Raw genomic sequence first — 144179 nt, 5'->3', positions numbered from 1 at the left:
AGGCTAGATCTGACAACCTGGTCTCCTGTAAAAGGAAAATGTCGGCTTCAACATGGCAGAGAAAATCAAAGGCTGCGAATCTAGCCGTATCCGACTTTATGCTGGCACAGTTAATGGATGCCAGCGTCAATGGGGTGAGTGCCGCCATCATGGGTGATTGAGTTAGACGGCCTCACCTTTATTTTTTCTTCCCCTTCTTCTTCGTGCCCTCATCCCCAGAAGAAGAAGAAGGGGCAGGACCACTTTTGCCTCTTTTTTTGGACTCACTCTGGTCCATATGGTCCCCGTCTCCGTCCGACCCCGGTCTAGCCCCGCCCTCCGAGGAAGGTGCCTCAACAGTTCCCCCCAGAGGCTCTTTCTCCCTAGGCACCCCGCCCTCACCTTCCCCCTCCAAGGAGGGGGAGGAGATGTTATCAAGGACGAGGTACCGGTTTGACAGGTCAACCAGAGGGGGGGGCAGTCAGGCTTCCGTTTTGGACCCGGCCCGCAGTACGAGGGAGAGAGGGCTTGGACCTCTTCTTTCTCCCTTTCCTTTTGCCCTTGTCTTTCTTTTTGGCCTTCTCTACACTCTCCTCATCCACACTTTCATAGTGGGAGGAATCGGAAGAGTCGGCCATATTGCCTTCCTCTTCGCCCAGTCTCCTGATCTCCTCATCCAGCACTTCCTCCTCCAGGGCTTCAGTAATTTCAGGGCCTGCTTCAGGAGCAGGGGCCGGAGCTACCCCCGTCACTTGGGCACTCTCCAGCTCCCTACTCCTCCTCCGATTTTCCTTCCGCCTTAGTTTGGCGGGGCCCTTCCTCCTCACTAGCCCTGGGGCGCCCCCATCCCTGCTCGTACCCTCTCCAGCCGAGGCAACCTCATAGCTCTACCCAGCCGGAGCGGCTGCCGCACGAGCGAAGGCGCTAGGACAACGGCTAAAAGGGTGCCCGAGGACACCACACAGATGGCAGCGGATCTGCCTACAGGATGCGGCCAGATGACCCACCCCACCACACAAAGCACAGACCTGTACAGTACAGGCTGCGCTAAAATGGGTGGGGCTACCGCACCTGTGACAGACCTTAGGCTGCCCCTGGTAGAAGACCTGGATCCTGTCACGTCCAAGGAAGGTGGCTGACCGAATGTGGGCAACCGTACTCCCTGAACGCCTGAGTTTTACGGAAAACGTCCAGGTCCAGATCCCGTGCTCATCAAAGTTTTTCTTGGGCATGTCCGTCACTTCTCAATACCGACCGAGCCAGGTCATGATGTCGTAACAAGAAAGTGACTCGTTACGGGTCAAAACGGTCACCTTCTTGACTGATTTCTGACGGGAAATTGCCTTTACGGCAAAATCCCGCCAGCCGGGCTCGTTCTTCGCCACCTCGTAGTTTGACCAGAAGAGTTCGAGACCCTCTGGCCGAACGAAACTGACGTCAAACTCGGACGTACCGTAGGGGTGGATCAGGGCAAAGATGTCACTCGCCCTGAATTCCATCTGGAGGAGGAGCTCAACCACTTTAGCGCGAGGTGGGCACGCATCCTCACCCCTCCAAATCAGACGGACCACATTCCTGCGGTTATTGTCCTGCCCGGTTGTCGGGAGGGACCAGACCACCTCCCCATTCTGCTCTCGGAAAGCCCCCAAACCGTGCCTCTCTACCCAGAAAGACAGGTCGACCTCACCCCTTCCCTCTACCTGGATCGACCTGTCTCCCCTACGCAGAGCCTCCAGGAGGCGCTGTTGCAAGTAACCCCCGGGGACGGACGGAGACGGGGACCCCCCTGGACCCCCGGCAGCGACATTAGCATAGCTCCTAGGAGCAGTCACTGCCGGGGGGGCAGCCGGGCCAGACCCAGACCCAGAACCACCATTCACACCACCACTCACATCATCCTTTTTTCCATCCATACCACTACTCCCACCAACATTCACTCCACTGACACTTCTCTCATCCACAACACTACTACACTCAGCATTCTCACTCATTCCCTGCCTAACTGATTCTGGGCTGGCTGGGAATTGTAGTACCACTGGCTTAACCACATTCTTTTTTTCTGGCTTGGCTGCTGCTGCTGATGATGATGGCTCCTCCTTCTGAATGGGCAATGGTGCCTCCTGAGCCTGGGGCTGCCCCCCTGAGCGCACCCCAGCTCCTCCCACGGCGCCATCGCCGGACACTGATCCCGACACCGGGACACTCCCCCCCCCCTCACAGGGGAGTGCCCTGCAGTGCCCGCAGAACACACTGTACTCGGGGGACCGCCCCCCGAGCACACAGACACAACGCTCTCTGGCGCCCGGACACTCCCCCCCCTCACAGGGGAGTGCCCCGCGGCGCCAGTAGTGCCCACAGTACTCGGGGAACCGCCCCCCGAGCACACGGCAGCGTAACTTGCCTCTGGCACTTGGACACGCCCCCTGCCACCCTGGGGCGGTCCTGCAGTGCCAGAGCTGCCCGGCATGAGCCCATCCTGCCCTTCCCTACCAACAGGATGGGTGGGCTTCACAACTATTGCGCCCTTAGCCTTTCCTGACGCCATACTGTACTCCCCATGCTGGCCCCGCTCCACTACAGGAACGGGGTCTGGCAGTTTGGGGGAGCCCGCAGCCTGAACCAGCTTTGCAGCTGGCCCAGACTGCTGGAAGGGGACAAATACATATTGTACTGTCTCCTTGGTCTTCCGTTTCTTAGACCTCTGCTGGACCACCACATCTTCACACTCCTCGTCCCCAAATGTGAAATTCTGGAGGTGGGCTGGGGACTCCTGCATCACAATTGCCCTCAGCAGACCCCCAGCCTCACCCTCCACGTCATCCTCCTCACTCTCGCTTGGCGGAAGTGCCACCTGTCCAGCCTCAATGTAGCTGTCCTGGGTGACACCTGGAGTAGCTACAACTCCCACACTCTCCTCCATCTTCTCCTCTTCCTCCTTTACCTCTTCACCACCATCCTCACTATCTTCGCCGCCACTACTCTCCCCATCATCCACCTCCACCTTACCTTGGGATTTCATGGCGGCAAACCGATCGCTGTTGATCAATTTTTCCTTGAAGAGACCGCTCCCCTCCAGTATCTCCGCTCTCCTCGCCTCCAGCTTCACAATCTCGCCTTTCAGCGATGTTATCCTCCTCTTCAGTTCCGGCTTGCTCTTTCTGGATTCGGCGCTCATCAGACTCTGGGCCGCACGCAGATCCTCTCTGGCCATCCTCAGCTCCTTGCCGCGCTGCTCATACTCCGCAAACCTTGCGGCCATGCGGGAGCAGTACGTAGAACTGGACTCTCCGGGCCCACTCTCCGACCACATCTCCACACTGCTTTTCCGTGCCCTTCTTCCACCAGTGGATCTCTGGCTGGCACCCGTAGCCTGGGTAGCAGAGCCTGCATTGCTGCAGACTCTGCCCGTTCTTCTCCCGGCCGGAACAATGGCTGTCGAAGTTTTCACTCCACTTCCCGCCAGCCTGGAACAGGGAGTGGAGCCACGAGGCTCCATTGCAGGAGGTTCTTCCCCAGAAATCTGCCACAAACCTGGGGAAGCCTTGTTGGAAATCTCTGCTTGGTTCTGCTCTGCTGGAAGTATCAGGAGACACACCCGCACACACCCTGCTGGGAGCTGGAACTCTTTTTATTATAAAAATGCAAAACAAATCTGATACAAAACATTAAACAAAAACAAGCTTAACCAGCTATAACAAACATAACATAAATAAAATTGCAAAAACAAATTCTGCCTAACCGGCCAGCCCAAATTTACTAAAATACACTTTTACTTTTCCCCCATACCAAAATAACACACACAAACACGCATTCAAAAAAAACATGCAAAAAAAAGAGCCCAACTTGGCTTAAAAAAAAAAAAAAAAAAAAAAAATAATAATAATAATAATAATAAAATATATATATAAACATAAAATTCAGCACAACTTGGCTATAAAAACAAACCAAATGAAAAGGAACATAAAAGTAGCACAACTTGGCTATAACATAAAAATTACCCTTACCACGGGGGGGAAGAAAAAAAAAAAATTTCAGATATAAATAAATTGCTCAGCACAACTTGCGAAAAAACTACGCTCTGCCTCCCAGCCAGAGATCCACCGGTGAAAGAAGGGCAAGGAAAAGCAGCACGGAGACGCGGCCGGAGAGAGGGCCCAAAGAGCCCAGTCCCACGCACTGCCCCCGCACAGCCGCAAGGCCCGCAAAGCATGCCCAGCACGGCAAGGAGCTGAGGACGGCCAGAGAGGATCCGCGCGCAACCCAGAAACCGGCGAGCGCCGGACCCAAAAAGAGCAAGCCAGAACTGAAGAAAAGGACAACACCGCCGAAAAGCGAAACCGCGATGCCGGAGGCGAGGAGAGCAGAGACACCGGAGGGGAGCAGCTCCCCGAAGGAGGGAAAAAAAAAAAAATACACAAACATGTGTACATGCATATACACAATCAAACACACACACATATATATATATATACATATATATATATACATACATACACATATGACACCGCTTTTTTTTTCCTTTTTACTGGCCCGACTGCCACTATACACTATATAATATAAAACAATATAAATACAAAACACAATATATACAAAACACAATATATACAAAATCACAGAAAATGTACAAAAATATAGTAAATACACTACAAAGAACAACAGAAAAACACCTACACTAAAACTGTCCCCTCACCCACACCACCCCTCCTGTACATGGGTCAGAGTCCATACCGTCCATACAGTTCTCAAAGTCCAGTCCTTAACTGACCCATGTCAGGTCCCCAAAACACCACAAAACCACCACCCACAAATACACCCTCCCCACAACCCCTTTTAGGCCCAAGTTTGGTTGCCTGTAAGCCCTTCATACCATGTCTACTAAAAACAAAACAAAAAGCTAATGTGCACATGCATCAGCCCTCCACCAGGGAGAAGGATGGCAGACCTGATACATAAATCATTTTATACTCTTTCCCTAACTCCCCCTACAATTCTCCCTAATTCTATCCCTACAATAAATCTGACCCTGCCCTCACCCTATCTCTACCCCTATAACACTGCCCCTAACCAAAAATAAAAGGTACTCTACCCAAAAGGTTTAGTACCTAGGGCACATGAAATGAGAAACCTCTCCACAGGAGAGATGCCCTACTGGTACCAAGACTGCCATACTCCAAAGACCTGATCTTCCCGAGGTCACCGGTGATGTTCCTACAGACCTCCACCTCAGAGAGGATTTTCTGTTGGGTCGACACTAAGCACCGTGCGTTCCACGTGTAGTACCTAACCACTAAACTGACTAAGAATAAAGTGCCCCGATCTCGGCCACCCAGGTTCCTGAATGCCCCATAAGCCCACTCCGGATAGGCAAGGCCGGTAAGTTGACTCCAGCCGATGGAAGCGCCCACCCTGTTGTAGACCCCTATATTAAAGGGACAATGAAGCAGGAAGTGGTCCATGCTTTCCAGCGTGTCCCCGCACTCTTCTCGGGGACATCCCCGGTCATCAGAGTTCCTGCACTTCAGGTTGTCCCTTACGTATAGCTTCCCCTGAAAGCAGCGCCAGGCCAAGTCCCAAAACTTCTGGGGGATCCTTTTCATGTTTAAAAGATACAACCCCACCCTCAGATCCCGACCTGGGCAGTCCCTGAGCGCCAGAGGCTTCTGGAAGTGGGTCAACAGAACCCGTTTGTCAAGGAACTGCCTTGACTGGGTCCTGATCTCCCACACTCCCAGACCCCACCGACGTATCGCCTTCAGAGTCGGGGTAGCGTAAGCCGGAAGATATCCATGGGGCGTACGGAGGTCCTTCACTTGCCCTCCTGTCTCCCATTCCTGGAAGAAAGGCCGAAACCACTCCCTGCAGGAGAGTACCCACGGAGGAGCCCTCTCTTTCCAGAGGTTTGCAATGTTGGCTTTCAAGAAGGTGTTCGTTAAGAACACCACGGGGTTTACCATAGATAAGCCCCCTAGTCTCCTCGTGCGGTACGTAACCTCCCTCTTGACTAGGTTCAACCTGCTCCCCCATAACAGTTGGAAAAACAGGCTGTAGACCCTAGTGTAGTAAGCCTCTGGTAAGATACATACACTGCCCAGATAGATAAACAAGGGGAGCAGGTACGATTTGATCAGGTGTACCCTTTCCCTGAGGGTCATAGACCAACCCTTCCACTGGTTCACCCTCTGAGTGGCATCCTGGAGCTTACCGTCCCAGTTTTTGGTGGGATAATCATCCTGGCCGAATGTGATGCCCAGAATTTTTGCTGAATCTTGGAGCCCTGGAAGGGTGTCCGGGAGATCAAACGTGGGATCTCCCCCTCCCAGCCAGAGACTTTCACACTTATCCCGGTTGATCTTGGACCCGGATGCCTCCGAGTAGCGGTCCACCTCTGACATCACCACATCGACCTCCTCCCGTGAGGAGACGAAAATAGTGACATCATCAGCGTACGCCACCACTCTCTGGGCGACATCCGGCTCCGCCAGAGTCATCCCGACTCCCGCCAACGGCCCACAATCTACCCTCCGGACGAAGGGATAGATTGCGAACACGTATAACAGCGGGCTCAAAGGACAACCCTGACGGACTCCGGACCCCACCTCAAAAGAGCGGCCAGACCAACCGTTCACCAGCGGGAAACTCTCTGCCCCTGCATATAAGGTGACAAGCCAATTCACAAAAGTACTCGGTAAGCCATATCTCAGGAGGACGGACCAGAGGTACTCGTGGTTCACCCGATCAAATGCTTTGGCCTGATCCAAGGACAGCATGTACCCCTTCCAGAGACCCGCACTACTCCGCTCCACTGCCTCCCTGACACTGAGGACAGCACTTAAGGTGCTTCGGCCCGGAACAGGGCAGTGCTGGGCCCCCGAAAGGAGCCGGGGTGCAAACTTCACCAACCGATTAAACAGTATCTTGGCCAGAAGCTTCCTGTCCGTATTGAGAAGAGCTATGGGCCTCCAATTCTCAATCCGGCTAGGATCTTTACCCTTTGACAGAAGAATCAGGGCTGACCTCCTCATTGACTTTGGTAGAGTGCCCGAGGAGAGACACTCATTGAATACCTCAGTCAAGAGGGGAGCTAAAGACTCCTTAAAGGTCCTGTACCACTCGGATGTTAAGCCATCCGGACCTGGCGACTTCTTGGGGGCGAGCCCCTCGATCGCCAGTCTCACTTCCTCTTCCCTGATTTCTTCTGCCAAAACATCAAGAGAGGGGTCTACCCCTGGCTCAGGAATAGTTTCAGCCAGGAAAGCCGACATCCCGTCTCGATCTAGATCCTTCCTTCCCAAGAGGTGCGAGTAGAAGGATCTGACGACCTCCAGGATCCCTGATCTGGACCGATTCAGAGATCCCGTACTATCAATCAGTCCTGAGACCACTTTACTACTCACTGACATCTTACAGTTCTTGTAAGGGTCGGGCGAGCGGTACCTCCCGTAATCCCTCTCAAAAACCAAAGATGCGTGCCTATCGTACTGACACCCCATCAGCAAGGATTTCACTCTGGAGATATCCTCCCGGCTACCTCCAGTCGAGACAAGGAGCTCGAGTTTCCTCCTCAGACCCTGATACAGGCGGTACCTATTCAGGGACCTGAGGCTCGAGAGCTGGCGGAAGAACCCCGCAACCCGCTTCTTGAATATCTCCCACCACTCTGACTTACTACTACAAAAGTCCAGTAAAGGTACCTGACTCTGAAGAAAATCCTCAAAGGACTGTCTTATCTCCGCTTCCTCCAGGAGGGACGAATTCAGCTTCCAATAACCTTTACCCATCCGGGGGTTCTCTGAAACATTCAAGGAAAACAAAATCATACAGTGATCGGAGAATTCCACCTCAACCACGGACACTGCGGAAGAGACGGCTTCCTCCTTTAAATAAAACCTGTCTATCCTAGACCTGCAGCTACCTCGATGATAGGTGAAACCCACGTGGCCTGAGGGGCTCCGAGTGTGGGCGTCCTCTAGGCGAGCTTCCCTAACTATATTATTGAGGGCCACGCTATCGTAAGCCAGCGGACCATTGGAACCTCTCCTATCTTGGGACCTCGTGACATTATTGAAGTCCCCTCCAAAAATCACTTGCCGGCTAATAAAAAGGAAGGGCTTAATCCTCATAAAGAGATCTTTGCGGCCCCACTTGGTTTGTGGGGCGTAGATGTTAATGAGCCGGAGCTCTTGCCCCTTCATGAGGACATCTAAGATCAGGCACCTCCCCATTTCTAACTCAATAACCCGTCGACATTCAACCGGAGCGGTAAAAAGGACCGCCACCCCACTATACGGCTCATCCGCAAGAGACCAGTGGGAGGGCCCGCGCCTCCACTCTCTTCTGGCTTTTACCAGGGAGGCTAGATCTGACAACCTGGTCTCTTGCAGATACAAAATGTCGGCTTCAACACGGCCGAGAAAATCAAAGGCTGCGAATCTAGCCGTATCCGACTTTATGCTGGCACAGTTAATGGATGCCAGCGTCAATGGGGTGAGTGCCGCCATCATGAGTGATTGAGTTAGACGGCCTCACCTTTATTTTTTCTTCCCCTTCTTCTTCGTCCCCTCATCCCCAGAAGAAGAAAGGGCAGGACCGCTTTTACCCCTTTTTTTGGACTCACTCTGGTCCATATGGTCCCCGTCTCCGTCCGACCCCGGTCTAGCCCTGCCCTCCGAGGAAGGTGCCTCAACAGGACAGGGCCCAGTTCCCCCAGAGGCTCTCTCTCCCTAGGCACCTCGCCCTCACCTTCCCCCTCCAACGAGGGGGAGGAGATGTTATCAAGGACGAGGTACCGGTTTGACAGGTCAACCAGAGGGGGGGGCAGTCAGGCTTCCGCTTTGGACGCGGCCCGCAGTACGAGGGAGAGAGGGCTTGGAGAGAGGGCTTGGACCTCTTCTTTCTCCCTTTCCTTTTGCCCTTGTCTTTCTTTTTGGCCTTCTCTACACTCTCCTCATCCACACTTTCATAGTGGGAGGAATCGGAAGAGTCGGCCATATTGCCTTCCTCTTCGCCCAGTCTCCTGACCTCCTCATCCAGCACGTCCTCCTCCAGGGCTTCAGTCATTTCAGGGCCAGCTTCAGGAGCAGGGGCCGGAGCTACCCCCGTCACTTGGGCACTCTCCTGCTCCCTACTCTTCCTCCGATTTTCCTCCCGCCTTAGTTTGGCGGGGCCCTTCTTCCTCACTAGCCCTGGTGCGCCCCCATCCCTGCTCGTACCCTCTCCAGCCGAGGCAACTTCACAGCTCTCCCCAGCCGGAGCGGCCGCCGCACGGGCGAAGGCGCTAGGACAACGGCTGAAAGGGTGCCCGAGGACACCACACAGATGGCAGCGGATCTGCCTACAGGATGCGGCCAGATGACCCACCCCACCACACAAAGCACAGACCTGTACAGTACAGGCTGCGCTAAAATGGGTGGGGCTACCGCACCTGTGACAGACCTTAGGCTGCCCCTGGTAGAAGACCTGGATCCTGTCACGTCCAAGGAAGGCGGCTGACGGAATGTGGGCAACCGTACTCCCTGAATGCCTGAGTTTGACGGAAAACGTCCAGGCCCCGGACCAGATCCCGTGCTCATCAATGTTTTTCTTGGGCATGTCCGTCACATCCCCATAGCGACCGAGCCAGGTCATGATGTCGTAACAAGAAAGTGACTCGTTACGGGTCAAAACGGTCACCTTCTTGACCGAGTTCTGACGGGAAATTGCCTTTACGGCAAAATCCCGCCAGCCGGGCTCGTTCTTCGCCACCTCGTAGTTTGACCAGAAGAGTTCGAGACCCTCTGGCCGAACGAAACTGACGTCAAACTCGGACGTACCGTAGGGGTGGATCAGGGCAAAGATGTCACTCGCCCTGAATTCCATCTGGAGGAGGAGCTCAACCACTTTAGCGCGAGGTGGGCACGCATCCTCACCCCTCCAAATCAGACGGACCACATTCCTGCGGTTATTGTCCTGCCCGGTTGTCGGGAGGGACCAGACCACCTCCCCATTCTGCTCTCGGAAAGCCCCCAAACCGTGCCTCTCTATCCAGAAAGACAGGTCGACCTCACCCCTTCCCTCTACCTGGATCGACCTGTCTCCCCTACGCAGAGCCTCCAGGAGGCGCTGTTGCAAGTAACCCCCGGGGACGGACGGAGACGGGGACCCCCCTGGACCCCCGGCAGCGACATTAGCATAGCTCCTAGGAGCAGTCACTGCCGGGGGGGCAGCCGGGCCAGACCCAGAACCACCATTCACACCACCACTCACACCACCACTCACATCATCCTTTTTCCCATTCATACCACTACTCCCACCAACATTCACTCCACTGACACTCCTCTCATCCACAACACTACTACACTCAGCATTCTTACTCATACCCTGCCTAACTGATTCTGGGCTGGCTGGGAATTGTAGTACCGCTGGCTTCATTACAGTCTTTTTTTCCGGCTTGGCTGCTGCTGCTGCTGACGATGGCTCCTCCTGACTGGGCAATGATCCCGGCACCGGGACACTCCCCCCCCTCACAGGGGAGTTCCCCGCAGTGCCCGCAGAACAAACTGTACTCGGGGGACCGCCCCCCGAGCACACCGACTCAACGCTCTCTGGCGCCCGGACACTCCCCCCCCCCCTCACAGGGGAGTGCCCCGTGGCGCCAGTAGTGCCCACAGTACTCGGGGAACCGCCCCCCGAGCACACGGCAGCGTAACTCTCCTCTGGCACTTGGACACGCCCCCTGCCACCCTGGGGCGGTCCTGTAGTGCCAGAGCTGCCCGGCATGAGCCCATCCTGCCCTTCCCTACCGACAGGATGGGTGGGCTTCACAACTATTGCGCCCTTAGCCGTTGCTGACGCCTTACTGTACTCCCCGTGCTGGCCCCGCTCCACCACAGGAACGGGGTCTGGCAGTTTGGGGGAGCCCGCAGCCTGAACCAGCTTTGCAGCTGGCCCAGACTGCTGGAAGGGGACAAATATATATTGTACCGTCTCCTTTGTCTTCCTTTTCTTGGACCTCTGCTGGACCAGCACATCTTCACACTCCTCGTCCCCAAAGGTGAAATTCTGGAGGTGGGCTGGGGACTCCTGCATCACAATTGCCCTCAGCAGACCCCCAGCCTCACCCTCCACGTCATCCTCCTCACTTTCACTTGGCGGAAGTGCCACCTGTCCAGCCTCAATGTAGCTGTCCTGGGTGACACCTGGAGTAGCTACAACTCCCACACTCTCCTCCATCTTCTCCTCTTCCTCCTTTACCTCTTCACCACCATCCTCACTATCTTCGCCACCACTACTCTCCCCATCATCCACCTCCACCTTACCTGGGGATTTCGTGGCGGCAAACCGATCACTGTTGATCAGCTTCTCCTTGAAGAGACCGCTCCCCTCCAGTATCTCCGCTCTCCTCGCCTCCAGCTTCACAATCTCGCCCTTCAGCGATGTTATCCTCTTCTTCAGTTCTGGCTTGCTCTTTCTGGATCCGGTACTCATCAGACTCTGGGTCGCACGCAGATCCTCTCTGGCCATCCTCAGCTCCTTGCCGCGCTGCTCGTACTCCGCAAACCTTGCGGCCATGCGGGAGCAGTACGTGGAACTGGACTCGCCGGGCCCACTCTCCGACCACATCTCCACACTGCTTTTCCGTGCCTTTCTTCCACCAGTGGATCTCTGGCTGGCACCCGTAGCCTGGGTAGCAGAGCCTGCATTGCTGCAGACTCTGCCCGATCTTCTCCCGGCCGGAACAATGGCTGTCGAAGTTTTCACTCCACTTCCCGCCAGCCTGGAACGGGGAGTGGAGCCACGAGGCTCCATTGCAGGAGCTTCTTCCCCAGGAATCTGCCACAAACCTGGGGAAGGCTTGTTGGAAATCTCTGCTTGGCTTTGCTCTGCTGGAAGTCTCAGGAGACACACCCGCACACACCCTGCTGGGAGCTGGAATCACTGTCTATGTAGAGGACGGGAGCTTCTTCAGGGTCCTGTACAGTACACAGTGTCCTATAAAAGTAACATGGAGCCGTCCTCACCTGATGTCCATAGGAGCAGCTAACCCTGGTACAGGTAAAGAGTACAGAACATGTAATACCTCCCTGTACTGTAGGGGGCGCTACCAGACACCAGTCAGTGCATACACTTCAGTAATACAGGGGTTTTACCAGTGAACGCCCATTCTGATTGGTCAGTTCTTCTGTTCATTGCCAGGTTTCACAGATATGGACTGTTGGTAGCATTGTATGTTGAGTATGATTTCAAGTTACAATGGTTCAGAAAATACCATTGTATGTTAAAAATATTATGTATGTCTAAGGCTAGACCTACCAGCCGAAACACGTCACTTTTTACCGGTAACCTGTGCTCCATGTGATTGAAAAATAAACTGAAACCGTTCAACTGAGACTCTGCACTGGGCATCTTCTTTCCTCTGTAGTGAAAAAATATTGTAACCTGAGGCCATTGTACATTGATGGATCACTGTAAATGTACATACCTGTTTCCTGGGCAAGAAATACAAATCGAACCCACGCAGCTCCTCGCTCTTCTACAACCAGCAGGGTGAGGGGCTGGCACAGAAGCCCAGTCTCCTCTGTCACCTCCCTGCACAGACCTTCCACCAGGCTTTCCCCTCTCTCCAGTCGCCCAGCAGGAAGGTACCAGGTTCCCCAGCAATCCGGCTTGACCTCCTGCATCATCAGCACTTCATTCTGCAAAATAATTAACAATTTTTCCATATCATGAATGCCCAATCCTTGAGTGCCTATCCTAAGGAAAGGGCATTGGTGAAAAAAAAATTTTTTTGGGCTGTCTCAAACTCCCTGAATGTGCCCCTGGCATACAATATGCACAGTAACTAATCTTTGGAAAAAGAGAGCTACACCAGCTCACCCCAACATAATGGCCGGAGCACAGATGTAAGTGCTGGATGGCACACCAATGCAATGCAGAAAAGAAGAAAATCCAGCTCAAGGATGCTTCAAATCATGGATTTATTTCAGGCCAGTGCACATAGACAGGTAGACAATGACGCGTTTCAAGTGCAGGTGCGCTCTTAGTCATATACTGATTACACAGAATTATATAGGGGAAACAATCATATATCACGTGTATCCGTCATGTATCAGGTGTATCAGTCATGTATCATGTGTATCAGTCATGTATCAGTCATGTATCAGTCATGTATCAGTCATGTATCACGTGTATCAGTCATGCATCACTTGTATCAGTCATGTATCACATGTATCAGTCATGTATCACATGTATCAGTCATGTATCACATGTATCAGTCATGTATCACTTGCATCAGTCATGTATCACTTGTATCAGTCATGTATCACGTGTATCAATCATGTATCACATGTATCAGTCATGTATCACTTGTATCAGTCATGTATCACTTGTATCAGTCATGTATCACGTGTATCAGTCATGTATCACATGTATCAGTCATGTATCACGTGTATCGGTCATGTATCACTTGTATCAGTCATGTATCACTTGTATCAGTCATGTATCACGTGTATCAGTCATGTATCACGTGTATCAGTCATGTATCACGTGTATCAGTCATGTATCACTTGTATCAGTCATGTATCACATGTATCAGTCATGTATCACATGTATCAGTCATGTATCACTTGTATCAGTCATGTATCACGAGTATCAGTCATGTATCATGTGTATCAGTCATGTATCATGTGTTCAATGGAAGCGCTGAGACCAGATAAGAAGTTAAAAGGATTTATTTCCCATAATGCAACGCGTTTCACGGTCACCCGCTTCCTCAGGCTGATGCCTGAGGAAGCGGGTGAACGTGAAACGCGTTGCATTATGGGAAATAAATCCTTTTAACTTCTTATCTGGTCTCAGCGCTTCCATTGATCCCGCTCTGCTACCTGGAGATTGCTTGTTTTTATCGTGATTCTATTTCAGCGGGACGAAGCTGCAGAGACCCTTTGATGATACACCCTGTTCCATTGTTGTACTTGGTTGGAGTACAACTTCATGTGGTAAGCGCAATTCACACTTAGCGTTACCAACTCACCTTTGGTGTTACACTACAGAGCGCATCCATTTGTGCTTTTTTTATTTCATGTATCATGTGTATCAGTCATGTATCACTTGTATAAGTCATGTATCACATGTATCAGTCATGTATCGCATGTATCAGTCATGTATCCCTTGTATAAGTCATGTATCACTTGTATCAGTCATGTATCCCTTGTATAAGTCATGTATCCCTTGTATCAGTCATGTATCACGTGTATCAGTCATGTATCACGTGTATCAGTCATGTATCACTTGTATCAGTCATGTATCACTTGTATCAGTCATGTATCACATGTATCAGTCATGTATCACTTGTATAAGTCATGTATCACTTGTATCAGTCATGTATCACGTGTATCAGTCATGTATCACTTGTATCAGTCATGTATCATGTGTATCAGTCATGTATCACATGTATCAGTCATGTATCACATGTATCAGTCATGTATCACGTGTATCAGTCATGTATCACGTGTATCAGTCATGTATCTGTCATGTATCACGTGTATCAGTCATGTATCACGTGTATCAGTCATGTATCTGTCATGTATCACGTGTATCAGTCATGTATCACGTGTATCAGTCATGTATCACTTGTATCAGTCATGTATCACGTGTATCAGTCATGTATCACGTGTATCAGTCATGTATCACATGTATCAGTCATGTATCACTTGTATCAGTCATGTATCACATGTATCAGTCATGTATCACTTGTATCAGTCATGTATCACTTGTATCAGTCATGTATCACGTGTATCAGTCATGTATCACGTGTATCAGTCATGTATCACTTGTATCAGTCATGTATCACTTGTATCAGTCATGTATCACATGTATCAGTCATGTATCACATGTATCAGTCATGTATCACTTGTATCAGTCATGTATCACGAGTATCAGTCATGTATCATGTGTATCAATCATGTATCACTTGTATCAGTCATGTATCACTTGTATCAGTCATGTATCACATGTATCAGTCATGTATCACTTGTATCAGTCATGTATCACGAGTATCAGTCATGTATCATGTGTATCAATCATGTATCATGTGTATCAGTCATGTATCACTTGTATCAGTCATGTATCACTTGTATCAGTCATGAATCACATTTATCAGTCATGTATCACGTGTATCAGTCATGTATCACATGTATCAGTCATGTATCACTTGTATCAGTCATGTATCACTTGTATCAGTCATGTATCACGTGTATCAGTCATGTATCACGTGTATCAGTCATGTATCACTTGTATCAGTCATGTATCACTTGTATCAGTCATGTATCACATGTATCAGTCATGTATCACTTGTATCAGTCATGTATCACGAGTATCAGTCATGTATCACGAGTATCAGTCATGTATCATGTGTATCAGTCATGTATCACATGTATCAGTCATGTATCACATGTATCAGTCATGTATCACGAGTATCAGTCATGTATCATGTGTTCAATGGAAGCGCTGAGACCAGATAAGAAGTTAAAAAGGATTTATTTCCCATAATGCAACGCGTTTCACGGTCACCCGCTCATGCCTGAGGAAGCGGGTGACCGTGAAACGCGTTGCATAATGGGAAATAAATCCTTTTAACTTCTTATCTGGTCTCAGCGCTTCCATTGATCCCGCTCTGCTACCTGGAGATTGCTTGTTTTTATCGTGATTCTATTTCAGCGGGACGAAGCTGCAGAGACCCTTTGATGATACACCCTGTTCCATTGTTGTACTTGGTTGGAGTACAACTTCATGTGGTAAGCGCAATTCACACTTAGCGTTACCAACTCACCTTTGGTGTTACACTACGGAGCGCATCCATTTGTGCTTTTTTTATTTCATGTATCATGTGTATCAGTCATGTATCACTTGTATAAGTCATGTATCACATGTATCAGTCATGTATCACTTGTATAAGTCATGTATCACTTGTATCAGTCATGTATCACGTGTATCAGTCATGTATCACTTGTATCAGTCATGTATCATGTGTATCAGTCATGTATCACATGTATCAGTCATGTATCACATGTATCAGTCATGTATCACGTGTATCAGTCATGTATCACATGTATCAGTCATCTATCTGTCATGTATCACGTGTATCAGTCATGTATCACGTGTATCAGTCATGTATCACTTGTATCAGTCATGTATCACGTGTATCAGTCATGTATCACATGTATCAGTCATGTATCACTTGTATCAGTCATGTATCACATGTATCAGTCATGTATCACTTGTATCAGTCATGTATCACGTGTATCAGTCATGTGTCATGTGTATCAGTCATGTATCAGTCATGTATCACGTGTTTCAGTCATGTATCACGTGTATCAGTCATGTATCACATGTTTCAGTCATGTATCACGTGTATCAGTCATGTATCACATGTATCAGTCATGTATCACATGTATCAGTCATGTATCACTTGTATCAGTCATGTATCACATGTATCAGTCATGTATCACTTGTATCAGTCATGTATCACTTGTATCAGTCATGTATCACTTGTATCAGTCATGTATCACGTGTATCAGTCATGTATCACGTGTATCAGTCATGTATCACGTGTATCAGTCATGTATCACATGTATCAGTCATGTATCACATGTATCAGTCATGTATCACTTGTATCAGTCATGTATATCCCTTGTATCAGTCATGTATCACTTGTATCAGTCATGTATCAGTCATGTATCACATGTATCAGTGTCATGTATCACGTGTATCAGTCATGTATCACTTGTATCAGTCATGTATCACTTGTATCAGTCATGTATCACTTGTATCAGTCATGTATCACTTGTATCACGTGTATCAGTCATGTATATCCCTTGTATCAGTCATGTATCACTTGTATCAGTCATGTATCAGTGTCATGTATCACGTGTATCAGTCATGTATCACATGTATCAGTCACGTATCATGTGTATCAGTCATGTATCACGTGTATCAGTCACGTATCATGTGTATCAGTCACGTATCACTTGTATCAGTCATGTATCACTTGTATCAGTCATGTATCACTTGTATCACGTGTATCAGTCATGTATCACGTGTATCAGTCATGTATCACATGTATCAGTCATGTATCTGTCATGTATCACGTGTACCAGTCATGTATCACGTGTATCAGTCATGTATCACATGTATCAGTCATGTATCACATGTATCAGTCATGTATCACTTGTATCAGTCATGTATCAGTCATGTATCACGTGTATCAGTCATGTGTCACGTATATCAGTCATGTATCACGTGTATGAGTCATGTATCACATGTATCAGTCATGTATCATGTGTATCAGTCATGTATCACATGTATCAGTCATGTATCACATGTATCAGTCATGTATCACATGTATCAGTCATGTATCACTTGTATCAGTCATGTATCACTTGTATCAGTCATGTATCACTTGTATCAGTCATGTATCACGTGTATCAGTCATGTATCACGTGTATCAGTCATGTATCACATGTATAAGTCATGTATCACATGTATCAGTCATGTATCACATGTATCAGTCATGTATCACGTGTATCAGTCATGTATATCCCTTGTATCAGTCATGTATCACTTGTATCAGTCATGTATCAGTCATGTATCACATGTATCAGTGTCATGTATCACGTGTATCAGTCATGTTTCACTTGTATCAGTCATGTATCACTTGTATCAGTCATGTATCACATGTATCAGTGTCATGTATCACGTGTATCAGTCATGTATCACGTGTACCAGTCATGTATCACGTGTATCAGTCATGTATCACTTGTATCAGTCATGTATCACTTGTATCAGTATCAGTCATGTATCACATGTATCAATCGTATATCAGTCGTGTATCAGTCATGTATCAGTCATGTATCACATGTATCAGTCATGTATCATGTGTATCAGTCATATATAACGTGTATCAGTCACGTATCATGTGTATCAGTCACGTATCATGTGTATCAGTCATGTATCACGTGTATCAGTCATGTATCACTTGTATCAGTCATGTATCACGTGTATCAGTCATGTATCACGTGTATCAGTCATGTATCACTTGTATCAGTCATGTATCACGTGTATCAGTCATGTATCACGAGTATCAGTCATGTATCACGTGTATCAGTCATGTATCACTTGTATCAGTCATGTATCACTTGTATCAGTATCAGTCATGTATCACGTGTATCAGTCATGTATCACTTGTATCAGTCATGTATCAGTCACGTATCATGTGTATCAGTCACGTATCATGTGTATCAGTCATGTATCATGTGTATCAGTCACGTATCAATTGTATCAGTCATGTATCACGTGTATCAGTCATGTATCACGTGTACCAGTCATGTATCACGTGTATCAGTCATGTATCACTTGTATCAGTCATGTATCACTTGTATCAGTATCAGTCATGTATCACATGTATCAATCGTATATCAGTCGTGTATCAGTCATGTATCAGTCATGTATCACATGTATCATGTGTATCAGTCATGTATAACGTGTATCAGTCACGTATCATGTGTATCAGTCACGTATCATGTGTATCAGTCATGTATCACGTGTATCAGTCATGTATCACTTGTATCAGTCATGTATCACGTGTATCAGTCATGTATCACGTGTATCAGTCATGTATCACTTGTATCAGTCATGTATCACGTGTATCAGTCATGTATCACGAGTATCAGTCATGTATCACGTGTATCAGTCATGTATCACTTGTATCAGTCATGTATCACTTGTATCAGTATCAGTCATGTATCACGTGTATCAGTCATGTATCACTTGTATCAGTATCAGTCATGTATCATATGTATCAATCGTATATCAGTCGTGTATCAGTCGTATATCAGTCATGTATCACGTGTATCAGTCATGTATCACGTGTATCAGTCATGTATCACTTGTATCAGTATCAGTCATGTATCACATGTATCAATCGTGTATCAGTCGTGTATCAGTCATGTATCCGTCATGTATCACATGTATCACGTGTATCAGTCATGTATCAGTCATGTATCACATGTATCAATCGTATATCAGTCGTGTATCAGTCATGTATCAGTCATGTATCACGTGTATCAGTCACGTATATCCCTTGTGTCAGCCACATGAGACTTATATTAGCCACAGATCCCTTGTATGAGCCATTAAAGCTGTACATGTGGCTAATGCTGGATGTGGTCTTGTCCTCACCTGGTCATTCAGTAGGATCCCCATGACAATATAACACACATTATGTTTCAGTTTCAGGACCTGCGGGCTGTCAGGGACCACGTCATATCTGTCTGGAAGCGGCACGGCTCCTCCATCTAAGAGGGTTCCCAGCTCCTCCTCCAGACTAGAAGACATGTCTGTAACACATGAACAACAGGTTACATGCTTACACCAATGGTAAACATTGTGGTGGGTAAAGACACTGTCAGCAATACAGTCCTCAGTGCAGGGGGTGGTCCTTCAGCTGTCGGGCATGCTGGGAGTTGTAGTTTCACAACAGATGGAGAACCACATTTTGGGGAAATGTGCTGTACAGTGAAATAAGTTAACGGAGGAGGAAAAGATGCTGAGCAGGAGACCCCCTTAAGTCACTTATACATTAGAATACGACTAGGTCTAATGCAGTGTGCCTCCAGCTGTTGCAAAACTACAACTCCCAGTATGCCCGGACAGCCTTCGGCTGTCCGGGCATACTGGGAGTTGTAGTTTTTCAACAGCTGGAGGCACACTGGTTAGGAAACACTGTTCTAATGCCATAGACTGTCAGGGCATGATGGGAGTTGTACTTTCTAAAATTAGGCAGATTTTCCATTCAGGAATCTAGGCAAGCTGGGTGACTATCCCTATCGGTGCTATAAGGAGTTCTCAAGCACAGTGAGCAACCTGGGGCTTATTAGAAAGCAGCGTTTCCATGCTGGGAGTAGTAGTGTCACAACAGCTGGGCACAGTCCCAGCAGTCACACCCTTACACCCGACTGTCTCTCAGTCACGTCTCAGCTGTCTCGTCCTCTCACCTCATCTCTCCAAACCCGGAAGTGCTGGGCTGCCTGCTCCCTGCACCCATTGGTCACCGCTGATCCAGCCTTTTCCTTCTGATCGGCTGATGTGACATTCTGCATGGATGGGGGTGGGGGGGGTGGGGACTGGAGTGTAGGAACTGCGTCACTGAATGGAGAACTGCATGTGCATTTGTTTATCTGCTGAGGGTTTGCTACAGTGTTCAACTGTTTATTTGTATTGACTGAACAGCATAAAACCTGCAGCAGATATGACGTGTGAATTGACCCTTAGTGCGTTCTGCAGGTAGAACATTCTACTAAATATAAGGCTGCGAGCATGATAGTTGCACTATAAGACTAGTGCAGTGTTTTCTAACCAGTGTGCCTCCAGCTGTTGCAAAACTACAACTACCAGCATGTCCGGACAGTCTTTTGGTTAGCTGGGAGTCAATAAGAAAATATTAAAACAGAATAGCCACATGAGGGGAGATTCACCAAAAGCTGTGAAAAGGACTAGTGGTGCAGTTGCCCATAGCAACCAATCATGCATGTAGAAAATGAAAGAAGCGATCTGATTGGTTGCTATGGGCAACTGCCTCACTCCTCCTCTACACAGGTTTTGATGAATCTCCCCGATGGCGTTTTATTTATTTATTTTTGCTGGTTTTTCACCCTCTGGTGACATTTTACACCACAGTGGCATGCTATAGATATGGCTAGAGATGAGCGAACTTACAGTAAATTCGATTCGTCACAAACTTCTCGGCTCGGCAGTTGATGACTTATCCTGCATAAATTAGTTCAGCTTTCCGGTGGGCTGGAAAAGGTGGATACAGTCCTAGGAGACTCTTTCCTAGGAATGTATCCACCTTTTCCAGCCCACCTGAAGGCTGAACTAATTTACGCAGGATAAGTCATCAACTGCCGAGCCGAGAAGTTCGTGATGAATCGAATTTACTGTAAGTTCGCTCATCTCTAGTCATCAACTGCCGAGCCGAGATGTTCGTGACGAATCGAATTTACTGTAAGTTCGCTCATCTCTAGATATGGCGTTTCTACTTTCATAGACTGAAAAACTGCCAGAAAAAAATCCAATGTGTGTATGTAGGTTAGCCATTTTTTTGATTTTATTTTTATTTTTTTCAATTCATCAATAGAAACTCTTTTTGGTTTTGCAAAAAATTCGAAACAAATAAGTAAATAAATAACAGAAAAGAGGCTACACGTACTGGTTACTGATACAAGCGCTGGCCAGGCACCTACAGTGATCCCTCAACATACAATAGTTTCAACATACAATGGTCCGGAAAAGATCATTGTAAGCTGAAACCAGACTCAACATACAATGTACAGACAGTCCAGATCTGTGAAATGTATCAATGGCCGGAAGATCTGACCAATCAGGATGGGCATTCACTGGTAACACCCCTGTATTACTGAAGCGTATGCACTGACTGATGTCTGGTAGCGCCCCCTACAGTACAGGGAGGTATTACATGTTCTGTACACTTTACCTGAACCAGGGTTACCTGCTCCTTTGGACACCAGGTGAGGGCGGCTCCATTACTTTTTTTTACTTACAGGACCCTGAAGAAGCTCCTGTCCTCTACATAGACCAGTGTTTCCCAAGCAGGGTGCCCCCAGCTGTTGCAAAACTACAACTCTGTCACTGAACAAACACAATTGGCTAACTGGCAATTGCGTAAACTGGATCCTATCATAACCTAACTACACCAAAAAAAAGAGATACCAGTATACTGATTGAATACAAAAATAGTGAGTAAACTTTATTCAAGTGTATTATAAAATCATACATAAAATACAAGGTACTATACAGATGAAAGCTACAGAAGAAAGGTAGTGATACTGAATCCACAATGGTAGACAATAAGGACGGCAGGGATACAGTCCACAAATAACAAATTGCAACATGCCCGTAAATAATAAAACATACATATAGTGAATGTATAAGGCTGGTATATGTCCTCGATAGGGCTATAAGTAAAGTGCAAATGACTAATTATATTGCACCTAGCCCTACTCAGAGGTCAGTCAGCAGCATTATATAGTGGAAAAGAAGAGCATAATGTAACAAATACCTGCCATACACCAATAGGGGAGATCACTACCTGTACCCCAACGCGCGTTTCGCGTATGGGCTTTGTCAGGGGGCGTCTAGTACTAAAGGGCGTTCCTATTTATAGTGGTCCTCCTAACACAATTGGTTGGGGTTGGGTTGAGGGGCAGCTATTACAGCCAATGGTCATGGGTATTACACAATATCACCTACTTGTAAATGCGCATCGATTCTAACGGCCTAAATGATAGGACAGATGCCGCGTGTGGCACTAGTGCCCGTTGTCTCAGCGGGTGACGTCACTTCCTCCAGCGCCACATCCGGTCCGGCTCCCGATCACCTGACTCGTACGTCACCGAACTGAGATCACATGACCGATGCGCCACAGCGTCCCATGGCGCATCATACCCATGCGATCACAGTACAGCTCCGTGACAGACGAGTCAGCCGATCACGTGATGTGCACAACTCACGCGATCGCTGTCAGCGCCGGCCATACTGCCAGGGAAGAGATCACTATGGTGACAACTCATACAGTCACATGATAGTAGTCACATGACTAATATAGCCAAAATATATTCGTAAAAAAATAGTAATAAGAAAATAATAGATTAATAAAAATAGTGAAAAAAATAGTAAAAAAAACCCTCACCAGTAAGTGAAAAAATCAGTGAAAGGTGCTCAAAGTGCAAAAAAAACAAACGTGGTAATGGTGTATTAATAGATGATGATCATTATGAATTTAAATTTGGTTACTTTATTCATATTATTTATATATAGATTTTACTACCATAATATTATACACATTTATATAACTATGTATCATTTAATTAATTCATTTCTTTATGGAATATCCTGATTATGTATTCGTTTCACTTTATTGATTTTGATGCACTTACGGTATATCATGGTTTTATTTTAATTTTTTGGTATATGATGTTACACTTGACGCACTACAATATGATTTTTTGTAGACTACATTATTTCACATTGCCTTATATATAGACTCACCGGGGACATATAAATAATAATCTTTTCTACATTTTGTTTTTTCACTATTTTTCTATATATATTTTTCATAGTAATTATGTATATTGATTTTTATTTGTTTGGATGTGTCTCTTAGGATTTGATTTAAGGGGTAAACTGATGCATCTATGAGCGGTGCTCATATACATAATTTTTATGGGATGAACACTATATTTATTATTATTATTATTATCCTATTTGGTAAGTATATACTTTCATTGATTCTCCACCATTACCACGTTTGTTTTTTTGCACTTTGAGCACCTTTCACGGATTTTTTCACTTACTGGTGAGGGTTTTTTTTACTATTTTTTTCACTATTCTTTTTCACTATTTTTATTAATCTATTATTTTCTTATTACTATTTTTTTACGAATATATTTTGGCTATATTAGTCATGTGACTACTATCATGTGACTGTATGAGTTGTCACCATAGTGATCTCTTCCCTGGCAGTATGGCCGGCGCTGACAGCGATCGCGTGAGTTGTGCACATCACGTGATCGGCTGACTCGTCTGTCACGGAGCTGTACTGTGATCGCATGGGTATGATGCGCCATGGGACGCTGTGGCGCATCGGTCATGTGATCTCAGTTCGGTGACGTACGAGTCAGGTGATCGGGAGCCGGACCGGATGTGGCGCTGGAGGAAGTGACGTCACCCGCTGAGACAACGGGCACTAGTGCCACACGCGGCATCTGTCCTATCATTTAGGCCGTTAGAATCGATGCGCATTTACAAGTAGGTGATATTGTGTAATACCCATGACCATTGGCTGTAATAGCTGCCCCTCAACCCAACCCCAACCAATTGTGTTAGGAGGACCGCTATAAATAGGAACGCCCTTTAGTACTAGACGCCCCCTGACGAAGCCCATACGCGAAACGCGCGTTGGGGTACAGGTAGTGATCTCCCCTATTGGTGTATGGCAGGTATTTGTTACATTATGCTCTTCTTTTCCACTATATAATGCTGCTGACTGACCTCTGAGTAGGGCTAGGTGCAATATAATTAGTCATTTGCACTTTACTTATAGCCCTATCGAGGACATATACCAGCCTTATACATTCACTATATGTATGTTTTATTATTTACGGGCATGTTGCAATTTGTTATTTGTGGACTGTATCCCTGCTGTCCTTATTGTCTACCATTGTGGATTCAGTATCACTACCTTTCTTCTGTAGCTTTCATCTGTATAGTACCTTGTATTTTATGTATGATTTTATAATACACGAATAAAGTTTACTCACTATTTTTGTATTCAATCAGTATACTGGTATCTCTTTTTTTTGGTGTAGTTAAAACTTCAACTCCCGGCATGCCCGGACAGCCTTTGGCTGTCCGGGCATGCTGGGAGTTGTAGATTTGCAACAGCTGGAGGCTCCCTGTTTGGGAAACACTGATATAGACTGATTTACAGCTCCCAGCAGATCTTTCTTACTTTTATATGTAAGGATTTGCTTTATCTATATTAGTTATCTACTTATTTCTCTTTAATCCTCACTTTTTCCTATTTTTGGATGACATTTCGGTGCCTTCAGAACCAAGTACCAGGTTTCCATAGAGTTATGGTCTCCACTTACAATGGTCGTCCCAGAACCAATCAATATTGTAACTTGAGGGACCTATGTCTTCCCATTATGAAGCAGATCAGCCACAATGCTATATTATAAGGCGAGGTATCATGGGAGCCAACTGCTGATGGACAACCACTCAAATGGCTCCTATTCATGAGGGGGGAATGGCATTAATAATTATTAATAAGGGATGGCACAGTAAAGTTTTAATCTTTGCAGATGATACTAAACTGTGTCAAGTAGGTAAGAGGGTACTCTGGTGCCAGAAAAGTTATGCAGATTTGTAAATTACTTCTATTTAAAAATCTTAATCCTTCCAGTATTTATCAGCTGCTGTATGCTCTAGAGGAAGTTCTTTTCTTTTTGAATTTCTTTTGTCTGACCACAGTGCTCTCTGCTGACACCTCTGCCCATGTCAGGAACTGTCCAGAGCAGAAGAGGTTTGCAACAGGGATTTTTTTTCCTGCTCCAAAAATGGACAGAGGTGTCAGCAGAGAGCACTGTGGTCAGACAGAAAAGAAATTCCTCTGTAGTATACAGCAGCTGATAAGTATTGGAAGGATTAAGATTTTTTTTTATTTTTTTTATAGAAGTACTTAAAAAAAATATATAATAATCTGTATAACCTTTCTAGCACTAGTTGATTTAAAAAAGTTGTTTTCCACCAGAGTACCCCTTTAACACAATAGAGGACAGTGCACTGTGTTTAGTAGATAACATAATAGAGGTTCAATGCTGTTAAATGTAAGGTTATGCACATGGATCTAGGGGATAACATGACTGATCATGGGTGGTCCGGCTGCTGGGACCCTCCGCGATCCTGTGGCCGACGTCGCGGTGTTCATGAACATGGAAGCCTGGGGCTTCAGTGTTAGTGACGTCACGCCATGCTCCATTCATGTTTTTAGGAGGAGGTGTGACCCCTCCCCGATCATACTTGTTATCCCCTATCCTTTGGCTAGGGAATTACATGTCTGGGGGTGGAGTACCCCTTTAAATGGGAAAACATTGGGGACAACCTACATAGAAAAGGACTTGGGAGTCCTAGTTAACAGTAAATGTAGCTGTAGTGACCAGTGTCGCGCAGCTGCTGCCAAGGCAAATAAAATCATGGGGGGCATCAATAGGGGCATAGATGCCCACGACAAGGAAATCATTCTACCGCTGTACAAATCACTAGTCAGACCACACATAGAATACTGTGTACAGTACTGGGCACCAGTATACAAGAAAGATATAGTGGAGCTGGAGAGGGTTCACAGACGGGCAACCAGAATAAGGGTATGTTTACAGGAGCGGATCCCCAGTGTATTTTACGCTACGGATCCGCCGCTGAAGGACCGCTGCAAGGTGCCTTTACATGTGCCTGCTCGGAAAAGCAATACACCGCTACGAGCAGACACACTGCGATGTGCGAGTCGCTGCACGCATGCGCAGTATACTCTCACATCACAGCAGCTCTTGGCCTAGCTCATAGAGCAGGGGGAGCGGCCGCGGTGTGTGCGAGTACACTGTGCATGTGAGGCGACTCGCACATCGCCTCAGTGTGTCTGCTCGTAGCAGCGTATTGCCGCTCCGAACAGGCACATGTAAAGGCACCATACAGGAGGTCCTTCAGGGGCAGATCTGCAGCATGTGAACGTACCCGAATACGGGGAATGGGAAGACTACAGTACCCAGAAAGATTATCAGAATTAGGGTTATTTAGTTTAGAAAAAAGAAGGCTTAGGGGCGACCTAATAACTATGTATAAATATATCAGGGGACAGTACAGAGATCTCTCCATGATCTATTTATACCCAGAAATTTGAATTTCCGTGATGAAATTTTCCACTGTGGAAATTCTGTAGCCTCAGCTCAGAAATTCCAGTGTGAATGGGCCTTAATTCTGCCCCCTATAGACAAGAATAAAAAATGGAATGGACAACTTTATTGAACTTTTTCCTGGATATTAGGCAAGTGCATCAAAGTTCCCCAATATCCAGCTATAACCCCAATTGTTCTCTTCAGAAGCGTTCACATCACATTTGTGCTGTACATTCAGCATGTATGGGGAAGAAACACACAACTACTTTAAGCAAAAAAACAACAAAGTTTATTTTCAGGGACATCAAAAAAAGGACAGACAGGTAAATATATAAAAAGAGGTCAAAAACATCAGGCACTTAGGATGACGCCTCCTGGTCCCTAACATCAGGCTCAGGACAGACACTTGACATAAGGACACTTTGTTCTGTCGAGGACAACTGAAGCGGCTCGATATGGCACTTGTGGAAAATGGAATTCATCTTTTACAGAATGATTATATTGCTCCTTAAAGTGGACCCCAGTATAGGGCAGACATCTCACATATATATATACACACACACACAGACAATGGGAGCTTTGTATCCGTCTCCCCGCACGATAGTGGGATGAGAATTTTAGCCGGACAAAGAACACAGTGCAAAAAAGGATAAAAGTGCAATCTTTTTTAACCCTTGTGCTCCCAGAACCCAAGCCTTTTTTTTTTTCCCCCCTAAAAAACAAACACTCAAAAATTTAAAGGGGTTATCCAGGAAAAAATTTTTTTTTAGATCAACTGGCTCCAGAAAGTTAAACAGATTTGTAAATTACTTCTATTAAAAAAATCTTAATCCTTCAAATAATTATCAGCTGCTGAAGTTGAGTTGTTCTTTTCTGTCTAAGTGCTCTCTGATGACACGTGTCTTGCGAGCTGTCCAGCGTAGAAGCAAATTCCCATAGCAAACCTATTCTGCTCTGTGCAGTTCCTATGGGGATTTGCTTCTACTCTTGACAGCTCCCAAGACACGTGTCATCAGAGAGCACTTAGACAGAAAAGAACAACTCAACTTCAGCAGCTCATAAGTACTGGAAGGATTAAGATTTTTTTTAATAGGAGTAATTTACAAAATCGGTTTAACTTTCTGGAGCCAGTTGATATAAAAAAAAAATATATAAGTTTTTTCCTGGATAACCCCTTTAAGTAACAGCAGCCATTGGATCTAGAAATAGGTGACAACCAATATGACCATCAACCAGGGTGCCTCCATCTGTTGCAAAACTACAATTCCCAGCATGCCCAGACAGCCGAAGGCATGCTGGGAGTTGTAGTTTTGCAACAGCTGGAGGCACACTGGCTATAAAACACCGCCCTGAGGAATACAACATGTGATATAACTTATTTCTTATGCATCAACCAGTGTGCCTCCAGCTGTTGCAAAACTACAATTCTTAGCACATCTTGGGCTGACTGTTTCCAGGGTGCCTCCAGCTGTTGCAAAACTACAACTCCCAGCATGCTGGGAGCTGTAGTTTTGGAACAGCTGGAGGCACCCTGGAAACAGTCAGCCCAAGATGTGCTAAGAATTGGAAGCAGATGACTCAAGGACTTCTATTTATTGGCAATTCTATTTTTTGGCAAAGCCACGAAGCTTTGGTCATCAGTGTAAGACATTGGCTCGGATTTTACCATAAGACATGGCTGCGTTTATGTCGGCGGACTACAATGGCGACATGACAAATGCAAGGCACTGAACACTAAAGGCTTGTAAGTCTCCTGGCCTCCATAACATTATAAAAGACGGGTTATTTTTGTCATCCCGCTATGCGACAAATCACTCCCTTCTCTACATGTTTATGGCAACAGCTGCATAAGGAAACCCATGCAAGTCAATGAAGGGAGGTTTATTTACTTCTTTGTTTTGTACAGATATTTATGGCATACATATGGCGGAGAAGGACTGCGGAGACCCTCCACTGATCCTGAGAATGGGCATACCTAACCCCGTGGTGGTATGTGTGTGGTTAGGACCCTATTAAGCACTAAATGCTTTGTTCTGTCCGGTTTAAAAATCATTGTTCATCGGCCGCACATCTATCCGTGTAATATTGGATGTGCGCCCAATGATGAAAGCAGAGGGTCACATAAGCGTTGGTCGAGCATTGTAAACGAGATTGGCGTGTGCAATAGGGTTCTTACACAAGATAATTAAAAGGGGTACTCCACAAAAAAAAAAATTTAAAAAAATTTGTAAATCTTAATCCTTCCAGTACTTATCAGCTGCTGTATGATCCACAGGAAGTTCTTTTTATTTCCTGATCACAATGCTCTCTGCTGACACCTCAGGAACTGCCCAGAGTAGGAGCAAATCCCCATAGCAAACCTCTCCTGCTCTGGACAATTCCTGACATGGACAGAGGTGTCAGCAGAGAGCACTGTGACCAGACAGAAACGAAATTCAAAAAGAAAAGAACTTCCTGTGGAGCATACAGCAGCTGATAAAAAAAATCCCAATCCTTCCAGTACTTAATAGAAGTAATTTACAAATCTGTTTAACTTTCTGGCACCAGTTGATTTAAAAAAATTTGTTTCCCAGTGGAGTGAGTACCCCCTTTAACTGAGGATGACCCACACTAACCACTATTCAGGTCAGTGGGGTTGATCCATCGGTCAGTTTCCCTTTAAAACTAGTTGTACAAAATTAGAAACACAGCGCCGCCCCTGATGACAGGAAACGTGCAGTATCGCAGCTCAACCCAGTTCACTTTAATGGAAAAAAGCTGCAATACCAGACACAACCCCCTAAGCAGATGTGGCACTGTTTTAGAAATACATAAGAAAGTCACAGGAGATTAAAAATATGATTATCTGCTCGAAAAAATTGCACCAATCATGTCTAGGGCCTGCTTTCTGCATTGCCATTCAGCTTCATCTGAGTGAATGAGAAAGTTGCAATACTTCTCTCCGCCTACTAACAAGAGTGGCGCTGTTTCTGAAACCTAGCAAGCATTTTTTATTCATTTATTTTTTTTTTTATTTTTTTTTACTCCTAATTTCATCCAACCCCTAAAAAGAAAGGTATGAAAGCATTTTACAAAAAGGGAAAAATAAAGCATTGCATAGATATAACGGTAACCTATCATTACTCCTAAACCTAAAGACTATTTATTTTGTCAATAAAAACAAATTAACCTTTAATATCGAAAATGATCAAAACAATATACTCTAAAATAACAGAACAGAAGTCAATGTTTAAAATAAATTAGTGCAAAGGTAAGGCTGTGTGTGTATACGGTCATTAACCCCCCCTCTGTGGTGTCCAGGTCATAGAACACTGGTCTGTAGCTTATGGCTCTTTAGAGGTCAAAGGGCATGGAACCCACACACTAAAGGCTGAGCTCAGATTACTGTGACTATATATTCCAGTGTTTCCCAACCAGGGTGCCTCCAGCTGTTGCAAAACTACAACTCCCAGCACGCCCGGACAGCCGGAGGCTGTCCGGGCGTGCTGGGAGTTGTAGTTTTGCAACAGCTGGAGGCACCCTGGTTGGGAAACACATATATTCAGATTTGTAGTAGAAGTTTCTGCAAGTGTCTCATTTATGTGAATGGGTCTTGCAGAACTCCATGCACATCCAGAGACTCCGTCACAGTATATTCTGCAGCAGATCTAAAGTGAATTGTGTATTATTATCTACCATGTGTCCAGCAGCAAGTAGATCCCCCCCCCCAGATATCAGGGCAAGATCTAAATTAGGGCAAGATCTAAATTAGGGCAATGATCGTGCAGCTGTGATCAGGTCATGTATGGTAAGAAAGAAATACTGCAAGACACACATACACATAGGCTATATACACATACGCTGCTGTCTGTGGTCACACATACATTATATATATATATATATATATATATATATATATATATATATGCACGTACACAAACAGAGGCAACATAGAGTAACAGGGAGATTGACATATAGAAGTGTTCGCCATCTGGCGAGTGCCATAGGATGGAAAGCAATGACCGGTAAGTGTTATGCCAGGGCCCATGCAAGGCATTAAAGTAGCATGTGGACACCTATGGCCATCTTTATAATTAAAGGTGTACGCCGCTGCTCAGCGTTTGGAACAAATCGTTCCGAACGCTGGGAGCTCGTGACATCATAGCCCCGCCCCTCATTGCAAGTCTATGGGAGAGGGCGTGGTGTCACGAGGGGGCAGGGCTATGGCGTCATGAGCTCCCAGTGCCGGCTCCAGCGTTCGGAACAGTTTGTTCCAAACGCTGAGCAGCGGAGTACACCTAAGGGGTAGGAGATAAGGACAAAGACCACAGTAGCGTAGTGTAACCACAATCCAGACACGGATACCCTGCAGACAGATGCATCGATCGTACTTATTTACACAGATATACATGTGTGGTAAAACCGCAAACTGTAACACATGGTCAGTGTGAACATTAAATTAAGTTTAAAATTCAGTGTTTTCAGCTTTGTATGAGGATGTGCGGGTGCTATACCCCTAGGCTTCACGCGATCCTTCTGGAAAATTACATTTCTGCTTCGGATTGCACGGTCTTCTTCTTTGCTCTGGGTTTGCTGCTGCGGACTGATGCCTGTAATATATAGGAGAAGAGGTGAGGGGTGGGAGGTGTGTGGGCCATGCATGGATCATAGGAAGTAGTGTTAATGGAAAACTGTCAGATATTTTCTCCCGCACTATCCACAGTACTGGTGGATAGTGCGGGAGACGCTGATTAAAACGAGCCCTACCTCACCCGGATCCGCTGTCCGTTTGCCCTCAATTGTTTTATTCTATGTGTATATCTTGCTGTAACTGGCACAGGCGGGGCTTCTGCGGGTCAACTGGCACTGATGTCAGCACCGCTTATGAATATTCATCCCCCCTCCAAGGGGGCACTGACGTCAGTGCCAGTTAACAGTTTTCCTTTAAGATGTGGTGTATACAGTATTGGAGTAGGGGTTGATTATGGTTCGGTCATGGTACATACAGTAAAAGGGCTGGGGACACTTCCAAACACTACACTACACTATACTATACTTTCATAGCCAGTTTTTTTTAGGGAGTAAAATAAAATAAAAGCTATAAAAACTAGGTATCCTTCCGTATGGACCTACAGAATAAAGATATGGTGTCATTTTTTTTTTTACCAAAAAGTGCACTGCGTAGAATCGGAAGCCCCCAAGTGTTACAAAATGGCATTTCTTTTTACAATTTTGCTCCACGAATATTTTTCTGGTTTCGCCGTAGATGTTGTGGTGAAATTACAAGTTAAAATTGGTGGCACAAAAAAAACAAACATATGGGTCTGTAGGTGGAAAACTGAAAGTGTTATGGTTTTTAGAAGGCGAGGTGGAAAGAGCAAAAGTGCAAAAATGAAATATGGCCTGGTCCTTAAGAGGTTAAGTTTTATTTTATTTTTGTCTAACACTGTATGGCAGGGACAGCATAGTGTAGTGTTAGGAAGAATGTTTGACATAGTACATACAGTAAAGTAGGAATGTTTGTATGCAGGGTGTAGTAGACGTGTATATACCGTATTTTTCGCCATATAAGACGCACTTTTTCTTCCCCCAAAACTGGGGGGAAAAAGTCGGTGCGTCTTATACGGCGAATACACCCCTATCGCGGCGGTCCCTGCGGCCATCAACGGCCGGGACCCGCGGCTAATACAGGACATCACCGATCGCGGTGATGCCCTGTATTAACCCTTCAGATGCGGCGATCAAAGCTGACCGCCGCTTCTGAAGGGAAAGTGACACTAACCCGGCTGTTCAGTCGGGCTGTTCGGGACCGCCGTGATTTCACCGTGGCGGTCCCGAACAGCCCGACTGAATAGCCGGGTTAGTGCTTACAGGACACCGGGAGGGACCTTACCTGCCTCCTCGGTGTCTTCTCCGTTCAGGGATCCCCTGTATGGCCGGCGCTCTCCTTCCTCGTCATCACGTCGTCGCGTAAGTGCGTCGGCGTGCGTAACGACGTGATGGCGGCGACGGAGAGCGAGGATACCCGGCCGGCAGCAGAGACGTTCCGGAGCGACGGGGACACGGCGACAGCGATGGAGCGACATCCAGGGCAGCGGTGAAGGGTTCGGAGCGGCGGGGACACGTGAGTATTACCTCCTATGCAGTGGTCTTCAATCTGCGGACCTCCAGATGTTGCAAAACTACAACTCCCAGCATGCCCGTACAGCCAACGGCTGTCCGGGCATGCTGGGAGTTGTAGTTTTGCAACATCTGGAGGTCCGCAGGTTGAAGACCACTATTGGGTTCAAAATCTTTATTTTTTTAGATTTTGCACCTATAAATTGGGTGCGTCTTATAGGACGAAAAATACGGTATATAACAACATGTCAGGCTATAACTATGCCTCACCTCCCTAGTGAGCACCTTTTTCTTTGACGTTCTCAGACTCTGACTCCTCTGTATGGGGTTTTGGGGGGAGGCCGCCTCTTGTTCTTGCTGAGGTTCTGCTTTCAGTGTCTGACCACCTTTCATCCATGGAGTCACTGTCTACTTGGGACTGAGTTGAATAACCTGTACAACAAGTATTTATAGACATTAATGCTGACAAAACACTTTTATAGGCCCTATAAGGGGGGGGGGGGGATGGTTTACCGATAGGTCGGCGATGGAGTTCAGCATCTGGATATAAGGGATCTCTGTAGTGTATGGGAGCATCATCTGGAAGCTCTCTTAAATCCTGCATGCTAAAGCTGCGCAGACGTCCAACCAATGCCCCTTGTCCCTGGTAAAAGCAATTAGAAAATGTTAGCATTTATTTATTTATTTTATGCAGTTTTACATTGTAATAGAAGCCCCAGACACAGGGGAACCAATCTCCATGTTGACAGTCACACATAATGCTGTTCTTCCACTTGTGAATTTACCTTGGTAGCTGCTTGTACGGCCGCACTGGCTGCTATGTTAAGACCTTTGCGCCCAAGTGTGACAACCGATTCATAGCTTCGCTCCTTTGCCTGCACAATATAGGAGTCGATCTCCTAAGGGAAGAAATAAGATATGGGTCAGTAGTGCACCATACAGAGGATATTGAAAGCTCTTAGCAGGTTAATACTCAGGTATTCGGTGGTTTTAGGACTTACTTCCTGCAGCTGTTCTGTAAGGTAAGGAACAGGTCAGGACAGAGGCAAACAATGTAATCCAGGAGAGGCCTAGGGGCATAGCTGATACAGATGACGATCATGTCAGAGGCCTATATACACCAGGAATCTGGAATAACCACCCAGGGCAGTAAGTCTCTGCTCAGAAAAACCCTTCAGTGCAGTCTTTCCCAACCAGGGAGCCTCCAGCTGTAGCAAACCTAAAACTCCCAGCATGCCTGGGACAGACAAAGGCTATCCCGACATGCTGGGAGTTGGAGTTTTGCAATACCTGGAGGCACCCTGATTGGGAAACACTGCTTTAGTAAGTCATTGTCATGTATGCTATATACAGGAGCACTGCAACCTCATCCTGTGCAGCCAGTGCCTGTCCTAAGCCCCCCCTGTAAACCAGTGCCTGACCTGAGCTCCCCCCCCCCCCGTAAACCAGTGCCTGTCCTGAGCTCCCCCCCTGTAAACCAGTGCCTGTCCTGAGCTCCCCCCCTGTAAACCAGTGCCTGTCCTGAGCTCCCCCCCTGTAAACCAGTGCCTGTCCTGAGCTCCCCCCTGTAAACCAGTGCCTGTCCTGAGCTCCCCCCTGTAAACCAGTGCCTGTCCTGAGCTCCCCCCCTGTAAACCAGTGCCTGTCCTGAGCTCCCCCCCTGTAAACCAGTGCCTGTCCTGAGCTCCCCCCCTGTAAACCAGTGCCTGTCCTGAGCTCCCCCCCTGTAAACCAGTGCCTGTCCTGAGCTCCCCCCCTGTAAACCAGTGCCTGTCCTGAGCTCCCCCCTGTAAACCAGTGCCTGTCCTGAGCTCCCCCCCTGTAAACCAGTGCCTGTCCTGAGCTCCCCACTGTAAACCAGTGCCTGTCCTAAGCTTCCCCCACCCCTGTAAACCAGTGCCTGTCCTAAGCTTCCCCCCACCCCCTGTAAACCAGTGCCTGTCCTAAGCTTCCCCCCCACCCCCTGTAAACCAGTGCCTGTCCTAAGCTCCCCCCACCCCCTGTAAACCAGTGCCTGTCCTGAGCTCCCCCCCCTGTAAACCAGTGCCTGTCCTGAGCTCCCCCCCCCCTGTAAACCAGTGCCTGTCCTGAGCTCCCCCCCCCCTGTAAACCAGTGTGCCTGTCCTGAGCTCCCCCCCCTGTAAACCAGTGCCTGTCCTGAGCTCCCCCCCCCCCGTAAACCAGTGCCTGTCCTAAGCTTCCCCCCACCCCCCCGTGCCTGTCCTTAGCTCCCCCTTTTGCAACCAGTGCCTGCCCTAAGCATCCCATGTGGAACCATTGCCTGTCCTGAGCTCCCGCCATGCAACCAGAGCCTGTCCTGAGATCCCCTGTGCATCCGTCACCTGTCAAGAGCACCCTGCCCCTGTCCTTGGCTCCAAACAACCCCCCCCCCCCCCCAAAACACACATGCACCCCTGTAGCTAGTAATTCCCCTCAGTAGAAGACAACACACCCAAAATAAAGTATGGTAAATCTGACTCATTATTTAGTGATACATTCCTGATTTTCTATTCAGGAATGCAGGAAAGATGGGTGAAGGACACGTGTGAGATGCAATGGTGACATCATTGTTGTTTCTCACCATTAAACCAACATTTTCCAAACACCAGATGTCCTAACTTATCAGGGACAAGATTTTCCTATATAGGCTGAAGTAAATAACTGTTCCTATCCTCTTGATGTAAGACACACAACAAATAGCATAGATGTCCAGATGTACATGAATGTTAAAGGGGTTAAGATGCCTGACTGCGGGAGTCCCGCCGCTGGGGACCACCGGGATCATGCACGCGGCACCCAGTTTGTAATCAGTCCCCGGAGCGTGTTCGCTCCGGGTCTGATTACGGACAACCACCAGGCCGGCGGCGTGTGACCTCATCCTGTACAGCCAGTGCCTGACCTGAGCTCCCCCCTGTAAACCAGTGCCTGTCCTGAGCTCCCCCCCTGTAAACCAGTGCCTGTCCTGAGCTCCCCCCCTGTAAACCAGTGCCTGTCCTGAGCTCCCCCCCTGTAAACCAGTGCCTGTCCTGAGCTCCCCCCCTGTAAACCAGTGCCTGTCCTGAGCTCCCCCCCTGTAAACCAGTGCCTGTCCTGAGCTCCCCCCCTGTAAACCAGTGCCTGTCCTGAGCTCCCCCCCTGTAAACCAGTGCCTGTCCTGAGCTCCCCCCCTGTAAACCAGTGCCTGTCCTGAGCTCCCCCCCTGTAAACCAGTGCCTGTCCTAAGCTTCCCCCCACCCCCTGTAAACCAGTGCCTGTCCTGAGCTCCCCCCCCCACCCCCTGTAAACCAGTGTCTGTCCTGAGCTCCCCCCCCCCCTGTAAACCAGTGCCTGTCCTGAGCTCCCCCCCCTGTAAACCAGTGCCTGTCCTGAGCTCCCCCCCCCCTGTAAACCAGTGCCTGTCCTGAGCTCCCCCCCTGTAAACCAGTGCCTGTCCTGAGCTCCCCCCCCCCCCCCCCGTAAACCAGTGCCTGTCCTAAGCTTCCCCCCACCCCCCCGTGCCTGTCCTTAGCTCCCCCTTTTGCAACCAGTGCCTGCCCTAAGCATCCCATGTGGAACCATTGCCTGTCCTGAGCTCCCGCCATGCAACCAGAGCCTGTCCTGAGATCCCCTGTGCATCCGTCACCTGTCAAGAGCACCCTGCCCCTGTCCTTGGCTCCAAACAACCCCCCCCCCCCCCCCCCCCCAAAACACACATGCACCCCTGTAGCTAGTAATTCCCCTCAGTAGAAGACAACACACCCAAAATAAAGTATGGTAAATCTGACTCATTATTTAGTGATACATTCCTGATTTTCTATTCAGGAATGCAGAAAAGATGGGTGAAGGACACGTGTGAGATGCAATGGTGACATCATTGTTTCTCACCATTAAACCAACATTTTCCAAACACCAGATGTCCTAACTTATCAGGGACAAGATTTTCCTATATAGGCTGAAGTAAATAACTGTTCCTATCCTCTTGATGTAAGACACACAACAAATAGCATAGATGTCCAGATGTACATGAATGTTAAAGGGGTTAAGATGCCTGACTGCGGGAGTCCCGCCGCTGGGGACCACCGGGATCATGCACGCGGCACCCAGTTTGTAATCAGTCCCCGGAGCGTGTTCGCTCCGGGTCTGATTACGGACAACCACCAGGCCGGCGGCGTGTGACGTCACGCCTCCGCCCCCGTGTGACGTCACGCTCCACCCCTCAATGCAAGCCTACGGGAGGGGGTGTGATAGCTGTCACGCCCCCTCCCATAGGCTTGCATTGAGGGGCGGAGCGTGACGTCACACGGGGGCGGAGGCGTGATGTCACATGCCGCCGGCCTGGTGGTCGCTTGAATCAGACCCGGAGCGAACACGCTCCGGGGACTGATTACAAACGGGGTGCCGCGTGCAAGATCCCGGGGGTCCCCAGCGGCGGGACTCCCGCGATCAGACATCTTGTCCCCTATCCTTTGGATAGGGGAAAGGATGTGTAAGCACCGGAGAACCCCTTTAATAGATACAGTATACAGTACCTTTTCCCGCAGGGACAGGGCAGGATGCACACATTTCCTGTACAGTAAGCTTGCTCCTCGTGTGTATGGGGACAGCAGCCAGACCACAAAGGCCATCTTAATCTCATAGTAAAACGGGAACCTGTCCAGAAAAAAAAAAAAACATGAATAAATTATAAGTGGAAATGGAAAAAAGGACAGAGCAATTCATGGACAAGAAGAGATACAAGGAAATACATAATCTGTTTTGGGCTGTCCTTATGTATAGGTCTATAAAGTCATAAGCATTTAAAGGGTTACTTCACTGGAAATTTTTTTTTTTTTTTTAAATCAACTGGTGCCAGAAAGTTAAACAGATTTGTAAATTGCTTCTATTAAAAAATCTTAATCCTTCCAGTACTTATCAGCTGCCGTATACTCCACAGGATTTCCTTTCTGTCTGACCACAGTGCTCTCTGCTGACACCTCTGTCCAGAGCAGGATAGGTTTTCTATGGGGATTTGCTCCTGCTCTGGACAGTTCCTAAAATGGACAGAGGTGTCAGTAGAGAGCACTGTGGTCAGGCAGAAAGGAAATTCAAAAAAGAAAAAAACAACTTCCTGTGGATCATACGGCAGCTGATAAGTACTGGAAGGATTAAGATTTTTTTTTTTTTTTATAAAAGTCAATTGTAAATCTGTTTAACTTTCTGGCACCAGTTGATTTAAAAAAAAAACATATTTTCCAGTGGAGTACTCCTTTAATACAAGGATCTGCTTTTAGTAGTGCCAGGCAGTGCGTTCTTTATTCAAGCTAGAACAGCATTTCTTATTTATTTATTTTTCCGACAGACAATAAGCACCAGAATTGGTAACGCAGATGATGCAACACCAAGAAAAAGGCCACAACAGGTAATGAGAGTGCTAATAAACAGAAGGCATTCTGCTCAATAAATAGTCTTCATTAAAATAAGTAAAAATAAATAAATAAATAAATAAATAAATAAATAAGAACGCTTAGAACAGTGTTTCCCAACCAGGGTGCCTCCAGATGTAGCAAAACTACAATTCCCAGCATGCCCGGACAGCCAAAGGCTGTCCGGGCATGCTGGGAGTTGTAGTTTTGCAACACCTGGAGGCACCCTGGTTGGGAAACACTGGCTTAGAAGAATTCAAGAAGAAATGCTCCCAAATAACCTCCAATAGCGAAAGGGATATACACATATTCAGACCTGATACTCCGAATAGTGTGTGATCAAAAACAGTCGCCATTTCCGAAAAAAAAGATTCCATCCGTTTTTCCTTCCGACTCTAAGCATCCAATCTATCCACTACCATAATAAATTTTCAATGAAGAGGCCTTATATCCTGCAGCGGCTGATCAGGAAAGCCAGACATTGGGGAGTCAAACCGACCCTCAGGCGGCGGCTCCATACCGATACAATGTGCCCTTTCTATTCTGCAAAAGTGATTAAAGGGGCACTCCACTGGAAAACATTTCTTTCTAAATCAACTGGTGCCAGAAAGTTATACAGATTTGTAAACTACTTCTATTTAAAAATCTTAACCCTTCCAGTACTTAACCTCCTGAGCGGTATTCCCGAGCGTGACTCGGGGTTAATTTTCCCTGCCAGGATCGGTAACCCCGAGTCACGCTCGGGGTAGAGTTGCAGAGTTCCCGGCTGGGCTGCACGATATATCGCAAAAGCAATGCGATATAGCGATGCGGCCCCCCGGGGAAAACCTGCGATTATCTGCTCGGGTCGGCTCCCGTTGCGGGGTCGGCCAGAGCAGGTAAAGAAAAATACTAAAAGTCAGTGTTTCCCTACCAGAGGGCCTCCAGCTGTTGCAAAACTACAACTCTCAGCATGCCCGAACAGCCAAAGGCTGTCCGGGCATGCTGGGAGTAGTAGTTTCACAACAGCTGGAGGCACCCTGTTAGAAAAACACTGAGCTAAGTGTAAAAGGAAAAAGTAGTAAAATAAAAAAAACTTTTGCTCACCTAGTCCCGGTCCCTGAAGATGTCGTTCCCCTCCGTGCGCTCTGGTCCCTGCTCTATTCATCTTACAGGACCTTCACTTTTCAGCCAATCACAGGCCGCAGTGGTGTAAAGCCTGTGATTGGCTGAAGGGGAAAGGGCTTGTTCTGCAGCAAATACACTAGGTTTGAAATCTGCCGGCAAACCTAGTGTATTTACTGCAGGACAAGGTGACAAGGGGGGGGGGGGGGGGGGAGAATGTGACAAAGGGGGGAATGTGACAGAGGGGAGATGTGACAAGGGGAGGGGAATGTGACAGGGGGAGGGGAATGTAACATGAAGGGGGAGAATGTGACAAGGGGGGAATGTGATGGGGGAGATGTGAAATGGGCGGGGGGGGGGGGAGATGTGAAATTCAGTGCAAAAAATTGTACCGCTTTTGGTACAAATTTCCAGAAAGAATCATACCGCCAGGGAGGTTAACAGCTGCTGTTATGATCCACAGGAAGTTCTTTTCTTTTTTAAATGTCCTTTCTGTCTGACCACAGTGCTCTCTGCTGACACCTCTGTCCATTTTAGGAACTGTCCAAAGTAGGAGCAAATCCCCATAGCAAACCTATCCTGCTCTGGACAGTTTCTAAAACTGACAGACGTGTCAGCAGAGAGAACTGTGGTCAGACAGAAAAGGAAATTCAAAAAGAGAAGAACTTCCTGTGGATCATAACAGCAGCTGTTAAGTACTGGAAGGATTACGATTTTTTTGATAGAAGTAATTTACAAATCTGTTTACATCAAAAATTTCACACCAGCTTTTTGATCACAGAAATGGTTGTAGTTTTATAGTTTTTTTGGGGGGAAAAGGTGTTATTTAACCCCTTAAGGACATAGCTTTTTTTTCCGTTTTTTGCACTTTCGTTTTTTCCTCCTTGCCTTATAAAAATCATAACTCTTTCATTTTTGCACCTAAAAATCCATATGATGGATTATTTTAATCTACTTTGTAATGACAGTCATTTTACCCAAAAATCTACAGTGAAACGGAAAAAAAAATAAAATCAATGTACGACAAAATGGAAGAAAAACGCCATTTTGTAAATTTTGGGGAATGCTGTTTCTATGCAGTAAATTTTTCATTAAAAATGACACCTTATCTTTATTCTGTAGGTCCATACGATTAAAATCATAAATACATGCAGGAAAATGTATACGTTTAAAATCGTCCTCTTCTGACCCCTATAACTTTGCACGTACAGGCCGGTATGAGGGCTCATTTTTTGCGCCGTGATCTGAAGTTTTTATCGGTACCATTTTTGTTTTGATCGGACTTTTTGATCGCTTTTTATTCATTTTTTTATGTTATAAAAAGTGACCCAAAATACTCTATTTTGGACGTTGGAAATTTATTGACCGTGCAGTTTAATTAACGATATATTTTTATTGTTCGGACATTTACGCACGCGGCGATACCACATATGTTTCTGTTTATTCACACAGTTTATTTTTTTTTTTTTTTATGGGAAAAGGGGGGTGATTCAAACTTATTAGGGAAGGGGTTAAATAATCTTTATAAACTTTTTTTCACTTTTTTTTTTGCAGTGTTATAGCTCCCATAGGGGCCTATAACACTGCACACACTGATCTTTTACACTGATCCCTGCAAAGCCATAGCTTTGCATTGATCAGTGTTATCGGCGGTTGATTGCTCAAGCCTGTATTTCAGGCTTGCAGCAATCAATCGCCATTTGGAAGCGCAGGAGGCAGGTAAGCCACCCTCCTGCTGCGTCCCAGCTGATCGGGACATCGCGATTTTATCACAATGTCCCGATAAGCCCGACTGAGCTGCCGGGATGCTTTTACTTTCTCTTTTAGACGCGGCAATCAACTTTGATCGCCGTGTTTAAAGAGTTAATGTCGGACATCTGTCGGAATGGAGAGGTCCTGCATTAGCCACGGGTCCTGGCTGCTGATAACAGCTGGGACCGTGCAGGTATGATGAGAGCTCAGCTCATGAGCTCGCTTCATAAACCCCCCCCCCCTTGCTGCTGCGGCACCGTATAAACCCGGCGTTTTGCCAGTGGAAAACTTTTTTTTTTTTTTTTTTTTTTATCAACTGGTGCCAGAAAGTTAAACAGATTTGTAAATGACTTCTATTAAAAAAAAATCTGTATTTTTCCAGTACTTAGATGCTATATACTACAGAGAGATTTTTTTTTCTGTCCATGGTGCTCTCTGCTGACACCTCTGTCCGTATCAGGAACTGTCCAGAGCAGGAGAAAATCCCCATTGCAAACCTATGCTGCTCCGGACAGTTCCTGTCAGCAGAGAGCACCGTGGACAGAAAAAAAATAAAAAATATCCAAAAACAAAAGAACTTCCTCTGTAGTACACCGGAGTACCCCTTTAAGTAATGATTAAAAAAAGAAATTATAATGGAAAAGTGTTTATACAGTTATCGCTTATCTGGGCACTAGTAACCAGTATTATATCGCGGGAGCCAGTGCAGGATGTAAATATATGTCCTGCGTCGTTAAGGAGTTAAAGGATTACTTTAACATGATTCCTCTTTAAAGGGGTATTCCAGGCCAAAACTTTTTTTTTATATATATATATCAACTGGCTCCGGAAAATCAAATAGATCTGTAAATTACTTCTATTAAAAAATTGTAATCCTTCCAATAGTTATTAGCTGCTGAAGTTGAGTTGTTGTTTTCTGTCTAACTGCTCTCTGATGACTCACGTCCCGGGATCTGTGCAGTTCCTATGGGGATATTCTCCCATCATGCACAGCTCCTGGGACGTCACATCATCATAGAGCAGTTAGACAGAAAACTTCAGAAGCTAATAACTATTGGAAGGATTAAGATTTTTTAATAGAAGTAATTTACAAATCTATTTAACTTTCCGGAGCCGATAGAGATTAGAGGATAGAGAGATAAGGGAGATATATATATATATCTCCCTTATCTCTCTATCCTCTTATCGGCTATATATGGTTTTGCCTGGAATACCCCTTTAACGTTTCACCTAATTTCTTCAAGAGATTCATGACCTGTTCACACAGCTGTAGTGATGGAGCCGCCTATACGAAGACCCTCATGGATCTCAAAAATGGAAGGTTTCAAGTAAGAGCCTGAATCCTTCATAGCGGCCTTGTGCTGACCAAGGGGATGTCATTTATTAACTATGTAGCTCCAAGAAGGAGATTCCCTTTAAAACCTTACCAGGAAAGGAAAATGTCTGTGAATGTTTCCACCATCATAAAGAGTGCAAAGACGATCCAGTACATCATCCAGCGCACCTGAGGAGACAAGAAGAGGTCATACTCATTGTGCTGCAAGGTCCATTCCGTATTGGTGAAGATCTGCTCAGTTCTATATGTAAAGCAGAGGATCTACACAAAACTAGAGGACAAGAAAATGGCGCAAGAACAATATCTAATGAAAGACTGGAAAGGTTCTGGGGGATAAACATATAAACACTGGAAGACCATAGACATTACATATTCAGCATTGGCTTCACACACGCTGATATTTATAACAGCCACCATACCCTCTCCCCAAAAAAAAATTACGATAGAGATATATATTATAATATATATATATATATATATATACACACACACACACCGTATTTATCGGCGTATAACACTCACTTTTTAGGCTAAAATTTTTAGCCTAAAGTCTATGTGCGTGTTATACACCGATATACCCCCAGGAAAGGCAGGGGGAGAGAGGCCGTTGCTGCCCGCTTCTCTCCCCCTGCCTTTCCTGGGGTTTAGAGCGCTGCTGTCGGCCCTTCTCTCCCCCTGGCTATCGGCGCCACTGCCCGTTCTGTCCCCTGACTATCAGTGCCGGTGCCGGCGCCGATAGCCAGGGGGAGAGAAGCGGCGCTGACAGCCAGGGGGAGAGAAGGGGCAGCGGCACCCATTGCCGGCACCGCTGCCCCGTTGCCTCCCCCCATCCCCGGTGGCATAATTACCTGGGTCGGGTCCACGCTGCTGCAGGCCTCCGGCGTGCGTCCCCTTCGTCGTTGCTATGCGCTGCACGGCGCGGCACATGACATCAGTGCGCCGTGCATAGCAACGACGCAGGGGACGCGCGCCGGAGGCCTGCAGCAGCGCGGACCCGACCCAGGTAATTATGCCACCGGGGATGGAGGGAGGCAACGGGGCAGCGGCGCCGGCAATGGGTGCCGCTGCCCCTTCTCTCCCCCTGGCTGTCAGCGCCGCTTCTCTCCCCCTGGCTATCGGCACCGGCACTGATAGTCAGGGGGACAGAACGGGCAGCGGCGCCGATAGCCAGGGGGAGAGAAGGGCCGGCAGCAGCGCTCTAGACCCAAGGAAAGGCAGGGGGAGAGAAGCGGGCAGTGACGGCATCTCTCCCCCTGCCTTTCCTGGGGGTGTATCGGGGTATACACGCGCACACACGCACCCTCATTTTGCCAAGGATATTTGGGTAAAAAAAGTTTTTTTACCCAAATATCCTTGGCAAAATGAGGGTGCGTGTTATAGGCCGGTGCGTGGTATACCCCGATAAATACGGTATATATATATATATACACACACACACATACACACACACACACAGCCTGGGTAATTCCTGCAATTGGCGGATGTCTATGGAGGGAGCCTGAGAAGGGCTGGGCGGTATACCGGTTCATACCGAAATTTTTGGGCTGCACTATATGAATTTTCCCCCATACCACAATACCGGTTGGGCCCCTCCCTCTTGGGAATGAATTATCAGCCCAGCGCAGGGCTGTCCCCACATCGGGGAACTAAACATATGTGACCCGCCAGCACTGTTCTACTCCCCCCACCAAATCATGTGACCCACCAGCGCTGTTCTGCTCCCCCCCAGCTAATTATCAGCCCACAGGGGTACTACTCACAGATGTCACCCGCAAGCACTGCTCTCCTCCTCTTTGTTGGGGGCCACCGGCGCTGGAACTCTATACTGTACGCCAGTGGTCTCCAACCTGTGGATCTCCAGATGTTGCAAAACTACAACTCCCAGCATGCCCGGACAGCCAACGGCTGTCCGGGCATGCTGGGAGTTGTAGTTTTGCAACAGCTGGAGGTGCGCAGGTTGGAGACCACAGCTGTACGCTGTATCCCTATGCCCGGGCTGCAAAAGATATAGAAAATAAAAGATATAGAAAATAAACCGGTGATAGGCTGTCGGCTGTCTGACGTTCCCGTCCCCAGCGTGTGGCCGACGTAGGTAAGTTAAAGTTTATTTTCTATATCTTTTGCAGCCCGGGCATAGGCATACAACGTACAGCATTGGTCCAAAACCCGTGGACCTCCAGCTGTTGCAAAACTACAACTCCCAGCATACCCGGACAGCCAACGGCTGTCCGGGTATGCTGGGAGTTGTAGTTTTGCAACAGCTGGAGGTTCACAGGTTGGAGACCACTGGCGTATAGTAGAGAGTTCCATCGCCGGCAGGCCCCCAACAAAGAGGAGGAGGGCAGTGCTTGCGGGTGACATATGTGAGTAGTACCCCGCTGGGCTGATAATTAATTGGGGGGGGGGGGGGAGCAGAAAAGCTCTGGCGGGTCACATGATTTGGGGGGAGAAGAACAGCGCTGGCGGGTCACATGATTTTGGGGGGGGGGGGGTAGGGGTGGTGGTGAAAGGAATACCGTTATATACCGTGGAACAGGCATAAGTTACAAAAATACCGTGATACACATATCTGGTCATACCGCCCAGCTCTAGGCCTGAATACCACAATGTATATTAAAAGGGGGTTATCCCAAAATTAAAGTTATCGAGAATCCACAGAACAGGTGATAACTAGCTCGAGAATGGAGGTCAGTTCATTGTCTATTGGACTTCCAAATATTGCCTAGCACTGAACTTTGGCAATGTTCAGAAGTCTCATAGGCTGTGAATGTCAGTTCTCGTGGTTTGTGGGGAATCCGTATGGATCGTCTGGATATTGCCTATCCTGTGGATTGGGGATAACTTAATCTTGGGATAAACTCTTTAAAGGGGTACTCAGGTGGAATAGAAAAAAAAAAAAAACCTTAATCCTTCTAGGACTTATTAGCTGCTGAATACTACAGAGGAAATAATTTTCTTTTCGGATTACAGTGCTCTCTGCTGACATCATGACCACAGTGCTCTCTGCGGACATCTCTGTCCATTTTAGGAACTGTCCAGAGCAGCATATGTTTGCTTTGGGGATTTTCTCCTACTCTGGACAGTTCCTAAAATGGACAGAGATGTCAGCAGAGAGCACTTTGGACTAAATCAAAGTTTTATGTGGTGAGCGAAGTAGTTTTTTTTCATCCAGGCATTGTGTTATCAGAAATGGAGAGGCAAACCTCCGCTGACCATCCAGTGACGGTATATCCTACCAATATGTCTTTGGGTTATAAAATAACCAAGACATACCCTAGACACATACGGTATCTCACATAAGTGAGTCCACCCCCGACATTTTAGGAAATATTTTCTTCTATCTTTTCATGTGACAACACTCTGCTACAATGTAAAGTAGTGAGTGCACAGCCTGTATAACAGCGTTTAATGTTGTGTGGTCCCTTAAATTACAATGGACTCCGTTTACAATATTTTCATCATACAGTGGACCATTGTAACTTGAAACCAGACTCAACATACAATGCTACAGACAATCCAGATCTGCAAAACGTATCGTTGGCTGGAAGAACCGACCAATCAGAATGGGCGTTCACTGGTAAAACCCCTGTATTACTGAAGTGTATGCACTGACTGGTGTCTGGTAGCGCCCTCTACAGTACAGGGAGGTATTACATGTTCTGTACTCTTTACCTGTACCAGGGTTAGCTGCTCCTGGACACCAGGTGAGGGCGGCTCCATGTTACTTTTATAGGACACTGTGTACTGTACAGGACCCTGAAGAAGCTCCTGTCCTCTACATAGACAGTGATTACAGCTCCCAGCAGATATTTCTTACGGTTATATGTAAGGACTTGTTTTATCTTTATCAGTCAGATACTTATTTTTCTTTAATCCTCACTTTTTCCTATTTTTGGATGACATTTTGGAGCTTTAGAACCATTTACCAGGTTTCCATAGAGTTATGGTCTCAACATACAATGGTCGTCCTGGAACCGATTAATATTGTAACTTGAGTGAGCACTGTACACACTGTGCACTCACCATTTTACACTGTAGCAGAAGGTCATCTCTTCAGTGTTTGAGAGAGGGATAAAAAAGCAGAAGCAGCGCTGAGTGGGGTTAATCCCAGATGATATGGGATGCAAGTTAGGATTGAGGTAGATTTTGCTCCCCTTTATGTGTTTTGCAGGCACAACACTGATTAGCTCTTGCAAAAGTATCCAAGTATCGGGAGGCAGCCGGCCGTCGGTCCCGCTGAGGCAGCGGTGCAGATGCAGGAGGGAACAGCTGGAAGGAAGACAACCTGGATGGCTGACTTCTGGCCCAGGGGGAAAATCCGATTTTAATGCTCGAAAGGCGCACTCCCGGAGACCTCAGATAGTAAATCAATGCAGTCTTTAATTGGGTTAAGAATGGGAGTTTACAGCATGGACATGATTTACTATCTGAAGTCTCCCTGCCAGGCTGTCTTCCTTCCAGCTGTTCCCTCCTGCATCTCTTCTGTGTTGGCCCATGAAAAGAAAGATAGAATATATATATGTAAGGGGTGCACTCATTTATGTGAGATACTGTATCTGTTCTAGCAGATTGGGGCAATCCCTTTCCTACATGCACAGGTATCAGAATAGTAGCTGCCCCCAGCTCTAATAGACGTGCACATCTTGTGTTATACTCACATATTCCCGGACATTCTTGGTTTTCACAGCTTTGTATGATGAATAGGCAGGATACAACAAACCAAAGACGAGCCTATTGGAGAAAAGATAAAAGACATTTAACAGGTGCCACCATACATACCAGCACCCATAGCAAACATCATACACAAGCTTATTAAAAAGTGGTAGCGTTTACAAGAAACAACTCCGTGCACGCCCAGAACGACGCTCAATGAAACACCCAAAACACTAGTTACACAGGCACGTGCCAGCATTAGTCACACCAAGCCTGCCAGCCACCCACACCACGTAGACATAAAGCTGCCCATTCTCACCACTGCCCGCTGCATTCTCACCCCCCTCCCCTCATTCACTTATAATTTCAGCTCAGTCCTCTTAGTAGATAAAGAAGAAAATAACATTTGTAAACGAGAATACACAACAAACTAGATAACCCGGGACAATGTGTCAAAGCTGCCTAGGAAGGAAAAGGCCCATGTATAGCAGGAGATCCGACACATCTGCCCCCTCACCGGCTTGTAACAGAATGGGGATCCCAGCTCCAGAACGTGACTGATGGGGTCAATACATTCAACCTACAGATACCCAATACCGTGTATGCCATTGTTATCACTACTTTATGCTCATTTTATCCTCATGCATTTCCAATACCAGAAAACTGAAGCCCAACACCACTTAAGGTCAAAAATTCTGGTGAGGTTCTCGGCCATTGGTCCTCAACCTGGGGTACAAGTACCTCCAGGGGTACTTAGCAGTTCTCCAGGGGGTACTTGGAAAAAAATCAGTAATGGCAGCCACAGCCACTGGTTACTGGTCTGGACCACTTTGAAAGAAATGGTCGGCTGACGTCACTGCACCGAGGAGCGGAGGACAGCAAAGGGGCAGCGCGGGCACTGAGCTGCTGTGGGCTGTAACTACCATCAGCTTTGTTGCTCCACTGCCCCTGCAGACCGGGGACCTACTACTATGAGCCCTAACAATAGGTCCCCAGACCAGAGAAGCAGTGGAGCACCAAAGAGGGACAGTATGGCGGCCTACAACTATATATATGGGGGCAGTTTGGGGGCCTACAGCTATATTTGGGGGCACAGAGGGGGCCTAACAACTTTATGGGGACACAAAGCGGGTACTATTACTGTGTGTGACAATAAACATGGGGAGTTTGTAAATAGGTGGGTATTGTACTGCAGAAAGAAGCCTAAAATGTTTGTTTGGCTGGTTCTGTATGGGAAGTCTTGAATGGGAAAAATCTTAATGGCGGTCTAGGCCAGATAGTGAAGAAAAGAAAACCACTCCGGTTAGAGAAGACGTCACCTGTAAATCGGGGGACTGGGGAGATAGGGAGAGGAACAAGGGGCCTTTTATAGAGGAAAGTAAAGCATATGAATTATACTATAATCATTACAAAATGTCTCTAATATGGGGGTACAATTTTTTGGGGAATGGGCTGTGAAGGGGAACTAGGGCAAAAAAGGTTGAGAACCACTGCTCTAGGCAACCCAATGCCATACTGGCAGGAACCCAATATGCTGAGATATACGGAGTTCTTTTTGCTGGGGGACTTACACTGCAGAGATATTTCAGCCGTCCTAGTGTCTTCCTGGCACCTACCAGAAACACTGATCGCTGGTTATGTACTACGCAATTGTACCAAAAGGGACTATCTTTGGATGGCAGTAAGAGTTGATTCATGCCAAGTTTCCACTTTTTATTTAATTATTATTTTTAAGAAAAAAAAAAAAAAGTGGAAAAAAAAGGCAGCAACCAGATTTTAGCTAAAAGTCATTAGGGATTTATGAAATGTTTTATCCACTTGGTGTTTTTTTTCCACTCTATTATGGTAGTTTTGGGTCAGGGGCAGTTTTTCAGAAAGGCAGTATGTTAAGACTATTAAGGGAGTGAATTGGCAAGAATCTGGTGATACGATATGTATCACGATACACGTATGATGATACGATATATCTCGATACATCCCAATTCTGTATCAAAGACGATATATTGCGATTTAGTTCACATGATGCTGTATGAGGGCTAATTTTTTGTGCCATAATCATTTTTGTACCGGTACCATTATGGTATTTATCTGACTTTTTTTTTCCTGGGATATTATAAAAATTGCAATTGTGTTTTTTTTTTTTTTGTTTTTTTTACATTTATGTCATTTACCGTATGGGATACATAATGTTATATTTTAATCGTTCGTACAATTACGCATGCAGTGATACCAAATATGTTTATTTTGTTTACATGTCTTTATATAGGAAGAGAGGGTGATTTGAACTTTTAATTTGGAAGTGGTTAATGTGTGTCTTAACTTTTTTTTTTTTTTTTTTATACACTTTATTAGTCCCTTAGTGGACTTTTATAAGGAATCATTAGATTCCTCATACAGATCAATAGAGTTCTATTGAACTCCATTGATCTGTGTGCTCTACGCTTCATTGATAGCGCCTGGTCCAGCCAGACTATCAATGACAGAGCCACGGGACCATGGTTTATTCTCCGGTTTAAAAACCGTACTGCAAACGAATACGTTTTTTTAACATGGACGTCAATGGGAAACGCACATGTATACGGTCCCATACGGGAAACAGTATACGGTTTTTACTTTGCACATGGGCATTTGCATCCTAAAGTCCCTACCCAACACCCCTCCCATAAAAAAAATTGACAAAATTTTCAAAAACTTATGTTTTTTAATGGTTTTTGTTATAAAAACGGATGGAACTGTATGCACTTTTAAAAACAGTATACGGTTTAAGAACGCATACAGTTTACTTTTTCCCCATATAGTATTCTTTAAAAAAAAAAAACAGTAAGGCAAAAATGTCATGTGAACCCAGCCTTACAGTATAGTGCGCACAAAAAATTAAAGTGACCAAGAAGTGCCAAAATCCTTGCACCAGCCCTGCTATAAGGTGAAAGATCACAGCTGATATGAACCACCAACTGGTCATTGTCACTTATGGTATTGCTCTCCATAATGGCAGCCGACACAGACCAACCATGAATGACACGAAAACAGCTGAAACGACATGGAATCCTATCTAGGCTATCCAGGATTACAAAAAACACAGCTGCTTACTTCCAGAAACAGCACCACACCTGTCATCTGGTTGCATGTGGTATTACAACTCAGTTCCCTTCACTCCAGTGAAATACATAGACTAAAAAGATGTATTCACGGAGATAAGTCAAGGCTAATACAGTAAAAAAAAGGAGTAAAAGACCCCGTATTAATTGTCAGGCAGGCTTTTAGGCTAGACGTCTTTGCTTCCTTGTGACATGGCCTATATAAGCGGGTTTACAAGCAGGTACTGTCATGTGTTGTCTGGATGAATCACCCTTCATAACTCCGTGACCATATCTGAAGCCAGTCCATAATGACACCATGTATAGCGGAAAAACACATTGTCACGCTAAGAGTGAGGACTATCAGAAGTGCCAGCAGAACACTGGTGGGCGACACATCTAAAGGGGTCTTCCGCTGACTGCAGCACTGGTTGCTAAGCAACAGCCAGAACATTTTCCCAGCCGCCTGTCAATCACTGCACATAACATAATTAAATTGAATAGAAATTTCTGCAGTTATCCTTCATTATGAACTCGTCATCGTCTAGAAGAGGGTTTACCAACCAGGGTGTCTCCAGCTGCTGCAAAACTACCACCCCCAATATGCCCGGACAGCCAAAGGCTGCCCCCCCCCCCCCCCCCCCATAGACATCATGCACATAGAACTATACTGCAGCCTGACAATTTGCATTGCGTACTTTGGGGTGCAGTTTAGCCCAATTGTCCTCTTTAGGGTGCACATATTACACCATCATGTGACATCCGGTGCCGTATATCCGGGGGAGGCCTTAAACAAAGATTCTTGGTCCAGTTCACATGCTGCAGATTGTGTGTGGATTCAGCTTTATTGTACACTGAAGAGGTCACAGGGCAGGTATAAGGGTATTCCAGATTCTATTTACACTTTTCTTTTTACTACCCCAGTAGTTTATATTAACACTTGTTCCGGGGTTTCACATTAGGTTACGGAATCTCAGCCATGTTGCTCGCCAGCTGTTGTGGACATGCAGGTATTTGTAGTCCTACAGCAGATGGTATGGGTGCTAGCTTTTCAGCGCTGCATAATTTATCATTTAAAGAGTACCTCTCATGATCTTGTAAAATGTTATAATCCTCCCAGTTCACTGCCCCCATCATAATAAACCACCCCCTGCCTTTATTTTTATTATTTTTTAGTTTTCTACCTTGATATTGCTCTGTATTTTCTGCTCAGTCTCAGTCAGATTCACAGACTGGGAAGGGGTGTTCCCCAGCAGGTGTGACATCATCTGAAGCCATACAGGGGAGAACTTCCTCCCTCACTCTGCTACACACAGATCAGAGCAGTTCAGTGTATGAGATGAGCTATGATTGGCTAAGGCTGCACATACACCCCTCAGCACTCCAGACTGCATTTCCTGATTTTGGACTTCTGCCAGGCCAGCAGGAGTCCAAAGTCTGTGCAAGAGATTCACAGACTGGGAAGGGGCGTTCCCCAGCAGGCGTGACATCATCTGAAGCCAGTATAAAGATATGGCACTCTCTTTGTAAATTAGTGGTGCTAAAATAGGATCCCAATCCTTCATCAAATGTAGAAATAAATTCGGCATCATCTGAAGCCATACAGGGGAGAACTTCCACCCTCACTCTGCTACACACAGCCCAGAGCAGTTAAGTGTGGGAGATGAGCTATGATTGGCTAAAGCTGCACACACTTTCCTGATTTTGGACTTCTGCCAGGCCAGCAGGAGTCCAAAGTCTGTGCAATAGATGGGGGGGAAATGTGCTCTGAACAAGTAGGGAGACACCTAGTGGCAGCTTTTGTAAAACATAGAAAACTTAATACATTTATTTTTCTTTAAACAAAAGTACATTAGAAAGTTTTGTGTTTGTTTTTTTACCATAAGGAGGGCAATAGCAAAAATTCGTTTTAATGAGCGTGCCCATTTAACCTCTTATCCATGTTAAATTTGGCCTTAAAATTACTGCCCCAAGATCTCAAAGTTTAGATGACCCCTGGAGATGAGCGAACTTACAGTAAATTCGATTCGTCACGAACTTCTCGGCTCGGCAGTTGATGACTTTAACCTGCATAAATTAGTTCAGCTTTCAGGTGCTCCCGTGGGCTGGAAAAGGTGGATACAGACCTAGGAGACTCTTTCCTAGAACTGTATCCACCTTTTCCAGGCCACGGGAGCACCTGAAGGCTGAACTCATTTATGCAGGATAAGTCATCAACTGCCGAGCCGAGAAGTTCTTGACGAATCGAATTTACTGTAAGTTCGCTCATCTCTAATGACCACCAATCCGGAAAACAAGTGCGCAATAGCATGCTTCACTCCCCGCCCTGCTGCCCCATTATTATAATTCTTTTGGAAGTCGCTAATCTGTAGGGGTCCCAGCACTGAGACCCCGACCGATCAAAATGTTTGACCCCTCAGGGACAGGACCATGTTTGACTGTGACTCCAGAACTGTAGAGGATAGCTGAGCACCTGACTGCCTAGATTTGGCACTGCCATAAAAAAGTGACCAGATTGGTGGGGGAGCTGATCAAGTAATACAGTGTTTCCCAACCAGGGTGTCTCCAGCTGTTGCAAAACTACAACTCCCAGCATGCCCGGACAGCCGAAGGCTGTCCGGGCATGCTGGGATTTGTAGTTTTTCAACAGCTGGAGGCGACCTGGTTGGGGAACACTGGTATAGGGCGTCAGCTTTACGGTGTCAGGCAGTGCTGGGATTAGTAGTTCGTGTGTCTGTCTATAGGGGCGGTGTATACAGGGTGAGGCAGCCGGCACCGGGATACTCACACCACCGCCCGGGAGATGATCCAGGACACCATCCTCCTCGTTGTTACTCTCCCCCCGAGCGCTCTGCACTTCCGCTTCCGGTCTGTGCGGCCACAGCAACTCAAACTTGGAAGAAAACAAGGCTTGGCCAATCAGGACGAGGAGTGGGCGTGTCTTCCCCGCCCAGTCTGGCATCACCATGGAGACGCATCGTTGGTTACTGATTGATAGATTGTCAGTTAGGAGAGCGCCCGGTGCGCAGGCATTACTAGTTGGACTATATAGTACTAGTGTAGTGTTTCCGAAGCAGGGTGCCTCCAGCTGTTGCAAAACTAGTCTTCAAAAGTCTTCAAACTGTGGACCTCCAGGTGTTGCAAAACTACAACTTCCAGCATGTCCGGACAGCCTTTGGCTGTCCGGGCATGCTGGGAGTTATAGTTTTGCAACAGCTGGAGACACACTGCTTTGAAAACATTGGACTCATGTATAGTTCATACCACTTCACAGAGGAAGTTCTTTTCTTTTTGAATTTCCTTTCTGTCTGACCACAGTGCTTTCTGCAGACACCTCTGTCCATGTCAGGAACTGTCCAGAGCAGGAGAGGTTTGCTATGGGGATTTGTTCTTGCTCTGGACAGTTCCTAACATAGACAGAGGTGTCAGCAGAGAGCACTGTGGTCAGACTTAAATTTAACCCCTTAAAGCATTTTTCCCTTTTTGCACTTTCGTTTTTTCCTCCTTACCTTATAAAAATCATAACTCTTTCAATCTTGCACCTAAAAATCCATATGATGACTTATTTTTTGCGCCACCAATTCTACTTTGTAATGACGTCAGTCATTTTACCCAAAAATGTACGGCGAAACGGGAAAAAAATCATTGTGCGACAAAAATGGAAGAAAAAACAAAATTTTGTAATTTTTGGGGGTTTCCGTTTCTACATAGTAAATTTTTCGGTAAAAATGAAACTTTATCTTTATTCTGTAGGTCCATACGATTAAAATGATCCCCTACTTATATAGGTTGGATTTTGTCGTACTTCTGGAAAAAATCATAACTACATGCACAAAAATTAATACATTTAAAATTGTCCTCTTCTGACCCCTATAACTTTTTTATTTTTCTGCGTACAGGTTAGTATGAGGGATCATTTTTTGCGCCGTGATCTGAAGTTTTAATCGGTACCATTTTTGTTTTGACTGGACTTTTCGATAGCTTTTTATTCCTTTTTTATGGTATAAAAAGTGAGCAAAAATACGCTATTTTGGACTTTGAAATTTCTTTGCGCGTACACCATTGACCGCGTAGTTTAATTAACAATATATTTTTATAGTTCGGACATTTACGCACACGGCGATACCACATATGTTTATTTTATTATGTTGTAGGAAAAGGGGGGTGATTTAAACTTTTAATGTGTGTGTTTTATAACTTTTTTTTAACTTTTTTTTTTTACACTTTTAGTCCCCTTAGGGGACTTTTAGGAGGAATCATTTGATTCCTTATATCGATCAATAAGGTTCCATAGAGCCATATTGATCAGTGTGCTCTGCGCTCGATTGATAAAGCCTGGCCCTGCCAGGCTTTATCATTCTGAGTAGAGATGAGCGAATTTACAGTAAATTCTATTCGTCACGAACTTCTTGGCTCGGCAGTTGATGACTTATCCTGCATAAATTAGTTCAGCTTTCAGGTGCTCCCGTGGGCTGGAAAAGGTGGATACAGACCTAGGAGACTCTTTCCTAGGCCTGTATCCACCTTTTCCAGCCCACCGGAGCACCTGAAAGCTGAACTAATTTATGCAGGATAAGTCATCAACTACCGAGCCGAGAAGTTCGTGACGAATCAAATTTACTGTACATTCGCTCATCTCTAATTCTGAGCGCCAGAGCTGACACGGAAGGAGAAGCAAGCCCTCAGGCTACCTCAGCAGTGGATGGCCCAGACAACCGCCAACCGCCATTCTAGAAATCTGAAACTGAAAATAGTTGACGCTCACAAAGCTGGAAAAGGCTATAAGAAGATAGCAAAACGTTTTCAGATGTCAGTATCCTCTGTTCGGAATGTAATTAAGAAATGGCAGTCATCAGGAACAGTGGAAGTTCAAGCAAGATCTGGAAGACCAAGAAAAATATCAGACAGAACAACTCACAGGATTGTGAGAAAAACAATTCAAAACCCACGTTTGACTGCACAATCCCTCCAGAAAGATCTGGCAGACACTGGAGTTGTGGTTCACTATTCCAATATAAAGAGATACTTACACAAATATGGTCTTCATGTAAGAGTCATCAGAAGAAAATCTCTTCTACATCCTCACCACAAAAATCAGCGTTTGAACTTTGCAAATGAACATATAGACAAGCCTGATGCATTTTGGAAACAAGTTCTGTGGACCGATGAGGTTAAAATTGAACTCTTTGGTTGGAATGAGCAAAGGTACGCTTGGAGAAGAAGGGGAACAGAATTTAATGAAAATAACCTCTGTCCAACTGTTAAGCATGGGGGGGGGGAATCAATCATGCTTTGGGGTTGTATTGCAGCCAGTGGCACAGGGAACATCTCACGAGTAGAAGGAAAAATGGATTCAATAAAATTTCAGCAAATTTTGGATGCTAACTTGATTCCATCTGTGAAAAAGCTGAAGTTAAAGAGAGGATGGCTTCTACAAATGGATAATGATCCTAAACACACCTCGAAATCCATGGGGGATTACATCAAGAGGCTAAACTGAAGGTTTTGCCATGGCCTTCACAATCTCCTGACCTCAACATAATTGAAACTCTATGGATAGAGCTTAAAAGAGCAGTGCGTGACAGACAGCCCAGAAATCTCAAAGAACTGGAAGACTTTTGTAAGGAAGAATGGGCAAAGATGCCTCAAACAAGAATTGAAAGACTCTTGGCTGGTAGTGTTGCTCGCGAATATTCGCAATTCGAATATTATTCGCGAATATCGCATATTCGCGAATTCGCGAATTTCGCGAATTTCGCGCTATATATTCGTAATTACGAATATTCGTTTTTTTTTTTTTTTTTTTTTTTTCACAGTACACATCACAGTGATCACCCCTCTCTGCTTCCAGCTTGTGTGGTGTAAAGAAGGCTCTAATACTACTGTGTGAGACTGTCGTGCGAAAATTCGCATATGCGAAAATTAGCATATGCGAATATTCGTATATGCGAATTTTACCTTATGCTAATTTTGTATATACTAATTTTCACATCTGTAAATTTTCGCATACGCGAATATTCGCATATGCGAAAATAAAACGAGGATATAACGAATATGCGAATATTCGCGAATATATGACGAATATTCGTCCATATATTCGCGAATATTCGCGAATTCGAATATGGCCTATGCCGCTCAACACTATTGGCTGGCTACAAAAAGCGTTTACAAGCTGTGATACTTGCCAAAGGGGGCAGTACAAGATATTAACTCTGCAGGGAGCCCAAACTTTTGCAGACGCCATTTTTTTGTTTTCTGTTATTTTGAAAGTGTAAATGATGGAAATAAAATCTAACTTTTGTTGACATATTATAAGAATGTCTAATCTGTAATTTGATGCCTTTTGGAGATTTTTCCTTGAAATTCTTACCTGGGGTGCCCAAACTTTTGATCCCCACTGTACATTGATCTATTATGCAAAATCATGATCTTTATTAACAAATAGACATATAAGGGGATATTTATCAAAACCTGTTCAGAGGAAAAGTTGCTGAGTTGCCCATAGCAACCAATCAGATCGCTTCTTTCATTTTTGAAAAGGCCTCTAAAAAATCAAAGAAGCGATCTGATTGGTTGCTATGGGCAACTCAGCAACTTTTCCTCTGGAGAGGATTTGATAAATCTCCCCCATAGTGCAAAATATTAAAAACACACAATGCAACAGCAGAAGTCCTGCACGCAAATGGCGGATAGTCCCCAATGTAAACTGAACCAGTGGAATAAGCAAAAAGTGCATAAACTGTAAAAAAAAACATGTAAGTAGCCACCAATAAGGGTCAGAGTCCTACTCCCAGAGAGCCCATTAGCCTACCATTCTCCCAGCCATTACATGCAGGTGAAGATACTGCCCTAACACGTTTCGCGTGCGGCTTGATCACCATGTGATCAAGCCGCACGCAAAACGCGTCAGGGCGGTATCTTCACCTGCATGTAATGGCTGGGGGAATGGTAGGCTAATGGGCTCTCTGGGAGTAGGACTCTCAACCTTATTGGTGGCTACTAGAGATGAGCGAACTTACAGTAAATTCGATTCGTCACAAACTTCTCGGCTTTTCCTGCATAAATTAGTTCAACTTTCAGGTGCTCCCGTGGGCTGGAAAAGGTGGATACAGTCCTAGTAGACTCTTTCCTAGGACTGTATCCACCTTTTCCAGCCCACCGGAAAGCTGAACTAATTTATGCAGGAAAAGTCATCAACTGCCGAGCCGAGAAGTTCGTGACAAATCGAATATACTGTAAGTTCGCTTATCTCTAGTGGCTACTTACTTGTTTGTTTACAGTGTATGCACTTTTTGCTTATACCCTGAATACTAATATAACCTGGTAAAATGTATTGCACTTGCCCGTAGTCACCTTATTCCCATGTATGTTTATTTACTGAGCAAAACGTTGGTTGTTCTGTACCATTTCCTATCCGCCATTTTCCTGCAGGACTTCTGTTGTTGAATTGTGTGTTTTTAATATTTTACACTGTATGTCTATTTGTTAATAAAGATCATGATTTTGCTAAATTTTGTCAAGTCTGCCCTGATTTTGTAGGATTTGTGTCTAGTGTGGTGGTATATTTTTGTAGGATTTATATTACATTGCTCTATGTAAGCCATCTGATGATGGCTTATGATAGGCCCCTAGGGGGGGACAATAAATGTGTATTAAAAAAGTTTTAAAAAAATGTAAAAAATATATTTTTTACAATCCCTCCCCTAATAAAAATTCAAATCACCCCCCTTTTCCAATATTTTTTAATAAAAATATTTTTAAATTAAAATAAAAAAAATAATACCCATATTTGGTAGTCGCTTGCGTAATTGTCCGACCTATTAAATTATTATGTTTATGATCCTGCACGGTGAACGGCGTAAATGCAAAAAAAGTTCCAGATGCCAAAATTGCTGATTTTTTGTTACATTACATCCCCCAAAAAATGTAATAAAAAGCGATCAAAAAGCCAGAACTTATAACAACACAGTTCAAAGAGTCTGCCAAAATTCACACAATACAGTGTATAGTCCCGCAAGGGAGTTCCACCTCTCCCTTTCAGCTACAATATGATCACACACTGTGGGATATAGAAACATTTAAAGGGGTTATCCAGGAAAAAAAAATTTTTATATATCAACTGGCTCCAGAAAGTCAAACAGATTTGTAAATTACTTCTATTAAAAAAATCTTAATCCTTTCAGTACTTATGAGCTGATGAAGTTGAGTTGTTCTTTTCTGTCTAAATGCGCTCTGATGACACGTGTCTTGGGAACCACCCAGTTTAGAAGCAAATCCCCATAGCAAACCTCTTCTACTCTGTGCAGTTCCTGAGACAAGCAGAGATGTCAGCAGAGAGCACTGTTGTCAGACAGAAAACAACAACTCAACTTCAGCAGCTGATAATTATTGAAAGGATTAAGATTTTTCAATAGAAGTAATTTAAAAATCTGTTTAACTTTCTGGAGCCAGTTGATATATAAAAAAAAAAAGTTTTTTCCTGGAACACCCCGAAGTGTCCATTATATGTAGACCCACGATTACGATGTTCCTTTCAGGTTTATTCAGTTGCTTTTATTTTAGAAACTTCATCATGGATCTTCTAACAAAGTGGAGCTTAGCATATCAACAGACGAATCTGAGCTGAGATCTTCCTCCTGCTCAACACCTCGGACGCGACAGCTTTCGGGGGCGTGCCCCCTTAGTCATGCATACCAGGTGTGGAGAAGGTAAGAGTTATATAGCAAAATAGATAAGCACCTGTTCACATAGACGTACCGTATATACTCGAGTATAAGCCGACCCGAATATAAGCCGAGGCCCCTAATTTCACCCCAAAAACCCAGGAAAAGTTATTGACTCGATTATAAGCCTATGGTGGGAAATACATCCCCCCCCCATCATCATCCAGACCCCCATCATCACCCCCCCCTTCATCATCACCGCCTGTCAATCCCTTCATCAGTGGTCTTCAACCTGCGGACCTCCAGATGTTGCAAAACTACAACTCCCAGCATGCCCGGACAGCCATCGGCTGTGCGGGCATGCTGGGAGTTGTAGTTTTGAAACCTCTGGAGGTCCGCAGGTTGAAGACCACTGCGGCCTTCGTCATCATCCAGACCCCCCCCCCCCTTTAGTTTTCCACTCACCTCCCCTAGATGGGAAGGAAGGGTGAGCTGGTCCGGGCCATCTATGCTGCAGGGACCGTCCGGTGGGGAGGGTTGGTCGTTCCGGGCTGTCCATTTTCACCGGGAAGCCCTCTTCTCTGCTACCGGCCGGCCCTGGTCTAGTGACGTTGACTTGACGACGACGCACAGGGACTTTCATGCGCTTCCCTGTGCGTCGTCGTCAAGACAACGTCTCTAGTCCGGGGCCAGGCCCGGAGCGCAGAGAAGAGGGCCCCCCCGGTGAAAATGGACAGCCCGGAATGACTAACCCTCCCCACCGGACGGTCCCTGCAGCATAGTTGCCCCCGACCAGCTCACCCTTCCTTCTCACCGAGGGGAGGGGAGTAGAAAACTAAAGGGGGTGTCTGGATGATGACGAAGGCCGCAGTGGTCTTCAACCTGTGGACCTCTAGAGGTTTCAAAACTACAACTCCCAGCAGCCATCGGCTGTCCGGGCATCATGGGAGTTGTAGTTTTGCAACATCTGGAGGTCCGCAGGTTGAAGACCACTGAGAAGGGATTGACAGGCGGAGAGTTCACTCGAGTATAAGCCTAGGGGAGCATGTTCAGCACGAAAAATCGTGCTGAAAAACTCAGCTTATACTCGAGTATATACGGTAGTAACAATAGAAAAAATCGCATTCAATTACTTCAAAGTCAATTCACATTAACTAAAGTGCTATAATGCTATTAAAAATGATTTAAAACAACATATTTTGTTCAAACCATACGGAAAAACGCTATCCAATTCTGTAATCCAATAACATTCTCTCTGCAGTAAGGGCCTTTTTTTTAAGATTCTCGTTTGCCGACTCTGGGACCTCCTCCAGTATTAACCATTTAAATGCTGTAATAGAATGACCACATTCACGAAAGTGCCTAGCAACAGTACTCTCTCCATAATTTAATACCTCCATTTTTCCTGTACTCAGCAATTTTCAGACTTGTGTTTAGTGAGACGGGTTTTGATCATCCTGGTTATTTGCCCGACATAAGTAAGTCCGCACGGACATTTGAGCATGTATATTACATTTTTAGTTGTACAGGTATAGAAACCTTTATGCATAATAAAATGACCTTTTGAAGGGTGGTTAAACTTTTCTCCTTTAATTATACCACTACAATGGCCGCAATTTAAGTAGGGGAAAGTACCTTTACGTCTACTAGCCAAAAAAGAACACTTTTAATATGTTTTTTACCTATTGACTGGCCTTTTTGTTACCAAACATCGGAGGGTCCTAAAATAATTTACCATAGCTTTTATCTGTCTGTTTCTATCTGTGTCAATTCTTTAGAATGGCTTATTTAACAATACATGCTCTCTTGTCGTACGTACCCAAATACATCGCACGGTCCTGTATTATTTTTTTTTTTTTAGACTAAATCACTTCTATTCATCTTTTGGACTTTCTCACCTTCACATATTATTTGTTTAGCATCATAACCCTTCTCGATGAATTTCTGTACTAACTTCTCTTTACTGATTCCATATTCTTGATCGGAGCTAGTAATTTGTCGGGCTCTGATGAATTGACTTCGTGGCAGACCTTTGAACACGGTAGGTGCATGGAAACTTTTTTTTTTTGTGTAAAGTATTATTTACATCTGTAGGCTTTACATACATTGCTGTATGAAAGCCTCCAGATGTACGTCTAATTTCAACATCCAAAAAATGGATACTATCACTGTTATAATTTAATGTAAATGTTATAGTTTTATGACATTTATTTAGATTTTCTACAAACATTAATAAAGATTGTTCATGTCCCTTCCACGTCATGAACACGTCATCTACGTAGCGGAGCCACGTGGATGGTTTGTTCATGGAAGTGTCACCAAACACATAATGCTGTTCAAAGTCCACCATGAAGGCACTGGCAACACTAGGTGCCACTGAGGACCCCATAGATAAGCGATAAGTTTGTAAATAATAAGTACAATCGAAACGGAAATAATTCAAAATTAGTGCCATGTCAAATAAGCCCATCAAAAATGCTATTTTGTCCAGCGACAAATCACTGGACAACAGCTCACGTACACTGGACATGCCTTCATCCAGTGGAATATGTGTGTACAAGCCTTGGACATCCAAAGTACACAGATAGTCCACATCGATGCACTGAATATTACTAAGATGTCTTAAAAAATCAGATGTGTCAGATTCATTTTTACCTGTGGTTCTACTTTTTGTAAGGCTTTATAAGCTTTAGATAAACCCCCTTTTCTTCTTGTATTGTTCAAATCCAAGATCTCATAATTTTTCTCTGTTTTACTCCTCACCCAATTAAATGCTGAGATACAGTGACGTAATTGTAGATATTTAAAGAAGTCCCTTACTGGGATATCAAATCTAGCAGAAATTTCCTCAAAAGTCATTAAAGCATTCCCTTGACTGATATCCCCAAGATATTTTATTCCTTTATTTATCCATTGGGAGAGGTCTGTAGCGGGCAATATGCGATGGACCACCTCCAATGGTAATTTATCATATTTCAAAGGATTAATTATTTTATGTGATAAAGCATATAGCCAAACATTTGCAGTTGCTTTTACTGTTAGGCTCTCAATAGCTCTAGTATTTTTTGATAATGCTATCTCCCATAATAACCACTTAGGTGATACTGACCCATTTAAATATGCTTCTAGTGACACCCAATGTGCCAGAGTGTCATTTTGCCATAATCTTTGTGCCTGGGTGAGTATAGCTGCTTGGTAATAGGCTAAAAGATTTGGACATCCAAGTCCCCCTTCTTTAACCCCTTAAGGACTCAGGGTTTTTCCGTTTTTGCACTTTCGTTTTTTACTCCTTACCTTTTAAAAATCATAACCCTTTCAATTTTCCACCTAAAAATCCATATTATGGCTTATTTTTTGCGTCGCCAATTCTACTTTGCAGTGACATTAGTCATTTTACCCAAAAATGCACGACGAAACGGAAAAAAAAATCATTGTGCGACAAAATCGAAAAAAAAACGCCATTTTGTAACTTTTGGGGGCTTCCGTTTCTACGCAGTGCATATTTCGGTAAAAATTACACCTTATCATTATTCTGTAGGTCCATACGGTTAAAATGATACCCTACTTATATAGGTTTGATTTTGTCGTACTTCTGGAAAAAATCATACCTACATGCAGGAAAATTTATACGTTTAAAAATGTAATCTTCTGACCCCTATAACTTTTTTATTTTTCCACGTACGGGGCGGTATGAGGACTCATTTTTTGCGCCGTGATCTGAAGTTTTTATCGGTATGATTTTTGTTTTGATCGGACTTTTTGATCACTTTTTATTCATTTTTTAATGGTATAAAAAGTGACCAAAATACGCTTTTTTGGACCTTGGAATTTTTTTGCGCGTACGCCATTGACCGTACGGCTTAATTAATGATATATTTTTATAGTTCGGACATTTACGCACGCGGTAATACCAAATATGTTTATTTTTTATTTTTTTTACACTGTTTTATTTTTTTTATGGGAAAAGGGGGGTGATTCAAACTTTTATTAGGGAAGGGGTTAAATGACCTTTATTAACACTTTTTTTTTACATTTTTTTTGCAGTGTTATAGGTCCCTTAGGGACCTATAACACTGCACACACTGATCTCCTATGCTGATCACTGGCGTGTATTAACACGCCTGTGATCAGCATTATCGGCGCTTGACTGCTCCTGCCTGGATCTCAGGCACGGAGCAGTCATTCGCCGATCGGACACCGGGGAGGCAGGTAAGGGCCCTCCCGGTGTCCGATCAGCTGTTTGGGATGCCGCAATTTCACCGCGGCGGTCCCGAAGAGCCCGACTGAGCCGGGTCACTTTCAGTTTCACTTTAGAAGCGGCGGTCAGCTTTGACCGCCGCTTCTAAAGGGTTAATACCGCACATCGCTGCGATCGGCGATGTGTGGTATTAGCCGCGGGTCCCGGCCGTTGATTAGCGCCGGGACTGACGCGATATGATGCGGGATCGCGGCGCAATCCCGCTGCATATCGCGGGAGCCGGCGCAGGACGTAAATATACGTCCTGCGTCGTTAAGGGGTTAAGGGGTAGATACAATACTCTACCCATTACTCTCGGTTTTTTGTTTTGCCATATAAATCGTAATAAAATATTTTGCAGATCTTTAATTACTAGATGGGGAATTTTGACCGGCAAGTTCCGAAAAATGTATAATATTTTCGGTAATAAAAACATCTTGATAACTGCAATGCGCCCCAACCATGATAGTGGCAATTTCGCATAGTCTGCTATATCTGTATTAAGTTGCTTCTATGTTGCTTTGCGTGGTACTTTTAGCAGAGCTTGTCAGTCTTATCCCCAAATAGGTTAAAGAATCCGCAGCCCAGAGAAAGGAATATTTAGATTGCAATTCATCCTTAGTGTCATTATCTATACACAATGGTAATACGGTGGACTTGGATGCATTCAATTTATAATAACTTACTAATAACTCCATGTTTTGATGTGACATACTGTATAGAATAGGATGTGTATTGCCATTATTGTGTGTGATGCTTTTAGCATATTGGGTTACACAAGGTAAGAAGACGCAGACTAGAATTGGAGGGGGGGATAGTCTCTTTAAAGAGTTGTCCTAGAAGTCAGTAAATATCTCTCTGGTCTCATTGTGTGTTTGCTCTGCACTCATTTATAACACTTGTGTGTTGTTTGTGTAGCACTTGTGTTTCTTGTGTAAGTCAAGATCATCGGTGAAAGTGTTTGACACTTTAGAGAAGGCTTAGGCAACAGGTTGCTCTCCATCTTTGTAATTGCAGATGTGCTAGCCAAATCCTGAAAGGAATGCTGGAGCCACAGAGATCAAAACAGCTATGGACACATATGACATTGGGCGACGACTCGCTTGAAGGTTACACTACCCCCAATGGGGCACCAAATGATAAGGGCTACATTTCTGAACACAACAAAATATGACATTTAAGTTATGTGGCTCTAAGTTTCAGGTCCCTGTTAACTCCACAGAGGTCCCTGCGGACGACTTTACCTCACACAGCCCTCCTTTACCTCACACAGACTTCCTTTACCTCACAGTGCATCCACCTTTTACTCTCTAATCAGAAAGGTACCCTCTGTTCTCAAAAGCTCCTGTAGTATCATTCCTTGTAATAAATAACCGGTTCATTCTACTATACTTCAGGACCTTCAATGCAACCAGACTTTCCTTCCAATACCAGTTTGTCCCACCTTTGACTCCTTCACTGTCCCCAACCTAGAACTGACCTCACCCAGGCTGACATTACGCTCGGTAAATACTACTTCAATTGAGGCCTACCCAGAATGCTGACAGCCACTCTCCTCTACAGCCAGAATAGAAATAAGGGGTTATGCAATGCACACTCTGCAGTATAACAAACCATTAGCCAAGTGCATCTGGCAGAAAATGTTTAAGTGAAACCTCTTGAAATGTTAAAAGTATGTCTGTCCTCAAATATTTTTATGTAAAAGTAAACACTCTAAAAAGAGGCTGAGGAGCACTTTACAGCAATGACGCTACTACAGGTCCAGGTATATAAAGTGGATTAAGATCAGGAATGTACATACAGCAGCCATGGAGCAGAGCAAGAGCGTCTTGATGGACACCCCACCAGTGAGTGATCTGCAAGATAAAACACATAAAGATATAGCTATTCAGACTAGACTATGCTACTTTTATGGCAGATTATAGTCTGAATAGCTATATCTTTAAGAGTAATTTATAACTGGCTATTTATGTAGAATTCTCAGATTAACTCTGGAGACTCAATAATATCCTATACATGTTCATTCATGGTTTAGAATGATTTTTTTTTACTCATAGTTTGTAATAATCTGTGTTTTGCATTATTTAGAATGTTCAATATAGCCCATAGTGGAGAATAATCTACCAGCACAGTGGATTAGAATGTTCACTGCTATATATAGTGGAGAATAATCGACTAACACAGTGGATTAGAATGCTCACTGCTATATATAGTGGAGAATAATCTACCAACACAGTGGATTAGAATGCTCACTGCTATAGATAGTGGAGTATAATCTACCAGCACAGTGGATTAGAATGTTCACTGCTATATATAGTGGAGAATAATCGACTAACACAGTGGATTAGAATGCTCACTGCTATATATAGTGGAGAATAATCGACTAACATAGTGGATTAGAATGCTCACTACTATATATAGTGGAGAATAATCGACTAACATAGTGGATTAGAATGCTCACTGCTATATATAGTGGAGAATAATCGACTAACATAGTGGATTAGAATGCTCACTGCTATATGTAGTGGAGAATAATCGACTAACAGTGGATTAGAATGTTCACTGCTATATATAGTGGAGAATAATCGACTAACAGTAGATTAGAATGTTCACTGCTATATATAGTGGAGAATAATCGACTAACATAGTGGATTAGAATGTTCACTGCTATATATAGTGGAGAATAATCGACTAACAGTGGATTAGAATGTTCACTGCTATATATAGTGGAGAATAATCGACTAACATAGTGGATTAGAATGCTCACTGCTATATATAGTGGAGAATAATCGACTAACATAGTGGATTAGAATGCTCACTGCTATATATAGTGGAGAATAATCGACTAACATAGTGGATTAGAATGCTCACTGCTATATATAGTGGAGAATAATCAACTAACATAGTGGATTAGAATGCTCACTGCTATATATAGTGGAGAATAATCGACTAACATAGTGGATTAGAATGTTCACTGCTATATATAGTGGAGAATAATCGACTAACATAGTGGATTAGAATGCTCACTGCTATATATAGTAGAGAATAATCGACTAACATAGTGGATTAGAATGCTCACTGCTATATATAGTGGAGAATAATCGACTAACATAGTGGATTAGAATGCTCACTCCTATATATACTGGAGAATAATCGACTAGCATAGTGGATTAGAATGTTCACTGCTATATATAGTGGAGAATAATCTACCAGCACAGTGGATTAGAATGTTCACTGCTATATATAGTGGAGAATAATCGACTAACACAGTGGATTAGAATGCTCACTGCTATATATAGTGGAGAATAATCGACTAACATAGTGGATTAGAATGCTCACTGCTATATATAGTGGAGAATAATCGACTAACATAGTGGATTAGAATGCTCACTGCTATATATATAGTGGAGAATAATCGACTAACATAGTGGATTAGAATGTTCACTGCTATATATAGTGGAGAATAATCGACTAACATAGTGGATTAGAATGCTCACTGCTATATATAGTAGAGAATAATCGACTAACATAGTGGATTAGAATGCTCACTGCTATATATAGTGGAGAATAATCGACTAACATAGTGGATTAGAATGCTCACTCCTATATATACTGGAGAATAATCGACTAACATAGTGGATTAGAATGCTCACTGCTATATATATAGTGGAGAATAATCGACTAACATAGTGGATTAGAATGCTCACTGCTATATATAGTGGAGAATAATCGACTAACATAGTGGATTAGAATGCTCACTGCTATATATAGTGGAGAATAATCGACTAACATAGTGGATTAGAATGTTCACTGCTATATATAGTGGAGAATAATCGACTAACATAGTGGATTAGAATGCTCACTGCTATATATAGTAGAGAATAATCGACTAACATAGTGGATTAGAATGCTCACTGCTATATATAGTGGAGAATAATCGACTAACATAGTGGATTAGAATGCTCACTCCTATATATACTGGAGAATAATCGACTAGCATAGTGGATTAGAATGCTCACTGCTATATATAGTGGAGAATAATCGACTAACATAGTGGATTAGAATGTTCACTGCTATATATAGTGGAGAATAATCGACTAACATAGTGGATTAGAATGCTCACTGCTATATATAGTGGAGAATAATCGACTAACATAGTGGATTAGAATGCTCACTGCTATATATAGTGGAGAATAATCGACTAACATAGTGGATTAGAAGGTTCACTGCTATATATAGTGGAGAATAATCGACTAACATAGTGGATTCGAATGTTCACTGCTATATATAGTGGAGAATAATCGACTAACATAGTGGATTAGAATGTTCACTGCTATATATAGTGGAGAATAATCGATTAACATAGTGGATTAGAATGTTCACTGCTATATATAGTGGAGAATAATCGACTAACATAGTGGATTAGAATGCTCACTGCTATATATAGTGGAGAATAATCGACTAACATAGTGGATTAGAATGCTCACTGCTATATATAGTGGAGAATAATCGACTAACATAGTGGATTAGAATGCTCACTGCTATATATAGTGGAGAATAATCGACTAACATAGTGGATTAGAATGTTCACTGCTATATATAGTGGAGAATAATCGACTAACATAGTGGATTAGAATGTTCACTGCTATATATAGTGGAGAATAATCGACTAACATAGTGGATTAGAATGCTCACTGCTATATATAGTGGAGAATAATCGACTAACATAGTGGATTAGAATGTTCACTGCTATATATAGTGGAGAATAATCGACTAACATAGTGGATTAGAATGTTCACTGCTATATATAGTGGAGAATAATCGACTAACATAGTGGATTAGAATGCTCACTGCTATATATATAGTGGAGAATAATCGACTAACATAGTGGATTAGTATGTTCACTGCTATATATAGTGGAGAATAATCGACTAACATAGTGGATTAGAATGCTCACTGCTATATATAGTGGAGAATAACCGACTAACATAGTGGATTAGAATGCTCACTGCTATATATAGTGGAGAATAATCGACTAACATAGTGGATTAGAATGCTCACTGCTATATATAGTGGAGAATAATCGACTAACATAGTGGATTAGAATGTTCACTGCTATATATAGTGGAGAATAATCTACACATATCGTAATTCAGAATGCTAATTTTAGTTCATAGTGCATATTAATCCATTGACTTTATGGTTTTAAAGGGGTACTCCGGTGAAAAGCATTTTTTTTAAATCAACTGGTGCCAGAAAGTTAAACAGATTTGTAAATGACTTCTATTAAAAAATCTTAATCCTTCCTGTACTTATTAGCTGCTGAATACTACAGTAGAAATTCTTTTCCGTTTGGAACACAGAGCTCTCTGCTGACATCATAAGCACTGTGCTCTCTGCTGACATCTCTGTCCATTTTAGGAACTGCCCAGAGTAAAAGGAAATCCCCATAGCAAACATATGCTGTTCTGAACAGTTCCTAAAATGGACAGGGATGTCAGCAGAGAGCACTGTGTTTCAAAAAGAAAATAATTTTTGCTGTAGTATTCAGCAGCTAATAAGTACAGGAAGGATTAAGATTTTTTAATAGAAGTCATTTACAAATCTGTTTAACTTTCTGGCACCAGTTGATTTAAAAGAAAAAAAAAGTTTTTCACCGGAGTACCCCTTTAAAGGCTCTTTTCTTTTAATGTATAGAGCAGGGGTACTCAACTATTTTTATTGAGGTTCCGCTTATCCAGGTCTGCCATCCGGTGAAGGTCCGAGCTGATTGTTAAGGCCTGGTTCACAAATAGCGGCCTTAGTGTCATGAAGGAAAGAGCAAAAGAGCAACTGAAGTGGGGAGGATGTATGACCTAATTACTGCCACACACTGTACCCCTGAAAATAATTCTGCCACATACTGTACCCCCTGAATATAATACTGCCACTCACTGGGCCCCTGGTACATTACTGCCACATACTATGCCCCTGGTATATTACTGCCACACACTATTCCCCTGCAATATTACTGCCACACGCTATTCCCCCCAATTTTTTATCGACAAACACTGTGCCCTGTACTGGCTAATTGTACCTCTGTTCCCCAAATAATTGATGCCACTGTGCCCCCTTAATTAATGATGCCACTGTGCCCCAGAGTTATTTATGCCACTGTGCCCCCAGAATTAATTATGCCACTGTGCACCAGAGTTATTTATGCCACTGTGCCCCCAGAATTAATTATGCCACTGTGCCCCCAGAATTAATGATGCCACTGTGCCCCAGAATTAATGATGCCGCTGTGCCCCCAGAATTAATGATGCCACTGTGCCCACAGAATTAATGAGCCCGCTGTGCCCCCAAAATTAATGATGCCACTGTGCCCCCAGAATTAGTGAGGCCACTGTGCCCCCAGAATTAATTATCCCGCTGTGCCGCACAGAATTAAAGATACCACTGTGCCACCAGAATTAATTATGCCACTGTGCGGCACAAAATTAATCATGCCGCTGTGCCCCCAGAATTAGTGATGCCACTGTGCCCCCAGAATTAATAATGCCACTATGCCCCCATAATTAATTATGCCACTGTGCCCCCAGAATGAAGGATGCCACTGTGCCCCTACATGAACTTTGCCACTGTGACTTTCCAACTGTTGCAAACTACAACTCCCATCATGCACAGACAGAAGGTCATGATGGGAGCTGTTCTACAACAACAGGAGAGTCACAGGTGGGGGAACACAAATTTTTACCTAAGAGCTTGGCTCCCAGGTCCCAGGTCCCGCACTGCTCGGCTGCTCTGGCCTCTTCTAGTCAGGCCTGGCCAGAGCAGATGATGCAGGCAGCGCTAATCGTGCTGCCTGCATCATAAGAGAAGCGGCGGGCAGGGAACACAGTGCTCCCTTGCTCTGGGCAGCGACTATTCATTTGTATTGGTGTCTTAAAGACACCTATACAAATGAATGAGGGGAGAACCGGCCAGAGGTTTGGATAACTGGCGGCCACGGTCCGGATATGGACCGTGGTCCGCCAGTTAAGTACCCCACTCATATTGCGATTAAGAGTGCTCATTTTAGCTCATAGTGAGGAATAGTCTACAATTAGATTGGATTAGAATGCTTACTATAATTTATAGTGGAAAATAATCTAGTTTAATGGATTAGAATTTTCACTTTATAGTGTAGAATCATTTACAAATAAAATAGATTAGAATGCTTAATTTATAGTGGAGAATAATCTACAAATATAATGGATTAGAATGCTTAATTTATAGTGGAAAATAATCTAGTTTAATGGATTAGAATGCTTAATTTATAGTGGAGAATAATCTACAAATATAATGGATTAGAATGCTTGCTTTAATTTATAGTAGAAAATAATCTACTAGTTTAATGAATTAGAATTATCACTTTACAGTGGTGAATAATGTACTAATATAAAGGACTACTTTAAAATACCCATATGATTTAGAATGCTACCTTCTGCTTGTAGTATATAATAATCTACTGATATGGTTTAGAATACTCTTTTTTGCTCACAGTGAAAATGTTGTAATATGGCTAAGAATGCCTACTTTAGGCTGGGTTCACATCAGCCTCAAAGGCTCCAATTGGACCTCCGTCTCCGATTCCGTTGAGCAAAAAATGAAGCCAGACAGTCCACTGCATGACAGACACCAAAGAAGCCCAACATCCCCCATTGTTTGTTATTGAGTCTGTTTGGTTTCCCTCTGGTGTCTGCCATATTATAGCATTATAACTAGCCCAAAAAAATGCTGAATTCAGCATTTTTTTTTTATGTCTGTTATTTAAAAGGGTTCTGCAGCGGAGCCTACGATGCAGATGTGAGCCCAACCTTGGCTCATAGTGGATAATGATCTATTATCTTTACTTAGAATGTTCCGTTTAGTTTATAGAGAAGAATAGCCTTCTAACACATTAACTCAGTGGAGAATAATCTATACTTGTTTGGAATGCTAATTTTAGCTCACAGTGAATGATAATCTACTAATATCATACTATCATACTCATATCATGGTTCAGTATGCAAATTTTAGCTTACAGTGAATAATCTGTTAATACTGAGATAAGAGAATTGTTTGGTGATCTATACATCTGCCTTCCCCAGGTATACTCAGAGCTGCTTCCTCTTCCCCGTATCCCATGTCTCGGCGGTGTTAAGAAGCTCCTGTGTGTGGTGCTGGTTGTGGTAGTCCTGGTTGTGGTCCTTCTTGGGGTCCTCATGATGGGTCTGCATTTGAGCCAGAAACACACAGAGACGGTAAGAAGCAAACAAATGTAATAGCCGCAGTCAACAGTGTCATTGTAATTCACATTTAGCCCATTAAGGGTAGGTTCATTGTCAAGTTGCCAGATCTCCAGAAATGGAAACGTATGAAACATTTTTGTCATGTTTGTGTAGATGCCAAGAAAGTTGAAAACGGAGCACTCACCCAGTACGTGTCCTCAAAGGTGGGCTGATCCCCGAGCAGGGTCTTCGGCAGGGAGGTGGTAGATGGAACGGGGGTCCTTATCGCGCCAATGGGCGCTTCGTCAGGCTGTACGGCCTGACGAAGCACCCATTGGAGCGATACGGACCATGGCCGGCGTCTGAGCTCCCCCCGTTCCATCTACCGCCTCCCTGCTGAAGACCCTGCTCGGGGATCAGCCCACCTTTGAGGACACGTACCGGGTGAGTGCTCCGTTTTCAACTTTCGTGGCATCTACACATTTGGCATATCTTCTGTTTCCGTGACGCACCTCCTAGGATCCTAAATTGGGATATATATGCTCCATCTCCACTCACTGTCCACATATTAACAAAGTTGCATTTATAGCAGTAGTACAATTCAGTGCCAATTCATTTCTACTTCTTTTTCTGTTTCTGGTTGTCACATTTTAGTCATGTTATTTGGGAAATATTAGTCCATGTTGAAGCTTGTGTACATGACCAGTACTCCAGTACCATTATTATCAGCTGGTTACCAAAAGTACAGATGTCGGAGAGCTAAGTCATTTGTTTATTTTTGTGCCTAGGCTGAGGTACAGTACAGACCAAAAGTTTGGACACACCTTCTCATTCAGAGTTTTCTTTATTTTCATGACTATGAAAATTGTAGATTCACACTGAAGGCATCAAAACTATGAATTAACACATGTGGAATTATATACATAACAAAAAAGTGTGAAAATCTGTCATATTCTAGGTTCTAGCCACCTTTTGCTTTCATTACTGCTTTGCACACTCTTGCCATTCTCTTGATGAGCTTTAAGAGGTAGTCACCTGAAATGGTCTTCCAACAGTCTTGAAGGAGTTCCCAGAGATGCTTAACACTTGTTGGTCCTTTTTGCCTTCACTCTGCGATCCAGCTCACCCCAAACCATCTCGATTGGGTTCAGGTCCGGTGACTGTGGAGGCCAGGTCATCTGGCGCAGCACCCCATCACTCTCCTTCTTGGTCAAATAGCCCTTACACAGCCTGGAGGTGTGTTTGGGGTCATTATCCTGTTGAAAAATAAATGATGGTCCAACTAAACGCAAACCGGATGGAATAGCATGCCACTGCAAGATGCTGTGGTAGCCATGCTGGATCAGTATGCCTTCAATTTTGAATAAATCCCCAACAGTGTCACCAGCAAAGCACCCCCACACCATCACACCTCCTCCTCCACACCAGCACACCTGTGAAGTGAAAACCATTTCAGGTGACTACCTCTTGAATCTCAACAAGAGAATGCCAAGAGTGTGCAAAGCAGTAATCAAAGCAAAAGGAAGAACCTAGAATATGACATATTTTCAGTTGTTTCACACTTTTTTGTTATGTATATAATTCCACATGTGTTAATAATTCATAGTTTTGATGCCTTCAATGTGAATCTACAATTTTCATAGTCATGAAAATAAAGAAAACTCCGAATGAGAAGGTGTGTCCAAACTTTTGGTCTGTACTGTATAAACCTGTTTAATGGGTTTAATATTCCTTTTGGCATAAGCAACTAACAGTTCACCAAGTCAAATAATGATCCACAATACCTTGTAAACACTCAATGCCACATTAGACTGTGGATATCTCCCCCAATACAAAAGGGTTTGCCAGTTGCAATCCAACATGAACGATCCTTCTCTCCACTAGCATCATCTGTTGGGGGAGAATCGGATAGCCTCATTATACATTAGGCAATTGGCCAGTCCTGACGAAAATGGTGGATTGAGCTGACTTTATGGTGTATAGGGGCCTAAGAGGAGGGCATAAGAGGCGCCTAGCGCATACGGAGCCACCAGAAAAGACAGATGTTAAACAAACTAGCATTCATCCAACAGAATCTAGCCCATATGGCCAATGGAGACACAATCCTCAGTTTCTGGGACCACTGGACCTTGGTCCTTATAGATGTTCACAATCTCTTTTATTCATAGGATGTCTCGCTTCTTTAACCCCAAGTGATCAACTGTAATTTGTGAGTGCACTCAGCTGTAGAGGTTCCATCTCCCTGTAGTGCAACTATAAACAACATAAAGGATTACACTGCTGGATTGTCTGTGGAATGTATGGACATACCAGGTCTTCCAGCATTGTAGCTGCTCTCTGCTCTGGCTAATGGTTAAACATTCTGAATAGCGCCCCCCCCCCCCCTTATTTACGTAAGATTACAACCCCTTAAATGTGTGAGTTTGGAATGTTACTTTTGCAGTTTCATGAGGTATATATATATATATATATATATATATATATATATATATATATTTTGACTATTCTATCTCTATGACTTTAGATTTTCCAAATGTCTCTGCATGATAAAGCGGATGACAAGCTAAGAAGTAATGGTGTGGCAACCTTCCATCTTGACACTGGCATCAACACTTCGGCTAGTGTTGTATACGACTACAGCAAGGTACTGTAATTTTGGATAGTACGTAAGTAACAATCTCAATTGGACATTTACTTGAGGGGGCCCCCTATGGTATAGGTTTCCCTTGTACAGCAGCACTATATCGACAGAATTGGGGCCTCATATTAATTATAAAGCGGTAAAGTCCTAAATTTACTATACAAATAAGTGCCTTCAATATCATACAGGATTTTTATATAAAAAAAAGAGGGTTTCCAAGTATGTTGGTGCCCACGACAGAGTAGGCAAAATTACAACCCTGGCAAGTATTTGGCAATGTAGTCCAGCTCACTCCACCCGTACACCCTCGACACGGATTCGCACCCAGCCTGGTGCACACAAATCCAAACGCAAGAACGGCAATCCAGCGTGGGTAAGTAGAAAATCCAGACTTTATTAGCTCACGGTAAAAACGGTACAAGCAACCAGCAGATCAGACGCGTTTCAGGCGCATGCGCCCTTCGTCACTGACGAAGGGCGCATGCGCCTGAAACGCGTCTGATCTGCTGGTTGCTTGTACCGTTTTTACCATGAGCTAATAAAGTCTGGATTTTCTACTTACCCACACTGGATTGCCGTTCTTGCGTTTAAAATGACAACCCTGCCTGCGCAGTTATACTTACTTTCTCAACTTTCCATGTTTATTGCATAACATCTTTTTACATAGGGTGGTGATAACATTCCTAAAATATCCCTGGTGGTCTAGAGTGGCTTAGCGGTTAATAACTATCTGTTGTGGTCTAGGGCAATGAAAGAATTACTCTTGATATCTAATTTTCATGATGGTCATGAGTTAATATCCCTCGAGACCTAAAGGTGTATAGTGATTAGTAACACTTCATATTACATAATTATCTTCGTAATTTCTCCTGAACTGGTCAAATGTGGGTCTCCTATGGTATATGGATCATATACACTGTGAATTAAAGGGATTTTTCATCTGATAGGTGTAGGTCCCACTTCTTAGACCTGCATCTATTTTGAGATTGACAACCAACTCTGGCTTGTGGCTCCCAAAGGTGATCAGGATGTTATGAGAGTTATTGAAAAAGCCTAGCACCATTAAAGGGGTACTCTAGCATTTAGCACCTACCCCATCTCCACAGGTTGGGGATATGTGCCTGATCACAGGGGATGGGGGCTCTATCCTCTAGGACTTTTCGTAGTTGCCACAATGGGACCCCAAATCTCCTTGCTGCATGGACCGCAGGGTTGGCATGCACTCCATGCATTCTCTATAGGAGCAATGGAGATACACAAGTGCTGTACTGAAGTATCTCTGATAAATCCAGAGCATGTATAGAATGCATGCTGACCCCGGACTCCATGCAGTAGGGGGATATGAGGCCCATTCTGGAGGGGGGTTGCGGAGGGTCAAGAAGGCCCCTAATTTCAAGATAGCTGAAGGTCCCAGAGGTGGCACCTGCATCTATTAGACATTTATGGCATGTCCTATGTCCAAATAATCCTTTTAACCAGTCATGATGAGACACAAGTGTCAACTGCCCACAAGTTCACGACCTAGGTATAGATTTTTAACTAATGCGATGCTCCACCAATATATTGATTGCTGACAACTAGGCATGTATTATAAACCACGCTACAAGCAAGAGTTTTATCTGAATATATTGAGTGAAGAAGAATGATGTTTTATCTTGAGTGTTGGATCAAGTCGTCTTTCTGAACCATGTCTATATTTCCAGCTGTTGATCTGCACTCGCCCACGCCCCGGACACGCATGTTATATCACACATATGGAATCAGAACGCGTACAGAGTCTTCAGAACATTGCCGAAAATGTGCTGAGCAAGGTAAAGTACTATCTGACAGAAATCAGATAACGCCATTCCTAAGGGGACATGACTCAGTCACCACTACAATTCCCACTTCTTTCATGTCTAGAATTGCTTACAATTTTAATATAAATTTTGAGCTAAAAATTAAATGTAATTTTTTTTTTCAAGAATCCTGCCATTGCTGTCATGCTGCTAGATCCACAAGTCATTGGGCAGGTCCCCAGTGGCTTCCCCATACCTCAACAGCCTTGATTGATAGATCTGTCCCTGATTGGAGATCTAACAATCAAGAGAGCAAGAGATCTATTAATCAAAACCTGGCAGAGCGGCAGAAGCTGCTAGGGACCGCCTTAATGACCTGCTGTTCAGGCAGCATGAAAACGATTACAGGTACCTCTTAGTGAACCGTTTAAAGGGGTACTCCGCCCCTAGACAAAGAATAGATGTCTGATCGCGGGGGGCCCGCCGCTGGGGACCCCAGTGATCTTGGCTGCGGCACCACAGACATCTAGTGCACGGCGCAAACTTTGCTCCGTGCTGGATGACTGGCGATGCAAGGCGGAGACTCGTGACGTTATGGCGATGCCCCCTCAATGCAAGTCCATGGGAGGGGGCGTGATGGCCCTCACGCCCCCTCCCATAGACTTGCATTAAGGGGGCGTGCCCGTGATGTCACGAGCGGGCGTTCCTGTGACGTCACGAGCCTCTGGCGCTGAATTCGACGCTCTAAACGAATGCCGGGTGCAGCACAGAGATCGCGGGGGTCCCTTCTTTGGATAGGGGATAAGATGTCTAGGGGCGGAGTACCCCTTTAAATGCCTGTTAAAATAATCACAGTCCATTAGAGGAGTGATTTCCATTGCTAGTTCCAAGAGTGCATGTTGGCGTTCTTATTACAGGTGTGAAATATTCCAAGAATATTTGCCAGGGGATAAAAATACAGGGGAAGACCCCCATACACAGTATATGGTCTGGTGGTCCCACCTAAATCGGCAGGTGTGGCCAATATTAATCTACTATGTATGGCCAGGTTATTGTCAATTATTTCATTCTAAAATAAATATTATTTTTGCATCACACTTTATATATTTTTTTTACTTAGGTGAGCTCTGAGGCTGTCAAACTAAATGATCCCCTTAAGTTGGTGAGTGATCCTTCCATCTTGGGCACTACCATCCGAGTGCTGTGCGGAGACCTGCCAGTCTACTGGACCTAATAGAACTTTCAACATCTTGTGACCATCCATGTCCCTCACACACTTCTACCTGCCATGTCTAGACTCGCCACGTAAACTAGAATTCTGTACAAATGTTCATTCAATTTCTGCGTATGTCTACACACTTACTGCCACCTCCCTCTCAGGTGAAGTCTATAGATTATATATTGATACTATACTTATGTATATTTTTACCACTACCCATCAATAATGAAGTTTGAGATGGTGTAACCCATAGCAGCCAATACAACGGTTGGTTGCACTGGTATATGGCCCATCTAATAAGCCCTATAGTGTATACACCAAGGATCCCTGCATGTGCCTACTTTCTTCTATTTGAAGCTCCATTCCTGGATGCCATATACAAACCTGTCCGTGTTATGTGCCTTTTCTCATGTCTGAAATTTATTGTAGAAAATAACAGTCAAATCAAATGTTTGCAAAAATAAAAATTTCCGCATTCGACCAAGACTGAGATCTACTGACTTGGTTCATCCAGATGCAAATCTGTATGTGTGCTGTTATGTGTGCACTTGAAGGGGTACTCTGGGGAAATAAACCCATAGCCCATCCTTTCCCTCTCATCAACCTATTTAATTGTCTAAATATCATTCATTAGCTATATAGAGCAGTTTCCCCCCTTTGGTTGTCATTTACATGCATGAAGTGAGGGAATGACATCATCCAGCCATCCACTCTGTCTCTGTCCAAATCCCTCTCTGAAGGCAACCCTGGTTTCTGCCCTGCACTGATGAGTCATGCTCTCCGAGAACTGGGATGTGTGTGGCCTCAGCCAATCAGGCACTGAAACTCTCTCTGCTGCTCAGTTCAGGAGGGTGGTGGCTGCACTCAGAGAGGGTGCTGGGTGGCAGAGCAGAGCTGCAATGATTGCTGGTAGATGTAGGCAGGGGAAGGGAAGCATGGCAAAGAATATCAAACAGCCAGAGAAGACCACAGAGACCACATGAGCCATGTATATCAGGCAGGATGGTTTACAGGGAATATGTCCAGGACATGTGGTGGCTTTGGAGCTTTATATATATATATATATATATATATATATATATATATATATATATATATATATATATATAAAAATTCCCTGGAGTACCCCTTTAAAGCTGCAAATTTGTTATTTGCCATAACAAAAATCCACAAGAACTAAACATAGATTGGAACTCTTCCTTTTGGAGTAGGTTCTGATTTGACTGACATCCATAGTCATGTTTACGAGTTTTGTTTAATGGGTCGGACATTAACTCACAAGGTTACTACCTCCAATAGGTGGCAGTATAAAGATAGTTTTCCTCATTCTGAAGTAGAGTTAATTTGTATACCTTTTCCCAGGGAGCACTGCCAGACCTGTAAGACTTCCAACGCCAATTGGTGATCTCCACATGGAAAAAAAAAAAACTACCCCCAAGAGTAATAGTCCCCCAATGCTCTCTAAATGTATGCAAACTCTTAGAGGAGTAATTTCGAATGTTAGCTCTCAGATACAAGTGGCCTGTTCTGTGGGTGTTCCTATCATATTATGGGAGCACAAGTTTCCTCTCAATCTCCTATTACTGCCCATACACATTAGATCGAAGTTGGCCAAACCTGATCATTTTGGTGGGATCGGCCAAGCATCCAATGTGTACGGTGGCTTCCTGTCTTTGGTGGCCGATGTTAGAGGAGAGAAGGATTGGGCATGTTGGATTTCAAAATACTCATTCTTTTGTTTTTGGGGAGATACTTCACTGTTAGAGGTGTCTGGCATAAGCTTTATCTCCTTTCCCCATACAAAAAATAAGAGTCGTGTGCATGTGTATGAACTGATTGGCGGACAGTCGACAGCTATTTGAAATATATGGCCAGCTTAAAATGTCACACAGACATGTCAAAAGTATTGATCCATCAGGGTCTGGGTGTTCAGATCCCAACTAAATAGAGGCAATTGATAAAGATCTTGTATAATAAAGTTACTAGGCCAGTTGACAAAGAAACAGAGCAGGCATGACATTGGACTTTGCCCAGTGCAGTCATTTTTGTTGGTGCTCCCTCATGTGGTGCACGGTCATAAAGCATACATGTTGCAATATAGTACTCTATTATCAGCATCATACAGGATGTTGCCTAAATAATAGTGCCATATGTTGGCAAAATAGCACTTACATACAGTTTTTAGTAGTGTACATGTCAAAAGTTTTGACCAGTCGGGGTGTAAGTGTTTAGATCCTGACAGATCCCTAGAACAAATGGGGAGAGGAAAGCGCAGCTAAGAGCTTGTCTATGGGAACAGAAATGTTCCCATAGACTTACATTGGGAGTTACGTGTCACTCCTTTGTTCGTGCACGCTGTGTTACATGTCCTGTTTATGATAATCTAATAAAAAGCAGCGTTCTTATTCCATGGTCATGGTGCAGGATATTCCTCGTGCTTGGTTGTTACATTGGGAGTTAGTCTCAGTCACATGGCATAGAGAGAATATGTTTAGTGCGCACATTTCTCCAGGCTCATTCTAGTGAACGCCCAGATCCAGACCAATCACAACTTTTGACATGTCTCTATGACATGTCAACAGTTTTTTTTTTACAGTGACACTGCCCCTTTAGATACCAGTGTTTTACAGTACCTCTACCACACATTTCTGCACCAATATTCTATTACAGTGCCCAAGTAGCAGTGCAACACAATGCATAGGTAAATACCACCATACCACCAAATCTCTATACATCAAACAATCTACTAGAAATGCGATAAAATGTCTAAATAATACTGCTATACATATACAAATGTGGTGATCACTTGTTTCAGGTGCCTGGCCATGGGTGGCACCCCCTGCATTACAGATGGCTGATATGCCCCCTGTGCAGCCATACAGGACACACATTTCTAAGGCAATCTCTGTCAGGAAAGGTATGTAGGGCCAACCTGAGCTTGGGCTCCCCCTTCTAGGGGCCCTTTAGAAGCCACCAGTGTGGCTCCCATGGTACACATTTTTATATATTTGTGGTAACTGGGTGCAAAGATGATTATAATGTAGGCTAGATGAGGGTTGTAGTCCTTTATCTGATATGTCACATGGCTGGATGGTGTAGGCCAGTGTTCCCTGTGACCTAATCACAACCTTATATCAAGGAAGCTGTTGGGCTACTGTCCCTTTGACGCTCTTATAGCAGCTTTACTGACAACCTTGAGACGTTTTATAGTACATGTAATGTTTAATGCAGATGTAATATGTTTATAGCTTCTCAGTCCAAAATGACTGAAATCACTGCACAATATGAAGACTTTTCTTTACTCGCCCAACTCTGGTTCGGCAACACGATACCCAAAAGGATGTCTTCAGGGAAATCTTCCTGATGTGGTAGCCAAGCAGCACTAACTCCGACTGTAGGTCGACAAAGAGATTAGTGAGCTGCAGAGAGATCCTTGTTTAGCCTTCTTCTCTCAGGGGTAAATTATATTCTCCTTTTTAGAGGTTTAGAAACTTGTAGCACATTATCTTTACAGCATGAACAGGAACAAGTGCAGGAAGAGGGATTTGACTTCAGACAGAATTGTACTTAGGTAGAAGATAAAGAGGTTGTATTGGGGCTTCTTCTGCAACTATTGGTTAGGAGGATCATGTGACCAAAGCATCAATCTTCTATTAAATGTAATGTACAAATATTACCCTATTTCACATTTAATAACTCAGTGTATAATTCACATTAATAAACTTGCAATAACTCTTCAGTACCTTAAAGGCATTTATGAATCTTCCTTTGATACCCAGCCATTGGACAACGTTCCTACGATAGTAGCTGGACCATTGGTAGTGGGACACTACAAGTTTATTTGGGCACAGTTTTTTAGCATTGCATTATCTATTCCTTTGTGCTGTTTTCTATTGTTTGTTTCATTGCCCATGGATATGACACGAGACTGATCACTGACTTACAAGCCCCTGAAGATAACCAGGCCTGTCAAATACTCAGGAGTTCTATGAGGACATGTGCAAGCCAAGAAGATGAAGTCACCAGAAGGTGGATGCTTCAAGCTAATGTTAAAACATTTCAAACTATTCTCTGTCCACCTTGTAAGGACTTAACACTTTATTTAATCAATATTAAATGGATCTTGACACAATGGCCCTCATTTACTATTGCAAACCCGACATGTTTTGTCGGGTTGTGCGCCAAATTGTGGTGCATTGCGCCAGTAATTCTGTCTGTGCCAAAATTGAGAAAAATACACTAACTCTAAATTTTACTGAGAAAACCCGTGGTCATCCGGAAAAGGGGCATGGTCACCAAAAAGGGGCATGTTCCTGGCATTTTCACAAAAACCTAACATATTTACTAAGGTTTCCACAGAAAATGTAGTGGATCTGAGCTGAGGAAAACTCTACAGATCAGAGCATGTGTAAAGAAAGCAAAATGCAGGGAAAAGTGCAAAATGTAGGGAAACTTAGTAAATACTGTGTGAAAAAAATAGTAGGGAATTAAAACCCACAAAGAAACCTACACAACACTCTTAGTAAATCAGGGCCAATGTGTAGTATTCAGTTCCAAGCTGTAGGGGGTGATATTACTTCTTTGCCGCGTAGTCTTGCAATGTAAAATTTATACTATGGAAATATGTAAGGCTTTCAAGCCTTTTTATAGGAACTCTCCTCTACTGGAGGTCCTGTATAGATGGGACAGCTCCAGGTTAAATTTCTTGTCCTCACCTGGGGTTTAGTTTCCAGTAGACCTCTTGCACCAAGGCTTGTATACGTTGTTGATGTATACCCCAACCGGAAACTACTACAAAAATTCAGTAAGACGAGAGCCTAAGCTGGAGTCCTTAAAGGGGTACTCCAGGGAACTAAACCCACAGCCCATCCTTTCCCTCTCACCAAGCTATGTATTTGTCTAAATATCATTCATTAGCTATATACCGCAGTTTCCCTGTTTCAGCTGTCACTTACTTGCAGGGAGTGAGAGAAAAACGTCATTCTCTGATCCACTTCATCTTGGTGTAAACCCCTCACTGAGACTAGCCCCCACCTTTCAAGACAACACCACCTGATTTCTGTCTGGTATAGAGCTCTGGCTTCACAGCCCCACCTCCGCTCCCCCTCCTCTCCCTGTGTGAGGAGCTTGCCATCAGAGAAAAGCTCAGTAAAGATTCTAAGGGTATGTTCACAAAACGTTATTCCAGCGGAATTCCGCGAATTACGTGCTGTGAAGATAGACATCAGTGTGAATGGGTTTCTGCGAGACCCGTTCACACTGCGCAATTACAGCAGCAAACAATTCCGCTGCTGAAATTGTTCCGCGCCAAGAAAGAACATGTTCATTCTTTGCGCGGAAGTCCGTGAACACTGCATAGCCGTCAATGGTGATGGCGCAGTGCCGCGCGGTCCTACCGCCGAAGTATTGCGGCGGCGGCGGCCAGAATGGAATCTCTGCTCGCGGAATTCTGCGAGTGGAGATTCCGTTCATATTCCGTAGTGTGAATATACCCTTAGTCTCCTCAGCACATAAGGCTGCTCTTTTCCGGGTTAAATCTAATCACTGACTGCTGCCATTCTGAGCATAGCATGATTTATTGCTGGAGATAGTCTGAAAGAAAAGACCTGTACAGTGTGTTTACAGCATGCACACAGATAGTGAAAGCAATTGGCTGGCAGACATTACACAGAGCTGCACTGACTTCTGGGAGTTGTAGTCTGTGCTGCAAACAAGGAAAATGAATATTTAGGAGGCCAAAGGAGCTGCCAAAACCACATGGATAACTACAGGGAACACAGAACAGGTATTGTGGTGGCTTTGGGGCATTTTTATTTTTCTTAACTTCCCCGGATCACCCCCTTTAATCCTTCCAGTACTTATCAGATGCTGTATGTTCCAGAGGAAGTTGTGTAGTTCTTTTCAGTCTGACCACAGTGCTCTCTGCTGACACCTCTGTTCCTGTCAGGAACTGTCCGCAGCAGGAGCAAATCCCCATAGCAAACCTCTCCTGCTCTTGACAGTTCCTGACATGGACAGAGGTGTCAGCAGAGAGCACTGTGGTCAGACTGGAAAAAACTACACCACTTACTCTGGAGCGTAGAGCAGATGATAAGTATTGGAAGGATTAAGATTTTTAAGTAATTAAAAAAAAAAAAAATCTATATAACTTTCTGGCACCAGATTATTTGAAAACGTTTCCTCCGGAGTACCCCTTAAAAAGTGTGTACCTCTAGTTGCAACTCTTCAACTCCCAGCACAGTAATGTATAGTGTTGCCTATATGACAAGAATGCCAAAGCAAGGTGCCACAAGTCTTTATGTAATATGTATTCTATATAGCTACGAGAATGAAGGAATATTTCTTCTATATTATGTATTTGTTACAGCAGATGGTCCTGAAGGAATGACTGTTCAGCATAACATAGGCCTTTTAATTGATTTTTTTCTAATTTTTGCACAAAAAACCTTTCCGCTATGTTTTTCTTGAACATGTGTTATACAAGTCATTAGAATGTATGATAAAAATAGGAGGGCGACAAGCCTTTCAGAAACAAAACACATGGCTAATGCACACAATGGAACAATCTAGTTTCCATGACAGCAGAAAAAAAGTTGATTTAGCTAAGAAAAAAAAATGCAAAAAAAAATATGTATATAAAGTGTTACTCTAAGATATTGAAGGGATTTTGTCATGTGCTTAACACAGGTAATAATATAACCCCAATAATATAACCCCAAGGTGCCTTCAGCTGTTGCAAAACTACAACTCCCAGCATGCCCGGACAGCCAAAGGCTGTCCGAGCATGCTGGGAGTTGTAGTTTTGCAACAGCTGGGGGCACCTTGGTTGGGAAACACTGTACTATAGTATATTTTAATTGTTGTCAATTTAGACCACCATAGTTGTAGTCACAACTGTATTCATGTATTCACCATAGTTGTAGTCACAAGGTTGGCATGATTAAGACTTAGCGTTAAGTCGAAACGCGTCGGTGCGTTTGGTGTCGTTTTCTTTTTCTATGCTTTTATTTTTGCTCATGCTCTGGATTTTAATATGAAGAAATAAACTTGGATTTTTTACCCAGCCTTGGGAGCCGGAACTTCCTTTTCTCCTTCCTAGTCACAAGTAAACCCTTATTTTAATTTGTAATTTTATAGAATCGAAACTATGGTATGTTAATATGATGCAGATTTGCTGCTGATTTTCTGCAGCGGATCCTAAGCTGATCTGCAATAAAAAACAAAAAGACTGGTGTTTATAAAAAAAAGGACAAAAAACTAAAAGGAGGGGGCCTTTTTTTGCAGATTACAAAATGCATATGTGGTGACGGGGTGGTGCTGGTGATAGTGTAGGGTCTATTGGTGTTAACCCTTAAATGTCGTGACGCCAGGGTGTGGTTTCCTCAATGTAATGGTCCTACCGCCAACCGTCCCACAAACGGCAGGGAGAAATAACGGAATGTCCACAGCAGATTTTATGAAGTAAACTTGAAATAACTTTACTGTATATTTTATGCAATGGCATGGAACATAACAGTCTTTTGAGAGAGAGAACCGTGGTACAGGTTCCTCACAGGTTTGCTGAGACTCCGGGATCAATGAGCTTTGTTTGTTAGCCACTCTGCTACTATTTTTAGGAGATTTGAGTTTCTAGTAGTCACACAGGATTCAGTGATTTGAGCTTTGAATAACCTCTGAATATATTTTTATATATATATATATATATATATATATATATATATATATATATATCTCCGCAGCCACGTTTAGTGGCTGCGGATTCTTAGGCTTTGGGCCTAGCTTGAATTGATGATTTGTGCTGAGATGTGCATCTCTGATAATCTGGAATTAAGGAGAGCATTTAGTGGCAGCAGCCCCTTAGATATTAAGGGGGTGGGACGAAGCTCATTGGTCAGCATAACCTGTCAGTCCTGACCCAGTGAACTCTGGGTATCACATGGTATCAACCCATAGTACAATTTAATGAAAGGCACGTGACCTCTAAGGTCCTATACAGAGGTATTCCTATATAACAAATTAAATATACAAATTATTTATACATTAAATACCATTTATATGAGGCGACTAGGGGTTAGTCCTAAAGGGGAGCCCTATTGTCATGGAGGGGCTCTGGCTGAGGGGACCCCAGACAGAGTACCGGACCAAGTCCTGTTCCGGGACACCACAAACCCCCTTACTTAAAACAAGTCGTCTTCGACGTAGGTCCCCAAAGACAGGGGGAGGAAATGACCATAAGGCCAGACACAGTCCTGGGCATAATTGCCAATGTCCTTGATCAGGCTATAGATAAATAACAACAAGATAGAGTCCTTGTACACAGTGAAATGTCTATAAAAGCTCCAACATTTTATGTAACTAGAATTATATTACCTGAGGCTATTTATGTATTTTATTCAACACATACGTCATCCATGCATAATCTTATGACATTAGATTTGTTGTTGTTTTTTTTTCCTTTTTACTGACAAATATTTTTAGGCTTTTGAACTGAGAGTATGCATAATAACAATGAAGATACTACATACTAGAATAATAATCTCACTTTCTATTTTGTTCTATATCACATTTTTATTATACCACATATTTACTACCTATGTTATACACTTGTTGCAGATTGGGTTGCCTGAGGCTTTCTGCCCAATGCCTTAGCTACTAGGGTCTATAGGTATTACACTCTTACCCCTAGAACTCTGACTAGATAACACTTACATACTGTTACCTTTCTGGATACGTGCATTTTTATTGAGCTACAGGAGCATCTTCTGGCCAGGAAGAGCATCCTGAACACGTAGAGGACAAAAGAAAACACATGTTAGTGCATAAACAGTGGTATGGAACTGAAATATAGCATAGAAATATACTTCCGACATACATACTCTTATGTATGTTGGCAGTGGCTATAAAAATATATTCAGCTGCCCCTCTGGACATTTTATTTTATAGCAGCGATGAATCATATAGCATTAAAAGGGGTACTCCACTGCTCAGCTTTTGGAACATAATGTTCCGAATGCTCAGAGCCGGCGCCGGGAGCTCATGATGTCATAGCCCCACCCCTCATGACGTCACGCCCCACCCCCTCAAGGCAAGTCTAGCACGAGCTCCCGGCGCGGGCTCTAAGCATTCGGAACAGTTTATTCCAAACACTAAGCAGCGGAGTACCCCTTTAAATGCTATGTGATTCAGCGCTGCTATAAAATGTCCAGAGGGGCAGCTGAATATATTTTTATAGCCACTGCCGACATACATACTAAGAGAATAGAAAGCTAAATATGCTGTATAGTTAAAATTCTAATGTGATCACCCGTCTGTTCCCATAGTTTGCCACAAATAGTTTCCATGGCGTACTCACCATGACTCAGGCTCTACAGGGGGTTTTCGAGACCCTCATTTCTCAATGTACATGAATCATCTGCTCACCCATCCGCTTAATGCTCCACAGATGAGAGCAGATGTCTTCTCAATCAACTTCTCACTCACTGGTGTCTAGGTCCTTGTAAGAAGCGTTCACACCCGGGACAAAAGTATCAAACACAATTAGGTATAATAATCTATATCCTGCGAGTGTAGTGATTTAGTTGCAGCTTATTGCAAAGATTGCGGAGCAAACGGGCTCTTACAGAGCGGCTGTCTCCATCATCGTGTTATAGCCATAGTGGTCTCCATGATGTCTAAATGAATCATTTTAGTTAGATAGACGAGGGTGTAACTATAGGGGGGGGGGAAGAAGATGCTGCAGCACCCACCCACAGTGGTCTGAGGGAACCCATAAGGTCTTCACTACAAGAGAAAACCAGTTCTATAAATGAAGAATAATCGCTAGCAGCTCCATAACATTATGCTGTAACTATGTCATCAAGTTATGCAGACACAGATATATATATAGATATATATATATATATATATATATATATATATATATATATATATAGAGAGAGAGAGAGAGAGAGAGAGAGAATTCAATGGGGGACATTTATCAATGTTGGTGTAAGGCAGAATGGATTTTACCAGTTTGCTTGGTGTATTGTTTGCACAGTTGAACAAAAAGGCGCACAGGGCTTGATAAATTTTGTACAAATATAGAAACCAGTGAGCGGCAGAGATTGGTTTAAGCTTTTTGCTCTAGTATAGACACTTTTGTATGTGTCCTATTAGGTGGTGTAGGTTTGCGCAACAAAAAAAATTTTCTAAATTTCATTTGCGCAAATAATAAATACAGCTCCACTGCAAAAAGTGGGGTACAGTGCACCAAACAGTAGACAACTTTGAAAGATGTTCTACCAAAAATTGCGCAAAAAATGCAATTGCGCAAAATTAGCAGTGACATTTAGAACTTTGAAATGGTGCAAACCCAATGATAAATGCCTCCCAATGTGTGTATGTGTGTGAGTGTGTATATGTGTGTATGTGTGTATATGTGTGTGCATATGTGTGTATATGTGTGTATGTGTGTGTGTATATGTATGTGTGTATATGTGTGTGTATGTGTGTATATGTGTTTATGTGTGTATGTATGTATGTGTATATGTGTGTGTGTATGTATGTGTGTGTGTATATGTGTGTATGTGTGTATGTGTGTATGTGTGTATATGTGTATATATGTCTGTGTATGTGTGTGTATGTATGTATGTGTGTATGTGTGTAAATGTGTGTGTATATGTGTGTGTGTGTGTGTGTACATGTGTGTTTGTATGTGTGTATGTATGTGTGTATGCATGTGTGTAAATGTGTGTGTATATATGTGTGTGTGTGTGTGTGTGTGTACATGTGTGTATGTGTGTTTGTATGTGTGTGTGTGTGTGTGTATACGTTCCAGCATCACGTCTGTCACGATGCCGGCTGGCAGGAGGTGGATCCTCTGTGCCAGAGAGGGATTGGCGTGGACCGTGCTAGTGGACCGGTTCTAAGTCACTACTGGTGTTCACCAGAGCCCGCCGCAAAGCGGGATGGTCTTGCTGCGGCGGTAGTGACCAGGTCGTATCCACTAGCAACGGCTCAACCTCTCTGACTGCTGAAGATAGGCGCGGTACAAGGGAGTAGACAGAAGCAAGGTCGGACGTAGCAGAAGGTCGGGGCAGGCAGCAAGGATCGTAGTCAGGGGCAACGGCAGGAGGTCTGGAACACAGGCTAGGAACACACAAGGGAACGCTTTCACTGGCACAATGGCAACAAGATCCGGCGAGGGAGTGCAGGGGAAGTGAGGTATACATAGGGAGTGCACAGGTGAACACACTGATTAGAACCACTGCGCCAATCAGCGGCGCAGTGGCCCTTTAAATCGCAGAGACCCGGCGCGCGCGCGCCCTAGGGAGCGGGGCCGCGCGCGCCGGGACAGGACCGACGGAGAGCGAGTCAGGTACGGGGGCCGGGGTGCGCATCGCGAGCGGGCGCCACCCGCATCGCGAATCGCATCCCGGCTGGAGGCGGTATCGCAGCGCACCCGGTCAGTGGATCTGACCGGGGCGCTGCGGGAGCGAGAGTGTAGCGAGCGCTCCGGGGAGGAGCGGGGACCCGGAGCGCTCGGCGTAACAGTACCCCCCCCCCTTGGGTCTCCCCCTCTTCTTGGAGCCTGAGAACCTGAGGACCAGACTTTTATCTAGGATATTGTCCTCAGGTTCCCAGGATCTCTCTTCAGGACCACAGCCCTCCCAGTCAACCAAAAAGAAGGTTTTTCCTCTGACCTTTTTGGAGGCCAGTATCTCCTTTACAGGAAAGATGTCTGAAGAACCGGAGACAGGAGTGGGAGAGATAAGTTTAGGAGAGAAAAGGTTGATGATGAGTGGTTTAAGAAGAGAAACGTAAAAGGCATTAGGAATACGAAGAGAAGGAGGGAGAAGAAGTTTATAAGAGACAGGATTAATCTGGCACAAAATTTTGAAAGGACCAAGATAGCGTGGTCCCAATTTGTAGCTGGGAACACGGAAGCGGACATATTTAGCGGAGAGCCATACCTTGTCTCCGGGAGAAAAAATGGGGGGAGCTCTTCTTTTCTTATCAGCAAACTTCTTCATGCGTGATGAAGCCTGTAAGAGAGAATTTTGGGTCTCTTTCCATATGGTGGAAAGATCACGAGTTATTTCATCCACAGCGGGCAAACCAGAGGGCAAGGGAGTAGGGAGGGGGGGAAGAGGGTGACGGCCGTACACCACGAAAAATGGGGATTTGGAAGAAGATTCAGAAACTCTGAAGTTATACGAGAATTCGGCCCATGGTAGAAGATCTGCCCAGTCATCCTGGCGGGAGGAAACAAAATGCCGTAAATAATCACCTAGGACCTGGTTAATTCTTTCTACTTGCCCATTGGATTGAGGATGATAAGCAGAAGAAAAGTTTAATTTAATCTTGAGTTGTTTACAGAGAGCCCTGCAGAATTTTGACACGAATTGGACGCCTCTATCCGAGACGATCTGCGTGGGCAACCCGTGAAGACGAAAAATGTGTACAAAAAATTGTTTTGCCAACTGAGGCGCAGAAGGAAGACCAGGAAGAGGGATGAAATGTGCCATCTTGGAGAATCGATCAACGACCACCCAAACAACAGTGTTGCCACGGGATGAGGGTAAGTCTGTAATAAAGTCCATACCAATCAGAGACCAAGGTTGTTCGGGAACAGGCAGAGGATAAAGAAGACCAGCGGGCTTCTGGCGAGGAGTCTTATCCCGGGCACAGACAGTGCAGGCCCGCACAAAATCAACAACATCCGTCTCCAGAGTCGGCCACCAATAGAAACGAGAGATGAGTTGCACGGATTTCTTGATGCCCGCATGGCCTGCGAGATGGGAGGAGTGACCCCATTTGAGGATTCCGAGGCGTTGGCGTGGAGTGACGAAGGTCTTCCCTGGAGGAGTTTGCCTGATGGAGGCTGGAGAAGTGGAGATCAGGCAGTCAGGAGGAATGATGTGTTGCGGAGAGAGCTCTACTTCCGAGGCATCCGAGGAACGAGAGAGAGCATCGGCCCTGATGTTCTTATCGGCAGGCCGAAAGTGAATTTCAAAATTAAATCGGGCAAAGAACAGAGACCACCTGGCCTGGCGAGGATTCAGCCGTTGGGCAGACTGGAGATAGGAGAGATTTTTGTGATCGGTGTAAATAATAACTGGAAATCTTGATCCCTCCAGCAGATGCCTCCATTCCTCAAGTGCTAATTTAATGGCTAGTAGCTCTCGATCCCCGATGGAGTAGTTCCTCTCCGCCGGAGAGAAGGTCCTAGAAAAAAACCACAAGTAACAGCATGCCCGGAAGAATTTTTTTGTAGAAGGACCGCTCCCGCTCCTACTGAGGAGGCATCTACCTCCAATAGGAAGGGTTTAGATGGGTCAGGTCTGGAGAGCACGGGAGCAGAAGAAAAGGCAGACTTGAGCTGTTTAAAGGCGTCTTCCGCTTGAGGAGGCCATGACTTAGGATTGGCATTCTTTTTGGTTAAAGCCACGATAAAAGCCACAATGGTGGAAAAATGTGGAATAAATTGTCTGTAATAATTGGCGAACCCCAAAAAACGTTGGATAGCACGGAGTCCGGAGGGGCGTGGCCAATCTAAGACGGCAGAGAGTTTGTCTGGATCCATTTGTAGTCCCTGGCCAGAGACCAAGTATCCTAGGAAAGGAAGAGATTGACATTCAAACAGACATTTCTCCATCTTGGCATAAAGTTGATTGTCACGAAGTCTCTGAAGAACCATGCGGACATGCTGGCGGTGTTCTTCTAGGTTGGCAGAAAAAAATCAGGATATCGTCCAGATACACAACAACACAGGAATATAAGAGATCACGAAAAATTTCATTAACAAAGTCTTGGAAGACGGCAGGGGCGTTGCACAGGCCAAAGGGCATGACCAGATACTCAAAGTGTCCATCTCTAGTGTTAAATGCCGTTTTCCATTCATCCCCCTCTCTGATGCGGATGAGATTATAAGCACCTCTTAAGTCCAGTTTGGTAAAGATGTGGGCACCTTGGAGGCGATCAAAGAGTTCAGAGATAAGAGGTAGAGGGTAGCGGTTCTTTACCGTGATTTTGTTAAGACCGCGGTAGTCAATGCAAGGGCGTAGGGAGCCATCTTTTTTGGACACAAAGAAAAATCCGGCTCCGGCAGGAGAGGAGGATTTGCGGATAAAGCCCTTTTTTAAATTTTCCTGGATGTACTCAGACATAGCAAGAGTCTCTGGGGCGGACAGAGGATAAATTCTGCCCCGGGGTGGAGTAGTGCCCGGGAGGAGGTCAATAGGACAGTCATAAGGCCTGTGAGGAGGAAGAGTCTCAGCTTGTTTTTTGCAAAACACATCAGCAAAGTCCATATAGGCCTTAGGGAGACCGGTTACAGGGGGAACCACAGGATCACGGCAGGGAGTACTGGTAACCGGTTTAAGGCAGTCCTTGAAACAAGAGGTACCCCAACTCTTGATCTCCCCTGTGGACCAATCCAGGGTTGGGGAATGGTGTTGAAGCCAGGGTAGTCCAAGGAGAATTTCGGAAGTGCAATTGGAGAGGACCAAAAACTCAATTCTTTCGTGATGAGGTCCGATGCACATTAGGAGGGGTTCCGTGCGGTAACGCACGGCACAGTCCAATCTTTCATTGTTAACGCAATTGATGTAAAGAGGTCTGGCGAGACTGGTCACTGGGATGTTGAACCTGTTGATGAGAGAGGCCAAAATAAAGTTTCCTGCAGATCCGGAATCCAAGAAGGCCTTAGTGGAGAAGGAGAAGGTAGAGGCAGATATCCGCACAGGCACAGTAAGACGTGGAGAAGCAGAGTTGACATCAAGGACTGTTTCACCTTTGTGCGGAGTCAGCGTACGTCTTTCCAGGCGGGGAGGACGGATAGGACAATCCTTCAGGAAGTGTTCGGTACCGGCACAGTACAGGCAGAGATTCTCCATGCGGCGTCGTGTCCTCTCTTGAGGTGTCAGGCGAGACCGGTCAACTTGCATAGCCTCCACGGCGGGAGGCACAGGAACGGATTGCAGAGGACCAGAGGAGAGAGGAGCCGGGGAGAAAAAACGCCTCGTGCGAACAAAGTCCATATCCTGGCGGAGCTCCTGACGCCTTTCGGAAAAACGCATGTCAATGCGAGTGGCTAGATGAATGAGTTCATGTAGGTTAGCAGGAATTTCTCGTGCGGCCAGAACATCTTTAATGTTGCTGGATAGGCCTTTTTTAAAGGTCGCGCAGAGGGCCTCATTATTCCAGGAAAGTTCTGAAGCAAGAGTACGGAATTGCACGGCGTACTCGCCAACGGAAGAATTACCCTGGACCAGGTTCAGCAGGGCAGTCTCAGCAGAAGAGGCTCGGGCAGGTTCCTCAAAGACACTTCGAATTTCCGAGAAGAAGGAGTGTACAGAGGCAGTGACGGGGTCATTGCGGTCCCAGAGCAGTGTGGCCCATGACAGAGCTTTTCCAGACAGAAGGCTGACTACGAAAGCCACCTTAGACCTTTCAGTAGGAAACTGGTCCGACATCATCTCCAAGTGCAGGGAACATTGTGAAAGAAAGCCACGGCAAAACTTAGAGTCCCCATCAAATTTATCCGGCAAGGATAGTCGTAGGCCTGAGGCGGCCACTCGCTGCGGAGGAGGTGCAGGAGCTGGCGGAGGAGATGATTGCTGAAGCTGAGGTAGTAGCTGCTGTAGCATCACGGTCAGTTGAGACAGCTGGTGGCCTTGTTGCGCTATCTGTTGTGACTGCTGGGCGACCACCGTGGTGAGGTCGGCGACAACTGGCAGAGGAACTTCAGCGGGATCCATGGCCGGATCTACTGTCACGATGCCGGCTGGCAGGAGGTGGATCCTCTGTGCCAGAGAGGGATTGGCGTGGACCGTGCTAGTGGACCGGTTCTAAGTCACTACTGGTGTTCACCAGAGCCCGCCGCAAAGCGGGATGGACTTGCTGCGGCGGTAGTGACCAGGTCGTATCCACTAGCAACGGCTCAACCTCTCTGACTGCTGAAGATAGGCGCGGTACAAGGGAGTAGACAGAAGCAAGGTCGGACGTAGCAGAAGGTCGGGGCAGGCAGCAAGTATCGTAGTCAGGGGCAACGGCAGGAGGTCTGGAACACAGGCTAGGAACACACAAGGGAACGCTTTCACTGGCACAATGGCAACAAGATCCGGCGAGGGAGTGCAGGGGAAGTGAAGTATACATAGGGAGTGCACAGGTGAACACACTGATTAGAACCACTGCGCCAATCAGCGGCGCAGTGGCCCTTTAAATCGCAGAGACCCGGCGCGCGCGCGCCCTAGGGAGCGGGGCCGCGCGCGCCGGGACAGGACCGACGGAGAGCGAGTCAGGTACGGGGGCCGGGGTGCGCATCGCGAGCGGGCGCCACCCGCATCGCGAATCGCATCCCGGCTGGAGGCGGTATCGCAGCGCACCCGGTCAGTGGATCTGACCGGGGCGCTGCGGGAGCGAGAGTGTAGCGAGCGCTCCGGGGAGGAGCGGGGACCCGGAGCGCTCAGCGTAACAACGTCTAAACGGTTAAAGATATTAACATGAAACTTGGCACACGTTACTTATATGTCAACAACAAACATAGGATAGGTGATTTAACCCTTACTCACCCCCATTTGCGAGAGTCAGGGTTTTTATTTAAAGTCCCATACAAGTCTATGGGAAATATTTTACTGCATAACTTCCAAACAGCTGGAGATATTTCCATAATACTTGGTCACATGTTACTTATACGTCAAATATGAGGTCGGGATATGGAGACGGGATATGGGGACAGGATATAGGGACGGGATATTGGGACGGGATATGAGGATGGGATATAGGGACGGGATATGAGGTTGAGATATGAGGTCGGGATATGAGGTCGGGATATGGGGTCGGGATTTGAGGTTGGCATATGAGGTCGGGATATGGTGACGGGATATGAGGAGGGGATATGGGGTCAGCATTTAAGGATGGGATATGAGGACATATGCTTCCTCCTTTGTTGCTTTTCCTCCATCACAAGGATAAAGTAGGAAAAACCAGGCAGTGCCGTGTACCCAGCTAGTATTTGATAAGGTTGGAAAAAAGACACAGTTCTATCAAGTCTAACCTATAATCCTACAGTGATAATCCAGTGATTACACTTACATTAAAGGGGTACTCCGCCCGTAGACATCTTATCCCCATACGAAGGATAGGGGATAAGATGTCTGATCACGGGGGTCCCGCTGCTGGGGACTCCCGCGATCTCGGCTGCGTCACCCCAGACATCCTGTGCACGGAGTGAACTTCGCTCCCTTCTGGATGACTGGTGATGTGGGATGGAGGCTCGTGACGTAATGGTCACAACCCGCTGGTGCCGTCACAGCCATACCCCCTCAATTCCAAGGCGTTTGTTACCAGGCCTTGGCCCCCTGGGATCCTGGGCCCCTTATTGTTGTAATACCTGCACCCCCCTTATGGCAGCCCTAGAAGCAGATGCCAACTGCCTCATAGTAGGGCCAAGAGTTCCTTCCCAACTCTGGATAAACATTCTATCTCCAAAAATTAGTAACCATGACTAGTGATAGTATCTTCCAAGGAGGTCATCCCTGCCCCTCTTAAACTTGTTTATTATTCAACCATGATGTGGCAGGGAGCTCCATAATCTCACTGCTTTCACGGTAAAGAATCCCTACCTATGAAGATCACAAAACCTTCTTTGCTCTAGACATATGGGATGCCCCCTTTTTCATGGTTATAGTCCTTAAAGTAAAAAAAAATCACAAACAATTATCAGATACAATAATATTCATTGAGTTTTCTAGCCAAATTTTTAACTATATCTTCTAAAGGTTCTATAGGTTCTTGACAAAAGATGAGCTTTGTTCCAGGCTGTGATAGATCGTATAAGACCATGTGCTTCCACTACTGGCCACTTGGTGTCCCCCTCTGCGCAATTTCCTATCATCTAAGCCAGCGGTCTTCAAACTGTGGCCCTCCAGATGTTGCAAAACTACAACTCCCAGCTTGCCCGGACAGCCAACGGCTGTCCGGGCGTGCTGGGAATTGTAGTTTTGCAACATCTGGAGGGCCACAGTTTGAAGACCACTGATCTAAGCCTTTTCTATCAGTCTGGATGCAGAGTGGATAATGTCACATCATGACATGTTACCCGGTTAATGATAAACAGATTTGGTGAGATAGGATCTTCCAGGTAGTTGTCCTGATTCTAAATTCAATATATGAAGATGCATTAAGGTCGAGGCTATCCCTTTAATGTAGACTTGTACAGCAGTTTGTAGAGCAATCTCATGTAACCTTCCTGTATATTCCTATTTTAGTCTTTTTATATATACCGTCATGGAAGTCCGGTATGAATTGAAATCTCAATATATTTTACACGGACTCTGGCTGTGACAGCAGCTGTTATGCGGCTTTTGCCCTACAGAAGTCCTGTGTGTACCCCAGCCTAGGGGTGTTCTCCTGGAATACGTACATACAGCTCAAATAACAGAGGGAGACAACCTAGAGTTTCCAAATATGCTCAGCTTTACAATTTGTTCTTAGGCTTAGATCTTAACCCCTTAAGGACCGGGGGGGTTTTCCGTTTTTGCATTTTCTTTTTTTTCTCCTTGCCTTTAAAAAATCATAACTCTTTCAATTTTGCACCAAAAAATCCATATGATGGCTTATTTTTTTGCACCACCAATTCTACTTTGTAATGACGTCAGTCATGTTACCCAAAAATCGACGGCGAAACGGAAAAAAAAATCATTGTGAGACAAAATTTTAAAAAACCCGCTGTTTTGTAACTTTTTGGGGATTCCGTTTCTACGCAGTACATTTTGCCGTAATAATGACAACTTATCTTTATTCTGTAGGTCCATACGGTTAAAATGATATCCTACTTATATAGGTTTGATTTTGTCGTACTTCTGGAAAAAATCATAACTACATGCAGAAAAATGAATACGTTTAAAATTGTCATCTTCTGACCCCTATAACTTATTTATTTTTCCGTGTATGGGGCGGTATGAGGACTCATTATTTGTGTCATGATCTGAAGTTTTTAGCGGTACCATTTTTGCATTGATAGGACTTATTGATCGCTTTTTATTCATTTTTTCTTGATATAAAAAGTGACCAACAATGCACTATTTTGGACTTTGGAATTTTTTTGCGCGCACGCCATTGACCATGCGGTTTAAGTAACAATATATTTTTATAATTTGGACATTTCCAAATGACGTATGCGTACGTCATCGCTTTTTATTAATTTTTTCATGATATAAAAAGTGACCAAAAATGCACTATTTTGGACTTTGGGAAAAGGGGGGTGATTCAAACTTTTAATAGGGGAGGTGTTAAATGATCTTTATTCACTTCCCCCCCCCCCTTTTTTTTTGCAGTGTTATAGCTCCCATAGGGACCTTTAACACTGCACACACTGATCTTTTACATTGATCAATGGTTTCTCATAGGAAACCAGTGATCGATGATTCTGCCGCTTGACTGCTCATGCCTGGATCTCAGGCACTGAGCAGTCATTCGGCGATCGGACAGCGAGGAGGCAGGTAGGGACCCTCCAGCTGTCTTGTAAGCTGTTCGGGATGCCGCGATTTCGCCGTGGCTATCCCGATCAGCTCCCTGAGCTAACCGGCATGCTTTCACTTTCACTTTAGACGCGACGTTCAACTTTGAATACCGCGTCTAAAGGGTTAAAAGCGCGTGGCACCGCAATCAATGCCGCGCGCTATTAGCCACGGGTCCCGGCCACGCGGTGGCCCCGCGTTATAGATCGGGAGCGGACTCATGACGTAATGTTACGTCATGGGTCCTGAACAGGTTAAGAGGTTAAAGGGGTACACCGGTAGAAAACTTTTTGTTTTATTTTTTTTTATTTTATGAACTGGTACAGAAAGTTAAACAGATTTATAAATTACTTCTATTTAAAAATCTTAATAATTTCAGTACTTATTAGCAGCTGTATGCTGCATAGAAAATTATTTTCTTTTTGAATTTCTTTTGTTGTCTTGTCCACAGTGCTCTCTGCTGACACCTGGCCATGTCAGGAACTGTCCAGAGCAGCATAGCTTTGCAATGGGGATTTTCTTCTGCTCTGGACAGTTCCTGATACGGGCATCAGGTGTCAGCAGAGAGCACTGTCAACAAGACAAAAAAGAAATTCCAAAAGAAAAAAATTTCCTCTATAGCATACAGCTGCAGGGGTAAAGATTTTTTAATAGAAGTAATTTACAAATCTGTTTCACTTTCTGGCACCAGTCGATTTAAAAAACAAAAACAAATGTTTTCCACCGGAGTACCCCTTTAATAACCACAGTTCCTCGGGGTGGGTGGGTTATATCTATGTACATATCCCAGGGCATAGCTATAGAAGGTGCTGAGGCTGTGGACGCAACTTTGTCCTAGAGCACAAGGGGCCCCTAAAAGATCCTCTGCCCTATATAAAAAGGGATAAATTACTCATAATAGTTCAGGGCCCTGTTACAGATTTTCCACAGGGGCACAGAAGCTTTACATTGGCACTGTCAGATTCAAAAACTTTTTATATGTTGTACATCTTGGCAAAACATTAACTTTTCTCATATTCTTCATAAGAGAAATGTTATTTCCTTTTTATAGAAATCATGGCTTATAAAATCATGGCTTTGTCCTGTAAGTGAGGGTGGGCTAGCTGTGCTCTCTCCTGTCTGATAGCACTCCTCTGTGCTCTCTCCTGTCTGATAGGACTGCTCTGTTCTCTCTCCTGTCTGATAGGACTGCTCTGTTCTCTCTCCTGTCTGATAGGACTGCTCTGTTCTCTCTCCTGTCTGATAGCACTCCTCTGTGCTCTCTCCTGTCTGATAGCACTCCTCTGTGCTCTCTCCTGTCTGATAGGACTGCTCTGTTCTCTCTCCAGTCTGATAGGACTGCTCTGTTCTCTCTCCAGTCTGATAGGACTCCTCTGTGCTCTCTCCTGTCTGAAAGGACTCCTCTGTGCTCTCTCCTGTCTGATAGGACTCCTCTGTGCTCTCTCCTGTCTGATAGGACTCCTCTGTGCTCTCTCCTGTCTGATAGTACGCCTCTGTGCTCTCTCCTGTCTGATAGGACTCCTCTGTGCTCTCTCCTGTCTGATAGGACTCCTCTGTGCTCTCTCTTATCAGACAGGAGAGAGCACAGTGGAGTGCTATCAGATAGAAGAAAGCACAGAGGAGTCCTATCAGACAGGAGAGAGCACAGCAGAGTCCTTTCAGACAGGAGAGAGCAAAGTGGAATCATATCAGACAGGAGAGAGCACAGAGGAGTGCTATCAGACAGGAGAGAGCACAGAGGAGTCCTATCAGACAGGAGAGAGCACAGAGGAGTACTATCAGACAGAAAAGAGCACAGAGGAGTACTATCAGACAGAATAGAGTACAGAGGAGTACTATCAGACAGGAGAGAGCACAAAGGAGTCCTATCAGACAGGAGAGAGCAAAGTGGAGTCATATCAGACAGGAGAGAGCACAGAGGAGTGCTATCAGACAGGAGAGAGCACAGAGGAGTCCTATCAGACAGGAGAGAGCACAGAGGAGTACTATCAGACATGAGAGAGTACAGGAGTCCTATCAGACAGGAGAGGGCACAGAGGAGTCCTATCAGACAGGAGAGGGCACAGAGGAGTACTATCAGACAGGAGAGAGCACAGAGGAGTGCTATCAGACAGGAGAGCGCACAGAGGAGTCCTATCAGACAGGAGAGAGAATAGAAGAGTGCTATCAGACAGGAGAGAGCACAGAGGAGTCTCCTCAGACAAGAGAGAGTACAGGGGAGTGCTATTAGACAGGAGTGAGCACAGAGGAGTCCTATCAGACAGGAGAGAGAACAGAGGAGTCCTATCAGACAGGAGAATGCACAGAGGAGTCCTATCAGACAGGAGAGAGCACAGAGGAGTCCTATCAGACAGGAGAGAGCACAGAGGAGTACTATCAGACAGGAGAAAGCACAGAGGAGTCCTATCAGACAGGAGAGAGAACAGTGGAGTGCTATCAGACAGGAGAGAGCACAGAGGAGTACTATCAGACAGGAGAGAGCACAGAGGAGTGCTATCAGACAGGAGAGAGCACAGAGGAGTACTATCAGACAGAAAAGAGCACAGAGGAGTACTATCAGACAGAATAGAGTACAGAGGAGTACTATCAGACAGGAGAGAGCACAAAGGAGTCCTATCAGACAGGAGAGAGCACAGAGGAGTACTATCAGACAGGAGAGAGCACAGAGGAGTGCTATCAGACAGGAGAGAGCACAGAGGAGTACTAGCCCACCCTAACTCACTGGACTTTTTCCATGCCCGTGCTTCAGCTTAGACAAAGCCATGATTTTATAAGCCATGATTTCCATAAAAAGGAAATAACATTTTCTTATAAAGTATATTAGAAAGGTTATTGTTTTGCCAAGATGTACATATAAACATATAAAAAGTTTGTATCTGACAGTGCCATAGCATAGCATTGATCAGTGTTATCACCGTGTGACTACTCCTGCCTGGATCTCAGGCACGGAGCAGTCATTCGGCAATCGGACTCCGAGGAGGCAGGTAAGGGACCCTCCTCGTGCATCCTAGCTGAACGGGACACCGCGGTTTCACCGCTGCCGGGAAGCTTTCACTTTGGACGCGGCAATCAACTTTGATCGCCGTGTCTAAAGAGTTCGTGCCGGACATCTGCCTGAACGGCAATGTCTGGCATTAGCCACGGGTCCTGGCTTCTGATAGCAGCCGGGACCATGCGAGTATGATGCGAGATCAGTTCCTGAGCTTGCTCCATAACCCTGGCGTGCCGCAGCGCCGTTTATAAACTGGGTTATATAACTGGGTTTATATAACTGGGTTAAAAAAGGGCACTGTCAGATTCAAAAACTTTATTTATGTTGTACATCTTGGCAAAACATTAACCTTTCTAATATACTTAATAAAAAATATATCTCCTTTTTATAGAAACCATAGCTTATAAAAAAGAAAGACCACTAGGGGTCCCCATACCATCCAGAACATAGTCCTGTCCGGCTGAAACATCATCTTTGTCCCTACTGAACAGGAAGTGAGGGCGGGACTAGCACTCCTCTGTGCTCACTCCTGTCCTTTCAGACTGCAGCATGAAAACAGAAAGGAAGGGGTTACAGAGCAGCCTGCAGTGATTGGATGAAGAGGCCCAGCGCAGCACAGCAGACTCAGGGAGGAACTGAATTCATAGTGAGTGAAGGCGGGCTCAGTGAGGACGGGCTCAGTACTAGCAAATCCAATAACATCAGAGCAGGCAATCACCTTGTGGTGTATTCGGGCTCACAGACCATTAGTCAGAGCACCCTATGACTAAGGGTCTGTAAAGGCAAAATGCGTCAGGTGATTGTCCACTCTTGTTTTATTGGATTTGCAAGTAATGAAAAGTGCACCATTTCTATTGTACCCTTGAATGCTGGACATTACATTCATTATAAGGATTAAAGGGGTTTTACAAACAGAGATCCCATTTCTCCACTATAAGAACTGGTGACCCTTTGTGCCCGCTATAGCTGCACCACTGCCAGCTGCTCTCTTAGTGTCAACAGCGAGCGACCTGATGTTTTCTGCTGCCAGCTGACAAAACCGTGGCGAATAAGTCTCTTTATAAAGTAAACTTTCCATATATGCAGATGAGACTGAGCTGTGTAACGTAACAGACACACAGGATGTTCTATTGCAGAGGAAAAGTTGGACGCTCGGGCAGCACAGCCACAAATAAACGTAAGGTTATGTAAGGTTAAAACGAGTGAATGTGTTTCTACGGTATGCCTTAAATGATATAACACCGGGCATAATGGGCATAGCATAGGGTCTGGGTAAGTGGAATGCAAAATGAATTTTAGCACTCAGTGCCAGGCAGCTGCTGCCAAGGCAAACAAGGGCCTAGATTGACAAGATGAGAACACAGTTTTACCTCTATACTACTCAGACCGCACATTGTATACCTAAAGCAGTGTTTCACAATCAGGGTGCCTCCAGCTGTTGCAAAACTACAACTCCAAGCATGGCCGGACAGCCGAAGGCTGTCCGGCCATGCTGGGAGTTGTAGTTTTGCCACAGCTGGAGGCACCCTGGTTGGGAACCACTGGCAATCAAAGTCAATCCTGCAGCAATACGTAAAATAATATACAACGAGTTAAGCTGAATGACAACTTCGCCGCGCTAATAGCTAAAGACATTAATAGCAAAAGCGGGTTAAAGCAGTGATTCACAGAAAGCCCTGGATAAAAGAGGTTAATAATACTTTGCCCTTAAGATATCAGCGTCTGAATCCGAGCAATGTATAGTGAGATCTACTGTGGCCCCTAGGGTGTATTCACAGGCCCGGATTACCATCACATGTTCAGTCCTGTCAGGGCCCCGGAGAAGTGTGAACCGTACGTACAATAGGGGCAACACCCAGTACATAAAGAAACCATTACAAAATCCATTTACAAGATGTAATTATCATCCATTATTACGAGACGGTTGTAATAGCGGTCGCAGAGTTCAAGGCTGGGTTCACACATTGCAGCAAAAAAAACTTCACATGATTTCACCTGATCGAATTGTTGCGGTTTTTAAGGCAAATAAAGGCGAAGCGCATAAAAACCATCTATGGGTATGTACACACATTGGAAATGATTTGGGGAAAAGAGATACTGCAGCAGCGGAGTCCCGATGGTATCAATGGGATTCTGCTGCGCTGTTCACATGGCAGAATTTCCACGCCAGATGTTTCTAGCACGGAAATTAAAATTCCAGCGCCCGCCGAAAGAATGGACATGTCTATTCTTTCTGCGTAGTCCACACGGAAATGCATTGCCGTCTATTAGATGGCAGTCGTAGCGGCGGCATGGTCTGCCGGCACTCCACTGTTGAGGGACAGCGTCGAAACGCGTCAAAACATAGCTGTAACAGATTCATGTTGTTACTATCTTTTTATATGGTCTTATAAAGGAAGATTCACTTTTAAAGGGGTACTCCAGGGATGCATATATACACACTGCTCAAAAAAAATAAAGGGAACAGTTAAACAACACAATGTAACTCCAAGTCAATGACACTTCTGTGAAATCACACTGTCCACTCAGGAAGAACACTGATTGACAATCAATTTCACATGTTGTTGTGCAAATGGAACAGACAACAGGTGGAAATTATAGGCAATTAGCAAGACTCCCCAATAAAGGAGTGGTTCTGCTGGTGATGACCACAGACCACTTCTCAGTTTCTATGCTTCCTGGCTGGTGTTTTGGTCACTTTTGAATGCTGGCGGTGCTTTCACTCTAGTGGTATCATGAGACGGAGTCTTCAACCCACACAAGTGGCTCAGGTAGTGCAGCTCATCCAGGATGGCACATAAATGCGAGCTGTGGCAAGAAGGTTTGCTGTGTCTGTCAGTGTAGTGTCCAGAGTATGGAGGAGCTACCAGGAGACAGGCCAGTACATCAGGAGATGTGGAGGAGGCCGCAGGAGGGCAACAACCCAGCAGCAGGACCACTACCTTCGCCTTTGTGCAAGGAGGAGCACTGCCAGAGCCTTGCAAAATGACCTCCAGCAGGCCACAAATTTGCATGTGTCCACTCAAATGGTCAGAAACAGACTCCATGAGGGTGGTATGTGGGCACGACGTCCACAGGTGGGGGTTATGCCCAACACCATGCAGGACGTTTGGCATTTGCCAGAGAACACCAAGATTGGCAAATTCACCACTGGCACCCTGTGCTCTTCACAGATGAAAGCAGGTTCACATTGTGCCCATGTGACAGATGAGTCTGGAGACGCTGTGGAGAACGTTCTTCTGCCTGCAACATTCTCCAGCATGACTGGTTTGGCGGTTGGTCAGTAATGGTGTGGGGTGGCATTTCTTTGGGAGGCTGCACAGCCCTCCAGAGGTAGCCTGACAGCTAATAGGTACCGAGATGAGATCCTCAGACCCCTTGTGAGACCATATGCTGGTGCGGTTGGCCCTGGGTTCCTCCTAATGCAAGACAATGCTAGACCTCATGTGGCTGGAAGGTGTCAGCAATTCCTGCAAGAGGAAGGCATTAATGCTATGGACTGGCGCGCCCGTTCCCCAGACCTGAATCCAATTGAGCACATCTGGGACATCATGTCTCGCTCCATCCACCAACGCCACATTGCACCACAGACTGTCCAGGAGTAGGAGGACATCCCCCAGGAGATCATCCGCCACCTCATAAGGAGTATGCCCAGGGGTTGTAGGGAGGTCATACGGGCACGTGGAGGCCACACACACTACTGAGCCTCATTGTGATTTGCTTTAAGGACATTACATATAGTTGGATCAGCCTGTAGTGTGGTTTTCCACTTTAATTTTGAGTGTGACTCCATATCCAGACCTCCATGGGTTGATAAATTTGATTTTCATTGATAAGTTTTATGTGATTTTGTTGTCAGCACATTCAACTATGTAAAGACGAAAGTATTTCATACAATTAGTTCATTCTTTCAGATCTAGAATGTGTTATCTTAGTGTTCCCTTTATTTTTTTAAGCAGTGTATAAAAAAAAAAAAAAAAAAAAAAGCTCCAAATCCACCACACTTCCTGGATATGTTCCCTGTAAACCCTCCTGCCTGATATGCATGGCTCCTGTAGTATCTGTTCTCTTTTCTGGCTGCTTGATATTCTTTGCCATCCTTCCCTCCACTTGCCTATATCCCCCAGCAATCATTGTAGCTCTGCCAACCCCACCCTCCTGCTCTGAGCAGCAGAGAGAGATTCTGTGTCTGATTGGCTGAGGCTGCACACACCTCCCAGTTCTCAGCACTAAAGAGAGCATGACTCATCAGTGCAGAGCAGAAACCACGTGGTCTGTGTCTGTCAGGAGGGTGGGGGCTGCTTCCAGAGAGGGATTAGTACAGAGACAGAGTGGATGGATGGATGATGTAATTCCCTCACTTCATGCATGTAAGTGAAGACCAAAGAGGGAAAACTGCTTTATATAGCTAAAGAATGATATTTAGGCAATTAAATAGGTTGATGAGAGAGAAAGGATGGGCTATGGGTTTAGTTTCATGGGGCACCCCTTTAAGGACATCTATGTGCTGGATCATCTACTTTGTTGTTTGTATGGAATTTAGCGCAGCACTTGTGCAAAAGATCCGTGTACTATGGGAGCCATCTGGATTGGTGGGCTGGAATATTGTTTTTCTATGATCTATAGAAGAATAGGGAATCCTGCACATCAAAATTCTTGCACATTCAAAGTTCATTGGCAACATATATAAATGATATCCATTTGACGAATGGAGACGGGAAATAAAAAATCTAACACGTATTGGCATTATAGTCGAAACGTGTTAGATTTTTTATTTCCTGTTTACATATGTCAAATGGATGGAGTTTTTTATGCATTTACATTAAACTTTGAATGAGCAAGAATTAGTAAAAAAAAAAAAAAATATGGTCAAAAAATGTCATACTCGCTGTATGGCGTTTTTGGGGGCCGAAAAAGCAGCGGCCAGATGTAAGCAGGGTCGGCGTTAGGGCAGGGTAACCCGGGCAGTTGCCACAATTTTACCGCAATTTTGCACAAAATGCAGTAGTGGTAGTGTTAGTATAGCCCTAAAGCTGTCCAGGCTGCAGACAGCCCATAGATAGTACTAATAGACTTACTATGGACCTTCCAGGAACTGCGATGAATCCTATAGGCTAGGATTCCTGATGATGTCATCGCAGGACTTGGAAGATACAAAGTAAGTCTGTGCTGTGTGTGTATGGGCTCAGTGCAATGAATAAAAAAAGAAGGTAATAGGGGAAAGTATAGGGGGTATTAAATATTCAATTACAGCTCATACATTGCTGTAACATTTGTGGAGCCACTGACAATATTGTGGGGGCTGAATTAAGATTTTAACTACTTGAGGACACAGCTAATTCAGATTTTTGCTATAACTTTTATATTTTTCCATCCACAGACCCATATGGTAATTGTTTTTTTTTTTTTTTTTTTTTTTTTGCACCATCTATTGTTCTTTGTAATAACACCTTTCATTCTACCATAAAACTGTACGACACAACCAAAAATATTATTTTGTGGGGAAATTGAAAAGAAATTTGGAGGATTATTTTTCAGGCAGTGCACTTTATGGTAAAACTGACATGTTCTTTTTATTCTATAGGTCCATACGATGTAAATGATCCTCATAATATATGCCTTTCTATTATTGTACTGCTTTTAACCCATTAAGGACACAGAGCGTGCCTTGATCCCGTTCACCGGGTTTAAACCGTTCTCACCAGCAGAGAACGGGTTAAACCCGGTCGGTCCCAGTTGCTATGGGCAGCCAGGACCCACGGCTAATGCCGGGCACCGCCGATCGGGCCGATGCCCAGCAATAACCCTTTAGACCCCCCCAATCAAAGTTGATTGCGGCATCTAAAATGAAAGTAAAAGAATCCCGGCAGCTCCTCGGAGCTGATTAGGACTATCGCGACAAAATTGTGATGCCCTGATTACCTGCCTCTCTGTCGTCCGATCGGCGGGCTAGAGCAGCAGAGCGCCGAGAACACTGATCAATGCTATGCTATGTCATAGCATTGATCTGATCAGTATATCCAATCAGAAGATTGTATGTTGTAGCTCCCTATGGGGGGTAAAAAAATAAAAAGTGTAAAAAAAAAAGTTAACAGTTCATTATCCCCTTCCGTATTAAAAGTTTAAATTGCCCCTTTTTCAATTTTTAAATAAAATAATGTAATAAGGAATAAAAATAATCATATATGGTATCACCGCGTGCATAAATGTCCGAACTATTAAAATATAAGGTTAGCTAAACCGCACGGCCAATGGCATTTTTAGTCACTTCATATACTATAAAAATATTAATAAAAAGCAATCAAAAAGTCCATCAAAACAAAGAAGTTATAAAAAAGTTATAGGGGTCAGAAGATGCCAATTTTAAACATACTAATTTTGGTGCATGTAGTTTATAATTTTTTTAAGTATTAAAATAAAACCCACATAAATTGGGTATCCTTGGAACCATATGGATCTACCGACTAAAGATAAGCTGTAATTTTTACCAAAAAGTGCACTGTGTAGAAAAGGGAGCCCCCAAAATTAAATTTTCACCCCACAAATATTTTTTTGTTTACCGTAGATTATATTACAAAATGTACAAAGTACAATTGGATGCAAAAAAAATGCAAAAAAAAATAAAATAAAATACCTTATATGGGTCTGTAGGTGCAAAATTGAAAGCGTTATGATTTTTAGAAGGGAGGAGGAAAAAAACAAAAATGCAAAAACGAAAATTTAAAAACTCAGACTATTTAACAAAAAAGTTTGTTTAACCCCTTAAGGACCGGGGGGTTTTCCGTTTTTGCATTTTCGTTTTTTGCTCCTTGCCTTTAAAAAATCATAACTCTTTCAAATTTACACCTAAAAATCCATATGATGGCTTATTTTTTGCGCCACCAATTCTACTTTGTAATGACGTCATTCATTTTGCCCAAAAATCTATGGTGAAGCGGGAAAAAAATCATTGTGCGACAAAATTGAAAAAAAAACGCTGTTTTGTAACTTTTGGGGGCTTCCGTTTCTACGTAGTACATTTTTCGGTAAAAATGACACCTGATATGTATTCTGTAGGTCCATACAATTAAAATGATACCCTACTTATATAGGTTTGATTTTGTCGGACTTCTGGAAAAAATCATAACTACATGCAGGAAAATTAATACGTTTAAAATTGTCATCTTCTGACCCCTATAACTTTTTTATTTTTCCGTGTATGGGGCGGTATGAGGGCTAATTTTTTGCGCCGTGATCTTAACGGTACCATTTTTGCATTGATAGGACTTATTGATCACTTTTTATTCATTTTTAAATGATATAAAAAGTGACCAAAAATGCACTATTTTGGACTTTGGAATTTTTTTGCGCGCACGCCATTGACCGAGCGGTTTAATTAATGATATATTTTTATAATTCGGACATTTCCGCATGCGGTGATACCACATATGTTTATTTTTATTTTTATTTACACTGTGTTTTTTTTTTTTTTGGAAAAGGGGGGTGATTCAAAATTTTAATAGGGGAGGAGTTAAATGATCTTTATTCACTTTTTTTTTTCACTTTTTTTTTGCAGTGTTATAGGTCCCATAGGGACCTATAACACTGCACACACTGATCTTCATCATTGATCACTGGTTTCTCATAAGAAACCAGTGATCAACGATTCTGCCGCATGACTGCTCATGCCTGGATCTCAGGCACTGAGCAGTCATTCAGCGATCGGACAGCGAGGAGGCAGGAAGGGGCCCTCCCGCTGTCCTGTCAGCTGTTCGGGATGCCGCGATTAGCCGCGGCTATCCCGAACAGCCCGACTGAGCTAGTCGGGAACTTTCACTTTCACTTTTAGCCGCACGGCTCAGCTCTGAGCGCGCGGCTAAAGGGTTAATAGCGTGCGGCGCCGCGATCGGCGCTGCGCGCTATTAGAGGCGGGTCCCGGCTTCACTATGACGCCGGGCCCGCCGTGATATGACGCGGGGTTACTGTGTAACCCCGCGTTATATCAGAAGAGCAGGACCAAGGACGTACCGGTACGTCCTTGGTCCTTAAGGGGTTAAAATCGCCCTATTCTGAGCCCTATAACTTTCTCATTTTTCCACATACAGGGATGCATTTTTTTTTTTGCGCCGTGATCTGTAGTACAGTAAGGAGCATGAAGGCGGGCATTATTACATAGTAAGGGGCACTAAAGGGGCATTTGTACAGTGTGGGGCGTTACTGTTACTGTGAGAAAATGCCCCCTCCCATAGACTTGCATTGAGGGGGCGGTGCGTGACGTCATGAGGTGGGTGGGGGTATGATGTCACGAGCTGCCGGTGCTGGCTCTAAGCATTCAGAACATTTTGTTCCAAACGCTGAGCAGCGGAGTACTCCTTTAATAGAATACGTAGTATTAGTAACATAGGACATAAATGTTTTTGTAACATGCATAACTGTACAGCAAGAGCAGCGATTGTGGCCGCATCTGTAAGATCCTGGGGATGATAGCCAAGTGGAAGAAGCAGGTCATGAGCTTTGAAAAAGAATGGGCCAAACAGTTTGGCCAATTGTGGGAGCCATTTTTGCTACATATTTATACCCAGACTTTTTGACACATGCAAAGAGTGGATCAGATAAAATCAGGGCATGAAAGTGTGAATGATTTTACAAATGGATAGAAATTCAACACTATATGTAGTGGTAAATACAATGGGGATGGACTAGGAATGTCTTTCTTTTTAGATTTACAAGAATGATCCAATAGTTCAATACAAGTTTTTTTGAAAGCAATAGACCAAGCCTGATCAAGTGACCACTTGGGGAAACCCCGAGCCATCAGTCGGGATTTAATAAGATCTGCCTCTCGTAAAAAGAATCGGTGTGTGTAGTACAATTCCTGCGTGCCCGAATCATCTCGCCCTCAGGCAGGTTCTTAACCCCTTAAGGACCGGAGGTTTTTCCGTTTTTGCATTTTCGTTTTTTGCTCCTTGCCTTTAAAAAATCATAACTCTTTCAAATTTACACCTAAAAATCAATATGATGGCTTATTTTTTGCGCCACCAATTCTACTTTGTAATGACGTCAGTCATTTTGCCCAAAAATCTATGGTGAAGCGGGAAAAAAAATCATTGTGCGACAAAATTTAAAAAAAAACGCTGTTTTGTAACTTTTGGGGGCTTCCGTTTCTACGTAGTACATTTTTCGGTAAAAATGACACCTGATATGTATTCTGTAGGTCCATACGATTAAAATGATACCCTACTTATATAGGTTTGATTTTGTCGGACTTCTGGAAAAAATCATAACTACATGCAGGAAAATTAATACGTTTAAAATTGTCATCTTCTGACCCCTATAACTTTTTTATTTTTCCGTGTATGGGGCGGTATGAGGGCTCATTTTTTGCGCCGTGATCTGAAGTTTTTAACGGTACCATTTTTGCATTGATAGGACTTATTGATCGCTTTTTATTCATTTTTTCATGATATAAAAAGTGACCAAAAATGCACTATTTTGGACTTTGGAATTTTTTTGCGCGCACGCCATTGACCGTGCGGTTTAATTAACGATATATTTTTATAATTCGGACATTTCCGCACGCGGCGATACCATTTATGTTTATTTTTATTTTTATTTACACTGTGTTTTTTCTTTTATGGGAAAAGGGGGGTGATTCAAACTTTTAATAGGGAAGGGGTTAAATGATGTTTATTCACTTTTTTTTTGCACTTTTTTTTTGCAGTGTTATAGGTCCCATAGGGACCTATAACACTGCACACACTGATCTTTTACATTGATCACTGGTTTCTCATAAGAAACCAGTGATCGATGATTCTGCCGCATGACTGCTCATGCCTGGATCTCAGGCACTGAGCAGTCATTCGGCGATCGGACAGCGAGGAGGCAGGTAGGGGCCCTCCCGCTGTCCTGTCAGCTGTTCGGGATGCCGCGATTTCACCGCGGCTATCCCGAACAGCCCACTGAGCTAGCCGGCATGCTTTCGGTTTCACTTTAGACGCGGCGTTCAACTTTGAACGCCGCGTCTAAAGGGTTAATAGCGCGCGGCACAGCGATCAATGCCGCGCGCTATTAGCCACGGGTCCCGGGCCCGGGCCCGACCCGCTATGACGCGGGGCCACGCCGTGGCCCCGCGTTATAGATCGGGAGTGGACACATGACGTTCCAGTACGTCATGTGTCCTTAAGGGGTTAATGACATGCGGTGGGCAGACAGGATTGAATTGACTGACGTGCTTTTGCGAAAAGTAGTGGAAAAGATTCTGATTTCCTTAGTTTCCCCTGTAAGATTTAAAGGGGTATTCCAGGCAAAAACATTTTTTTATATATCAACTGGCTCCGGAAAGTTAAACAGATTTGTAAATGACTTCTATTAAAAAATCTTAATCCTTCCAATAGTTATTAGCTTCTGAAGTTGAGTTGCTGTTTTCTGTCTAACTGCTTTCTGATGACTCACGTCTCGGGAGCTGTCCAGCTCCTATGGGGATATTCTCCCATCATGCACAGCTCCCGTGACGTGACATCATCATTGAGCAGTTAGACAGAAAACTTCAGAAGCTAATAACTATTGGAAGGATTAAGGATTTTTTAATAGAAGTAATTTACAAATCTGTTTAACTTTCCAGAGCCAGTTGATATATAAAAATTTTTTTTTGCCAGAATACCCCTTTAAATCAAGGAAAGAAACAGTGTGGTGTTTAACAGTGAAGCGTAAATTACATGTGTTAAAATTAAGAAAAGTAATGAAATCTGATACGGTCGCCATACCGGGACCCCATATAGCGACCGTACCAGATTAAGCTGTTAACAAAAGGATTATCCGGAGAAAACTAATAATTACATTCCCACCAACACAAAGATATTAGCTAATGAAGAGGAGAATTTGGCCCCCATGGAAGCTCCGGTAATTTGGCCCCCATGGAAGCGCCGGTTGTTTGGGGAAAGTAACAGCCATCAAACATAGAAAAGCTGTGCTCTAACAAAAACCTCACCGCCACACCCAAAGATTCACAGAATTCAGGAGGATAGGAAGAATACACAGATGGAAACCATTTTAGAGCCACTATTGGCAAATCATGGGGTATAACTGAATAAAGTGATGTAACGTCCGCAGACACCCATGAATAGTCTTGGAAAAGATAGAAGAAAAAAACAGGGATATGCGCCCCTAGTGAAGGATGTTTAAAGGTGAGATGAAGACAGGTTAAGTTGTTGCACTCACCGATTTTCGTTGTGCTGAGAGCACAACATCTATGATAGCCTTAGATGAAGTCTCAGGTCTGCAGCCACGGTTTTCCGGAGCAAAGGTGATGTCCCAGCAGTGTGAGTAACAAGAAAAAGCAAAGTTGGGCCGTTGGTGGCGCTGGTCCGGATGTAAAGAAAGCTCTGTAGACACTTCTCAGTGTCTAAAACATGGTTTATTAGCACAGAAAGCAACGCGTTTCTGGTCCGAACTGGACCCTTCGTCTGGCAGTGTGCATGCACACTGCCAGACGAAGGGTCCAGTTCGGACCAGAAACGCGTTGCTTTCTGTGCTAATAAACCATGTTTTAGACACCGAGAAGTGTCTACAGAGCTTTCTTTACATCAGGACCAGCGCCACCAACGGCCCAACTTTGCTTTTTCTTGTTACTATGAATAGTTTTGGGACCATTTAAGCACCTTCAAGTTCCCCAGGAGGTGCTTAGTGTCCTTAATATAAGCAGGATATATTTGGTGTTTTTTTTAATAAAATCTATGTTTTTAGGCACTTTTTGTTAAGGTTTATTTTTGTGGCTGTATATAGCGAGACGTGTATGTCTCATTGGCTATATTTGTTTTTGCTGTTCCCTGCACCTCCCCAGGCATTGAGAGTCCCACCTCACAAATTGAGAAGCACTGCCATATACCATAGTTAGTCATGTCATGAACCTGTTATCACTTTCATGCTGCCTGAACTTGTCAGCCATGATTGAAAGATCTCTTTCTATACCCTATGCCCGTTCACATTATGGATTTTCTGCTCTGAGTTTTTCTGAGCAAAATTTTTAATTGGTCAGGGTCTCAGTGCTGAGATCCCCTCAGATTGCTAGATATAGCCGGGCGAAGCACCGGGCTGTGTGCTTCCTTCCCTGGCTCAGCTCTGAATCTGGCTGATTGCACAATACAGGCTGTATTATAGTATCTGCAGTGAGTGATCTCCCTTCCCCTTCATCCAACCCTACCCCTTCCCTGCCAATCCTTGGTTGAACTTGATGGTAGGGAAGAGATACTGTGTAGGTACCTACACAGGTAAAGGCGGTTATACTGTGCAGGTACCTATACAGGTGGGGCAGTGATGCTGTGCAGGTACCTATTCAGGTAGGGCAGTGATACTGTGCGGTATTGCTATTCTGTACCTGCATAGGAATCTGCACAGTACCCCCTTCTCTACATGTATAGTTAACTGCAAAATATCACTCCTTTACCTATATAGGTAGCTGCAGAATATAACTTCTCCACCTGTAAAGGTATCTACAGAGTACAGGTACAGTGGTGATATTCTGCAGATACTTTTACAGGTGGCGAAGTTATAGTGTGCAGATAACTATACACGTAGAGGAGGGGTACTGTGCAGATTTCTATACAGGTAGAGTAACAATACTGTGCAGGTACCTATACAGCTGGAAAAGTAATACTCAGCAGATTCCTATCAGGTACAGCAGCGATACTATGCAGATACCATTACAGGTAGAGAAGTAATACCCTGCTAATACCATTACAGGTAGAGAAGTAATACCCTGCTAATACCATTACAGGTAGAGAAGTAATACCCTGCTAATACCATTACAGGTAGAGAAGGAATACCCTGCTCATACCATTACAGGTAGAGAAGTAATACCCTGCTAATACCATTACAGGTACAGAAGTAATACCCTGCTAATACCATTACAGGTAGAGAAGTAATACCCTGCTAATACCATTACAGGTAGAGAAGTAATATCCTGCTAAAACCATTACAGGTAGAGAAGTAATACCCTGCTAATACCATTACAGGTAGAGAAGTAATACCCTGATAATACCATTACAGGTAGAGAAGTAATACCCTGCTAATACCATTAGAGGTACAGAAGTAATACCCTGCTAATACCATTACAGGTAGAGAAGTAATACCCTGCTAATACCATTACAGGTAGAGAAGTAATATCCTGCTAAAACCATTACAGGTAGAGAAGTAATACCCTGCTAATACCATTACAGGTAGAGAAGTAATACCCTGCTAATACCATTACAGGTAGAGAAGTAATACCCTGCTAATACCATTACAGGTAGAGAAGTAATACCCTGCTAATACAATTACAGGTAGAGAAGTAATACCCTGCTAATACCATTAAAGGTAGAGAAGTAATACCCTGCTAATACCATTACAGGTAGAGAAGTAATACCCTGCTAATACCATTACAGGTAGAGAAGTAATACCCTGCTAATACCATTACAGGTAGAGAAGTAATACCCTGCTAATACCATTAGAGGTACAGAAGTAATACCCTGCTAATACCATTACAGGTAGAGAAGTAATACCCTGCTAATACCATTACAGGTAGAGAAGTAATACCCTGCTAATACCATTACAGATAGAGAAGTAATACCCTGCTAATACCATTACAGGTAGAGAAGTAATACCCTGCTAATACCATTACAGGTAGAGAAGTAATACCCTGCTAATACCATTACAGGTAGAGAAGTAATACCCTGCTAATACCATTAGAGGTACAGAAGTAATACCCTGCTAATACCATTACAGGTAGAGAAGTAATACCCTGCTAATACCATTACAGGTAGAGAAGTAATATCCTGCTAAAACCATTACAGGTAGAGAAGTAATACCCTGCTAATACCATTACAGGTAGAGAAGTAATACCCTGCTAATACCATTACAGGTAGAGAAGTAATACCCTGCTAATACCATTACAGGTAGAGAAGTAATACCCTGCTAATACCATTACAGGTAGAGAAGTAATATCCTGCTAAAACCATTACAGGTAGAGAAGTAATACCCTGCTAATACCATTACAGGTAGAGAAGTAATACCCTGCTAATACCATTACAGGTAGAGAAGTAATACCCTGCTAATACCATTACAGGTAGAGAAGTAATACCCTGCTAATACCATTACAGGTAGAGAAGTAATACCCTGCTAATACAATTACAGGTAGAGAAGTAATACCCTGCTAATACCATTACAGGTAGAGAAGTAATACCCTGCTAATACCATTAAAGGTAGAGAAGTAATACCCTGCTAATACCATTACAGGTAGAGAAGTAATACCCTGCTAATACCATTACAGGTAGAGAAGTAATACCCTGCTAATACCATTACAGGTAGAGAAGTAATACCCTGCTAATACCATTACAGGTAGAGAAGTAATACCCTGCTAATACAATTACAGGTAGAGAAGTAATACCCTGCTAATACCATTAAAGGTAGAGAAGTAATACCCTGCTAATACCATTACAGGTAGAGAAGTAATACCCTGCTAATACCATTACAGGTAGAGAAGTAATACCCTGCTAATACCATTACAGGTAGAGAAGTAATACCCTGCTAATACCATTAGAGGTACAGAAGTAATACCCTGCTAATACCATTACAGGTAGAGAAGTAATACCCTGCTAATACCATTACAGGTAGAGAAGTAATACCCTGCTAATACCATTACAGATAGAGAAGTAATACCCTGCTAATACCATTACAGGTAGAGAAGTAATACCCTGCTAATACCATTACAGGTAGAGAAGTAATACCCTGCTAATACCATTACAGGAAGAGAAGTAATACCCTGCTAATACCATTACAGGTAGAGAAGTAATACCCTGCTAATACCATTACAGGTAGAGAAGTAATACCCTTCTAAAACCATTACAGGTAGAGAAGTAATACCCTGCTAATACCATTACAGGTAGAGAAGTAATACCCTTCTAATACCATTACAGGTAGAGAAGTAATACCCTGCTAATACCATTACAGGTAGAGAAGTAATACCCTGCTAATACCATTACAGGTAGAGAAGTAATACCCTGCTAATACCATTACAGGTAGAGAAGCAATACCCTGCTAATACCATTACAGGTACAGAAGTAATACCCTGCTAATACCATTACAGGTAGAGAAGTAATATCCTGCTAATACCATTACAGGTAGAGAAGTAATACCCTGCTAATACCATTACAGGAAGAGAAGTAATACCCTGCTAATACCATTACAGGTACAGAAGTAATACCCTGCTAATACCATTACAGGTACAGAAGTAATACCCTGCTAATACCATTACAGGTAGAGAAGTAATACCCTGCTAATACCATTACAGGTAGAGAAGTAATACCCTGCTAATATCATTACATGTAGAGAAGTAATATCCTGCTAAAACCATTACAGGTAGAGAAGTAATACCCTGCTAATACCATTACAGGTAGAGAAGTAATACCCTGCTAATACCATTACAGGTAGAGAAGTAATACCCTGCTAATACCATTACAGGTAGAGAAGTAATACCCTGCTAATACCATTACAGGTAGAGAAGTAATACCCTTCTAATACCATTACAGGTAGAGAAGTAATACCCTGCTAATACCATTACAGGTAGAGAAGTAATACCCTGCTAATACCATTACAGGTAGAGAAGTAATACCCTGCTAATACCATTACAGGTAGAGAAGTAATACCCTGCTAATACCATTACAGGTACAGAAGTAATACCCTGCTAATACCATTAGAGGTACAGAAGTAATACCCTGCTAATACCATTACAGGTAGAGAAGTAATACCCTGCTAATACCATTACAGGTAGAGAAGTAATACCATTACAGGTAGAGAAGTAATACCCTGCTAATACCATTACAGGTAGAGAAGTAATATCCTGCTAATACCATTACAGGTAGAGAAGTAATACCCTGCTAATACCATTACAGGTAGAGAAGTAATACCCTGCTAATACCATTAGAGGTACAGAAGTAATACCCTGCTAATACCATTAGAGGTAGAGAAGTAATACCCTGCTAATACCATTAGAGGTAGAGAAGTAATACCCTGCTAATACCATTAGAGGTAGAGAAGTAATACCCTGCTAATACCATTAGAGGTAGAGAAGTAATACCCTGCTAATACAATTAGAGGTAGAGAAGTAATACCCTGCTAATACCATTACAGGTAGAGAAGTAATACCCTGCTAATACCATTACAGGTAGAGAAGTAATACCCTGCTAATACCATTACAGGTAGAGAAGTAATACCCTGCTAATACCATTACAGGTAGAGAAGTAATACCCTGCTAATACCATTACAGGTAGAGAAGTAATACCCTGCTAATACCATTACAGGTAGAGAAGTAATACCCTGCTAATACCATTACAGGTAGAGAAGTGATACCCTGCTAATACCATTACAGGTAGAGAAGTAATACCCTGCTAATACCATTACAGGTAGAGAAGTGATACCCTGCTAATACCATTACAGGTAGAGAAGTAATACCCTGCTAATACCATTACAGGTAGAGAAGGAATACCCTGCTAATACCATTACAGATAGAGAAGTAATACCCTGCTAATACCATTACAGGTAGAGAAGTAATACCCTGCTAATACCATTACAGGTAGAGAAGTAATAACCTGCTAATACCATTACAGGTAGAGAAGTAATACCCTGCTAATACCATTACAGGTAGAGAAGTAATACCCTGCTAATACCATTACAGGTAGAGAAGTAATACCCTGCTAATACCATTACAGGTAGAGAAGTGATACCCTGCTAAAACCATTACAGGTAGAGAAGTAATACCCTGCTAATACCATTACAGGTAGAGAAGTAATACCCTGCTAATACCATTACAGTTAGAGAAGTAATACCCTGCTAATACCATTACAGGTAGAGAAGTAATATCCTGCTAATACCATTACAGGTAGAGAAGTAATACCCTGCTAATACCATTACAGGTAGAGAAGTAATATCCTGCTAATACCATTAGAGGTAGAGAAGTAATACCCTGCTAATACCATTAGAGGTAGAGAAGTAATACCCTGCTAATACCATTAGAGGTAGAGAAGTAATACCCTGCTAATACCATTACAGGTAGAGAAGTAATACCCTGCTAATACCATTACAGGTAGAGAAGTAATACCCTGCTAATACCATTACAGGTAGAGAAGTAATACCCTGCTAATACCATTACAGGTAGAGAAGTAATACCCTGCTAATACCATTACAGGTACAGAAGTAATACCCTGCTAATACCATTACAGGTACAGAAGTAATAACCTGCTAATACCATTACAGGTACAGAAGTAATACCCTGCTAATACCATTACAGATACAGAAGTAATACCCTGCTAATACCATTACAGGTACAGAAGTAATAACCTGCTAATACCATTACAGGTAGAGAAGTAATACCCTGCTAAAACCATTACAGGTAGAGAAGTAATACCCTGCTAATACCATTACAGGTACAGAAGTAATAACCTGCTAATACCATTACAGGTACAGAAGTAATAACCTGCTAATACCATTACAGGTAGAGAAGTAATACCCTGCTAATACCATTACAGGTAGAGAAGTAATACCCTGCTAATACCATTACAGGTAGAGAAGTAATACCATTACAGGTAGAGAAGTAATACCCTGCTAATACCATTACAGGTAGAGAAGTAATATCCTGCTAATACCATTACAGGTAGAGAAGTAATACCCTGCTAATACCATTACAGGTAGAGAAGTAATACCCTGCTAATACCATTACAGGTAGAGAAGTAATACCCTGCTAATACAATTACAGGTAGAGAAGTAATACCCTGCTAATACCATTACAGGTAGAGAAGTAATACCCTGCTAATACCATTACAGGTAGAGAAGTAATACCCTGCTAATACCATTACAGGTAGAGAAGTAATACCCTGCTAATACCATTACAGGTAGAGAAGTAATACCCTGCTAATACCATTACAGGTACAGAAGTAATACCCTGCTAATACCATTACAGGTACAGAAGTAATAACCTGCTAATACCATTACAGGTACAGAAGTAATACCCTGCTAATACCATTACAGGTACAGAAGGTACAGAAGTAATACCCTGCTAATACCATTACAGGTACAGAAGTAATAACCTGCTAATACCATTACAGGTAGAGAAGTAATACCCTGCTAATACCATTACAGGTACAGAAGTAATAACCTGCTAATACCATTACAGGTAGAGAAGTAATAACCTGCTAATACCATTACAGGTAGAGAAGTAATACCCTGCTAATACCATTACAGGTAGAGAAGTAATACCCTGCTAATACCATTACAGGTAGAGAAGTAATACCATTACAGGTAGAGAAGTAATACCCTGCTAATACCATTACAGGTAGAGAAGTAATACCCTTCTAATACCATTACAGGTACAGAAGTAATACCCTGCTAATACCATTACAGGTACAGAAGTAATACCCTGCTAATACCATTACAGGTAGAGAAGTAATACCCTGCTAATGCCATTACAGGTAGAGAAGTAATACCCTGCTAATACCATTACAGGTACAGAAGTAATACCCTGCTAATACCATTACAGGTAGAGAAGTAATACCCTGCTAATACCATTACAGGTAGAGAAGTAATACCCTGCTAATACTATTACAGGTAGAGAAGTAATACCCTGCTAATACCATTACAGGTAGAGAAGTAATACCCTGCTAATACCATTACAGGTAGAGAAGTAATACCCTGCTAATACCATTACAGGTAGAGAAGTAATACCCTGCTAATACCATTACAGGTAGAGAAGTTAGATATAACCTGGTGAAGCACATGGATATGCGCTTTATTCTTTGGCTTGGCACTTAGTCAGACTGCCGGACATGGCCTTTATTATATGTCTATGGAACCTGTTTTCTGCAATGTTGGAGAGCCGTAGAGTGCGCTGCCGCACGCTTCCTCAAGCTGCAGTGGGGATCAAAAGTTTGGGCACTCCAGGTAAGAATTTGTATTAATGTGCATAAAGAAGCCAAGGAAAGATGGAAAAATCTCCAAAAGGCATCAAATTACAGATTAGACATTCTTATAATATGTCAACAAAAGTTAGATTTTATTTCCATCATTTACACTTTCAAAATATCAGAAAACAAAAAAAATGGCATCTGCAAAAGTTTGGGCACCCTGCAGAGTTAGTATCTTGTACTGCCCCCTTTGGCAACTATCACAGCTTGTAAACGCTTTTTGTAGCCAGCCAAGAGTCTTTCAATTCTTGTTTGAAGTATCTTTGCCCATTCTTCCTTACAAAAGTATTCCAGTTCTTTGAGATTTCTGGGCTGTCTGTCACGCACTGCTCTTTTAAGGTCTATCCATAGATTTTCAATTATGTTGAGGTCAGGAGATTGTGAAGGCCATGGCAAAACCTTCAGTTTACGCCTCTTGATGTAATCCCCCATGGATTTCGAGGTGTGTTTAGGATCATTATCCATTTGTAGAAGCCATCCTCTCTTTAACTTCAGCTTTTTCAAAGATGGCATCAAGTTAGCATCCAAAATTTGCTGACATTTTATTGAATCCATTTTCCTTCTACTCGTGAGATGTTCCCTGTGCCACTGGCTGCAATACAACCCCAAAGCATGATTGATCCACCCCCATGCTTAACAGTTGGAAAGAGGTTCTTTTCATTCAATTCTGTTCCCCAACGTACCTTTGCTCATTCCGGCCAAAAAGTTCAATTGTAACCTCATCAGTCCACAGAACTTGTTTCCAAAATGCATCAGGCTTGTCTATATGTTCATTTGCAAAGTTCAAACGCTTATTTTTGTGATGAGGACGTAGAAGTGGTTTTCTTCTGATGACTCTTCCATGAAGACCATATTTGTATAAGTATCTCTTTATAGTGGAATAGTGAACCACAACTCCAGTGTCTGCCAGATCTTTCTGGAGGGATTGTGCAGTCAAACGTGGGTTTTGAATTGTCTTTCTCAAAATCCTGCAAGCTGTTCTGTCTGATATTTTTCTTGGTCTTCCAGATCTTGCTTTAACTTCCACTGTTCCTGATGCCATTTCTTTATTACATTCCGAACAGAGGATATTGACATCTGAAAACATTTTGCTATCTTCTTATAGCCTTCTCCAGCTTTGTGAGAGTCAACTATTTTCAGTTTCAGATTTCTAGACAACTGCTTAGAAGAACCCATGGTGCTGATTGTTGGGGCAAGGTAAGATGAGTCTGGGCATTTAAAACCTTTGAGATTGACATCACCTGGTCTTCGCAGATGATGATTGAGCATATTCCATGACACTGGCAGGTCTCAACTTTGCAAAGATGGCAGTGCATGATATAAATTCTGCAGGGTGCCCAAACTTTTGCAGATGCCATTTTTTTGTTTTCTGTTATTTTGAAAGTGTAAATGATGGAAATAAAATCTAACTTTTGTTGACATATTATAAGAATGTCTAATCTGTAATTTGATGCCTTTTGGAGATTTTTCCATCTTTCCTTGGTTTCTTTATGCACATTAATACAAATTTTTACCTGGGGTGCCCAAACTTTTGATCCACACTGTATACCTGACAATCGGAGGTACTGAGACATTGACCTAACAAAACCTTTGACAAGTCTCTGTGACATGTCAAAAGTTTATTTAAATTACAGTAATGCTTTAAGACAAGATATTTTACTATCCATCAATACACGTCATGTGGTAGACCGGAGAAGATTGGTCATAAGGGACTTCTCATGTCATAATAAAGGTGCACAGTGCCACATGTCTCCTGCAGGTCCTCAGTAATCTACAGGCCTTGTGCCATGTACACTGTGTGAGCAAAGAACACTACATCACCCATCATGCACCGCGCATCTCACACTCCTCACATAGTATGACCCCCACACTCCTCACATAGTATGACCCACACATAGTATGACCCCCACACTCCTCACACAGTATGACCCCCACACTCCTCACATAGTATGACCCACACATAGTATGACCCCCACAATCCTCACATAGTAAGACCCACACATAGTATGACCCCCACACTCCTCACACAGTATGACCCACACATAGTATGACCCCCACACTCCTCACACAGTATGACCCCCACACTCCTCACATAGTATGACCCACACATTGTATGACCCTCACACTCCTCACACAGTATGACCCACACATAGTATGACCCCCACACTCCTCACACAGTATGACCCCCACACTCCTCACATAGTATGACCCACACATTGTATGACCCTCACACTCCTCACATAGTATGACCTCCACACTCCTCACACAGTATGACCCACACACTCCTCACACAGTATGACCCACACGCTCCTCACACAGTATGACCCACACACTCCTCACACAGTATGACCCACACACTCCTCACACAGTATGACCCACACACAGTATGACCCCCACACCCCTCACACAGTATGACCCCCACACTCCTCACAAAGTATGACCCCCCGCTCCACACTCCTCATACAGTATGGCCCCCACACTCCTCACACAGTATGACCCCCACACTCCCCACACAGTATGACCCCCACACTCCCCACACAGTATGACCCCCCACACTCCTCACACAGTATGACCCCCACACTCCTCACACAGTATGACCCCCACACTCCTCACACAGTATGACCCCCACACTCCTCACACAGTATGACCCCCACACTCCTCACACAGTATGACCCCCACACTCCTCACACAGTATGACCCCCACACTCCTCACACAGTATGACCCCCACACTCCTCACACAGTATGACCCCCACACACTCCTCACACAGTATGACCCCCACACACTCCTCACACAGTATGACCCCCACACACTCCTCACACAGTATGACCCCCACACACTCCTCACACAGTATGACCCCCACACACTCCTCACACAGTATGACCTCCACACTCCTCACATAGTATGACCCACACACTCCTCACACAGTATGACCCACACACTCCTCACACAGTATGACCCACACACAGTATGACCCCCACACCCCTCACACAGTATGACCCCCACACTCCTCACAAAGTATGACCCCCCGCTCCACACTCCTCATACAGTATGGCCCCCACACTCCTCACACAGTATGACCCCCACACTCCCCACACAGTATGACCCCCACACTCCCCACACAGTATGACCCCCCACACTCCTCACACAGTATGACCCCCACACTCCTCACACAGTATGACCCCCACACTCCTCACACAGTATGACCCCCACACTCCTCACACAGTATGACCCCCACACTCCTCACACAGTATGACCCCCACACTCCTCACACAGTATGACCCCCACACTCCTCACACAGTATGACCCCCACACTCCTCACACAGTATGACCCCCACACACTCCTCACACAGTATGACCCCCACACACTCCTCACACAGTATGACCCCCACACACTCCTCACACAGTATGACCCCCACACACTCCTCACACAGTATGACCCCCACACACTCCTCACACAGTATGACCCCCACACACTCCTCACACAGTATGACCCCCACACACTCCTCACACAGTATGACCCCCACACACTCCTCACACAGTATGACCCCCACACACTCCTCACACAGTATGACCCCCACACTCCTCACACAGTATGACCCCCACACTCCTCACACAGTATGACCCCCACACACTCCTCATACTCAGTCCTGGATTCTGTGCACAGCTGAGATTCTGGCAAACACCTGGGTTTATTTAGCTGAAGAATCTCCTCCTCGGGCACTGACACCTCATAGGAGGAGGGCCGAAGCTGCCGAGAGTATGCTTCCTGACATCTCATTGGGGCTCCGGCTGTATGATCCAGAATTGCAGCCGAGTGGGGATATTAGGAATATTAGAAGAATGTTTCTGTAACCCATGAAAATGTCAATGGGAAGGCAACTTGGCACTTCAAAATGGCACCACTACCCAACTGTTCTCATCATGTGCAAGACTGGTGCCCATTAGGGGGCATAGTAGATGGGCTAGGGGTACAGAGGGGCAAGGTGGGCCAGTGAAAACCCTGGATCAAATAATTCTATTACTACTCTTCACATATCCCAAACTCAACCTGTGGGAATTCCAGGTACTAACCCCAAACCCATAAATCATGGTGATCTACCCATACAGATAGAAGTGATACTGTGCAGATACCTTCACAGGTAGAGAAATTATACTGTGCAGACACCTATACAGGTAGAGCAGTCGTACTGTACAGATACCTACACAGGTGAAATTATACTGTGCAGATGCCCATACAGGTAGAGAAGTGATACTGTGCAGACACCTATACAGGTAGAGCAGTCATACTGTACAGATACCTACACAGGTGAAATGACACTGCAGATGCACATACAGGTAGAGAAGTGATACTGGGCAGATAGCTACACAGATAAAAATGATACTGTGCAGATACACATACAGGTAAAGAAGTGATACTGGGCAGATACCTATACAGGTAGAGAAGTGAAAATGGGCAGATATCTATACAGGTAGAGCAGTGATACTATGCAGATACCTATACAGGTGAAATTATATTGTGCAGATACCTACCCAGGTGAAGTAATACTGGGCAGATACAAATACAGGTAGAGAAGTGATAATGGGCAGATAACTATACAGGTAGGGCAGTGATACTGTGCAGACACCTAAACAGCTAGAGCAGTCATACTGTTCAGATACCTATATAGGTGAAATGATACTGGGCAGATACCTATACAGGTAGAGCAGTCATACTATGCAGACACCTATACAGGTGAAATGATATTGTGTAGATACCTACACAGGTGAAGTGATACTGTGCAGATGCCCATACAGGTAGCGAAGTGATACTGGGCAGATACCTATGCAGGTGAAATTATACAGTGCATATACCCATAAAGGTAGAGAAGTGATACTGTGCAGATACCTATACAGGTGAAATTATACTGTGCAAATACCCATATAGGTAGAGAAGTGATACTGTGCACATACCCATACAGGTAGAGAAGTTATACTGTGCATATACCTATACAGGTAGAGAAGTGATACTGTGTAGATACCTATACAGGCAGGGCAGTAATACTGTGCAGATACCTACACAGGTAAAATGATACTGTGCAGATACCCATGCAGGTAGAGAAATGATACTGTGCAGACACCTATACAGGTAGGGCAGTGATACTGTGCAGACACATATACAGGTAGGGCATGGATACTGTGCAGACACCTATACAGGTAGGGCAGTGATACTGTGCAGACACCTATACAGGTAGGGCAGTAATACTGTGCAGACACCTATACAGGTAGGGCAGTGATACTGTGCAGACACCTATACAGCTAGAGCAGTCATACTGTACAGATACCTATATAGGTGAAATGATACTGTGCGGATACACATACAGGTAGAGAAGGGATATTGGGCAGATACCTATATAGGTGAAATTATACTGTGCAGACACCTATACAGGTGAAATGATATTGTGTAGATACCTACACAGGTGAAGTGATACTGTGCAGATGCCCATACAGGTAGCGAAGTGATACTGGGCAGATACCTATGCAGGTGAAATGATACTGTGAAAATACCCATATAGGTAAAGAAGTGATACTGTGCAGATACCTATACAGGTGAAATTATACTGTGCAAATACCCATATAGGTAGAGAAGTGATACTGTGCACATACCCATACAGGTAGAGAAGTTATACTGTGCATATACCTATACAGGTAGAGAAGTGATACTGTGTAGATACCTATACAGGCAGGGCAGTAATACTGTGCAGATACCTACACAGGTAAAATGATACTGTGCAGATACCCATGCAGGTAGAGAAATGATACTGTGCAGACACCTATACAGGTAGGGCAGTGATACTGTGCAGACACATATACAGGTAGGGCATGGATACTGTGCAGACACCTATACAGGTAGGGCATGGATACTGTGCAGACACCTATACAGGTAGGGCAGTAATACTGTGCAGACACCTATACAGGTAGGGCAGTGATACTGTGCAGACACCTATACAGCTAGAGCAGTCATACTGTACAGATACCTATATAGGTGAAATGATACTGTGCGGATACACATACAGGTAGAGAAGGGATATTGGGCAGATACCTATATAGGTGAAATTATACTGTGCAGACACCTATACAGGTGAAATGATATTGTGTAGATACCTACACAGGTGAAGTGATACTGTGAAGATGCCCATACACGTAGCGAAGTGATACTGGGCAGATACCTATGCAGGTGAAATGATACTGTGAAAATACCCATATAGGTAAAGAAGTGATACTGTGCAGATACCTATAAAGGTGAAATTATACTGTGCAAATACCCATATAGGTAGAGAAGTGATACTGTGCAGATACCCATACAGGTAGAGAAGTGATACTGTGTCGATACCTATACAGGTAGAGAAGTGACACTGTGTAGATACCTATACAGGTAGAGAAGTGATACTGTGTAGATACCTATACAGGCAGGGCAGTAATATTGAGCAGATACCTACACAGGTGAAATGATACTGTGCAAATACCCCTACAGGTAGAGAAGTGATACTGTGCAGACACCTATACAGGTAGGGCAGTGATACCGTGCGGACACCTATACAGGTAGGGCAGTGATACTGTGCAGATACCTACACAGCTAGGGCAGTGATACTGTGCAGACACCTATACAGGTGGAGAAGTGATACTGTGCAGATACCTATACAGGTAGGGCAGTGATACTGTGCAGACACCTATACAGGTGGAGAAGTGATACTGTGAAGACAACAATAGAGGTAGGGCAGTGATACTGTGCAGACACCTATACAGGTAGGGCAGTGATACTGTGCAGACACCTATACAGGTAGGGCAGTGATACTGTGCAGACACCTATACAGGTGGAGAAGTGATACTGTGCAGATACATATACAGGTAGGGTAGTGATACTGTGCAAACACCTATACAGGTAGGGCAGTGATACTGTGCAGACACCTTATACAGGTAGGGCAGTGATACTGTGCAGACACCTACACCACTAGGGCAGTGATACTGTGCAGACACCTATACAGGTGGAGAAGTGATACTGTGCAGACACCTATACAGATGGAGAAGTGATACTCTGCAACGGTATCAGCAATATTCTCTAGCTGCAATGTTCTGCACGTACCTGTGTACAGTGATGAGCGTTATGTGCGATGCTCTGCAGAGGCTGCTCGCCCACCACAATCCGCAGCAGGCAGGCATCCCCGTGTGTACAGGAGCCTGCCGCGCCTGTGAGGGGTTAGAGGTCCCGGCGCTCTCCTCCCTCCCTATTAGGCTGGCTCTTTCCCAGGGACACAATGATATCCCAGGGCTGGAGAGGGGGCTGATCCGCAGGAATCCCGCCTCCCCGAGCCCAGAGCAGAGGAGGCAGCGGCGGCAGCCCACAGACAGACAGACAGCCCTGGGACCGAGCTGCCGGGATGCCCTGGACAGGCAGAGCTCCGCTACTGCTGCTGCTGCCGCTACTGCCCGGGCTCCTGCTGCTGCCTCCGCCTGCACAGGGCCAGGACCTGCCCGACTATGACCCCGAGCTGGACGACCTGGAGGAGCACATTGACTACAAGGACCCCTGCAAGGCTGGTGAGAAGGGGGGAGACCTGGGGGAGGAGGAGGCTGAGGGGATAGTAAGGCTCAGGAGGGGGAAGGGAGATAACTTTCTTCACATCTCACTTTATATCAAGGCAATGTGACAAGTGTGTGTGTATCCCTTTAAGAGACATGTCTGCTACTGGCCAGGCTTCGCAAAGTTTTGGCAACTGACTCCTCCAACCATTGGACCCTCTTCATTTCTATATCTGTTGTCTCCATCCATATTGCTCCAATGGGGAATTGTGGGGTTCGGTGTGAAGAGCCTGATCACGTGATCTATAGCGCATCCATATACCGTACACGATTCACAAAGACCGTGGAGTACGCCGTAAAGTAATTTCCATGAATTTATTTATTTTTTTGGTGCAAATTTCGACACCATTTAAATCGGCGTACCCCAACCTGTTGCAACACTACAACTCCCAGCATACCTGGACAACCATGATATACTCCTCCGTATAGATAGCGCCGCCGTATACTGTAGACAGTGCGCAAAGATTCACGAACGTTCGCCCTGCATCTGTAGAATACATTGGAAAATACCCTTCATGGATACTTTCAAATATAGAGACTGTTTAAAGCGGCGATCCCCATCCGATGGCCCTCTAGTTTAGTGGTGACCAAACTGTGGCCCTCCAGCTGTTTCAAAACTACAACCCCCAGCATGCCCGGACAGCCGTTGGCTGTCCGGGCATGCTGGGGGTTGTAGTTTTGCAACAGCTGGAGGGGGCCACAGTTTGGACACCACTGCTCTAGTTGTTTCAAAACTACAACTCCCAGCATGCCCGGACAACCTTTGATATACTTATGATAAATAGTGCCGCCATATACCATACACTATGCACAAAGACGCCTTCTAGAATACATTGGACAATATCTTTCATGGATACTTGAAAATAAAGACTCCATTTAAAGCGGCGTTTCCCAACCGGTGGCCCTCCAGTTGTTTTAAAACTACAACTCTCAGCATGCTCGGACAACCTTGATATACTTATGATAAATAGTGCCGCCATATACCATACAGAATGCACAAGGACGCGTGAGCAGTATCTGTAGAATAACCTGTAAAATAATATTCATGGATTTTTTGCAACTACAGACACCATTTAAATCAGCATTCCCCAACCGGTGGCCCTACAGTTGTTGCAAAACTACAACTCCCAGCATATTCAGACAACCTTGATATACTTGTGACCTACAGCGCCTCCTTATACAATGCAGAAGGATGCAGGAGCCTTGGTCTGTAGAGTTACCTGGAAAATAGTTTTTTTTGTTTTTTTATGGATTTTTGCAAATATAGACACCATTTAAAGCGGCGTTCCCCAACTTGTGGACTACTACTCCCATGCTGGTTGTTGTCATTTTGCAACAGCTGGAGAGCCACAGGTTGGGGAAACACTGTTTTTAAAGTTCCCCAACCTGTAGCCCTCCGGTCCCCAACTTCTAGCCCTTCGGCTCTTGCAAAACTACAACTCCCAGCATGCTTGGACAACCTTGATGATACATAGCGCTTCCATATACCGTGCACAAGGATGCATGAGCGGTCGTCTTACGTCTGTGGAATACACTGGAAAGATAATCTCCATGGATATTTGCATATTTTGACACCATTTAAAGTGGCATTTCCCAATCTGTGTAAGAACTACAACTCCCAGCAAGCCTGGACAACCTTCACACACCCGTGATACATAGCGCTTCCGTATACCGTAGACAAAGCACAAAGACACACGCAGGGTTTGTCTTGCCTGTGTAGAATACACTGGAAAATAATTCCCATGGGTATTTGACACCAGTTAAAGGGGTATTCCAGGAAAAAACGTTTTATATATATATCAACTGGTTCCAGAAAGTTAAACAGATTTGTAAATGACTTCTATTAAAAAAAACGTAATCCTTTCAGTACTTATGAGCTTCTGAAGTTAAGGTTGTTCTTTTCTGTCTAAGTGCTCTCTGATGACACGTGTCTCGGGAACCGCCCAGTTTAGAAAAGGTTAGCTATGGGGATTTGCTTCTATATATATATATATATATATATATATATATATATATATATATATATATTAAAAAAAAAAGTTTTTTCCTGGATAACCCCTGTAAAGTGCCGTTCTCCAGCTGTTGCAAAACTACAACTTCCAACATGCTGGGAGTTGTAGTTTTGCAACAGCTGGAGAGCCACCATACGGGGCAATAGTGATGCTTCTCTGAGACTTTCTTTACCATAGAGCAGTATTTGCCAACTTGCGTCTCTCTAGCTGTTGCAAAACTACAACTCCCATCATGCCCAGACAGCCGAAGGCTGTCTGGGCATGATGGGAGTTGTAGTTTTGCAACAGCTGGAGACACACAAGTTGTCGAACACCAACCTAGTTCAAGGACTAAGTTTACTGCCTTAGCCCTGTATCTAAAAACTCAGTGCAGTCCTATGTAAAACCACACAGAACGCAGCTATCGTCTCGACTTCTGCCAAAATTTCAAACCGAGTTCTGCCCCAGCCGTATACGTTTTATTCTGCAGAGGCAACATCTGGCCATAACCCCATTGTCAGTGTCAACACTAAGCCCCCCCCCAGACGGTCACCTCTGATCATTGTCCTTTGCCGGACATCACGACCCGGCGTGTCGTGCTGGAAATTTTTGGTCCTGCCACACAGACATATCGTGCCCATAAGTAACCAGAGAGGGCGCTCTATCTACACGATTGCCTTTATATAACACCAGTACTGCCACTCGGCGCGGGTTATATAGGTGTTATTTCCTTCTATCACCGTCTTACGGACAAGGTGCGAGGTTACTTGGAGCAATGGAACGATGTTAAGTAATCCTGGAGGTTCTGTTTGTATAGTCGGGCTTGCGGTTTCGGGACGTGGACGCCGAGGCATTTCTCTTTAGCTGTACTTCACGCAGACTCCATAGCCCCCCCCCCCCCCCCCCTTCATCTCTTCTCGTATCTCACACATTGATGTGAATGTGCACAGGGAGCTGCAGTTATCCGCTGCGAACATATCTGGTTACAAAGTGTCAGGGGAAATGATCATATGTGTCACTTGGTGTTTATATTGTTTTTTAGATTGTTATGTTGTTATGTGTCTGATGCATTGTGCGCGATCAGGTCTTTAGTTGTCGGCGGTCTTCTTCATCCTTTTCCCCCCTTTAGATCTTCTGTGCAGCATTGCCTTTTCTAATGAACGGGGGTCTTCTCATAATACGTCTGCGGTCTGGGTGTTTTGGCTTCAAAGGTTTTGGATTGGTCCATGACCCACTTATCTTGCCAATGAGAAAAAAAAAATCGACACTTTCCCTTCCCTCCTCCTTCACTCTCCATAGTTCACATTCATGGGTAATATAGAAAAGCATTACATGTAAAGATTTTGAAGCTTTTAAAGCATAGCAGTTGTTTCAGGAAACTTTTCAGGATAGGTTGCCCTGTGTGCAAATGAGGAGTGGCACTACACCTGCCCATTATGTAATTTAGGGCTTTTTCACCAGTTTTCTCCTCTGCAGGCTTCATCTTTAGTTTCCAGTTGTCCTTGAGCTAATGGGTCTAGGATCTGATGTTTCCCATACACTGCCGATCCAGAAGAGGGGATCCTGCTCTGCTATGTTCCGTACACACCCTACAGAAGCAGCAGCATGTAGGACATTATAGAGCAGTTAATAGTTGCAAAACAGCTAGAGAGCCACAGGTTGTGGCAACACAGATTTAAAGCGTATGATCCATAGATAGAGAATACTAGCTTATGTTCCGTACACGCCCTAAGAAGAAGCAGCAGCAACATGTAGGGCATTATAGAGCAGTAGTTAATAGTTTAAAGTGTACCTGTCGTACATGTCCTAACTTTTGTTCCACTCTGTGTCTGTGTAAACTTGAGATCATCTTAGTAACATGACACAGAGACGGGAGAGAACGCGCTAAGGCTATGTTCACACTACGAATGTCCGCACTGAAAATGTCTGCGCGGACATTCCAGACACTGCACAGGAATGCGCCATTTCATAGATGGATATGCATTCAGTGCTGAGTCCACAGAAAGAATGGACAGGTTCATTCTTTCTGCAGACAAGGAATTCGGAGGTCTAAACATAGCCTAAGTGTGCTCTTCCCCCGGCTTGTTCTACTTCTGAACACTCATTCCCCGACCGATTAAAACTTTTTAAATGTTTCCACGGGATATCAAACTTTTTTTTTTAATTAAATGACAGTGCTCATATAAGCTATGAATCAGGTCCTGGTGAGAGATAATAGTTGGGGCTTGTTCACACTGCCATTGTTCTCCAGTAAATGGTGCTCCATTGGATTGTCTGTCAGAACAACAGAGTTGATGGGAGAGAAAAAAAACAGTGCGTGTCCTATTTTTTTCCCCCCATCTGCTCAACTCCGGTAAAATACCAGATCCCCAATGAACCCCGTTCGTTGGGTATCCAATGGGACCCAATGGTGTCAGTTGTACCTCGACCTGTTTTTGGGTCCGTTCGATGCCAAAAAAAATAAATAAAGATCAGAACAGACCCAGAACGTGACATAGCACAATGGCAGTGTGAACTTAGCCTAAACTGTTGCATAGTCTCTTTTGTGTCTCTGTCTGCGATTACCCTCTGAACTCAATCCCTCTCCCAACTCCTCCCCTCTTCCTAGACTTATATGGACAGAATGTAACCTGATCTCTCAGTAAGCCACTAGTCCCTCTTGAATCCTAGTCCCACACTTGACTGAGATAAAACTTTTTACGTTTTATTTGTGTGCTTTAAAATCGTATACCACAAACCTGGTCAGCAGAAAGAACGAGCACTAAAAGCAGAAGATTAATTTACAACGTTTATGGTTTACAACATTAAAGCACACAAACAAAAGATGAATACGTTTTATCTCTTTGAAGTACGCTGGGTTCAACTTACTATTTCGTTTTGGAGATCCGGATTTAGGGTACCTTTCAAAGTTTAGCAACGGGTAGGGAAAAAAACAGAATATAATACAAAGTTTGTTAAATTCACTTGGACTATTGATTTATGTAAAGTTTGTTAAGACACTGGTGACCATTTAAATGCCAAATCTGGGAAGACCCCTATAACTTTTAGGAATAAGCCTAAATTCACACTGCCTTTGTGCTCCGACCCGTTCTTGGCTTTTTCTTTATTTTAAGCCGAACGGACACCGCACGAGACAGACCACAACGGACCCCACCAGATCATGACACGTACCATTGACTTGAATGGGGTACGTTGGGGATCTGGTATTTTACAGTAGTTGTGCGGGGGCCACATCTCCCCCAGTGTTGTGGAGAAAGTGCAGTAACTCCCTTCCCAATTGTACCTGCAGGACTTGAGCCCTGTATATAGCACCATATAGTAAAGGTAATCTTTCTTGTCAGAAATCCCCAACAGTTTTTTTCAGAGGGTCATAGGGGGAGATTTATCAAAACCTGTCCAGAGGAAACGTTGTGGAGTTGCCCATAGCAACCAATCAGATCGCTTCTTTCATTTTTGAAAAGGCCTCTGAAAAATGAAAGAAGCAATGTGATTGGTTGCTATGGGCAACTGGACAACTTTTCCTCTGCACAGGTTTTGATAAATCTCCCCCATAGTTCTTAAAGGGGTATTCCAGAATATCAACTGACTCCAGAAAGTTTAACAGATTTTTAAATTACTTCTATTAAAAAATCTTGATCCTTCCACTACTTATCAGCTGCTGTATGATCCAGAGGAAGTTGTGTAGTTCTTTTCAGTCTGACCACAGTGCTCTCTATGCGGACACCTCTGTCCATGTCAGGAACTGTCCAGAGCAGGAGCAAATCACCATAACAGACCTCTCCTGCTCTTGACAGTTTCTGATACAGACAGAGGTGTCAGCAGAGAGCACTGTGGTCAGACAGAAAAGAACAACTCAACTTCAGCAGCTGATAAGTACTGGAAGGATTAATATATATATATATATATATATATATATATATATATAATATATATTTTATAAAAGTCATTTACAAATCTGTTTTAACTTTCTGGAGTCAGTTGAAATGGAAAAAAAAAAATGTTTTGTTTTTTACCAGTTTACCCCTTTAACGTGTAAGGATACGTAATCTAGTCACGTGGATGAGGTTTAAAGAAAAATGATCTGCTACTGTGCTTTTTGGATCGTGGGACTAAACCAGTGTGTCTGGAGAAAATCTTAGGAATTCCATTTTAACAGGGCCTTGGATTTATTTTAACTTGAAACCTCAAGACAACCGCGCTAATGTCTTGTCGCTAATTGTAAAAGTTTTTGGTCGTCTTCCCAGACGCACAGGTGGATGAAAACTATTGTGCTCCAGGGAGGAGGACTAACTCCATCATTGAACTCATCAGACTAGTGTATGGGCTCCAGTAACATGGCCTCCATATACTGAAGGAACCCCGATCAATCATAGAAGTTCAATCAATCATAGTGTTTTGTCTTAATGAAGAAAAGTTGTCGTAGATTAGCACTGCTGTTTCCTTCTCAGGTAGGAGACGTAGATCATGTGAAGTTTAGGAGTGCTAATTCATTAACATTATAGTTAGAGATGAGCGAACTTACAGTAAATTCGATTCGTCACGAACTTCTCGGCTCGGCAGTTGATGAATTTTCCTGCATAAATTAGTTCAGCTTTCCGGTGCTCCGGTGGGCTGGAAAAGGTGGATACAGTCCTAGGAGACTCTTTCCTAGGACTGTATCCACCTTTTCCAGCCCACCGGAGCACCTGAAGGCTGAGCTAATTTACGCAGGAAAAGTCATCAACTGCCGAGCCGAGAAGTTTGTGACGAATCGAATTTACTGTAAGTTCGCTCATCTCTAATTGTAGTACACATAGGTACAGAACCCATATAATTCTATTCAGAGGTGTAACATACAACCATAGGGTCCTATAGTAGGGAACTGCAATGGGATTGGGATGCCGCAGTACCCAATCTAAAACTTGGGAGAGCGGCTGTTTTTTTTCTCTTAAGCGGACGGGAGTAGGCGGTCACAAGAACATACAGCAGGTTCCGCAAAATCAAGAGCAGTCCTTCAAACCTCTGAAATGGCAAAAGGGGGTGATAAAAGAGCAGAGGGGGACTATCTCTAAAAGCTGTGAGCGGAAGCGGGTGAGATTGGACATATGTTGCGGGAGCGGGCGGTAATGGTCAGAAATCCAGTGGGAGCGGACAGGACTGGAGCACACAACTTGTGGAAAGCGGGCAGGAATGAAACACACATCTTCCGGAAGGGGGCGCTAATAAATCCAGTGGAAGAGGGCAGAAGCGAGATTAAAGGGTTGCTCTGCCCCTAGAAATCTTATCCCCTATCCAATGGATAGGGAACAAGATGTCTGATCGCTGGGGTCCCGCCACTGCATGGAGCATACTTCGCTCCACGTGGGATGACTGGCTATGTCGGGCGGAGGCTCGTGACATCACGGCCACGCCCTGCTCGTGATGTCACGGCCACACCCCCTCAATGCAAGTCTATGGGAGGGGGCGTGACTGCCGTCACGCCCCCTCCCATAGACTTGCGTTGAGGGGGTGTGGCCATGACGTCACAAGCCTCCGGCACTGCACCCGACGCTCTAAACGAATGCTGGGTGTGACAGGGAGATCGCGTGGGTCCCCAGCGGCAGGACCCTTCAGTCAGACATCTTATCCCCTATCCATTGGACAGGGGATAAGATGTCTAGGGGCAGAGTGCCTCTTTAAGAAAACAGTCCCCCGCAAGGCTCTACCCCATAGCAAGACCTGGAGTGGGTCCCACTAGGCAGACACATAAGAAGGAAGGGGTTCTGTGTTGTAATCCACCATGCAGTGCACGTTGTTGTCACAATAGTGGAATAATGTGCATAGTAATATCATGATAAACACACACACAGTGATATCACTGCAGAAAAATAATAAACATTGTAATATAATTGTGTAGGGATAATGCATACCGTGGTGCCACAGCCCAAAAGCTTACTTCATACAGTAAATGACAACAAATTAGAAAAATGTTAATTGTTGAAAATGTTAAAATCACTTCATTTTATCCGTAGTAAATAAAACTAGAGCTCTCCCCTCGTTCATCTTCGGCCGATGCGAAGATTGTTGTGCCCCTTCTTATATACACCATCAATTTTGTGTTCCGACTTTTCTCTTCATTTTTTAAATTTTTAATTTTTATTTTTATTTTTAAACTTGTAGTTTCTGGACCCCGATGCAAAATCTGCAACAGGGCCCCATATGTCAATTCTATTACTGGTCTCTAATGGGGCAGATGCGATGTGACTGCTACCTCTATAGCTACGCCCCTGGTGCCTTTTAGTGTGCCTTGTTAATATTTTATACAGTGATGTCAGAGTTCGAGGGTAATGACATCACAACACATTATAGCATCATACAGGAATAATGCACATAGCATGGGCATGGCATATCTTTATGGGGTACCATAGTCAATGTTCTAGATTCCTATACCTCCATCACTAACCTTACCACATGATTGTTTGGCCCCTTAGTTGTTGGCCCATCAGCAGCTGCTTCTCTGGTAGTTAATCCCACAATCCTAAAGGTCCATACTGTCTCTCGACTGTACAGAGTCCATTGTATACCTTGCTACTGATGTCAGAGTTTGGAGTCACCATAGGCAGCCACAGGCACAATATGGACCAGTAGGGACTGTAATGGTCCATGAACACAACCCAACACAAAGCATCTCTAGATAAGTAGACCGTTCACAACCGAATGCTTCTGCCTCTTTGTTTTAGTGATTGGTGGGGGTCTCAGCACCCGGATACCCACTGATCAAACGTTTGGACTCTTCACTATGACAATCTGGCACGGTCTGTCTACCTCCCTCCAAAAAAAGATAACTTGCATTTGGGTGAGCTGAAGAAGTGTGTTAAAGGGGTACTCCGGTGGAAAACTCTTTTTTCTTTTTTTAATCAACTGGTGTCAGAAAGTTCAACAGATTTGTAAATTACTTCTATTAAAAAAATCTTAATCCTTCCAGTACTTATTAGCTGCTGAATACTACAGAGGAAATTCTTTTCTTTTTGGAACACAGTGCTCTCTGCTGACATCACGAGCACAGTGCTCTCTGCTGACATCTCTGTCCATTTTAAGAACTGTCCAGAGCAGCATATGTTTGCTATGGGGATTTTCTCCTACTCTGGACAGTTCTTAAAATGGACGGAGATGTCAGCAGAGAGCACTGTGCTCGTGATGTCAGCAGAGAGCTCTGTGTTTCAAAAAGAAAATAATTTCCTCTGTAGTATTCAGCAGCTAATAAGTACTGGAAGGATTAAAGGGGTTATCCACCATAAGGGGATTTTAGTACGTACGAAGGATCTGCGCTTGTCTTGGGGCTAAATGGCTATGTCAGGAGATTACCATAACACTGTGGCTAGCTTTTTGTGAACTTGTATTTCCTGTTTGACTTTTCTTTTTTTGACTACAAATTCCACAATTCTATTTTCCTCCTTCCCACACATCAGCCACCCCACCCATTGAAACAAAAGACCTGTGGTTTTCAATCAGGGTGCCTACAGCTGTTGCATTAGTTGCAGATTGATCTCTCCCCCATCAAGCGATCGCTTCACCCACTGAAGCAGACAGGCTCCCTGTCATCAGCTGACTAGTGAGTCAGGTCTCCGCCGCATTGCAAGCTGGGAAAAATCCGAGACAACAGTCATTTTGTATGCTGATAAAAATAAATATTAGAGTGAAAATCGCAGAAGAATTGTGAGAAAACCGTCACACACAGGTACAGACACTATATTATGAACTACACTAACTTTACAGCCCCTGTAGCATAGTCAAATAAAAAAAATTCCTGGAATACCCCTTTAAGATTTTTTAATAGAAGTAATTTACAAATCTGTTGATTTAAAAAAATAAATAATAAATAAAAAAAAAAGTTTTCCACCGGAGTACCCCTTTAAAGTAGACATTTGGGATGACGGCTGACCGAACTAGCTGCTTGCCAGCGGTTATCTTAAGAATCTGTGTGAGTGAGTGGATAACCCCTTTAACAGTCCATCACCCATAGAGAGACATGTGTTTCTGTTCTGCTTGAGAGTTCAAGTTCGAGTCACAAGTAAGAGGTTTTTTTTGGGAGAAGTGTTCTCAGGAAATGTCCAGATCAAGTGGGTTATCCTTTTCTAAGAAATGGCCGACTTCCAAAGATCCAGCATCCTTGACCCTTGCTACGGCATGGAGGGGAAAAATAAAATCTGCAAGCGAAGAAAGATATGGATTATCGTGTTGCTGTACATGTTGGAGAGACGCGAGGAACAATTTTCTGCAATTTTCACAATTAATCTAAGACTTGGGTGTTTTTCGTATGAGAAGGGATGATAACCGGGCATTGTTCTACAGACAATTCACCATTGTCTTGTACTGCCGGAGACTAAATCCATAAGTGCTCCCATCCCAACCCACCTTGACCTAAATCCCCCCCTCTCCCCATTTCCTCTCCAACTACTTTGGAGTCAAATTTATACGTACCTAAATAACCCAGTGTTTCCCAACCAGGGGGCCTCCAGCTGTTGCAAAACTACAACTCCCAGCATGCCCGGACAGCCTTCGTAGTTTTGCAACAGCTGCAGGCACTCTGGTTGAGAAACATTGACATAACCCCTTAAAAATACATCCTAGTTTGGTGTGCTTTTTAAACTACCGTAATTAAAGGGGTACTCCGGTGGAAAACCGGGCACAATATGGACCAGTAGGGACTGTCACGGTCCATGAACACAACCGAACGCAATGCATCTCTAGATAAGTAGACCTTTCACAGCCGAATGCTTCTGCCTCTTTGTTTTAGTGATTGGTGGGGGTCTCAGCACCCGGATACCTACTGATCAAACGTTTGGACTCTTCACTATGACAATCTGGCACTGTCTGTCTACCTCCCTCCAAAAAAAGATGACTTGCATTTGGGTGAGCTGAAGAAGTGTGTTAAAGGGGTACTCCGGTGGAAACCTTTTTTTATTTTTTATTTTTTTTTTAAATCAACTGGTGCCAGAAAGTTTAACAGATTTGTAAATTACTTCTATTAAAAAAAATCTTACTCCTTCCAGTACTTATTAGCTGCTGAATACTACAGAGAAAATTTATTTTCTTTTTGGAACACACAGCTCTCTGCTGACATCATGAGCACAGTGCTCGCTGCTGACATCTCTGTCCATTTTAGGAACTGTCCAGAGCAGCATATGTTTTCTATGGGGATTTTCTCCTACTCTGGACAGTTCTTAAAAATGGACAGAGATGTCAGCAGAGAGCACTGTGGTCGTGATGTCAGCAGAGAGCACTGTGTTTCAAAAAGAAATTAATTTCCTCTGTAGTATTTAGCAGCTAATATGTACTGGAAGGATTAAGATTTTTTAATAGAAGTCATTTACAAATCTGTTTAACTTTCTGGCACCAGTTGATAAAAAAAAAATAAAAAAAAATAAATAAATAAAGTTTACCTCCAGAGTACCCTTTTAACTAACTTATTTACTACTTTTTTTTAATTCATGGACATACATAGGGCTATTTTTTTTTTTTGCATGATTATTTTATTGCCATCATTTTAAAGTACATTAATTATATAAACTTTTTATTTTAGCGTACCTTTCATATCACATAAAAAAAAATCTTATGTTACTCACTAGGACATGCGGATGCTTTACATGTCTTTATGTGTGTAGCTTCTGTATTTGACTCACAAATCCCTCTGTTCTGCTGCTCACTCATTCTGACATCCACAGCTCAGGAAGGGGCATGTCCAAGGCAGGCACTGAGCCCGCCATCACTCACCATGCATTTACTTCCTCCCTGAGTGTGCTGTGCTGTTGGTCTCTTCATCCAATCACTGCAGGCTGCTCTGTAACCCCCTCTTCTCTGTTTTCAGACAGGAGTCTGATAGGACAGGAGTGAGCACAGAGGAGTGCTAGTCCTGCCCTCACTTCCTGCACTTTGTCCCAGCTCGTGCTTCAGTTGGGACAAAGATGATACTGCTGCCGGACAGGATTATGTTTTGAATTGTATTGGGATACTTATGTTTAGTTTTTTTTAATAAGCCATAATTTCTATAAAAAAGATATACATTTTTTTATTTTTATTTACGTTTATTAGGTTAATGTTTTGCCAAGAAGTACAACTTGTAAATCTTTTTTTTAATCTGACAGTGCCTTAACTATTCCTGGGGGGAATAGAAAGAAAAATTTTTTTAAATGTCATCATTGGTTTTGTATTTAAAATTGTTCACCATGCAGCATAAATAACATTACCTTTTTTATGTAGATGAGTACTCTGTGGTTTAAGGATCTAAGGTGTAAAATGGCCAGGAACAACATTTTATATCTTATTCTGTGCGCTGCAGGAGGGTATTCTCTGTATATCAAGGCCTACTCTGCAGGTTATAGTGAGGGCAAAGCTTCCGAGCCTGTAGCATTACAGAGCCAGAATAGCACAACGATTTGTGGGGCCACAACGCCTTAATACTTTGCAGGGTAGAAAATGGATAAAAGGGTTATCTGGTTTGAAGATGTGGTGGCCCAGTACAGGAGTTGAACCCCTGTACCCCAGCTGCCCTGTACGGCAGACTCCATCCTGTGACCCCTGGGACCCCCTTGTACATTCCCTTAAGTGCCTATGTTATACAGTGTATTGTACATAAAATATGTTATGCCTTTAAGTGCTCTTGTCATGTGATTGTAACTAAGGAAGGTACCAGTGACCATGTGACCTACAGGGTGACCTATGTTCAAGTCCTAGGTGTGTGTCTGGAGTCCAGTGGAGGCCTAAAGTCTACCACGGATCCCCCAGGTCCAAGTCAAAGCCGTGTAAGCTACAAATGGGGGCGGGGGGGGGGGGGGGGGGAAAGTCAGTCATAGTCAGTCCCAGTTAAGTCAGTCGAGTGGTCTGTCTCAAGTCACCGTGGCCATGCATCAGTTTGTCCAAGTCCACTATAAGTCCCAGCAGCCCTGTGGTCTCTGAAGTCACTGGTCACCTCCTCGGGCCTAGCCAAGCTGTATAGACTGTTACATCTGTCTGACTCGGTAAAGCAGCCGTCGTTTCCATAACTTGGTGTCAGTCATTATTTGCCTCCCGTGCCTTGCCCAGCATCCAGCAGTATACTTTGGGTGGTGTAGAGGATAAACCACGCCCTGGCGTCATGAACACAATTTTTTTTATTTTTTTTATTCTATGTATTATAGATATATAACTACAATCTTGGGTGATGCTTTAAATCGTGCCAAGTTATAATAGGACTGTGGACTAAAACTACCTCAGGGTATCTGTTACTGTTCAGCGCCAGGTTTGTCTAAACGCATTTATAGGTTTTTAGTTACAGACAGCCTTATCCTATTTATATTTTTTTATAGATATTTTTCTATGCCCACACACGCTAGCTGATATCCTCGGTCACCCTGTTTGTATTGCCATCTTTAGTCTCGATGTCTGTTTATTTGGCGCTGCCTACAGAATAGACTGGATTCCCAATAATTCCTATTTGTTATTTTTTAGCTATGTTCAAATGAAGTAATGCGCTGGTCTGGAGCCTATGGGGAAGATTTATCAAAACCTTTCGAGAGAAAAATTGCCCAGTTGCCCATTGCAACCAATCAGATCGCTTCTTTCATTTTTAACAAGGCCTCTGCAAAATGAAAGTAGCGATCTGATTGGTTGCTATGGGCAACTGGGCAACCTTTCCTTTGCACGGGTTTTGATCTCCCCCTGTGTGTCTCATATACACTAAAGTCTTCTATGGTAAACCAGTTTATTCCATGTGGCACTACATCCTTGAGGGGGGGGGGCTTTCTTCAATCCTAATATTAGGCCATCAATCCCAATACGTGATCATCTGGCAGGACATTCTTGGGTGGGCAATATAGCGCAAGTCTGGACTAATAAAAGTGCATGAATTTGGACTCTGAAATGTGTCAAGCAAACATAACTTGGAGGCAACTGCATGACTAAACTAAATTGCGTGATCCATCGATGTGTGGTGTCTCGATACCGTATCCTATCCGGTACCTTTTTATTGTGGGTCCCCATAGCCAGAGTCCCTAGGACGTCGGGGTTCCTATTGTCCTATCCACCCCTAGTCCCCTCTCATCCAGATAGTTGTTGTACCAATAGCTTACTTAGGAAGCATGTAAATATTATATAAAAGCTCTATAAATAGTTACCTGTCCCATAGCGTAGCAGGACCTGCGGGTCACGTGGTTAGGTTAACCTTTTGGAGGTCCTTGTGACGTAATCAATCCCATCACTCATTGTAACAGTGAGTGACAGATGTTTCGGACCAATCAGATTTGCCCCGCCCCCTGCCCATATAAGGGAGCGGCGGCCATGTTCTCTCTCTTGTTCCTGTGCAAGCAAGCAAGAAGCATCTGCGCTGCTGAGATCTGTGAGTCTAGGCCTGAACCTTGCGGCGACGGCCGATAACTTCTAAATTCTGAGTGTATCAATCCCCACGCACTCTGCAGGATCACCGGACCTTATCCTTCCCCTAAATCCGGACGGATCTGCAATAATTACCCTAAATTCAGAGACTTTAATTTATTTCAAGGTCCGCAACAATTGTCAGTCATTGAGCTATATAAAGACTGTATTCCTGAGACTGTCATTGTTCATTGGATGTACCGCAAGCACTTAAGTAAAGTTACCCAAGTTCAAGTATATTGTGGACCTTCAGTCATTTCATTACATACACCTGTCGTTTCTGGGAAGGGCGGCGATAGGCCGGATGATTACCTCAGCATACTAGCCCTCAGCCTGGCGTCACGAACTATAGGGTTAACATTAACCCCTTATCTACTACAACATCCCAACTACCATACACCCCCCAAGGCTACCACAGATGGATATTTAATTTTATTGGTTAATGTGCGGTGGCCCAGTATGGGAGGTGTTACCCCACACCCTTGCTGCCCTGTGTCCCCTGGACCCTCCCTGGATCTGTTTATTGTAATTGTATATAATCCCTATGTTATACTGTATATGTAAGAGTGTTAAACCTTTAAGACTGTTTACCATGTGATTTGTGATGTGATTGTTACCCAGGAGGTATCAGTGACCAGCTGACCTAGGGGTGACCAATGGGACCCCACCAGAGCCTCCCCCATATAAGCCCTGGGTGGAGCCACTGCACGGTCTCTTAGTATTTGCTGAGGTCCAGTCAAGTCATGCCTAAGTGTGTCCAGAGTCATAGGAGGCCTCAAGTCCAGTCTACAGCCACAAGCTACAAACCTGCAAGTAAGCCACAGTCACAGTCTTGTCAGTCACAAGTGAGTCAAGTCACAATCATTAATCTAGTCCAGGGGTTCTCAACCGGTGGTACATCACGGGTTGTGCGGGGGTACGCCAATGCGCTGACAAATACTGGCTATGCATTGGCCAGTATTTGTCAGTGCAGAGCGGGGAATGGCCGCTACAGCCCTCTTTAAAGTACTGCGGCCGCAGTTCTGGCCGCAGCTACTTTACGGGAGCTGCATGGTTGCTAGGCAGATGTGTGACGTCCTCTGATGTTGCGTGACGTCCCCTGAGGTGCCGCACAGGGCAGGAGGATGTCACCCATCAGTGCGGCCCCCCCAAACAGGACTCTGGGAACCGGATGCGCTGTATACCCGAACAGGCCGCGTAGGGATGTTATTGTATGTATATATCAGCCCGGGGGATCGGAGGGGGGGGGGGGGGAATGGGGGGGGGGGAGAGAAATAATGACACAAAGGCATTAAGATGGAGGGGGGGGGAAGGGATAATGGCAAACGGGGATCAGAGGGAGGAGGAATAATAGCACAAGGGGATTAAGATGGGGGGGTAATGATTACCCCCCCCCCCTCCATCTTAATCCCCCTGTGCCATTATTCCCCCCCTCCCTCTGATACCATTTTGCCATTATCTGATAATGGCAAAAGGGAATCAGAGGGCATTGCGTACCTCGCGCCACGCCTATCCGACCGTCATGAAAGCCGCCAAATTTCAGGTAAAAACATTGTTATACACACCACCTGCACACTGTACAAAGGGTGTATGCAGGTTATTGCACCAAAATGTCATGACAGTTGCGCTTTAAGTATTGCATTAGCATAAAGGTAAGCACACGCCATTATGAAAATAAGTAATCTTATTACTTATTTTGTCCGCGGGTACCTCTCGCGCGATGGGTACCCGCGAACATACTTTCACACTTTGGGGGTACAGTCCCAAAAAAGGTTGAGAACCACTGGCCTAGTCAACGTGGCCTGCACGAACTTGTCCACCTCTACTACAAGTAAGCCCTTAAGGTCTCTGAAGTCACTGGTCACCTCTGTGGGCCTGGCTGAACTGGCATCGGAGTCATTATTGCCCCCGTGCCTAGCCCAGGATCCACCGGTATAACTTTGGGTGGTATTGAGGATAAACCACGCACTGGCGTCATTAATACAAGGGGCTAATGCCATCTGCCCCTAGGGCCAATCCATCTGCATTTTGCATCACACCCTCTACCACGTGTTAATAGTTTGGTGTGCATGCTATGACTAAAAGTGGACGTTAGAAGTAGGTTGATGGTTAAACAACTGTTGAATGAAGGATCGTCTGATGCTATACAGTATATTACGTTTTAGTCCAGCCATGTACATTTTAGTTCATATTGGCAATTGCAGTTGTTCATACTTCCCATACATGATCAATGACACAGGATGATAGACAAACAATATTTTTGGGATGGTTCTGAAAAAATTCTTTTCTGCAAGATTGGTTGTAGATGAAGATAGTGTGTTTCCTAAATGAAAGATCTTTCATGTGCAAACTTTGATGGTTTGCCTTAGGTCGGCTAAAGTAAATGTTAATTAAATTTTAATCCAACAAACGATCATTTTGGTTAAAATTCTAAATATATTCATCAACTTTAGCCGACCTATGGCACACTGTCAAAGTTTGCACATGGAAGATCTTTCATTTAGGAAATACAGTATCTTTCATCTATAGGCACTTAGAGACTATGACTTATTCTTAGATTCTGTTTTTATTGAATTGAATGTTTGGGTTGCCTTTTATCACCTGTGCTGGACAGAGTTTCCTTAGACCATGCACGTCACTGGTACGGAATTCATATGGACATGGCCTGTGGTTAGCCTGGTTCTTTCTCATAATAGAGGATAAAAAAGCTACCGGTAAATGATCTTTGACATAGTGAAGGATCTTAGTCAGAAATAAAGTCAGCTTTGTTTGAAATTTTCCTCTATCTTTAAAGGGGTACTCCACTGGCCATTGTTTGGACGTAAATGTTCCAGTATGGACTAGTATTTATAAGGACGCTTCAGCAAAACAATGGTACAACCACTACCCTTATCTCATGTTTATGGCCACCTTTTAGAGTACCGTACCTCTTTTTCAAGGGGGCTTACAAATAACACTACCATGTTACTTAAATTGTGAAAGTGATGACAGGTTCCTTTTAAACTTTAACTCACCAAACTGACTTTACAATGAAACTTTCTAACTATAGGTTACGCTAAACTTACCTTTTTAGCTTTTATGCCCAACTATAAGCTCGGGTACTCTTGACCAAATACTCCACCACTCTCAGAGAGAGTGACCCCTTCTAATAAAGATGCAGCCAGACAAGGAGACACGATGAATGGCGCTCCTATCTCCAGATTGGGCTAAACCATCCCTGGCAATAGCAGCTGATGGGTCAAAGGTCCTGATCAATCATCTATGTTACTACCATAATCTTCTACCACCAGCAGCAGCTGATGGCCAGATGTTTAACACAGTCACCCGCTGTTACTACCTTTAATTGTACTCTCAACCATGTTTTTGGTGGGAAAACCCTCAAAGGGGGTATAAAAGAGAAATATGGAAAATCCAACATAGTGATTAAAATTCCATGCGGATCCTTCCCAATGGTCAATGATCCTTCCTTTGCAGAATACTTTTTCCTAGACACACAGCCTAGATTTCAAGGTAGCTGAGAAATAATACAGCTAAGACCATCTTGATCTCTTGTAAAATAAGAATCATGTATGGTTCCTCAAAAAGTGGTAAGACATTTTGAGGTTCAGACCTCATAATACTGAATTGGCAAACCTGACTGAAATATCTTTACTACAAATATATGATTATTCTCAGAGTCATCTCACAAATCACCTAAAAGGATGCTGAGACTACTGGTAGTGTTCCCAGCATCCTATCGAAGACTAAGAAATGTAGCTTGATTTCTCTTTATTCACATGATCTATTGTGATAACCTTACTAGGACTTCATTTATTAGGCTGGAGAGAAGGTTTCATTTTTGCCATCCCATGATATGGTATTTAAAGTTTAAGCCCAGACTGAACATATTCTAGAAACCATAAACCATTGAGACAGTGTCACTAAAAACTTGCAACTGGAGCCTAACTTTATGGGTGTTTTTTGATATGTAATGACGTTCTCATTGCTGGGGCCACTAAGGAAAAAATTTCATGGCTATAAAAATCTATTTTATCCCTCTTTGCTTGAAGGCTGCACTTACACATTAAAGTTTTTTTTTATTTTGTTTGTG

The 144179-nt window shown here is 44.2% G+C and overlaps 4 protein-coding genes across 6 annotated transcripts in view; 2 read left to right on the top strand and 2 right to left on the bottom strand.

Annotated features, from left to right (window-relative positions):
• NUDT18 (nudix hydrolase 18) overlaps positions 1 to 20556 on the bottom strand; it is a 26157-nt gene extending 5601 nt beyond the window's left edge. The window contains exons 1-3 of one of the 3 annotated variants that reach the window (XM_056569163.1): positions 20487 to 20556; positions 19192 to 19349; positions 12437 to 12650 (exon numbers count right to left, since the gene is read on the bottom strand). In XM_056569163.1, the coding sequence (XP_056425138.1) occupies positions 12437 to 12650; positions 19192 to 19349; positions 20487 to 20541 (427 nt within the window). In that variant the 5' untranslated portion in view covers positions 20542 to 20556. Of the gene's footprint in view, positions 1 to 12436; positions 12651 to 19191; positions 19351 to 19802; positions 19984 to 20006; positions 20159 to 20486 lie in introns of those variants that run through there. The other 2 variants (XM_056569164.1, XM_056569165.1) reach the window with 2 other exon arrangements.
• Positions 20557 to 27379: 6823 nt separating this feature from the next.
• REEP4 (receptor accessory protein 4) lies at positions 27380 to 52820 on the bottom strand. The gene is given in 9 exon segments (XM_056571080.1): positions 27380 to 31072; positions 32853 to 32909; positions 32911 to 33014; positions 33096 to 33225; positions 33368 to 33481; positions 37091 to 37211; positions 42247 to 42323; positions 46814 to 46886; positions 52674 to 52820. Coding segments are annotated over 9 exon segments (774 nt in total). The 5' UTR covers positions 52706 to 52820; the 3' UTR covers positions 27380 to 31006.
• Positions 52821 to 52851: 31 nt separating this feature from the next.
• Positions 52852 to 77130, top strand: SFTPC (surfactant protein C). The gene is made up of 7 exons (XM_056569769.1): positions 52852 to 52864; positions 52896 to 52906; positions 58448 to 58582; positions 70897 to 71049; positions 73541 to 73660; positions 75361 to 75468; positions 76556 to 77130. Exons 1-7 carry the CDS (start codon positions 52852 to 52854, stop codon positions 76667 to 76669), a joined length of 654 nt encoding a protein of 217 aa, XP_056425744.1. The 3' UTR covers positions 76670 to 77130.
• A 48200-nt stretch (positions 77131 to 125330) lies between these two features.
• The window catches only part of BMP1 (bone morphogenetic protein 1), a 125889-nt gene continuing 107040 nt past the window's right edge, over positions 125331 to 144179 (top strand). The window contains exon 1 of the mRNA XM_056571077.1: positions 125331 to 125690. Within this exon, the coding sequence (XP_056427052.1) occupies positions 125531 to 125690 (160 nt within the window). The 5' untranslated portion in view covers positions 125331 to 125530. The remainder of the gene's footprint in view (positions 125691 to 144179) is intronic.

This window comes from Hyla sarda, chromosome 4, assembly GCF_029499605.1.
Source record: "Hyla sarda isolate aHylSar1 chromosome 4, aHylSar1.hap1, whole genome shotgun sequence".
Taxonomy (NCBI): Eukaryota; Metazoa; Chordata; class Amphibia; order Anura; family Hylidae; genus Hyla; species Hyla sarda.
The sequence above is the reverse complement of the archived record's forward strand: the minus strand, read 5'-3'. Positions and strand labels throughout refer to the sequence as shown.

Excerpts from the sequence above, each read along its gene's own strand:
- SFTPC (XM_056569769.1), top strand. Across the intron at positions 58,583-70,896 it reads CCCTTAGTCATGCATACCAG|GTATACTCAGAGCTGCTTCC; the intron begins GTGTGGAGAAGG and ends TGCCTTCCCCAG. Across the intron at positions 71,050-73,540 it reads GCCAGAAACACACAGAGACG|ATTTTCCAAATGTCTCTGCA; the intron begins GTAAGAAGCAAA and ends CTATGACTTTAG.